This window comes from Saccopteryx leptura, chromosome 12, assembly GCF_036850995.1.
Source record: "Saccopteryx leptura isolate mSacLep1 chromosome 12, mSacLep1_pri_phased_curated, whole genome shotgun sequence".
NCBI lineage: Eukaryota > Metazoa > Chordata > Mammalia > Chiroptera > Emballonuridae > Saccopteryx > Saccopteryx leptura.
In genome coordinates, this window is record NC_089514.1 from 1,480,840 (window position 1) to 1,625,018 (window position 144,179).

The window sequence follows — 144,179 nt, forward strand, 5'->3', positions numbered from 1 at the left end:
ACCAGACACAGAGGAGGACAAGCTAACGGATGGGAATTTTGACGGTGATGAGGTGTTGTATAAATTTTATGATGAATAAAACTTGAGTTAAATAACTTGATGTAATGCATTTTTTTTTTTTCAAATCTCGGGCCCCCAAATTAAGGTGCATCTTCTACATGGTGGGGGGGCATCTTATATATGGGGAAATACGGTATTTATGTCTATTGCTTGCAGCAAGGAGGAAGAGGCCACGCCTTGGAGAACTGCGGGACATCTGGCAAGGCCTTCAGGAAGAAGCTGTAGGATTTGTGCTCATGGCAGGTGATTTTGGGTGGGGTCAAAGGAAACGATACCGTTAAGAAACAGTCGTTGAGACTCTGTGGTTACTGTCTGAACACATCTGGTGGGCAGGTCGGGAGGGGTTGGGACGAGAGCTGCGACAGGCAGAGAAGCAGCCGCCCCGTCACGCGTGACGGTCAGGAATAGGGCGGTTGGGTCATTCTTATGGTGTGGACAATGTTGACGATCCTGTCTCTGTTCTAACAAGACCGTGAAGCGGTTTTGTATCTTTCTGGTCCTATCCCATTCACAGAATGGCCTTGTGTGACGCTGATGTTCTATGAGGTTGTTTGTGCTGAGAACCACCAAGGCCTAGAGGAGATCAGGGCTGCTCCGACCTTGGGACGAAGATCACACCCAGGTGTGGCCTCCCGACAAAATCCTCGGTATCTCTTCCTTCCTTTTCTGTAGCTTCCCTCTTCCCTCTTTCCACGCTCCATTCCGAATATTTTCTTTTGACCTATTGTGTCGTTTTTCTGATTTTCTCTTTGCGTGCCTTCCATCTGTGGTTAAACCTGTTCAGTTAGCCTTTAATTTTGGTCATTGGGTTCCTGAAACTTTATTCGGTGCCTTTATATTCTTTTCAGTTCCCAAACTACTCAATCTTTCCTTGGATCCCATTAAAAATGAACGAACGGTTATGTTCTTAGGTCTTTCTTTACCTCATAACTCTTACGGGTGAATTCTTATATATGCTATTCTATTCTTTGCTTCTTTTGAATTTGATTCAAGTTAATTGTTTTCAACTGTGTACCATATATTGGGTCCTTGAAAACTGGTAAAATAATAATAATAATTTCAAGCCTACCCTATGCTGTCTTTTCTCAAGTCATAGATACAGATCTCTCAGCCTCTAAGTGTCCCTCATTAGAAACCTCTCTGGGTTTTCACAGCTGACTTAGCTGTCAATCAAGGGCCTAAGGTTGGAGATTTATTTCAGGTCTGCAATTAGTCCCACAAAGCCAGAAGATGTCTACCACACCTTCTCTTTCCACAGAATTCTGTGCTTGGAAGACGTTAATGGTATTGTTTTGTTTTGTTTTGACAAGCCTCCCAGAACGGAGCAGGCATGTCGAGCTCATTGACAGGATGATCTCACTTTGAGGAGCAAGCGTGAAGATGCAATAGGTGTCATTTAGTACATTTTACTTCGGTGGGGAAAGCAAAAATAAACGCACCTGGCTTCTTTTCCCGTTAAGGGCGTCCTCGCTCCCCTGCTATGTGTTTAGCTCGTTCAACTTCTCCCTCGTTCTCGGTGGCTGTGGACTGACCGCTCCCGTTTTGTGGGGTTGTTCCCCCCTTCCACCTCTCAGGAGCGCGCTCACCGCAATCCGTGGCCCAGGAAAGTCCAGTTGGCCAGCAGCGGCTGCTTGGAGTCCACGGTCTGAGCTTCTGAAATCAGGTTTGACTTCATGTTTTAATCAATACGGAGGGGTGTGTGTGTGTGTGTGTGTGTGTGTGTGTGTGTGTGTGTATGGGTTAACCTGGTTGTGTTTGCAACATTCCTGACTTAATCAGCGAGGTAAAATGGTTTTGCTCTTTTAAAACCGTAACTCAGCGAACACCCTAAGGTCTTTAAAGATTCGCAGACGTGAAGCTCATCAACTTTTCATTTTCTGGAATCACGAGGAGCCTCCAGCACCGCATGACGGATAGGTTTCTCCATTTCAAGTACCCATTTGGAACCTAACTCACTCCTGGCCATCAGACTCCCTGCCATAACTCTGCCGGGCATCCGTGAAAAACTGCGGCAGCAGAATGTTACAGGCGGAGGGCGGAAGGATTTAACTGTTTCCTACCACCGTCGTGCCAAGGGAGACTCCTGGCCAGGGCCACACGGTGCCGTGGCAGCCATGGCACATGTGGGGGGCCTGTGCATTCTCTCGGTCACTGAGCGAGTGTGCCCTGAGCAGCTCCTCCATGCTTGTGAACACCTCTCAGAGCTCAGACCTTAGCGATGGCCGCGGAGGGCCCAGGAAACGGAACACAGGCTGGGTCTGAGCAGCGAGGCCTCCATGAGACCACAGGGAGCAAGACCAGGAGCCCAGAAGAAGGGTTGGGAGAGGAGGCCCCGTTGGTCGGCCCTGCAGATGAGGGCGGAGACGTCCAGGCTTTATTGTGACAGCCACAGGGAGCTGCGGAAGGCGTCAGACCTGGGATCCCACGTGCATGTTGCAGCAGACCCCTCGCTGCGAGGAGAAGGTTCTGCAGTCCGCGTGCGGCGGGTGGGTGGGGCCCGAGTGAGCGGCATGGTTTGGACGTGGACGGGGAGGAGCTGGCGAGTTCCACGTCGCTCGGCGGGACGGGACCAGGGCTGGTGCGGGACAGCTTTGAGGCAGGCCCTGCACAGCCGCGGTGGCCGGAGTCGGCTTTCTGATTCTGGGGAAACTCCCTTGCTGACGAGTTACAGCTGATGACAAGCATCACCCTTGTAAGAGGCTGGCAGAAAGTACTGTTATAGGACAGAAAGGGGGTCACCCACCCAGTGCGGGCAGAGCCAAGCTCTAGAAACTAGAGTTGCTGTGGAGGAAGATGGGCCACTTTATCGTAAGTGGTGCCTCCCAGGAGAGCGGAAAGCTAATGCTGAAAACTCCAGGCTCCAGGGTTCCGGCGACCAGGGGACCAGGGTTGCTAGAGTGAGTGCTTAAGGGGCAGGTTTTAACTGGGAGACCTCGGAGTTCAGCCACCTACAGTGAAGAGGTTTCAGCACCCGACCTTCCTGGACAGCGGACCCTCTGCTTTCGACAGGGTTCCCATGATATAGTTCCAGTCCTTTCCAGACTTCTGATTCCGTGTAGGGATGGAGAGGGTGCAGCAGGAGGTCCAGGTTCTCTCCTCGGCCCCCTGTTTCCACCACGTGACTTGTGGTTTCGGTCTGCTATCTCTGAAAAGCAGCTCAGTGTCTTATTCAACAGGACAAGACCAGTTTGAGCCGGTTCTGTTGCTACAATGTCACAGCTTCTCTTTAAAAGGAGTTTGCCTGCTAAGAAAATTCAAAGGTGTTTGAGCCAGAACAATGTTGGAGTTGAGTAGAGACCCCGGGAAGCATGCTGGGTTTCCTGGGAGCAGGGAAGGTTAACCCTGCACCCGGCTGGCTGGGCAGGAAGCTGACAACTGGGAGACAAGTTCACAGCCCCTCCCGCCGGTCAGGGTGGACTCCCCACGTGTCCTCATTCTGGGGGGAGAGCTGAGACCTGGTTTCCCGGTCACAGTCCGGGAGCACAGAAACCTTGGGGAGGCTACTGTGTTTGTTTGTTAGTTTCTTTTTAAGAAAAAGGAATATCCAGTTACCACTGTTCCTTCACTTTGACTCGGGACAATCAAAAGAAATATCCATACGGGCAATAAGGGGAGTCACGGCAAAAGTGGAAGAAATCTCAATGAAGGTAACATAAAAAGGCAAACGAGAGGCGGAACCGTGGTGTCATATGAAACACAGAGGCACGCAACCTTGCCAGGTGCCCGGGCATCAGGTCTGGTTGTTGGAGTCTCCCGTTGGCATAGGGCACGGCTTTCCCGAAATGGAGAGGTGGCGAGGGTGTTCCACGCGGCCTCCTGAACGGGGAAGGGGGGTTGCGACGAAGGACCGTGTGGCTTTGTGTCTTCTCAGCCATTAAACCAGCGGCTGGCTCCCCGCTGACTGACCTCGGTGCACAGAGACGTTGCCCCTCAGTCACGTGCTAGCCGGTGCCACACACGCCTTCAACCGCGGCGACCGTCCGCCGTGCGTTCTCGGCCCACTCGGAACACTGCCGTGCGGACGTGACACCCTTGTTTAAGTGCAGTCGCACGCAGACGGCGTGTCTAGAAACGCACGTCCTTTAGACGGGCCCTTCGATGGAGCCCGGCTTCCTTCCTGACGGTCACATAAAGAAAATATTAGGATTCTCAGACCAGGATCGGAACACTCTGTAGGCAACACACGGCGGATCTGAGACTCCGACGGGGCCCTGTATACGTTTTCCTGCTGGAGGGGACCTTCCTGCCTCCTGTTCTCACGCCGTGGGGGGGGGGGGGGTCGGGGCTGCACGGGGAGCAGGGATGACTCAGCACTTTTACACTCTTGCCCCCGCCCCGTTGCTAGCTGCTTTTCTAACACGTCCGGATGAATTTTAGTGCCATCTCTGCCCGAGTGCCTCTGTAAACAGAATAGTTAAGGAAAAAACAGATAGCACACATTCATTCTCAACTCGCTCCATTTCCAACACCGTATTCTGAAAAGCTCTGTCAATAGGATGCGTGTTATGGGGGCACCCGGGGCCCGCGCCAGCGATCACTAGAAAGTGTCACATGGCTCACGCGATGATGGGGAAGATGTCTCTTCAGGATCCCTTGGACGAACAATTTGTTTAAAAAAAGGAACATCTGCCACACGTCCTGTCGTCAGGTTTCTGTCCGAGCCGGATCGAAATAAAAGCATTTTCGAGGGCAGTCGGGTTAGATTATTGGCTTTGGTTGCTTCGTTTTTGCTGCGTAATGCTCTATAAATGGTTTCCTGTGTTTTTAAAAAGTCGTTGCGATGCTGGAGCACCCCATAGCTGGCTCAGCTAGATTACAGGTGCCGGGGTTGTCTCCCGTTTCCTCCCCGAGGTCTTTCTCGATGGCTCTGTTTGAAATGTTGACCTCCTGCCCTTCTCTCTTCCTCGGTCCCAGGCTTTCTGTTTCTACACACCGTTTATCACTTTCTGTTATACTGTGTAGTCTCCTGGTTTATTTTGGTTATGATTAACTTCTTTCTCTACACACACACACACACACACACACACACACGTGATTTTTCAGAAGATGGGGTTTTTGGTTATTATGTTCTTTGCTGTTTCCTCAAAGCCTAGGTCAGTGCCTGGCACTTACAAAATAATAATTATTTTTTAAGTAAATCAGTACAGAAGTGATGTAGAGAAGAATCTCTGTGTACTCACCTTCTGCCTGCCACCCAGCTAACAAACTTGAAGTTTTGTATAAGCTTCACCTGTCGGAGTGAGCTTTTCAAGTATCGGGAAGCTCGTTGTCCATTTTAATCTGTAAATTAATCAGATTCTTCCAGGGACTCACCTGGGTATGGTGAGGAGGGAACGGGAGAGGAGCAAGCAGGGACAGGTCGTGTCCACGGGTAGTGTCCTCATTCAGGGGCTCGGCTGGGAAGGGGAAGGAACGGACGGGGTGTTACCCAGCGGGGGAGGCGCACCGAGAGAAGGATGCCGTCCGTGGGAGAAGAATGCAGGCTCTCGGGTTAGGGCACCGGGGCAGCGGGAGGGAGGGTTGTGAGGGTTCGGAAGGCTGAGGAGACGTGTGGGTCCCGGGGCGGAGGGGCCACCAGGACCCAACGCTGCCGACCCTGTGCCTCCCAAGGGGCAGGTCCCGGTGTGCGCAGGGTGTGGGCGGAGAAGAGCAGGCAGGAGTCGGGGCGGAGAGACGAGAGTCCTTTGTTCACCTAATTGTAGGAGAGGAATGCAAGCAGATGGAACGCGTTGTCACACAGCGTGACGAGCACGGCGGTCAGCGGTAACCAGAATTCCTGCTCCCCGTTGACCCTCTGGCGTCCACCTCCCAAACCGACTTGGGTCGCCGTTGCGGCCGACGTCCATTTGCCCAGTTCTCAAGCCTCCCGTGCCGCGGTACTTCTCACACACATCTCTGTTCCTCCCCGAGGACGGCTGATCTGGAAGGGGGTGCTCTCTCTGGCTCTCTCTCGGGAACCAGCCTGGCACGGGGGCCCACCCTTTGGAGTTCCGTCACGCGCTTTCCAACGTGATTCCCGATGATTTCATTACTGCTGACGACCTGTCAAGTTCCCCTGGGGCTGGGCTCTGCCTTCCAGCTTTTTCTCATCGGTAACACGGGAACGGCAGGGATGTGGCGCAGGGGTGTGTGCAGAGCGGGCGGTACACACGCGTGTGTATGTGCGAAGGATCGCAAACGGTTCGGTGGAAGTTAACTATTTTTACTATCCAAAAAACAAAACAAAACAAAACAAAACCGCAGAGGAGGCTATAGAAATGGACAATACTCAGGCTAGATTTCCAATTGCTTACCTCACATTAAATTGAATAAATGTAATTTTAAAAAGCAACCACCACCCTGCTTGGAAATGTTAGAAGCCGAGCCGCCTCGCACCCAAAGGTCAACAAGGGCATCCCGCGTCTGCCCTGACGAGGAATTCCGCGCTCGCCTCAGATTTATTTTATTGTCTTGACCTTTTCCCTCAGCCTCCGCCGCTGCGCGGTCCCACCTCGCCGAATTCCGCAGCGACGTGACGCTTCTGTGAAGAAGGATTCCTTTCGCGCGTCGGGACAAATACTAATTGAACGTCAGAGTGATTCTGGAGGGGGTTGGGATTGTGAGCTGTTTATTTTATTTATCAGGTCACGAGTGACCTGGCGCTGGCTGATTTGCAGGGACACGATGGCTCGGAGCCTTGGGCGTCGCACGCTCTCCCTGCGAGGAACATTGCCAGGCTGATCATAGCCCCCGAATGGAACCTGCCCCCTCTCAACAAAATAAACCCCAACATCGTCTCCACCCTCAGCAGACATTCTGCGGCTTGAGTCATTCTCCCGTGAATAACTTTACAAATAGTTCACAGCAGAGAAAGCCATGGATACTCAATACCAATGCCCGAGCCCCCACGAAGAGGAATAATTTTTCAATCTTCGGTAACGTTTTCTCCCCCCCCCCCCCCCCAGTCAGCAAAGCCTCTTTAAAAGTATCTTGTACCCACTACTATTAGGAGAAACTCCCTCTCACCACCATGAGCGTCTGTGACCCCCAGAATAGGGTGGAGGGCGTCATCTTTTTAGAGGGGCTACCCCTGGCTTGTCAGGCTCAGTGGGAACTCCCCATCACTCTCTGAACCAATAGGGAACTCTTTCATCCTCTTCCAAGCGCACCTGTCTCACGTTGCATCATTGTGTTTGTCCACATATCTTCTCTTCTCACTGGAATTTTTTATTTTTTTATTTTTCTGAAGCTGGAAATGGGGAGGCAGTCAGACAGACTCCCACATGAGCCCGACCGGGATCCACCTGGCATGCCCACCAGGGGGCGATGCTCTGCCCATCTGGGGCGTTGCTCTGTTGCAACCAGAGCCATTCTAGCGCCTGAGGCAGAGGCCACAGAGCCATCCTCAGCACCTGGGCCAACTTTGCTCCAATGGAGCCTCGGCTGCGGGAGGGGAAGAGAGAGACAGAGAGGAAGGAGAGGGGGAGGGGTGGAGAAGCAGATGGGCGCTTCTCCTGTGTGCCCTGGCCGGGAATCGAACCCGGGACTCCTGCATGCCAGGCCGACGCTCTACCACTGAGCCAACTGGCCAGGGCTCTCACTGGAATTTAATCTCCATAAGGTGAAGATTTTGTTTGCCCTCTTCCCTGTATATTGCCATGGTCTAAAATGTTGCCAGCATGCAGTTGGTGTTCAACAGATATCTGCATAAAGGACAGCTGTTGCTTTGGAAAAAGGTTCGTTTTGTGTGACTACCACCCACCTGCCTGAGGCTCGGGGCCAGCAGAGGTCCGGAGACGGGCTTTGAGCTCATCTCTGCCATTTCGAGGATCATGCTTTCTTTACGGATGGTTCAATTTTTGTTTTATTTTTTATTTACTTTTTGGTGGAGAGGCGGGGAGGCAGACAGACAGGCTCCTGCACGTGCCCCGACCGGGTTCCACCCGGCAAGCCCCCTACTGGTCGATGCTCTGCCCACAGATGGGTAGATTTTTTTTAAGTCCCTGGTTTGTAATATGCACGAGGTTTCAGGAAAAATGGCAGGTTGTTTTTCTCGACGCTCCTGTTCCCCCCTTAAGCTTCGAGCCTGCAGGTTCTCAAGTGCTGTGAACACATCAACCTAGGCGTAATGCAGTTCCATAATTTTAAAAAAAAGTAGAAAGGCTGCAAAGACCACCTGCAGGTTTCTGTGTTCTGTCCGTTAAAGGCATCGCTACTCTTTCATTATTTATGACTTTTATGGCCCTACAACCTGCCTCTCTCCCTAATTGCCTGTCGTGAAAGTTCACGTGCCCGTGGACTTACATGTTGTCCACAGGAAGACAGCGTTTGGTGAAAGGGTTCTAAACGCCAGCTTTGAATATTAATTCTACAGATATCTCCGCAGGTTTCGATCATCCGCTCTAAGCAGCCCCGTCCCTCTGCGGTGGCACCACCGATTATGTAAGATGCGTCCTCTGAGGCGGGAGGACGAAAGTCAGGAACGGGATCCTAATCTCCAGCTACAGGGGAGCTGGTGCTGTGGGGCCAGCGACATGCTGGTGTTTTTCTTATTGAGCAAGTTTCTGCGGATGAATAATGCATCGCCTCCTCCTGGCTGCCAAGGCGGAGAGAGGAATGCCCCTGGGGTCTGAAATACAGGGCCTGCTGGAGAGAGGCTTCGGAGCTAGCTGCCTGAGTGGGGGAGGGGAAACGGAATCGGTTAAGATGGGAAACCACAAAAAATAAATAAGGAAGGAAACCTTGATGTATATATATCACGTGGAGCGGTACCAGGGAGGGGGGGAGGGGGGGAGGAGAAGCTAGGCGTCCACCCGCCTGCTGTGTAAGAAACCATGAAAGTGGTTTTACGGTGAAACCCCGAGGGAGCTGGGGTTCCTTTCATCCAGGCACTTGGGGCGCGGGGCTCTCGGCTGGAGAAGACTCGGGGGGCGGGCTGTGTCCTTCACCTCTGAGGAGTCCTCCTCTGCCCTGCCGCGCGCTGGGAACAGGGGCACAGCTGTGCTGACATGTTGGCACGTGCCGGAGTGGGGCGACTCCATCCGTGGAGGGCAGGTGCCGGGACTCGCTGGGTGCCCACGTGGACGGCACTGGGGGAGGGGCGACTCCATCCGCGGAGGGCGGGTGCCGGGACTCGCTGGGTGCCCACGTGGACGGCACTGGGGGAGGGGGACAGGACGCGGAGGGCGGGTGCCGGGACTCGCTGGGTGCCCACGTGGACGGCACTGGGGGAGGGGCGACTCCATCCGCGGAGGGCGGGTGCCGGGACTCGCTGGGTGCCCACGTGGACGGCACTGGGGGAGGGGGAGAGGACGCGGAGGGTGAGTGCCGGGACTCGCTGGGTGCCCACGTGGACGGCACTGGGGGAGGAGGAGAGGACGCGGAGGGTGAGTGCCGGGACTCGCTGGGTGCCCACGTGGAAGGCACTGGGGGAGGGGGAGAGGACGTGGAGGGCGGTGCCGGGACTCGCTGGGTGCCCACGTGGACGGCACTGGGGGAGGGGGACAGGACGCGGAGGGCGGGTGCCGGGACTCGCTGGGTGCCCACGTGGACGGCACTGGGGGAGGAGGAGAGGACGCGGAGGGTGAGTGCCGGGACTCGCTGGGTGCCCACGTGGACGGCACTGGGGGAGGGGGACAGGACGCGGAGGGCGGGTGCCGGGACTCGCTGGGTGCCCACGTGGACGGCACTGGGGGAGGGGCGACTCCATCCGCGGAGGGCGGGTGCCGCGCCTCGCTGGGTGCCCACGTGGACGGCACTGGGGGAGGGGGAGAGGACGCGGAGGGCGGGTGCCGGGACTCGCTGGGTGCCCACGTGGACGGCACTGGGGGAGGGGGAGAGGACGCGGAGGGTGAGTGCCGGGACTCGCTGGGTGCCCACGTGGACGGCACTGGGGGAGGAGGAGAGGACGCGGAGGGTGAGTGCCGGGACTCGCTGGGTGCCCACGTGGACGGCACTGGGGGAGGGGGACAGGACGCGGAGGGCGGGTGCCGGGACTCGCTGGGTGCCCACGAGGACGGCAGTGGGGGAGGGGGAGAGGACGCACTCCCGCCCTGAAGTTGCAGGATCAGGGTGCGGTCCTGTCTGGAGATTCCGCGGCTTACTCACGGCGTGAAGGTGGTACACGCTGCGGGCTTTGCGGCTGCAGGCGTTTCTGGTTTCCAATGAATCCAAGCTGTGCGCTGAGCAGAAAACACGGACGAGAAGATTCCACCTGAAGGAGGGAAGCCTAAAAGGAAGGGAGAAAAAAGCAGACAGGGAGGCAGCCAGGAAGGCTGAGACCCAGGCCGCACCGGGCCCCCCACCTGAGCGCCTCGCACCCCGGGGCCGCAGCGCACAGACGGATCGGCCCCGCAGCAGGAGGCACGCTTCTAGAAGGGCCTGCTCCATGGCTTCTGGCAGAGGCGCGCAAGGCGGGATTGCCCCCAGCTCTCCGAGGACGCGCCGCCAGCCTCGCCCCCAGGTAGACGCATCCTCTGCGCGCTGTTAGGACTCACTCCGCACGTGACTGTTTGCAGAGGAAGGGCCGCGTTTTCTTCGCGGGATTTATCAGCAAGAGCGGTGATAGAGGGGACAGGACAAGTGGTCATTGCAGGAGATTGTCCGCTTTTGTGCCAACAGGACCCTAGCCTGCCACCTTCTGGGTTCGTTTCTCCACTTTAAAAATGAGGGGGCAGGGGGTGACATACCAAAAGCCCCACAATTCTTATTTTTGGATCAAAAAAGGTGTGCAGAGACGAGCGAGAAAGACGCAGTGCTCCCACCATTTGGAAACGGCACTGACAGTTCTTAGAATGGTAACTCAGTCAGAACTTAGAGCCTGAGGCCGAAAGGTGGGAACACAAACCAGGAAGAAGCAGGAACCCCCCACCAGCACGTTTATAGCGCTGTGGTTTCCGTAAAAAAAATAAAACGTCCCGTGGCCTGGCCTTTAATCCACATTACGCTCAGGAGCCGAAAGTCAGACCCAAGTCGGTTTTATGCGCCTCACTGGGGGGCCCCGCCCGCTTCCCAGCCATTTGGTTTTATTTTGGTGTCTCGCTGGGTCACGCACGACGTTGCGTATCGCAGACGCGATTGGAAATGAAATCATCTGTAACCACTTCACCTGAATCGTGGCTATTTAAAATGCAAGCGGTCTTCCCGTTTATTCTGAGAGTCGGAGAGAGTTATGGTAACCCACATATACATCGAATTCCGGTTTGAGACGGAGATTCCAGTAGCAGGTTAGAGGCGTGTGAGTGCGCGCGTGGGAGGCAAGGTCTTCTGGAAACAGCGGCTCTTGGTCCGTTTCACCCTCCCTCCCACAACAAAAGGCTGACCCACAGGGGCTGGAGTGGACGCACCTGCTCGTGGATCCAACCTACATCTGGATGCTCCCGGACCGCGGAACGCACGAGCCGCTGGTTCTCAGGAGAGCGGGGCCTCCCCCCGGGAGACGTGAAGGACGTTCACTTCATTAAACCGGCACCCCGAGCGGGTTTTTATATCAAACAAGACGACAGAGAAGTTCTTCATTTGGAAGCTGGTGAGAAACCGCCTCCAGGTCTGGCTGTGGGGAGAAGCTCCTCCCGCGGGGGGTTCTAACCCAGCCTGTTTTGTTCTCTGCTGTTTCCTGTCTCCGGACCCACGTGGTTCTTACGCCCTCGAGTCTGCTCAGGGTGTGTGTGTGTGTGTGTCTGCATGCGTGCACACGTGTCTGTGCCTGGGTCCGTGTGTGTGTGTCTGCACGCGTGCACACGTGTCTGTGCCTGGGTCCGTGTGTGTGTCTGCACGCGTGCACACGTGTCTGTGCCTGGGTCCGTGTGTGTGTGTGTCTGCATGCGTGCACACGTGTCTGTGCCTGGGTCCGTGTGTGTGTCTGCACGCGTGCACACGTGTCTGTGCCTGGGTCCGTGTGTGTGTGTCTGCACGCGTGCACACGTGTCTGTGCCTGGGTCCGTGTGTGTGTGTGTCTGCACGCGTGCACACGTGTCTGTGCCTGGGTCCGTGTGTGTGTGTCTGCACGCGTGCACACGTGTCTGTGCCTGGGTCCGTGTGTGTGTGTCTGCACGCGTGCACACGTGTCTGTGCCTGGGTCCGTGTGTGTGTGTCTGCACGCGTGCACACGTGTCTGTGCCTGGGTCCGTGTGTGTGTCTGCACGCGTGCACACGTGTCTGTGCCTGGGTCCGTGTGTGTGTGTCTGCACGCGTGCACACGTGTCTGTGCCTGGGTCCGTGTGTGTGTGTCTGCATGCGTGCACACGTGTCTGTGCCTGGGTCCGTGTGTGTGTCTGCACGCGTGCACACGTGTCTGTGCCTGGGTCCGTGTGTGTGTCTGCATGCGTGCACACGTGTCTGTGCCTGGGTCCGTGTGCGCCTCTGCGTGTGCGGAGTGGGAGCCGCGGGATGAGGTCACAGCCCCGCGAGAGAGCGGAGGCCGGGTGTCCACCTCACTCCTGGGTTCCCAGCCGCAGAGAGATCGGGATAATCAGTGCTTCTCATTCTGAGGAGCCAAGTTCTGGGGGATTTGCGATGCGGGGAGAGGTGACCACTCCCGTCAACTCGCCTTCCGTCTCCCCGACAGCAGACGCCTCTCCTACGTTGAAAGGGTTTGGAGAAGGGGCCCCTTTGTAAACTCAATTCGTTCAGCAACAACAACCTAGCGATGTGCTGGGTGAATGCCAGAGAGGTGCCCTCAGGGAGGACGACAGTCCCTCTCGTCCTCACAACAAGCCTGATGTGTTTCGTGAGGTAAGTACACGCCACTGGCCAGGGGGGACCCCGTGCGGGGGTCCAGAAAGACGTCATCGAAAGGCGACACCTGAGCGGACGCCTGAAGACTGGGCTGAAGTGACCAGGCAGTGATGGTCAGCACCCGACTCCCAGGCGCAGAGGAGAGAGGGACAGTGGCCCAGCCGAGGACACGGAGGGGCGGGGGCGTGGAGGACAGACCGTGATGGGCGGCCAGGCTGGGAGCTGACCGCGGGTCCACCGTGCGGGTCCCCTCCGGGCACGATACAGAGGCTGTGCCCCCTCCTCCAGTCCGCGGGGACTTAATGAGGGACTTAGCACCGGACGTCGGCGTGTCCAGGTCTGGTTTTAGAAAGATAACCCCGCACCGTTGGGGTTTTAGGGGGCGTGGTCAGTGATGGGCGTGGTCAGTGATGGGCTCCCTTCTGGGGGGAGGGGGAGGCTGACAGCTGAGTTTCTCATGCCGGTGTGGTCTTTCTGGTGACCAACCCCCATTTAGGAGCCACAGGGGGTCCCCTCGTGAGGACAACAGCTGTTCCTGGTGCTTTTCTCACTTAGGAAGTCACCGCAGGAGGAGGTCAGGAGCTCTGGGCCGGAACAGGGGGAGGAGACCCTTACAGATTTCCTGTCACCTCACAACGGTGCTGGACAAGGCGTCCAGGGGGGAGTGAAATGAGTGGACCTCCAGACTCCTAGGGTGGGAGGCGTCCCTAAAACTTTCCCGGGAGAAAGTTAAGTCTGTGCCATGAAGCTCAGAGGAGAGGTCTAGTTAAGAGCCAGATGTTAGGGAATTCCTATCACAAGGAGAGTAATACAATACCCAGGGATAAGTGAGAGTAAGAAAAATTTCTGCGCAGCACAAGAGAAATGTGGTTTGAGGACACGGATACAATGTACCAGTTAGAAGAGAAATCCACAAAGGATGCTGATCTTGGCCACGTGTTATAAGGAAAATGAGAGTTGTGTTTTGTCTTGAAGGTCAAAGAAAATGAGAACTTGGTAGAAAGGCATAATTAAAGAAAAAAAAAAGTGTGGCCAAGATGAGATTCAAAGGTCTATTGATTTTAGTAACTATTATTCTTTTGAATGAATAATGGTAGTAATCCAATAAGAAGCGTGGACTTGGCATTGAGTTAAGTTAATAAGCAATTAATTATTACTCATAGTATTATTAAAACTATGTAAATCCAAGTGTAAGGAAAAAAAAAATTCGCTAGTGGTCACATCCTTCCAGCCACATAGCCCTGTCTTCCAAAAGAATGTCAGGTCATCCCATGGGGCGAGTTCCTATTTTTGTAGCTTTTGAGAAAAATGTCTGAGTGCCGTAAAGGTGAGGTCCTGTCAGTCTGAAGGTCAAAGATGAATTGTTTTAGAATATAGAGCAGAGCATGTGATGGCGTGGCTTTGCTCTCCTCGGGGAAGGAGGCAGCTGTGGGCAGCTCCGGCTGTTTTTTCCTGCAGAATGCGGTTGTCAGAGACTCCCCCCCCCCCCAGAAGGCTTTCCTGGTAAAGTCCTTCCTGGCTGGACACCACGCCCCAAAGAGCCCACTGAGTCTCTTTCTCCTTTTGAATCTTTTGAGCAAGGATGTTCTCTGTCCGATACACAGAGCTTCCTAATAGTGGGTGGGTCTTTAGGTTTAAAACTCAGGGTCAAAGCTTTGGAGAGAAAGGGTCTATCCATGCCTTGTTTCCAGAGGCCGTGAAGCCACCTGGTCCGGCAGGATTTTCACTTACAAAGCGTAAGATTTTCTCAGGAGGGACTGGGAAAGTGATGAATAAAAATGGCGTTAAGAATTCAGGAGGAGAATGCAGCGTGACAGGTATTCTTCTGTTCAAAGGGAACCTAGTTTTTCTCAAAATAGTTTTAGGTTACCACAGGGACATAATAAACCTTTGGGGGAAAAAATATTTATTTATTTTTAAATTAGAATCAGATGAGTCACCAGCTGACAGAAATTCAGGCTCCTGACATTCTCGTCATGACACAGGGATGTCACAGCCCTCCTGCACATCCCAGCTCCGCTGCCCATTGGTGCTCATGGGGCGGGTCCGTGAAGCTTTGAGCCCCGCCTCCCAGCTGTAAGTCAGCGGTACTGACCGATCCTCGGGCTGTCACCCTCCCGGGGTTTCGTGTGTCGGTGCTCCTGCACGCCTGTCACGTGAGCACCGGTTCCCCGGACAGTGGGGAGGGAGGCGGCAGGAGCCAGGAGGGTAGACCGGGGTGCCCTCCACCCACGGGCTGTTCTCTCCATTTGGTTCACTGTCAATAGTTCACCTAAACAAGGGGGAAAAAGAAGAAGGTGGATTTCGGTTGAGATTTAAGAGCTGGAGAGAAGTGTTCACACGTCCCTGCGCCGTGGACAGCCGTGTCACGGATGGACTACCTACCACGCTTGCTCCTTGGCTCCACACTCTCGGGACCGTGGGGAGGGCGGTGGCGGGACCCCCAGCCCTTACCGCTCCCTGTGTGTGGCTGAGCGCCGAGCCGCGGACTGTGCCTCTTCCCACTCGACCCCCTCAGTGAAAACTCCCCGAGAAACAAGTGCAGTGTGTACGCTGGAGAAGTCCCATCTAAGGCGGGGAGGGGGGAGAGGGGTAATCCATCCCAACCTCCATTCTGTGTGCTGTATTACCGAGTTGTGCCCCTGAAATCTGTATTCTTTTATGAACTAGTGTCACCCCAATGAAGTCAATAAAAATTTTTTTTTTTTTTTTTTAATTATGATGTTGCAGCCCTAACCCCAGGGGCCTCAGAATGTGACCTTTGGAAACAGGTGTGACTAGTTCACATGAGCCGATACGGGAGCAGGGTGGGCTGTGACCTAGCCCCACAGGGCCGGGTCCTTACAGACAGGAGAAGTTTGGAGACAGACAGACAGACACCTGGTGAGGACACACCAGGAGAAGACGGCCGTCTGCAACCCAAGGACGGGGGCGCGGTGGCACAGCCCTCAGACGGACCCCCCCCCCCCCACTGACACTGTGATTTTGGGCTCCCAACCTCTGAGTGGTGCAGGTATGTCACCCAGACTGTGGGGCATTGTTCCTGCTGCCCTGGAGCAAACACCACCACAGAGTCAACATTGTAAACGATCTATATCTATTTCCGTTCAGCTCCGCTCTTCCCAGTGGTGCGGCCGTCCCCCCCCCCCCCTTTATCACCTCAGATCTCTGTCCTCCAGGGCTGCGCTTTCCACGTCTGCCCGAGTGTGTCTGTGTCTCTCTCTCTCCTTCTGATCTCTAACGAGGAAACCGTCCCTTCCAGGAGGCAGCGCTCAGAAGCGGGAACGAGACGTCTCAGCCTCCGCCCGCAGGTGCACACCCAGCCCGAGGCAGAGGCTGCGGATCAGAGTGGTTGCCCCCGGCGATGGGATTAGCGGTGGGGAACGGGGAGTGAGGAGAGACTTTCTTCTTTACAAATCTCTCTTCATTTTTATTTTATTTTATTTTTTTTTTATTTTTTATTTTTTTTTCATTTTTCTGAAGCTGGAAACGGGGAGAGACAGTCAGACAGACTCCCACATGCGCCCGACCGGGATCCACCCGGCACGCCCACCAGGGGCGACGCTCTGCCCACCAGGGGGCGATGCTCTGCCCATCCTGGGCGTCGCCATATTGCGACCAGAGCCACTCTAGCGCCTGGGGCAGAGGCCACAGAGCCATTCCCCAGCGCCCGGGCCATCTTTGCTCCAATGGAGCCTTGGCTGCGGGAGGGGAAGAGAGAGACAGAGAGGAAGGCGCGGCGGAGGGGTGGAGAAGCAAATGGGCGCTTCTCCTGTGTGCCCTGGCCGGGAATCAAACCCGGGTCCTCCGCACGCTAGGCCGACGCTCTACCGCTGAGCCAACCGGCCAGGGCTCTCTCTTCATTTTTAAAAACCCAAATCTGTGTTCCTCCGATTTAAAAAAAAAAAAAAGTTAGAAAAGAAATAAATGCAATTATTAGCACCTTAGAAGAAGCGAAACATTGCCAAGCAGGTGAGGTTACTATATGGTCCTACCGCACCCGTTCTGGAGAGGGGAGAGGGTCCCAGAGAGGCTGGGAGGCCCCCGCTGTCCCTCGAGGGGGTGAACCCCAGAGCCGGGGCCTGCAGCCACGTCCGGCTTCTAGGTTCAGCCTCCGCTGTGCCCTGGTGGCCGGGACGGGACAGGGACAGGGACAGGGAAGGGCAGTGCGACCTGGGAGAACTGGGTGCTGACCAGAGCTGTGAGGAACAGCTGTGCCCCGTCGCCCGGCTCTAGCCGGCTGCAGGAATGCAGCCCGACCCCACTGGACCGCAGGGGACCGGGGTCCTTCCGTCCGGACCTAGGGGCACCCTGAGGAGGGGACGTGAAGTCCGTGAGCTGGTGACGGTGCTGCGGAGGCCTCGGCCAGGTTGGCGGCCGACAACACCACGCCGCCGTGTTCTAGATGTGGGTGCTCGTCCGAACACAGGAGCAAACTCCCGCAGGGACGGAGCGAGGAGAGCGAGGTCCTCCGGGAATCGGGTCAGCCCGGGGCCTGCGGCTTCCCGAGTGGTGTCCGTCCCCTTCAGGGAGAGGGGCTTCCTGTTTTCACCTTCCCCCCCGTCACCCCGAGCCGGTCAGCTGAGCGCACGGCTGCCTAGCAGGTGACGCCTGTGTTGTGACATCACTGCTAGGAGCCTGTCCTGATCTCTGTATGTAAACGGCAGGTTTTGTGTGTCCGTGCCTCTGGCTGGATCTCGTGACAGGACAGATAGACAGAGCTGGCCCTTCCATGATGAGTTAGTCATGTCTTGCTTACGACGCACGTAACTGAAGTGTCTCTCCTTACCCGGCGGCGGGGACGTCACCGAAGGGAAGGACAGCACAGTGGGTTGGTGGCAGACGTTTGTGGTGACACACACATGGCTGTTGTCAAGCCTGGGTGACCGGCCTCTGACTCGGAGTTCGTCTTCCAAGCGCGTGTCAAGACAAACTCCTTCTGCGTCCCGGGCTCTGAGCCGGCTGCGGAGAGGTGCGCCCGGCAGTCAGTCCTGACGTCTGTGGGGATAGGGGACTGACGTTCCAGGAGGGAGAGTGGACAGGGCAGGGGCGGGGACAGGGGAGTGACGTTCCGGGAGGGAGAGTGGACAGGGCAGGGGCGGGGACAGGGGAGTGACGTTCCGGGAGGGAGAGTGGACAGGGCAGGGGCGGGGACAGGGGACTGACGTTCCGGGAGGGAGAGTGGACAGGGCAGGGGCGGGGACAGGGGAGTGATGTTCCGGGAGGGAGAGTGGACAGGGCAGGGGCGGGGACAGGGGAGTGACGTTCCGGGAGGGAGAGTGGACAGGGCAGGGGCGGGGCGGGCGCCGGGGGAGGGCAGGACGGTCCACACTGCGGACAGTGAACACTCTCGTCCCTTCTCCCCGGTGTGAGGAACCAGGAAGCACAGCTTGCTGGGTGTTTCTGTTTTCTTTGTTCTAGCGGAATCACAGGAATCACTGGTTTTTATAGAGACTTTTACAGAGCGGTGACCTCATCGCATCACGTCACGGAAGAACAGAGGTTTCTGATCCAGGATTGAAAACCGGAATGCAAGCCTCCAACTCGAATGCTTTTTTCTGAAACTTTGATTTGGGGGATGAAATACAATATGTCTGCCCTTTTAATACTCTCTTCTCTGCCCAACGCCCGGCCCAACCCTGTGGAGTGGCCCTCGACGCAGGACAGACGGCGGAGGCTGCATGCTGGCGGGGGCCGGGGATGGGCACAGAGAGGACTTGACCGTTCGCCTCTGGAAGGCTCTCAGGAAAGGTGAGATTTTTTTGCTTCAAAGTGGCTGAGTCGTAAGATGAACACCCAAACTTGGACATGCCTGCATGTATTCCGTACAAAAATCTGTTGTCCTCTGTTCACGCTCACCGTTTAATTTGTAAACGAAGCCCTCCCCCCCCACCCCCCCCAGTCAGTCAACAAATGCCACAGAAACATAAATGTTGCGTCTGGTGGCAAAACGCCGGTCCCTGAGGCAACTGGAATGTGGCCAAAGGTGTGTAAAAGATGGTAAACAGGTTAACTGACAGGAGGAAGAAGTGAGTAACCTCAGAAGCCAGGCTGTGCAGCAGATACTACCTTCTCTGGTGAACGCTCCTGACAGAGTTGGGGTGCCCTGGGGACCTCAGGGTCCGCGCCGGCGGTGACGCCAGTCTGCGGGGGTTTGCCGCTCCTGGGAGCGACTCTCCGGTGACCTGTCAGGGGCCCCCTACATAGCGGCTGTTTCTCACCAACGACCTGTTTGGAACACAAGACTGAGACCCTTCCTACGTGGAGAATAAATCGACCTACACCCTCTTCTCCAGCTTGATGAAGCAAACACCCGTGAGAGGAGCCACCTGGTAGGAAAAGGAAATTGTGCATCAGGCACCTGCCGTGCAGCCCAGACGGTGGTGAGTGTGACAGAATCGTGTACCTGGGTGTTACTTTGTCTTCCTAACACTCTACGTATCCATTCATAGCCTGCATTTGTAGATGAAACTAAGCTACGCTCCAGGTCATAGAGATATCAAAGACCAGTCTTTTTGTTTTTTGTTTTGTTTTGTTGTTTTGTTTTGTTCTTCACACCCAAGAAGGACAGCGATCCAGGGCCCGCTGTCTGGTTCTTTTTACTGTAAGCACAAAGGAAATCACTTAAGTCCCCGGGAGCCGTCCGTGTCCCTTATAAATATGCACGCTTTCTCCCCCAGCGCCCCAGGTAGGGACACCCATCCGTCTTGGAAATGGATGGTTCTCGTTGTCCTCATACCAGAGCTAATGATGTGTGGACAGAACACAATCAGAAACCATCTGAGTAATAAAATCACGGGGCACGCACTTCATCAAACGGTGCTTTGGTGTATGCAAAGTCAACCGCCGTTCCCGGAGGGTGAAGGATGGCGCTCACAAGGCAGGACCAGACTCCGTACCGAGAAACGGGAGTGCAGACCGGGCGGTGGACCCAGAAGGCACGTCGGTAGGGTGCCCTTGAGAGAGAGAGAGGAAGAGGACAAGAACAAGGACCCTGCAGCATCGGGCGAGACGGGCAGGGGTCATCGGGACCGGGGGGGGGGGGGCCGGGACCAGAACCTGTAAGGTCCCCCACCGATCTGAGCGCCTGCCATGGAAGAGAGAGACGGAGATAATGGCATTAAGGGGTGTTGGGCAAAGGGACCCCTCAGGCACTGCTGGTGGGAATGCAGATTGGTGCAGCCGTGGTGAAAAGCGGTGTGGTGTTTCCTAAAAAAATAAAATAAAAATAAATAATAAAAAATGAAACTACCATAATGACCCAACAGTTCCTCTTCTGGGTATTTATCCAAAGGAAATAAAAATCAGGAACTTGAAGCGCTGTCTACCCCCCAGGTCCCTTGCGGCATATTTGAAATAACCGGGCTTCAAAGGAGCCAGGATGCAGGAGAAGAGGAAGCCCGAGAAGTCACGTCAGAGAAAGAACCCGCTTCTGAAACAAGTTTAAGACCTTGCCAAGCGTGTTTGGGGGACGGAGCTTCAGAGCCACCCCGGGCGTGGACTATGGGAGCACAGGGTGGAGACCGTGAGAGCAGGGAGAGGAGAGCCTGGGCCGTGGGACCTGTTTGCAGGAGTCACAACAAACAGGCGTAGTCTCTGGTGGACGTGTGGCAGTCACCCCGACCCCCGCAGGTCACAGAGTGGAACTCAGGCGTGACGTTAGACCAGACCCACCAGGACGCAGGTGGGCGTGTGGCTGTCACCCCGACACCCGCAGGTCACAGAGTGGAACTCAGGCGTGACGTTAGACCAGACCCACCAGGACGCAGGTGGACGTGTGGCTGTCACCCCGACACCCGCAGGTCACAGAGTGGAAGTCAGGCGTGACGTTAGACCAGACCCACCAGGACGCAGGTGGGCGTGTGGCAGTCACCCTGACCCCTGCAGGTCACAGAGTGGAACTCAGGCGTGATGTTAGACCAAACCCACCAGGACGCAGGTGGACGTGTGGCAGTCACCCTGACCCCTGCAGGTCACAGAGTGGAAGTCAGGTGTGACGTTAGACCAAACCCACCAGGACGCAGGTGGACGTGTGGCAGTCACCCTGACCCCCGCAGGTCACAGAGTGGAAGTCAGGCGTGACGTTAGACCAGACCCACCAGGACGCAGGTGGGCTTGTGGCTGTCACCCCGACACCCGCCGGTCACAGGGGTGGAACTCAGGCGTGACGTTAGACCAGACCCACCAGGACGCAGGTGGGCGTGTGGCTGTCACCCCGACACCCGCAGGTCACAGAGGTGGAACTCAGGCGTGACGTTAGACCAAACCCACCAGGACGCAGGTGGACGTGTGGCAGTCACCCTGACCCCTGCAGGTCACAGAGTGGAAGTCAGGTGTGACGTTAGACCAAACCCACCAGGACGCAGGTGGACGTGTGGCAGTCACCCTGACCCCCGCAGGTCACAGGGGTGGAACTCAGGCGTGACGTTAGACCAGACCCACCAGGACGCAGGTGGGCGTGTGGCAGTCACCCCGACACCCGCAGGTCACAGAGGTGGAACTCAGGCGTGACGTTAGACCAGACCCACCAGGACGCAGGTGGGCGTGTGGCAGTCACCCTGACCCCTGCAGGTCACAGAGTGGAAGTCAGGCGTGACGTTAGACCAGACCCACCAGGACGCAGGTGGGCGTGTGGCAGTCACCCTGACCCCTGCAGGTCACAGAGTGGAACTCAGGCGTGACGTTAGACCAGACCCACCAGGACGCAGGTGGGCGTGTGGCAGTCACCCCGACCCCCGCAGGTCACAGAGTGGAACTCAGGCGTGACGTTAGACCAGACCCACCAGGACGCAGGTGGGCGTGTGGCAGTCACCCTGACCCCTGCAGGTCACAGAGGTGGAACTCAGGCGTGACGTTAGACCAGACCCACCAGGACGCAGGTGGGCGTGTGGCAGTCACCCCGACACCCGCCGGTCACAGGGGTGGAACTCAGGCGTGACGTTAGACCAGACCCACCAGGACGCAGGTGGGCGTGTGGCAGTCACCCTGACCCCTGCAGGTCACAGAGGTGGAACTCAGGCGTGACGTTAGACCAGACCCACCAGGACGCAGGTGGGCGTGCGTCTGCGAGGTGAGAAGAGGCAGCAGCTGCCTCGTGCAGCCCCCGCACCTCAGGCTTCAGACACGGCAGCGGGCAGAGAATTCACGCTCGGCTCTCCCGCCGTGCTCACGGGCTGCTGTGATCCGTCCGTGTGACGTTTTTTTCCTGATGACGTCCAGTGTGTTCTGCCACAACGGGCCATCGTCTGTTCAATTCTCAGAAGACACAAAAGGACTTGTACCTGTCAGTGGCTCTCGTCACAAGTGTGCATTTCTGTGGAAGGGAGAGAAGAGCTTGGATTCAGAGGTGTCCACAAAAGAAGCGTGCGGTTTGCACGGGAAGCACCGAGCATCAGGGTCTGCGGGACCAGGAGAGAAAACAGTTTCGTAGCCGCGGCGAAGAGTAGAAGGAGGCCAAGCCTCACGTTCTCCGATCTCCAGGGGAGGCTGCCGTTCACGGGAGGGTGTGCGTTTGATCTTCCACATCGGACGACGCGGTCCCTGACTTGAGTAATAAAATGAAGTCGTTTTCCTGCATGTCTTTTAATATCAAGAAAGGAAACCCCACATCCCAACGAAGTAGAATAATTTAGGGCAAACAATGTGTTGGCTTCTAAACTCCGAGTTTACAAATGCCTCTTAAATCCATGTTCCAATTTATGACAAACCAAAAGACATCAGCCCTCACAGCCCAGATGCGTCCTTTATTCAGGGGGCCGTGGACACGACCGACGTGGTCCACACCCGTGCATCCCGCACAGCCGAACTTCTGCGCGGCTGGGAGAACTTGGTTTTTAAAGTGCAGACCCCTGGGCCACACCACCGACTTCCGGAACCAGAAGTCCAAGGGTAGAGCCCAAATCCGTACTCTCAGCAGCCTCAGGAGCTGGTGCTGCTGCTCAGCTGAGCGGAATAACCTGCGATCGAGGAGCAGCTGACGATCTCGGACTCCAAGCAAGTTCACGGCGACTGCTCTGATCACCAGCCGACTCTTCCCTGTCTTAGCCTCTGGTCTCTGCTGCTCAGTGTCCCCAGATCCGCTCAGGTGCCGGGCACACTTCCACCGTGCCTGGCCCGCGGGCACCATGTTGGTCCCGTCCATCCGTGCCGACAGCCACGTCCTCAGTGACGCTGACGCGGGGGCCCTGACACCATCCTGCGGCCACACGAAGTCTCTCTTCTCCATCACGGCTCGCACACGGACCTGTAATCCTCGTTGACGGGCGTCCTAGGCATCTGACGTGTGAATGAATGACTGTTTCTCCCAGGGGTGGGGGGGGGGGGCTCTAGAACAGAGAGCGTGAGCTTCTGAGAGAAGAAGCGTTTGAAAGTGCTCTTTTCATAATGTATTCGGTGGGCGGTGACGGGAGATCTGAAACCCTGAGAAGGGAACGTGATGGTTGGGTGGCCTTAGAGCACTTCAGCGGCCCGGCCGCCCGCCCCCCTCCCTCAGGAGCGTCTGCGCCTCCCTGGCCTGCTTCTCCGCCCCCCTCCGGCTCTTCTGTTGCCTCTCATCCCCAGCAATCTGCACAGCGTCACACAGGTCTCTGAGTAGGACCGAGAGGAGGAAAGAAATCTGCCTATCATCGCAGGGTCTGCAGCCCTGGGTCCCGGGGGGGCTCCTCATTTGCACGCAGAGGGCGGTGGGAGGGAGGAGAGGCATCTCTGAGCGTCAGCTGCGTGTTGGCCCGGAAGGAACGGGGGGTGCCTGGCAGCCTCCGAGTGACAGGGGACCGGGCGTGGCTCGGCAGCGATGGGAAACAGGTCAGGAGCCGGCGGCTTGGGGGCTCGGAGTGCGCCCCGGAATGTTCCGTCTTCTTTGATCTCAGCTAACGATTTCTTGTCCTCGAAATGCTACTTCTTTTTTTCCTTCTCTTTCCCTATATCTTGAATCTGTATTTTATGTTACGTATCTAGGAAAGAAAAAAAAAAAAAAAAAAACCCAGAGAGTTAGGAAATCTTTGCTAAAGAAGAGGGATGAAAGAATTTGACTTACAAGATAATAAAAAAAAAAATGTATTTCAATCGTAACAGCTGTTCTAAAACCGAGGCCATGTTGCACCGGGAGAGAGACAGCTCAGGAGCCCAGGAAAAGAACGGCCGGGCATCAAATCGAAGTGAACGATTGGTGCAGGGAGCCTCTTCGGTGAACCAGGCAGCGACACGTGTCGGGGAAGTTACCCGCGTGGCAGTCGCTGCCAGGGACGGGCGCGCTGAGAAGCAAGCCCCAGACGGGCGCGCTGGGCCCAGGCGCAGGTGCGACTCCTGTCTCCGGCCGGCGGCGTTGCTGAGCTCCCCGGCACCGCTGTCTCCAGCTCCGCCCCCCGCGCGCCCCTGGCCTGACGCCTGACTCGTGCCTCTGCTGTCCCAGCTGCCTCTCTCGCTTCTCCACCTCGTGTGAAAAGCAGCGCTCGTCTGCCAACCTCACTTTAGTTGGTTGCACGTGACTTGGTCTGAGCAAGTCTCCACCGCAGGAGACGCAGCCCCTTGCTTGGGGGGATCTTTCCTTCCCAGGGTTCATTGTAAGCGGTGGTATTGTTGTTGCTATGGTGAATGTTTGCCCCTCTTCTTCCCCCCAATTCCCCTCTCCGAGGCGACAGGCAGTGTTAGGTGATGCGGCCTCTGAGAGGGGCTTAGGTCATGAGGTTGGGGCCCTCACACATGGGTTAGCGCCCTTAGGATGCAAGCTCAAGATAGGCACAATCCTTATAAGTATCAATGTCCCCTGGTGTTTTGCATGCTAAGGTGAGTAATTCAGACCCAGGTGACTCGATGGGGCAGTTGTGCTGGTTAGAAATCAGTTATTTCTTGTGTTGTTCATGCCTAATAGGACCTGTGCACAGCAGAAGTGGAGCTCACGCCAGTGGTGATGTCTTCACGCAGCCTGGGAGCCTCTTTTATCCCGGGGACTATGAGGGTTCTGAGAAAATAAACAAACAAACAAAAAACACATACAAAAAGCACTCATACTTTCTATTGATTAATCAATCTATCTACGTATGGGTAGCTAGATCAATACATTTATATTCTCTAACGAAGTAAATATAGAGATGTTCATCTTTCTATCTTCAGTGACAGCCAAGGACGTATTAGGTGGTCAGGGGTCACCTGAGGATGAAGAAAATGATCAGTGACAGAGACCCAGAGGTTTGGGCACAGGGCGCCCTCCCCACCCCCCACCATCACGCTTCATTCTGTGGCCGGCGTGGCATCAAGACCCACGGCACACAGAGGTGGCCCCGCCCGGGCAGAGGTGCCCAGCAGCCTAGACAGTCCACTCCCAGCTCTGCTGTGTCTTCACTTTTTTTTCCCCCTTTTTAATATGGATGAGACAAAGTCTGTAACCTTTCTAACAAGATAAGAAGGATGGATTCTTGATACTCAGAGGCAGATTAGATGGAAGCTGAGAGGAGACACGAGGGACGCCCACACTTAATTCACAGGCAGTACAACCACTCTGAACACACCGTCTCCCTCCTTCTCCCCCTTAGAAACCGCATGTTCTCTTTAAGAAGTGCTGCATAAAAAACAACAACAACAACAAAAAACAGCAACAAAAAAGGACCCAGCTGACCACCCTCCGTGCTGACTGCCCTCTGTGCCCACCGTGGAGCTTGCCGGACTGTCCCCAGTGACCAGACTGTGCCAGCTGCCGTCTGTAGCACCAGGACCTCCTGTCTAGAAGTATCAATAGTATCTAAGTTGTGCAAATGTGGACATCGTGTCCATCTGACTTCTCCGTCATTAGTGGGTCTCCTGCCCACCACTCCCCGCCCCAGGCTGTCGGCCCCACCCCGACCAGGGCCTGACCGGCCGCTGACTGACCAATGGAGGCAGTTTCCGCATCTGGACTCCTCCTTCTGTGAACCAGATAGAACACACGAAGCCTCTTCATCTCACACTCTACTTCCTCTGTTACGTGACTGACTGGACATGTGTCACCGCCTCTCCCCGTGGTCACTACCTGTGCCGGCTCTCAATCTGCATTTCCTGTCTCCCCACACGCTCACCCCACACACTGTCAGGCAGGGAGAAAATGACCAGAGACTATGGAATGGTCACACGCGCCTCCGTGTGATCTGTTGAAATCTCGTTTCTGAACATACAGTCAGCTGGATAGAGAGAGCAGAGTATTAGAAATGTTCTAATTTCTCGTTAGATGTGTCTGTAGGAGATGACTTGGCGGTGACAGTCTGAGTCTTATCCTGAAGATGGAGCCGTTCCACGGTGACTCGCTATCTATCCTGACAAGAGAACAGGGATCCACTCTTCTGTCTGAACACAGTGTCGTTGGAAGATCTCCACGGATTGAAATGTTGTTTTCCCAGAAGTCCAATGTGAGGGATGTAGACCTTCCTCCTGGGGACTCTTAGGTGTCCGGTCGTGTTGACCTGTCCTCCGGGCGCTCCCCGCAGGAGGCTAGGTTCTAGACAAGTGGGTGTCTCTGTCCCCTCCCCATAGCCCCTGGCTGTGCCATGCTGCAGAGTCTGGACCCCGCCCAGTGAACGAGGTTGGATTTTCCGGCTCCGGTACTATCCGGTGTGGGCTTGAAGAACTGCTGTTTCCTCACAGGAAGGGCAGAGGAGGTGGCCGCCCTGGAGGACCTGTGCTCTCTGCCTGGGTTCTCACCGATGTGCCCGATCACAGCGGAGCCTGGGAGTTCAGGACCCGCGAGCGAACAGAATGCCCTCACGTCCGCTCTGCGTCTTCCTTGAGAGGCAGATCGCGATCGCGGGTCTGACAGACTAATTTAAAAACACAAAAGCAAAGCCAGTTTCTTTTCTCCAAGGGGCAGAAAGAGCCTTACACCGGAGGGCTGTTCAAAGCATCTTCTTGTTCAATAACGTGGGACGGTGAAGAGGACCCTTGGAAGAAGGCCAGGACAGCACTGATGGGGGGGGGGGAGTTTTATCCCAGGCACACCTCAGGGACACTGCGGTCCCGCCCAGACGCTGCAATGGCGTGACTGCTGCAGCAGATGGACTCACAGGCTCTTTTGCTTCCCAAGTGTGTATACTAGTCATGTTTATAGCATACGGTATTCTATTAACAGCACCACATTTGAAACAATGTGCACCCCTTCATTAATATCACTGTATTGCTAAAGTAGGAGCCTTGGGCCCGTCCCCGTCGTTTCTGCAGGTGACAGACGGGTCTTGGTGCCGAAGGTCGGAGGGCCCGGTTCTTGGAGGAGGAAGGCAGTGAAGCTTGCCGCCTTGACCGACTCTTCCTTCCGTCTGCGATTTCTCTGCAGCGCGCGGCGCTGTTTGAGAGCATTTTAGCCGCCGTCGAACGTCTTGCAAAATTGGAGCCGACCCTTGCAAACCCTGCCCGGGCTTTATCTTATGTTACATTTCAAATCCTTTGTCGCCATGTCAACAGGAGGGACCACATCTTCGCCAGGAGTAGAGTCCGTCCCAAGAAACTGCTTTCTCTGCTCCTCCGTAGGGAGCCACTAACGTCTCATCTGTTAAAAGTTTCATCGCGAGATCGCAGCCGGTCGGTCACACCTCCGGGCTCCACGTCCAGCCCCGGTTCTCTGGCCGTGTCCACCACGCCTGCAGCGACTTCCTCCGCTGACGTCACGCGTGAGGGTCGGAATCAGCTTCCTCCAGACTCCTGTGAAGGTTGAGACTTGGACTGCTTCCTAAGAATCAGGAATGTTCTTCGTGGCCTCTGCAGTGGTGAATCCTTCCCAGAAGGTTTTTAATTTACTTTGTCCAGATCCATCAGAGGAATCACCGCCCGCGGCATCTTTAGGGTTACGACATTTATTTCTTAAATAAGAAAACTTGAAAGTCAAGCTTACCTCCCGATCCATGGGTGGCAGAAGGGAGGTTGTGTTCGCAGGCGTGGAAACAACATTCATCTCCTGGAACATCCCCCTCGGAGCTTAGGTGACCGGGGGCGCTGTCAGTGAGCAGGACTGTGTTGAAAGGAACCTTCTTTTGTTACTTCTTTCTTTGCAGCGGGTCCCAGCGGTGGGCTTGAGGGAATCAGTAAACCACGTTGCAAACAGACGGGCTGTCATCCAGGTTCTGTGGTTCCGCTGAGAGCACAGGAGGAGTGGATTTAGCATGATTTTTAAGGACGCTGGGATTTTTAGAATGGAAAGTGAACGCCGACTTCAACTTCAAGTGACCAGCTGGCTGCATCGGCCCCTCCCAAGAAGAGTCAGCCCGTCCTCCGAAGCTTTGAAGCCAAGCGTCAACTTCTCCTCTCCAGGTAGGGAAGCCCTGGGCGGCACCTTCCTCCAGCAGAAGGCTGTTCTGTCTACGCCGAAATTCTGTTGGTGACTGGAGCCACCTCCACGAATTATCTCAGCTAGATCTCCTTCTGCAGAACCTGCGGCAGCTCCTCCACCAGCACCTGCAGCCCCACCTGGCCCTTCTCTGTCACGAGGACGGCTTCGTCCCTTCAACCTCGGGAGCCAAGCTCTGCCAGCTTCTGCAGCCTCCTCTTGTCTCTAAGTCTCTACAGAAATTAAGAGAGCTCGGGCCTGGCCCTGGATTAAGCTTTAGCTTTAATGGAAGGCCGTGGCTGGTTTGATCCTCTATCCAGACCGATAAAAGCTTTCTCCGTTTCAGCAGGAAAGCTGTTTTGCTTTCTGAATCTCCATGTGGCCACTGGAGGAGCAGGTCTGATCTCCCTCAAGAGCTTTTCCTTCGCTTTCACGACTGGGCAAGGTCCCTGGCAACACAGGCCCATCTCTCAGCCTGTCTTGGCTTTCACCGTGCCCTCCTCAGCAAGCTTCATCGTCTCGAGCTTATGATTGAGAGAGAGAGAGAGAGAGAGAGAGAGAGAGAGAGAGGTATCTTAATTTCATTTGCAGTCTTGGAAGCCACCGTAGGGTCATTCATGGGCCCAATTTCAAGACTGCTGTGTCTCAGGGACTCGGGAGACCCCCCAAGGAGAGGGAGACAGATTGGGGGGGGATGGCTGATCGGGGGAGCAATCAGAACACACACAGACGTTTCTCTATTAAGTTTGCAGTCTTAGGTGAGTGTCGTGCATGGGGCCCCCTCCCCAAACAATTATAATAATAACATCAAAGATGCCTGATCAGCCTGACCTGTGGTGGCGCAGTGGATAAAGCGTCAACCTGGAAATGCTGAGGTCGCCGGTTCGAAACCCTGGGCTTGCCTGGTCAAGGCACATATGGGAGTTGATGCTTCCAGCTCCTCCCCCCTTCTCTCTCTCTCTCTCTGTCTCTCTCCTCTCTCTCCCTCTCTATCTCTCTCTCTCTCCCTCTCTCTGTCCTCTCTAAAAATGAATAAAAATAAATAAATAAATAAATAAATAAATAAAAGATGCCTGATCATAGATCGCCACAGAAAACATCATAATGGTGAAAAAAGTTTAAACCGTGGTGATAAGGACCTTAACTGTGACCTAGAGACACAAAGGGAGAAATTGTTGTTGGAAAAAAAATGGCATTGATAGTCTGGCTCAAAGCAGAGAGGCTGCTGACCTGCACTGTGTAAAAGAAGAAGAAGAAAAAAAAACCCACCAGGAGCATCTGTGAATCATAATAAAATGGATTGCACCTGTACTGAGAAGATTCTGCTAGGGATGTCTTATTTTTAGACACTGCTACTCTTCAGTACCGATCGAGTTAAAAAAAAAAATCAAATTCCCCAAACCACATCGACACACCTAACTTATTATTTGGAAAATTAACTTGGCAAAAGGAAAAAGAAACACGTATGTGGTATTTTAATAAAAATGTTCTGTTCGCGCGTTCAGTAAGGGGGGGGGGAGCGTGTACATTCTGTGGTTATTTCCTGGTTATCTCTCTCGCCCACTGGAACCTTCGCTCCGGGAAGGACGAACTTGTTTGCTTTGAGTGTTGGCCGTTGCTCGGAAGTCCCTGAAACGGGCGTTAGGCTTTATATTCCCCCCACCCCCCACTAATTGAAATCCTTCAAATCAATTTCAAAATAACACATGCCTTAAAACTCTTGTGATTTTGTAAAACTATTTTCAATACTTGTTCTCAATAAACATCATGAGGTCAGTCTAGTTTCAGCCGCAAGAATATTTAATTTTTCAAGCTATGGAGCCATGGTTATTTAATTATGCGAGGTTGCTTATTAAGCCCACAGGGTTGATCTGATATTTGGGTGTCTGGTTTTATATTACCCAGGGAGACCATGAATTAAAGCGCCGTGGGAACATTATTTACTTTATTCACTGATGCTGAGACTTGAAGTGTTTGATAAATTGTGCAGTGTTCCATTTAAAAAAAAAAAATCATCCTTTAAGAAATAAATCTTAGATGTCCTTGACCAAATTATCAAACAGAAGCAGCACAGACAATCTGGGCCCAGGAGAGCCCCCACAATGAGTGAGGCGGACCAGTCAATCAAGAATAATGAGCCATAAAAGAAAAACAATTGATCGTTTCATTTGACCAGTTGATTTAAACTCGGCACAAGGCGTGGGGGCTCTTGGTCACCGATGCAAAAAATTCCCCATCTTTCTCTCGCTGCTTCAGAAGGCGTGTGTGGGGCTGACTCAGTGGCGGTCACCCTGCCCGACATTGAGACGCCCGGTCCTGCTGTAGGAGGCCCCGCCCAGCAGGGGTGAGGTGACCGATGACCGTCCACTTCTTCATCCTCCCGCCGCACTCGCCTCTGGCGTTTCTCTGTTGTGTGTTGGAACTGTTCTTGACGTAGGACGTGGAGACAAGACCCTGGCCGGTTCGTGAAGAAGTAGAAGGGTGGCCACCATCCCCCGACTGACAGGTCCTCCGTGATCTCTGAGAGGAACGTCAATGGAGCTGTGGGTGCCCCGAGGCTGGCCTGGGGGAGGAAGGGCAGCTGGGAAGACTGAGAAGGGGAGGTGGGGGCTCCTGAGTGGGTCCTGATGAGTGGGGAGCATCTCCTCGCAGAGAAAACGAAGGACAGACAAAAAGAGAAGGGTACAGAGCATGGTGGAAGAGGACGGTGTGAGGGACGTCCCCCAGGGGGCTGGCGGTGGGGCGCGTGGGGACAGACAGCCCTGGGAGGGACCTGGCATTGACAGTGACGCTCCACTGGTGAGTCTAGAATCAGCTGCAGTAGCACCCAGGCACCAGCCAGCAGGGAGGGGAGTCCGGTCAGGGAGGTGGAACTCCTGCCCCTGAGCAGGACCAGGGGGCACCCGGATGAGGCATGGCCGCCTCCCAGCTTCCCCAGGGGGCTGTTCCCTGCGTTCACCTGAAGCCACTTGATGGGCCAAGTCCTCACCAAGCTGGAACGAGGGGCTGTGATTTAAATAATAAACAACAAACCAGCTGGCCGAGGGATGGGGACATGCCTCTGTCCACACAGAGACATCGCCTGGCTTCCAACAAACCGCACGGAGCCACGGCTGAGCCACCCTCCCTGTTGTTTCTCATCCCCGGAGAGTTTGTGACTCGAGTCAGTTCTTCCTGGGAGGCACCGGAGCCTTCCCTGACTTCCGACTCAGGACCCTTGGTTGGGGCTCATCCGCGTCCCTGTGTGGGATTGCTGTCAGCACAGCCTGGAGCCCGGGTCACAGCCAGCGTCTGGGAGGGGCCAGGAGCAAACATTCCCACGTGTGTGCCTGTCCCTCAGCCACACTCACTGGGGAAATAATCATGGACACTGCCCCTCCTGCTCCCTGTCGTAAGTGACTCTGTGGGCATTGGGGGGGGGCAGAGTCGGGGACCAGTAAACAAGTCGGGAGACAGTCTGCAGCAGAATCCCCTCAGGAACACACTTCATCAAGGACGCCGCAGCTGCCGGGGGAAACAGAGTTGGAGCCTGAGGCCAAGTCGGTTTCCATCCAGACGGGGACGTATTTGGGAGAAAGACTTTGAGGCTGCACATACCTCACCCTGACTCTGTTGCTTCGGGAACAAGAAGGAACATGCCACCGCATTTTCCTCATGTGGGGTTAGGGATGCCCCGTCCTTAGAGGGGGTGGCGTGACCCCCATCTTAGAGCTGGGTGAACAGAGACCCAGGGAGGAGGGTAGGCAGCCCTTCCAAGCCCAGAAGCTGGTCCGTAATGGACCATGAACTTGGGTTTCTGTCTTCTCAGTCCACACCATGGTGTGGGTGGTCTTCCAACGATGCTGTCCTCCTTCTGAGAGAGCCTCCGGGGCTCCTCAAGGTGGTGTCTGAGACGCGAGGGCCAGCAGATTAGGGGGAGCCTCAGGCAGAAACCGGCCTCTGCCCGGCAGGCCTAGCAAGTTCAGTCAACCTACACAGGCTCGACTCCCACAGGAAAAGCAGTGACCCGGGCAAGACTCCAACGCAAGTAAGGACCAAGGCAAACAGCAGCTCACGCCTCCTGGTGCCCCTCACCCTCTCCGGCCCCCTCGCAGTCATCTGCCTCTTGATGTCCCCACTGACCAGGTCAGAAATGTCCTACCCTGACCCAGCTATGTCAGGACTGGTAAGAGCCTTTGGTGTCCTGGGGGTCGTGTGTCCACCACCACGCCCAGAACCACCCGACAACTTTGCCCGTGCCCCTAGGAGATGGGCCCCTGCGCCCCTGCGTTTCTCCTGCGGACGGCGTGGGCTTTGCCTCCTTGGTTTCCCTTCGGTTCTCATCCACCACTCGCAGGTAAAACTGGAGAGGGAAGGAGAAGCTCTGAAGAGAAATGCTTTGCAAGCGGAGATGAAAGAAAAGAGGTCCAAACACGCGTCGCTGCAGATGGTGGAGAAGAACGGATCGCCGTCCGCGCGCCCCCAGCACGTGGATCACCGTCCGCGGGCCCCCAGCACGTGCATCACCGTCCGCGCGCCCCTAGCACGTGGATCACCGCCCGCGCGCGCCCCCAGCACGTGGATCACCGTCCGAGCGCCCCCAGCACGTAGATCACCGCCCGCGCGCGCGCCCCCAGCACGTGGATCACCGTCCGCGCGCCCCCCCCCCCCCCCCGCACGTGGATCACCGTCCGCGCGCGCCCCCGGCACGCGGATCACCGTCCGCGCGCGCCCGCAGCACGGAGGCGCGGGTCTGAGGAAACCCCCTGGAGCTCCGAGGGTCCAGGGTCCAGACAGCCCCGCGGCAGCGTGAGCGAGGCTCAGGGCCGAGACCCGGAGGCAAGACGTCGAAGACCCACGGCAAGTTTGAGGAGAACCGTCCGGAACAGAGTTGTAGGTGTGGCTATTGACCCAACGGGGCCCGGAAAGTGTTGCGTTTCCCCAGTTCTAAGATCACTTGTTTCCTTCCCGTCTTCACATCTGTGGGTATTCCAGACGCCAGAATGCAGATAACGTTTAAAAACAAAACAAAACAAAACATTTTCTCAGCGGTACATAAAATAACGATAATTCTTACAACAGGCGACGGGCAGGATTTCCTCAGGGCACTGGATAGAAAGCCAAGCAAAGCACGTGCAAAAAAGAAAAAGAAAAAAAAAATAAACCCAATAAAATAAAAAAGCAGGAATGGGTAACACAGGAATAACAATGCCGTTGACCCTTGCTCCAGCCTTCAGCATTTTCCCCAGCGAAGTCAGGCGGCAAAGCTGAGTGTGAGGTTTCTGTCACCCAGGTCGCCCACGTCACAGCTGGCTCAGCGGGAGGGTGGGGAGGGAGGAAGGCTGCCCCCCCCCCCCCCCCCCCCCCCCCCCCCCGCTTTCCAGGAGGCAGATTCAGGGGTCTTGCAGCGGTAAGGTGGCAGCAGAACTGGTGCCCTGAATTCCCCTGAAATAACTCACAGGGGACAAGTGGTGAGGGCTTGACCACACTCAAGAGCGGACCAAAGCTTTTGCTGGACGTCACCGGAGGGCTGCCATGGACGTCACCGGAGGGCTGTCATGGATGTCACCGGAGGGCTGCCATAGACGTCACCGGAGGGCTGCCATGGACGTCACCGGAGGGCTGCCATGCTTCGGAAGACCCCAAGCTCAGCCTCAGTTCTCTTTCTCCTGAACGTGAACGGCTGCCCTGGAGCCAAGCGAGATCCCGTCGCTCACAACTCAGGCCTGGGCGGGGTGACGGCGGCAGACCACGCTGGCTGGCCGGGTCGGGGCGGGCCAGAGCCCACTTTTGCCCGGAGACGGTTGAGTGGGCGAATTGTCTCTCAGCGCCAACTTATTCTGTGTCTCATTTCAGCTAGAATCAAGCGTGTCTTCCGTTCAGCAACACGGAGCAGGCAGACGGTGAACTCTGAAGAATGAACCAAAGCAGGAAAGCCCGTCCCGAACACCTTTGTGGATTTTTCTCTTCTTCTCCTCCTTCTCCTTCTTCTTCCTTCTTCTTCCTTCTTCTTCTTTCTTTTTCCTTCTTCTTCCTTCTTCTTCTTTATTCTTCCTTCTTCTTCCTTCTTCTTCTTTCTTCTTCCTTCTTCCTCCTTCTTCTTCCTCTTCTTCTTCCTTCTTCCTCTTCTTCTTCCTTCTTCTTCTTCCTCCTCCTCCTCCTCCTCCTCCTTCTCCTTCTCCTTTTCTTCATCATTCAAAATATAGAAGACACTTTTTTTTCTCTGCGTTGTTGAAGGCTGCCGGCTTCATTTTCACGACGGTTTCATGAAACAGGAACGATCTTCTCGTATAGTCTCCACCAAAAATGACTAACTACATGAAGCAATGAGAGCACAGCCATTCGACTCAGGATAGGGAACTTTCACAACTCGTGTCATAATTAACCCAGGACCGGTTGCTCTGCATGAGAAGGTACTGTTTGTGGCCTAAAACGCGAGACGTGTATTGAATGGCTGAGCTCAGCTGAGGGAACCTTTTTCTTCTCATGCTGTGACTCACTGAGAGATGAAGCTGGTGAGAACAAGGACCCAGGTACCTGACCTCTAACTCCGTCGGAATCGCAGGGGTGCCCGGCGACCCCAGGGAACTTGTGCTTGAAGTGGTCAGACTTTCACACAGTCCTTTTTCTTCTCAGCTGTTTTTAAACTTGAAGCGGACTTAGGTTAATTAAAATAATAATAATAACCACCCCCCCAAACTGGAAATGTACATTTTGCATAAAATTCCACCTTCTTGCTGTAACTTAGAAGTTCTGCCTTGCTCTCCCGTAAATACTGCCCCAACTTCGTTCCGAAGGTCCTCCTTGAGCAGGACTCCTGTCTGGGTCTCCTGGGCAGGAACCGGAGGTGGGGGGTGGGGGGTGGGAGGGTCAAAGGTTCTTCTTTCTGAGTCTTTTGTTTTGTAATGAACAGCTACAATCCCTATCCCAAGAGACAGCGTCAGAGGGGCAAAGGTTTGGTCCCTTCTCCGGCCGCCCTCCGAGTTCACGTGCCGCTCTTCTGTTCTGCCCAGCACACAGGACGGACGGAACAGGAGACAGCTGATCACCTATGGGAGAGGGGAGGGAGCAGGGGACGGAGCCGATGGTCACAACCTGCAGTTTGCTGATATTAACTGGTCAAGTCCCTGTTGAAAATATAAATCCCAACCACCTTGGCTGTTCATTTGCTGGGATTATCTCCTGTGCAGAGCTTGAGCGAGCCCAACCTCTCCTGAGTCACAACCAACTCTCCTCCCTCCCTCCCTCCCTCCCCCTCCCCCTCCACCTCCCTCTGTCCCTCCCTTCCTCCCTTCTTTTTTTCCTCCCTTCCTTCCTTATTTCTTCCCTCCATTCCTTTCTTCCTTCCTTCCTTCCTCCCTTCCTCCTTTCCTCCCTTCCCCCTTCCCTTCTTCTTTCCTTCCTTCCTTCCTTCCTTCCTTCCTTCCATCTTCCTTCCTTCCCTCCCTCCTGCCCTCCTCCTTTTCCTCCCTCCCTCCCCCTCCTTCCCCCTCTCCTTCCTTCCCTCCCCCTTCCCCCCTCACCCCAACCCCTCCCCCCTCCCTCCATCCCTCCATCCCTCCCTTCCTCCCTTCTTCCCTTTTTTTCCTTCCTTCCTTCCTTCCATCTTCCTTCCTTCCTTCCCTTCCTCCCTCCCTCCCTCCTTCTTTTCTTTTTTCCCTCCCTCCCTCCCTCCTTCCCTCCCTCCTTCCCTCCCTCCCTTCCCTATTGAGAAATAACAAAGGGCCTCAGTGAAGATTTAGCATGCTATGTGTTCAAGACTCAGACTTACAGTGGCCCGTTCTTGACGGTGTCCACACAGAAGGGGACACTGACACTTGAGACCTCTACCAAGGAGGTTAAGGTGTGCCCCATCCGGTGTCCTGACCTGGTTCTCGCTACAGGAGGTGTTCTCCCTTCTGAACTCCCAGAGAGCCCTCTCAGCTCCCAGCGGGTTCTTCTGATTGGCCTCTGACAGGTGTCACTCAGCCACACAGCCCCTCCCCTGCTCAACTCGGGTGCCCCTAATGAGATTTATGCGTTACTAATGTTTTCTCGGTATCAACCTTTAGCTGTTTTTTTTTTTTTTTTTTGTAGAGTATCAGTATTTCTCTTTTTTTCTGTATTCTTTATCGCCACGGTAAGAAATTACAAAACAAGCTTTCTTAATTTCCTTATTATTAATTTTTATTAGTCAGAGTAGGCTTTCTAATGGCTCAGGGAATGCGTTTTCTCACACTAAACTGTGTATTTATTTTTGTGGGGCTAATTCCCGGAGGTAATGAAGAATTCTTCTCTGAGTTCTGCAAATTGTAAATTCCACACACAAGTTTCATGTATTGGCATTTAAAAAGCTGCTTTTGTGTTTGCTTGCTATAATGTCTGCTTTAGGTTTAAGTTTAACTTTTTATGGCGAGTTGAAATTATGGTCCTGGAGCATGTCTCTGATTGCGCCATTCAGTCAGTATTGATCTTCACTTAGTTACAATCTCCTGCTTTACCACAGAGTCTCTTGACCCCAGGAGAGTTTCTCAGTCACCAGAGTCAACGCTTCCATTAGATGCTTAAAATTTTGCCAGTATCTGTCCGGCTCCCTTAATCATTCTGAACGTTTCTAGTCACCGGAGGTTAAGATCACTTTTCTCCATCCTTGGACATCTTTCGATATTAAGTTCTTGGACTAAAATGAAAATGTCCTGAACTTCCCTTCAATGGTATTTGTCACCAGACATTGTTGGGGGGGTAAACGATTAGATAAATGACATCTCGGAGCCTTGCAAATTCACTGCGGTTTCCAAAGCTTCTTGAACTAGTCCAAGGAAGTTGTTTCCACACTTGGGAGGGGGAGGGTCCACTTCTTGAACGAAATTGCTCCTTGTAAGAAAAGGAACGAAAGTGATGGCTTTGACCATCTTATAAGGAACCACAAAGGTTCACAATGTAAATATGTTGAATATTTGTTACTCTAAAAATGTCCACTTGCTGTAAGAAGAAAGAAATAGAAAGAAAGAAAGAAAGAAAGAAAGAAAGAAAGAAAGAAAGAAAAAAGAAAGAAAGAAAGAAAGAAGGAAAGGGAAGGAAGGGAAGGAAGGGAAGGAAGGGAAGGAAGGGAAGGAAGGGAAGGAAGGAAGGAAGGAAGGAAGGAAGGAAGGGAGAAAGAAAGGAAAGAAAGGAAAGAAAGGAAAGAAAAAGAAAGAAAGAAAGAAAGAAAGAAAGAAAGAAAGAAAGAAAGAAAGAAAGAAAGAGAAAGAAAAAGGCAGGTATTTTCCAGCCTCGTCTTGAACTCAGAATAGATGTTCCATAATTTGTTTGGTTACACGAGACCCACTTTACCGCCATCTGCCTCAGAAATGCTGTGCAAAGTCATACACCCCGTGCCGGAACCGATGGATTATACATATTCATTTCACCCTGTTTATTCAGAAAACAAACATACAGAAATAAATGCCTGTGAGCCGTGGAAAGTCTCAGGCCTGTCACTTACGGAACCACCGGGAAACGGGGACCATCTCATCAGCGCTCCTTTGTACGGGGCTGGTTGTTGTTTGTGTTCTTAATAAACTTCAGGGAACTGTTTACACAAACCCTGGTGGTGAGCTCACAGGAAGACCGGGGCTTGCCCGGTGGTGTTGGGAGACAGTCAAGAGCAAAACCTGCCGCCCACCCAGGACCCCGCTTCACCCGGGTAGAAGAACAACAGCTGCGTCACGGAGTCCGCATCAGGGCTGCCCGGCGGCCGTGCACCGCAGAGTGGGCACACACAGACAGGGAGACCCCGGGCAGCTCTGACCCCACGGCCTGCGGTGTCTCAGCATAAACCACAACGGGTCCTCGGGTGAGAGACGAGGAAGACGATGCCCGTGATGACACGGTGCTTGAGTCCATAGAGATGTCGCAGGTAACTGAGGTGGCCATCGGCGTTAGCTGACTGACTGCCTTTGTGCAGAAGCAAAATGGAGTTCCTCCAGTTACCGGGTCTCTTACAGCCCGGAGCCAGGCGCCCGAGCAGAGCTAAGGGCAGCTCCCCTCTGCCCAGGACGGGGAGAGGGGGTGCGAGCTCCCTCCAGGTTTACCTTTCAAAGACCTGTCTCCCAGGGGGGGGCCCTTAAGGAAAACACAGCTCTTGGATTGTAAAGCCCAGAGGGGCTTGCTTGAGCTTTTCAACGGGGTTCCAAGGAGCTCTCCAAGGGACTGAGGGAGGATTTGCAATTACATTTCTTATTTGGAAACGCTCCGGAGGAGAAAACCCAGGGCCATCTCCTTCCCCTTCTCGCCAGGGAAAGCTTTTTAAAAATTTCTTTTAAGGTTTGTATCTGCCCTAACGATCGCATACGCCTTCTAACAGAAATGAGATTTTGCTAGAAGTTAGAATAAAGCAGGTGCTCTTCAAAGGAGGTGGTTGCTGATTTAATCTTCCCTCGGGGTTCATTTACTTACTCCAGCCAGTTGTCCGTTTCTCAGGGGCTGGCTGGTGGCCCCTAGGAGGACTTGGTGTGTCAGCCGACAGTCTACACACAGTGTCTGTGGTTCTAATACACACGCACACGCGTGCATGTGCGCACACAGACTTAGCTATTCCCCCCTGAGGTATTTTAGAGGTTGTAAGGGTCAAGGCTATAGATCTGTGACACTTTCATGTTTCGGGGGAGGGTTTTTTGGTATAAAGCAACCCACTTTTTAAAATGATGCATCTCTAGGAAAAGTCTGCAATGGGTTTGATCAGACCAGGGAGGCACAAACAGGTTCTACCCAGAGGAGCAGAAAGAATATCCCTGTGGCTACATCATCTCTGCTGTGGCTGTCACCCCCCCGCCCCCCCCCCCCCAACATAGGAGGACAAGCCTGGTCCCTCCCTCCTTCGTTAAACACCAACATGTCTACCCTGTGCCGGAAAACGTGACCATCGCTGGCCCCACGGAGGCTCCAGAGAAGACTCGGGGCTCTATGATTCCAGCCGTGAGGACGGGGCCGTCAAAGCCCAGAAATCTTAGGGAGGATGTTGGGCAAATGAGTCTGTAAAATTTCTATTTTTTGAGTTTGCTCACTTTTAGTGTTAAAAAAAAAATTGCGCTGGGCAGCATCAGGTATATGATCTGTGAAATTGCAAATGACCTTCCTGCTCGGGAAGGGCCATTGTCTTGCTAATGATTGCTGGAGGAGAGGTTTTCACGCCAGAAAGTTTTGAGAAGGAAGAGAAGAAGGAGAGAGAAAGAAGCCATGTTTTTGCAGAGAGAGAGAGGGAGAGAGAGAGAGGGAGGGAGAGAGAGAGGTGTGCGGATGGGGAACCAGAGCTGAGGGGCTTTTGCGAGCTCTGCCGAGACTGGTGGGGCCTTTGGTTCTAGGAGGAACCGGAGAAGATTCTCCTGGTTGTGGAACCGGAGGATGTGTCAGTGGCTTTGGGAGCCCTGAGTGAAAGGGAAGTGTTTGCTCACCGGCCAGTGTGAGGCTAGAATAAAGGAATGCCCCCCCCCCCCATTTTTTGGCTCCACTGTTTCTTTACCATCTGCCCGAATCCAGTGAAAACCTGCATGTGCACAGCCATGAGGGTGGCGTCCACTGGCCACACAGAGGAACTTGCCAGGGGGTAAAGGTGGAGAAGGCATTTTCGGACAGACTGGAGACATAAAGACTTGTAAAGGGATATTGAGAATTGTAATTTTTGGGGTGGTGACGTGTTATGTTGGCAGCGTGAAGAACACGGCTAGCCCCGTGAGTTGTGGGGCGGGGGGCACATCTCTGAGACGCCGGCAGCTTGCATTTCATCCTGACGAGGGGGGTGCCTGGCAGCAGGGATGAATCTCGACGCGTTATGATTGTAAAATACTTTCCTGGTGGCTTGGAACACAAACAGCAGGAGGCAGGAAGGCCCCCAGAGAAGGCTCTGGAAGCAGGCAGGGGATCAGAGGGCAGGCGCTGAGCCCTCGAGGGAGGGAGGGAGGAAGAGGGTAGGGGGATTAACCTCCTCAAAGGTGAGAAAGTGAAGGGCGGGCTCTGGGGATGTGGGGGTCGGGCTTGACAGCTGTGAGTGGGTCACGACGAGCAAGGAAACACAGCCCACTTTTGTTAGAGCTTGCCCTATTGACAGTGGAATTCCTCTGGTGTTTCTTGAAAGTAGAAAAAAAGAAAAAGAAGAAGAAAAGAAAAAAAAAAAAAGGCGTGTTCTATAACCAGCCTTCTGTCCGGGGTGCTCAGGCTGGGAGAGCAGACTGGGTGTTGGCTGCTGTGAGGGTCCCAGGGCCTCTTCGCTGGGCATCTCAGGAGGAGAGCGCTGGAGGAGGCTCTGCCTGGCGCTGTGACGTCAGGCCGCAGTCTCAGCCGCGTTCAAGGTCAAACCTCCCCGAGGGCAGAGACTGGAGCTGCGGCCACGAAGGGAAGTAGATCTTCCTGTCCTGGAACTCTCACCTGGCGACTGAATGTGGAGCTCCTGGCTTAGTTTTTAATGTGAAATTCTCCTACGTTTGGTTCCCACGAGGGAAAACCTTTCATGGCCCACGAGAGCGTCGTTCGTGTCTACTTGATGTGGATGAATTAACCCGAGACGCGTAGATGAAACGATTTTCCTCCCTTTTCTTTTAATCGAGATCATCTTTTTCACGTTAAAACAGTCACAGATTATTCTCGCCTGAGAAGGGGAAACGTAAGTCCGAAACCATTCTGCAGGATCAAAGAAGAGGACGCAGTGCGGGCTTTGCCTGGCCGGGGAGGGGTGCTGTGCAGGGACACAGGATGGGGGGTCCCCCGGGTGTGCCTCCACCTGCCTTGCGCTGCCTCAGAGGCCCCGCGGGATGCGCTCATTCATAGTTCAACACCCACCAGGAGGTACTGGCTTCTGTCCCAGTTAAACGTTCAGGGGGAGACTACAGCTCCCCGCGAACCCCCGGGGGACCCCACCGTCACTGTCGTGTTGTCTAGGGTGACTCCTCCCATCCCTGTCGGTGAACGCAATCTTCAAGATCCTGGCAGTTTAAGAACAGACCCCAACCCGCTGCAGGGACCCGTCGGGGACCCAGTGTTGTACTCTACGTTGGAGGGGAAACTCCAGTGGTCAATCGACCTGCTGCCATTGGTCTGACAAAGATGCTCTCTCCATCTGGTCACATCCTGGTCCTTCCCAAGAGTGTCCCCTGTGCCCACAGAAGAAAGGAGCAGTGCTTGCCAGCCCTTCTCTCTGCCTCCCCTGTCCCCGGGGCCTTGTCAGGACGGTCGTCAAAGCTGCCCTTTGGGTGATACTTAGGAGCCTGTTGCCACTCTTTCTCTGTCTCCAGAGGGCTTAATACCTACCTGCTCGTTGTGGGAAGCGGTACAGATGCCCACCATGCAGCGCAGAGCGGACGGGGGAGCCCGGTTCGCCGGGGAGAACCATCCCTGACTCATCATGGCCCAGACGGCAATGACTCAGCAGAGGAACGGCGATGACTCAGCAGAGGAACGGCAATGACTCAGCAGAGGAGCGGCAATGACTCAGCAGAGGGACGGCGATGACTCAGCAGAGGAACGGCGATGACTCAGCAGAGGAACGGCGATGACTCAGCAGAGGAACGGCATCGGGAAGGTGGGCCCTCGGTTCCGGGCCCAGGGCTGCTGCTCCCGGGTCTTCTCGCTCTTCCCCTTTCCAGGAAACGTCTTCACAAGCGCAGCCTGCACGCTGAGATGCTTTCTTTTTATCTTGTACCGGCTGTCGTCCCGTGGCCATGATAATGACCGTGCTAATCACCAACACCTGCGGATTAGAGGAGATGAGCAGCGGACCGCAGGGGTGAGAGGGCCGGCCGGGCCTGGGGGGGTGGGGGCAGCATCTGCCAGAGCCCCCCACCCAGGACTCCCGGGGTGCAGGCCGGCGGAGGAGGAGGAGCAGACACGTGTCCGGGCCTTGCTCAGGCGGATGTGTGTGTACGCGCGCGTGTGTGTGCGCGCGTGTGTGCGTGTGTGTGCGCACGCGTGTGTGCGCGCGTGAGCGAGTGGCCGGTGCTGAGACTGACCCCGCACCTGCCAGCACTGACTCAGGAGAGAGAACCGAGCACATCCCTTCCCCAATCGTGAAACATTAGCGGAGGAAAGAAGTTCCGGCGCCTCCGGGAATGAACGCCGCGGTGGTCAGCGTGCCGCCTGCGGACTCTCCTCTCTGAGCCGCTCAGCAGACACCCACGCGTGGTGAGTCTTCAGACAGGAGCTCAGGTGTCTCTAGCACAGCCCAGGGGTCTTTTCTAGAATAGAGTTCTTGTCTCCGTCTGTCCCCTGCCCACCAACCCCCACTTCACAAGATGGGTGTTTTGCAGAGCGCTCTGGGAACTTCTGACCCAGAAGCAGAATTTCAGGAAAAGAAGGGAGGTTGTCTCTCTCGGAGGGTCAGTCAGGTGCCCGCTCTGAGCGTCAGGGGCTTTCCGAGACCCTTCCTCGTCGCACCTACCCGGACCGGTGACGGACAAGAAACGGTTCTGCGCGCACAGACGGGAGGATGGACGTGCGGCCCACTCACCTCTAGCGGGGCTGTGGCCGGAATCAAGCCTGGCCGATGCACCCTCCGTGTGACAGCGTGGGGCACCCCCTCACCGCGACGTGGGAGAGGAGGACCCCGGTCAGCCGCGGGGCAGACCACGCGGGAGCTGCGTCCTGACGAGGCTCCGTGAGCCCGGTGAGCAGCGGAGCGGCGGGAAACGGCAGTGGACCCCGGGCATTCCTGGAAGCGTTGATACAATGAGATACACAGTTACCTCGACGTGCGGGCAGCAGGTCCGGCCAGTGGGAGCGCTGTTCTAGAGAAGGACGCCTTCCTGCTAGGCGCCCGGGGGGAACATTTGCACAGAAGACCGTGAACCACGGGTGGAGGCGCCCCGTGTCAGACCCCAGTGAGCGAGGCAGGACCTCACGGAAGCTGCGGTTGTCAGCTTCACACCAAGAGGCGAAGCGAACAGGAGTCATTTCTCCACGGCCTGGTTTCGAGAGGGTTAATTACTCACCCAAAACTTTCTGGGGGAAAAAAGCGCCCACCTCTTGACCCGACTAACCCTTTCAGACTGGGGGAGGGGCAGGTCCCCTGATCCCCCCCCCTCTCCGGGGCCGCCCCCACTGGACTGCAGGGGCGGCACCTGTGTCCTGACATTCCACCGCAGGAGGGCTTTGGATCTGGGTCAGAACTCCGGGCCTTGGGATTCGGGCGGATGAAGATGCCTCTGCTCCCCGCTGTGAGCCATCTGCGGACTCCTCTGGGATGCGATGCGGGCGGAGGCCAACGTGGTGGTGGCGGTAGTGGTTTCCCTGCATCCAAAGTTTCCAGAAGTGTCCACAGAGCTAAAAGGCAATTAGCTCTGAAATCAACAAGGTCAAAAACCCAGAGAGTGGTTTGCTTTGTCTACGAATGAAGTCATTTCACATGAACTTTTCCAGGGATTGCAATAAAAAGTCCTGCGTGGAGACCACACACAGTCATCTGAGGGCTGTATGTTGTGTGTGTGTGTGTGTGTGTGTGTGTGTGTGTGTGATGTCTGCATATACTGCATGTATGGATATGTGTGTACATGCATATGCATGTGTGCGTACGTATGTGTGTAATGTTGTGTCTATGGTGTGTGTGTGTGTGTGTGTGTGTGTTTGAGTGGGGGTGTGTGTGAAGTTGTGTGTGTGCGTTTTTCCTGCTAGAGTTTTTGGCTTAGACCCAAGGCTGCCCGAACCCTTGATGGCTCCTCAGGCTGGAGCAGGCAGGAGAGCTCCAAGCTCAGCACTCTCTGTTTTGAGGACCAGGTCCGCCTGGGATGGCAGGAGCAACAGGGAAATCTTCTACTCTGTCTGTTTGTTTATTATGCTCTGTTTTAATTTCCTCCCAGCCCAACCGCTGACTGTCAGTCCCCAAGTCCCCTCTGTGGAGGCGGTGGCAGCAGCTGCGACTCAGACGTCTACCATTCCGAGAGGAACCCATCTTTCTGACCACGATGACGGGAAAAAGCCTCCTCTGTTGTCTGAGCAGTGACGGAGGGGTCCTGATGCATTTTGCTTCCGCCTTATTCTCCCACCGCGTTGCCCAGAGGTACCCAGTTCAGGACGTGCATGACAGCCTGGGGGTGGGAGGGCGGGCAGATCCGAAGCTCTCAGTGGGTGGTCCAGGCTGAGAAGCCATGAGGGGGTGAGCAGTGGGGGTGCCTGAGAACAGAAGAAGCCAGGGAGAGGAGGGAGCCCAGGAAAGAGACCCTGTAAGCTGTGCAAGAAACCTGGTCCCCGTTTAGAACCGAAATGCCTAGATTTAACCTGAAACCACATAGCAAATTAAAGCGAGACGTGAACTATGTTGTAGACCAGCAGCCAGAAAGCTCGCTGGGCCCTGGAGAGAGCGCGTGTCCCGAGCAGGTTTGAAGCTGGCTGCATGGGCTGTGAAACTGAACACATGTCCTAATGGCGGAAGGTGAGTCAGACTGGCAGCTTGATACTAACTGGGATCAAAGATACAATTAAAGAAATAAAAAAATAGCAATGGAAAAAAAAACTATACCATGCAAACACTAGTCAACAGAAAGCTGTGACAGGTGTATTAATATCAGACAAAGTAGACATAACAGTAAAAATCCCCAGCGATCACATTACAAGGGACATTAAACATGGTAAAAAGGGTCAGTTCACCAAGAAGACATAACAGTTCCCTATGAGTGTGCAGCTCATAACAGGGCTCTGTAAAACACAGCGCAAATACCATTAATGATAAAAAAGTACAGAGAGACATCAATGAAATGTAGAAGACCTAAACAACAAGATCAGCCAACTAAACCAAACTGGTAACTGTAACTGCTTCACCCAAGAACAGCAGAAGACCTACTGTTGCAAGTTCCCAGGGAACATCTTGTGCCGACAGTTAACAATGTAACATTGTGCTGTTCAGAATTCCTTAGCTATATGATAATTGGCACTCATGTTATGTGCTCTTATCCTAAACAAACAGACAAAGAAACATCCAAAAACACAAACAAACAGACACAAGGAACGCGGGGAGCATCCGATGTCAATAAATCTTGCTTGTGATGATGGCCCCACAGGTGTTTGCCTGTGTGAAACTCATCAAATTGTACACATTCCATAGGTGCCGTGCTTTGTCTATTGATGACACCCCAACAGAGCTGTTAGAATGTAGAATTTTAAGCTCTAAAAATTAAAATGTAGTGAATGTACATTAAAAAAGAAGACAATATTGTGGCTACCAGAAAAAAAGGAATTGAATAGGAGTCTTTCTGTCGAACGGAAGATTTGTCGTGTTTCTGTTCTAGCCTGCTCCTGTACGCGCCAGTGACACGAGCTAACAAAGGTTATTAAGGGGATGGGTGGGTTGTTGCCTTCTGACTCGTCAGAAGAAATAAAGAGGTCTGAAGATTCTGGAATGCATAACAGTGGAGATGCTGAGACTCATGAAAACCAGCAAGAAGCCGTTGATGAGTGTAAGATTGGGGCAGCCAGAAAAAAGAACGAGGTTGGAGATTTGCAACAGGCACCTTACTACTGCCCATTTATATCTGTAAATGCTTTATATTTTAGCACTTACCCACACACTTCAAAACATTTCTTCATCTTCGAAAAAAATTTTGCTGCTTTTAGAAAGAGAGGAAGGGGAGAGAGAGAGAGAGAGAGAGAGAGAGAGAGAGAGAGAGATATTTGTTGTTCCACTTATTTATGCATTCATTGGTTGATTCTTGTATGTGCCCTGACCGGGGATCAAACCCACACTGTTGGCTGATGGAACACTCACTGTCCCCGTGATGCTTATTTTAAACTGCATTTGCTAAGAGGTCATTGGAAACTCTTCTGAGGAAGATGTTACTTTTTCAAACCCCCTTTTCTCCCCATTATATCTCAAGGCTTCTCCTAAATTATGCATGAATATTAATTTATTCTAAATCATACTTGTGCAGGAGAGTACACTAACACACAGTGTTACCTGACCTAATAGAAATTAAACAGCGTGTTTTTGTGGAATAAAAGTTAATTAATTGCATTTATAGCCTATTTGCTGGTTCCTACCCTCCCAATTCCTCCCAATTATATGGCATGCCTGTATAATTATATTTTAAAATGATTTACTAGTTTTATCTACCCAAAACAGCAATAGGTAATTTTAAAATTGATTAAATATACTCTAGGCATAAGCTTATGAACCACACTTTGAAGAATAAATCATCATTTTAATGGCAGAGTCTGGCTTAATTAATTAAATTGAACCGAAAAATGTAGTCAGTGATCTTTCTGACACCCAAATTTAGTCACTGGGTTCATCAGGGCAAAAATATTTGCCTTCACTGACACTGCATAAGTCAGTCAAATCAGTCTCATCCACATTAGAGTAATTTTTATTATCTTTGCCATCATTACAAAATCAAATCTCACTGTAACAAGGATATTCCAAGCAGTAATATTCACTGAAATGCCATGCACGATGAATTAATTCAGTAGTTGTAGTCACTAACATGTAACAGATTTGAAAAGCCACAGGGAAGGGAACTTGTGACCACTGTTGGGATAACATGAGGTAAATAATAATTATCTAATTTTGGATAATTACCCGTGGTCTAAAGTTACCTCAAGTCTGCCACTTATTAGCAATTTGGTCTTGGCCAGGTCAAGAATTCCACCGAGTCTTGGTTTTAATATTTATAATATGTATATACACTACTTATGTGGATTGATATCTAAGACGTAAGACTCTTGTGGAAATTAAATACAACACACTTAGGATAGTGCCCAAGCCAGTGCCGTCGGTCATTATTGCTGTTATCATAATTATTATTATGAGTATGACCTAGCCAGGCGTCCCCAAACTACGGCCCACTGGCTGCATGCAGCCCCCTGAGGCCATTTATCCGGCCCCCGCTGCACTTCCAGAAGGGGCACCTCTTTCATTGGTGGTCAGTGAGAGGAGCACATTGACCATCTCATTAGCCAGAAGCAGGCCCATAGTTCCCATTGAAATACCGGTCGGTTTGCTGATTTAAATTTACTTGTTCTTTACTTTAAATATTGTATTTGTTCCCGTTTTGTTTTTTTACTTTAAAATAAGATATGTGCAGTGTGCATAGGGATTTGTTCATAGTTTTTTTTTATAGTCCGGCCCTCCAACGGTCTGAGTGACAGTGAACTGGCCCCCTGTGTAAAAAGTTTGGGGACCCCTGACCTAGACTAGCGATTCCTTTATTAGGAAGCATGGCGAGGTTAGCGCAGACAAGCAAAGGGGAAGAAACAGTGGCCAATCCCCAGATGTTATTACAATCCCAGCCTCATTTCTTGAAACTGAGGTCAAAGCAGGGCTGGTCATTGTAGCAGAAGTTCCCAGCCAGGCCTGAAGGAAAATAGCTCATCCAAGCCCTTGTCTTGGCCAAGGAAACATAAAATAAGGAATTGTGAGTCTGGGAAACTAAAGATAGGCCACATCAGGTTAAGGGTTGAGGTCTAATGGGTCGGCAGTCAGGGGGCCATCAAAGTGAGAGAGAGGGAGAAGGCTGGTAGCAGGTCCTTCTACGCAAGATTCCGCTGGAAGAAGAGATGTTTTAAGGAGTTCTGTTGCTCAGGGTCCAGTCAGGAGACGGAAAGCACGCTGGTCGCGGAGGCGGGCGGGGGAGGTTCTGATGTAAAGAATGACTGACTGGCGGCCCTGGCTGGTTGGCTCAGTGGTAGAGCATCAGCCTGGCGTGTGGAAGTCCCGAGTTCGATTCCCGGCCAGGGCACACAGGAGAGGCGTCCATCTGCTTCTCCACCGCTCCCCCTCTCCTTCCTCTCTGTCTCTCTCTTCCCCTCCCGCAGCCGAGGCTCCATTGGAGCAAAGATGGCCCGGGCGCTGAGGATGGCTCTGTGGCCTCTGCCTCAGGCGCTAGAATGGCTCTGGATGCAACAGAGCGACGCCCCAGAGGGGCAAAGCGTTGCCCCCTGGTGGGCATGCCGGGTGGATCCCGGTCGGGCGCATGCGGGAGTCTGTCTGACTGCCTCCCCGTTACCAGCTTCAGAAAAATACAGAAAAAAAAAAAAAAAAAAAAAAAAAAAAAAAAAAAAGAATGACTGACTGGCAGCTTTCCTCTTGGGTGGTTGGTACCACCCAGTGGCCGCACGCGCCAGTTAGTTATCCGGATTCCCGGCGGGAGCTTCCAGCCTGCCAGGGAGAGAACCGATAAGAGCGAACAGGACCCCTGCCCGACAGGGTCCCCGGAGGGAGGAGCCCACTAGGGAGGCTGCCCAGCCCCAGACCTTGTTGGTGGGGGCTGTGGCCGTGGCCCAGGAGTGGTGGAGAAGAAGTTGGCTGGCCGCCTTGGCTAGACCCGTGCGCAGGCTGGACGTCGAGGCTGAGCAGCAGGATAGGTAAGGTGGGATGAGTGGGCGCAGAGCCTCCTCTTGGGGTGTCGGTGAGCCCCAGCCGGGGAGACCTGGGAGCTATAGACTGGACCGAGAGCCTGGAGCCTCCGGGGGTGACGGGAAGCGTGCTGAAGGGAGACACTCCCGGGTGCCCCCACGCACACGCGTGCACACGCATACACACATACACACACACACACACACACACACACGCACACCCCGTGCCAGCCACCAACGAGAAATACTGAAAGGGCCCCGCTCCAGGGTAAAAGCAGAACAATCCGGCTTAGATTTGGGGTTCAGAGAACACAAACTGATCCCCGCCCAGCAGCGACAGCGCACACGGCTACAACACGCACCACGCCCCGTGCACGGGCGAGGTCTCTGGTCTCCCTCGCCGCCCTGTGCGGTAGAAACCAGCATGCCTCCCTAGCCGAGGGCCACGGGGAACACGCCCTGGGTCCACAAATTTAGGTTAGGCGTTAGTTTTCGCCCACGGGAAGACGCGTCGTCAGGAACCCGGCGTTCCTGTCAAGGGGCAGAGTTAGAGTCGAGACAGCCTTGCTACTTGGGGTCAGGATTTAGAAACCAGGCCAGTGGCTGAGCTGGTCTGCAGACCTGCCTCAGGACACCCAGCCGTGTCAGACCCTGGAGCATGTTCTTGTCTGACACACGGGACTGTCAACACGCGTTGGCTCGGAGAGTCTCATCTTAGTGCGTGCTCGTGCTTGACACGGTACCAGGAATTTTTTTGGGGGGGAATTATGGTAGAGATTTGTAAGTTGGCATTTCTCACTCAGTTCTCAGCGTGCCCCACACCCCCACCACCGGGTGTTGTCGAGAAGGGTTGCGATGGTCCCGGGAGTTACAATCCTAGCTGGTCAGAGCTGGGAGGACCGGGAGGTGGGCAGCGTCCCCTGAACGAGGATGATCATCGTCTCCTTTCCTGCACCTCCCAATCTCTGCTGCTAAATGAGCAGAAAAATAAACACAATAAACAAGCAAGAAATAAATAACATGGCCCTGGCTGGTTGGCCCCCCGAGCGTTGGCCTGTGGACATCCTGGGTTCAATTCTTGGTCAGGGCACACAGGAGAAGTGCCCATCTGCTCCCCCTTCCCCCCCTTCTCTCTCTCTTTCTATCCCTCCCTCTCTCTCTCTCTCCCTCTCTCTCTCTCTCTCCCTCTCTCTCTCTCTCTCTCTCTCTCTCTCTCTCTCTCTCTCTCTCCCTCTGTCCCTCTCTCTCTCTCTCTCTCCTCCTGCAGCCATGGCTCAATTGGTTCGAGTGCGTCTGCTCCAAGCACTGAGGATGGCTCCATGGAGCCTCCACCTCAGGTGTTAAAAATAGCTCGGTTGCAAGCATGGCCCCAGATGGGCAGAGCATCTGCCCCAGATAGGGTTTGCCATGTGGATCCCAGTTGGGGCGCATGCAGGAGCCTGTCTCTCTATCTCCCCTCCTTTCACTTGGAAAAGAAGGAAAAAAAAATAACATTAAACCCTTTACTATTAAATCAGCAGAAAAATAACATTAAGAAACACAGAAAAATAAAGATTTTCTGTTCCATTAGCAGAGAAACAACAACAGAAAAACAAACAAACAAAAAAGGTAACATTCTGTGTCTTGGGAATGAAACAGGTTTTCTCTTTGTGAAGTTGGCTACAGGAGTCTCCAGAATATTCTCTCTGCTTCCTTTTCTGTCAGCTGTGCGTTAGAAATCGCCCAGGCAGTGGGGTTCCCTCTCCCCGACAACTGAAGTTTACGTGTAAACGTCTGGATTTAAGGTGATGGGATTTGATTTAATTCTGTTATTTTTATCTTCCTATCCAGAGATCTAGCCTCATCGCCCACTGTGACCTCCCGGCCGGTGACGATCAATAAAACGTCGTTCCCATGGATCTGACAACGAGAAGGGGCTCCCATTAATTCTGCCGGTCTCCTCAGATTTAGCGCTGGAAGGGGGATAGTGGCGACTGGAATGAATTTATTCAAATCTCCACTGATTGAAACTGAATATCCTACAAGTCCTGACTAGAAACAGCTTGTCTGACGGGGAGATACGGACAGTGCGTATTAGAGATTTTATGAAACTTTAATTCCCTGTTAGTGCCTTTTCCTGTCAGGGAAATATATTGAAGTCAGGAAAATTTATCATCCACTTTCAAACATTTCATGTCCGAAAAGAAATCAAGGCAGATCCAGCTCGTGCGCTCTGTGTTTCACACCAGGCTCAGCCCCACGGGTCAGAACACGGTCAAGAATGACACCAACGCAGAAGACTGTCCGGTAGGGCCCCCGGGGACGGGAAACCCCCGTTCTTTCTATGCAGGTGGCAGTGGTTTTAGCGTAATGAAGATACCTGGTGTCCGAGTGAGTGTGACGGAGGTGAAAAGAAGGAAGCCAGAGAAGGAGAGAGACTGTCCCCGTGTGCGGACGGCACACAGCGTGGAGGTAAGACACTCGTCCCCGTGTGCGGACGGCAGACAGCATGGAGGTGAGACACTCGTCCCCGTGTGCGGACGGCACACAGCATGGAGGTGACACTCGTCCCCGTGTGCGGATGGCACACAGCGTGGAGGTGACACTCGTCCCCGTGTGCGGACGGCACACAGCGTGGAGGTGAGACACTCGTCCCCGTGTGCGGACGGCACACAGCGCGGAGGTGAGACACTCGTCCCTGTGTGCGGACGGCACACAGCATGGAGGTGAGACACTCGTCCCTGTGTGCGGATGGCACACAGCGTGGAGGTAAGACACTCGTCCCCGTGTGGACGCTTCCTGCATATTTGGGAAGTCAGTGATCCCTGTATTTGGAACCGGGGTCGAAGGATGAGGAAGACATTGTCTGTGACCGAGAGCAGGGGGCCGTACACAGAAGGAGAGAAATTCGCAGAGAGATCAGCTCATTCCGCTGTCGGGAGAGGAGCGGTGGGGTTTGGTTCACAGACCGTCTGACCCAGCGTGTGTGTGGGGGTGGGCACTGGCGAAACCGGGGCCTCCGCCGTTGTGAGACGAGGGTCAACGAGGGCTCTGACTTGACCTGGACACACCCCGTGCGGCGTCCGTGGGCAGCAAAGCTCAGGCCGACGTGGCAAGAGCTGAGAGTGGGAAGGCAGTCGGAAGTCGGGTTTGGAGCTGCTGGAAACACGGGTGGGGAGAAGGAGGTGATGCGCTCTTAGGCCGACTGACCGTCACCTGGGATGCTCGCCGGAGACAGGTTCTGAGAAAACAGCAACAACCACCACCAGACGACTGGGAACAGGAAGGCAGTCGTCCTCTAGACCGGGTGTCATGGTGGCCCTCCCGGGGGGCAGTCGTGGTTAGAGGGGGGAGGAGGTGGAGCGTAAGAAAGGGCCTCTCCTCAGTGGATGGAGCGTCGGACTGGGATGCGGAGGACCCAGGTTCATGACCCCAAGGTCACCAGCTTGAGCGCAGGCTCATCTGGTTTGAGCAAAAAGCTCACCAGCTTGGACCCAAGGTCACTGGCTTGAGCAAGGGGGTACTCGGTCTGCTGTAGCCCTCGGTCAAGGCACATATGAGAAAGCAATCAATGAACAACTAAGGTGTCGCAACAAGAAACTGATGATTGATGCTTCTCATCTCTCTCTGTTCCTGTCTGTCTGTCCCTGTCTGTCCCTCTCTCTGACTCTTTCTCTGTCCCTGTAAAAAAAAAAAAGAAAAGAAAAAAGGAAGGGCCTCTCATTAGTTCTGTAAACGAGAAGAACAGGGAGCAGGAGTGGAGAGTGCCGAGTGTCCGTCCGTGAGAGAAAAACTGAGTCAGCAGGAAAAGGTCTCCTCGTTGACCAGGCCCTGGACTTCCTCCCGGGTCGGAACCGGGCCTGACACCCTTGCGACTTGAGGAACTGAATCCTCCTCGTTGACCAGGCCCTGGACTTCCCCCCAGGTCGGAACCGGGCCTGACACCCTTGCAACTTGAGGAACTGAATCCTCCTCGTTGACCAGGCCCTGGACTTCCCCCCGGGTCGGAACCGGGCCTGACACCCTTGCGACTTGAGGAACTGAATCCTCCTCGCTGACCAGGCCCTGGACTTCCTCCCGGGTCGGAACCGGGCCTGACACCCTTGCGACTTGAGGAACTGAATCCTCCTCGCTGACCAGGCCCTGGACTTCCCCCCGGGTCGGAACCGGGCCTGACACCCTTGCGACTTGAGGAACTGAATCCTCCTCGCTGACCAGGCCCTGGACTTCCTCCCGGGTCGGAACCGGGCCTGACACCCTTGCGACTTGAGGAACTGAATCCTCCCCTGGAACCAGGAGGGAACTGCAGGACCTCCGGGCGGACGGGGTGCCGGGACCACGGGGGGAAAACCACGGGTGTGGCTGGACCTGCTTGTGTTCTGTTTCCTGCAGCCATTCAGAGCTCGAGAGCACACGACAATTTCCCCCTAGATCGATGCACGCCTCCGATCGATACACTAAACGCTGGGTTGTTTCAGAAATCCAGGGGAACGCCTGGCGAGATAAATCATCTTTACCGGGCCATCACGATTGACAAACCGCTTTCGCCTGCATTAGCTCTTTCCATCCTCAGAAGAAGGCTCGGGGTGAAGTCACCCGTATCTCCCTGCCCCCTCAGGGGGTGGGGGGCAGAGCGCTGGGGGTCCCAGTTCCCTGGAGATGCTGGGCGGCCACTTCCTCCACGAGGCGCCGCCTTGGGGCCCGAGCTGGACCCCGCACGCGACCTCAAGTTCTTCCTTTCCTGTTTCCCCACACGACACCAGGCGCCAGTTATAAATCTCGGGGTGATTTGTTTGGTTTCTATCTATCTTTCTTTTTTTATTTTTTTGTTCTGCGATATTTGGTTTTTACAGCCCTGCACTGGCAGGGGCCGAGCCACATGCAATCACGCCTGATTGAAATTGCGCCTCACAAATTCCAGCGCGAGGCTCCGCCGGTCGTCGGCGAGGAACTCGTGGGGTCTCGGAGTGAAGTGTGGGGTGTGTGTGGTGGTGGGGGGGGGGACCAGCCACCACCGTGCCAGCCAGGGTATTTTAAGGGCTATTTAACACAAAACTACTGCTGAGAAGATTATGAATAATAAGTAGATTACTTGTTTTGGGGGAAAAAAGAAAGGTCTATAATTCTATAAAACTGGCCGGGTTAATGCCGTAGGAACCCGTTAAGCAGGGATTTTTGTTGCAGGAAGCGGTGGTTATTTCCGCTAGCGATGGGTGCAGTGATGAGCGTGGTTAGATGCCCGCGGTCCCCTCCCCGCCCCGTTCGTAAAGACGTTCCCGCCGTCGGATCGAAAGAACGGCTCTCCGCTGCGTTCACCTCCCACTGATGACCCGTCCACTGGCGTGAGTGGAAGGAGCGGGCAGCCAGCGGCAGCCCGGAGCCAGATTCACCCCTCGACCGTCTCCTCGCATCCAGGTTCTTGGATCCTGGGGAATTCTCCTTCGAAAGGTTTCTCTTTTGCAGGAAGGATAACGTGTCAAGGACGTTGCTGGTTTTTCTGGCTTATTTTATTTCTGCATTAAGGCTTCTGAAGAAGTGTCAGAGGAACACGTCCGTGGATTAGACACCCTACTTGGACACGTAAACAAAGCTCAGCGGGTAGTGGGTGAGCCCTAACTGGGGGCCGACAGAGGGGAACGCATCTCAAGGGAGACCGGAGGGTGTATTTTCGCTCGGCACAGGGAAGCCCACGTGCAGAATCTCTGGAAGACGCGGAACGGGAAAGCACCTTGCTCAACTCGCCGCCGGGCTATTTGGAAAGCCTCCTGTGTCCCAGGTGACGGTCCCCTGCTCTCTGCTGCCCTCTTTCTTGCTTGGAGCTCATCTCGCGACACAGAGACCCCAGCAGGACAGTGGCGTGAAGGGAGAGAGAGGTCTTGGTGTCTGTCCGCCCGCTCTTTTTTTCTTCACACGTCCGTCTTTCCTGCCAGGCGCTCCACCCGGCTCCTTCTGGATCCAGGTCTTGCCACCTGTGGCATGTCACTCTCTCATCTTGCCCTTCGGGTCTGGGGGTATAAAGACTGCCGGTCCCTGGGGTCTCCTAGTCATTCTGGAGTCTCTGAACTTCAACTTCCTCACGGTATGTCACTGGGCACTCCATGGGACGTTCTTCCGTCAGTCCTTGGACGATGCCGTCTGTTCCTTCCTGAGCGACACACCCGTTTTCGAAGTGTTTCCTCATATGAAACTAACTTCTGTGCTTAAGCAACTCAGTGCAACCCGCTGCCGGCCCAACAGGCTTCCCGGGAATGGAGCTGGTTCTCCAAGTAGCTTCCCTGAGGATGTGCTAGAACCAATTCCCGCCCCACCCGTCTGCAGGGCCGACGCGCTTTGTACACGCCTGGGCCATCTGAAGGCGTGTGTCTGTCTATTAGGAGTGGACGCCACGGGACGCCCAGCGTCAGTCACCGGGCTTATAAAGCGGCCGTGGCGGAATCCACGCCGCTTCCGTTTCAGGAAAACAAAGTCCACTTTTAAAAAACCCAGTTGTCAGAGCATTGGACCAATCGTGCCAGGACAACGGCTCCCGTTCTCCGTCCATGTTTCTGTTTCTCTGAATCCCTCGTTCTCGCTTGTCCGGACTAGGAGGGCGGGGTCTGCTGCCCGTTGCCCCCTCCCCAGCTAGAACTATCGGTCAACGCGGCTTCCCCAGCTTCGAGGTCGAGGTCAGCTGCCGCCCTTGCCCGCCGCAGGCTGAGCGGAAGGCCGTCCTCTTGACGGACAAGGCGCTCTGTGACCCGCCCTCTGCCTCTGTCCCCTCCAGGACCGTGTGGCCTGTCGGGTGGGGCGGAGAGATCCGTCTGGGAACACGTCTCCTGCCCTGAGCAACCAGCTCCGTCTTCCCTGAGCAACCAGCTCCATCTTCCCTGAGCAACCAGCCCCATCTTCCCTGAGCAACCAGCTCCATCTTCCCTGAGCAACCAGCCCCATCTTCCCTGAGCAACCAGCTCCATCTTCCCTGAGCAACCAGCCCCATCTGCCCTGAGCAACCAGCTCCGTCTTCCCTGAGCAACCAGCCCCATCTTCCCTGAGCAACCAGCTCCGTCTTCCCTGAGCAACCAGCTCCATCTGCCCTGAGCAACCAGCTCCATCTGCCCTGAGCAACCAGCCCCGTCTTCCCTGAGCAACCAGCTCCATGTTCCCTGAGCAACCAGCCCTGTCTTCCCTGAGCAACCAGCCCCGTCTGCCCTGAGCAACCAGCTCCATCTTCCCTGAGCAACCAGCTCCGTCTTCCCTGAGCAACCAGCTCCATCTGCCCTGAGCAACCAGCCCCGTCTTCCCTGAGCAACCAGCTCCATCTGCCCTGAGCAACCAGCTCCGTCTGCCCTGAGCAACCAGCCCCGTCTTCCCTGAGCAACCAGCTCCGTCTGCCCTGAGCAACCAGCCCCGTCTTCCCTGAGCAACCAGCTCCATCTGCCCTGAGCAACCAGCTCCGTCTGCCCTGAGCAACCAGCTCCATCTTCCCTGAGCAACCAGCTCCATCTGCCCTGAGCGACCAGCTCCGTCTTCCCTGAGCAACCAGCTCCATCTGCCCTGAGCAACCAGCTCCGTCTTCCCTGAGCAACCAGCTCCGTCTTCCCTGAGCAACCAGCTCCATGTTCCCTGAGCAACCAGCCCTGTCTTCCCTGAGCAACCAGCCCCGTCTGCCCTGAGCAACCAGCTCCATCTTCCCTGAGCAACCAGCTCCGTCTGCCCTGAGCAACCAGCTCCGTCTTCCCTGAGCAACCAGCTCCATCTGCCCTGAGCAACCAGCCCCGTCTTCCCTGAGCAACCAGCTCCATCTGCCCTGAGCAACCAGCTCCGTCTGCCCTGAGCAACCAGCCCCGTCTTCCCTGAGCAACCAGCTCCATCTGCCCTGAGCAACCAGCTCCGTCTGCCCTGAGCAACCAGCTCCATCTTCCCTGAGCAACCAGCTCCATCTGCCCTGAGCAACCAGCCCCGTCTTCCCTGAGCAACCAGCTCCATCTGCCCTGAGCAACCAGCTCCGTCTGCCCTGAGCAACCAGCCCCGTCTTCCCTGAGCAACCAGCTCCATCTGCCCTGAGCAACCAGCTCCGTCTGCCCTGAGCAACCAGCCCCGTCTTCCCTGAGCAACCAGCTCCGTCTGCCCTGAGCAACCAGCTCCGTCTGCCCTGAGCAACCAGCTCCGTCTTTCCTGAGCAACCAGCTCCATCTTCCCTGAGCAACCAGCTCTGTCTTCCCTGAGCAACCAGCTCCATCTTCCCTGAGCAACCAGCCCCATCTTCCCTGAGCAACCAGCTCCGTCTTCCCTGAGCAACCAGCTCCATCTTCCCTGAGCAACCAGCCCCATCTTCCCTGAGCAACCAGCTCCGTCTTCCCTGAGCAACCAGCCCCGTCTTCCCTGAGCAACCAGCCCCATCTCGCCTCTTGTCTGAAGGACTCTTCTCCCTTCCTCGGCCGGAGTGGATTTTTTTTTTTCCTCCTTAAGTCGGAGCAGAAGCAGTTGTCGAGATTTCCCTGAGGTTTCTGCGATTTCTGCGCTCTGTGAGATCGTGAGTCACACTGTATATGACTAACCCCTCCCCCTCCCCGGTGCCGGCTCTGGGGGGAGGGAAGCCAAGCACGGTGACCCCTTCATTCCTGACGTCACACACAACGTCCGGCGCACGAGACAGGCCGGGAGGGGTGTCGACAGTGGACCTGTGAGAGGCCCACGCGGGCCCACGGTCCAGCCTGGCGTGTGCACGGAGGGGTCATAACCTTGTGTTGGCTCCTCGTCCTCCATCCGCTGCGAAGCGACCTCAACGACCTTGGACTTGACTTGACGTCGACGACATCGACCTCAGCGCGTGTACAGAAGATGCTCCCAGAACCTTATTATTTGATGCAGAAGATGCTCCCAGAACCTTATTATTTGATGGCAAACGGACGGCGAACTGAACTCCGCACAGGGGCACCGAGCCAGGAACGGATAAAAAGGCAGGGATTCGGTCAGAGGGAGATTAATTTCATCTCTCTCTCTGTGAAGAACCTTTTATGTTTCTTCATGCCAGGATAATTTTCTCATCTATCCAATTACAACGGAAAGCGAGAGGGAAATCCAGTGAGAGTGGCCTTCTCCCGCTTTTAAACAAGCAGGGAACAGAAGGCCCCTTTCAAATGCATTCAGCGGCGGCCCAATCCGATAGTTCTGGCGGAGATTAAATTATACGATGACTTAATTGAAAATAAATTAAACAAGTGTGCGTCTCGGTTCTGGCACACTCAATGGGGTTGTAAGTTTCTCTAGGAATGAATATGTCAATGCTGATACGGCCGCTCTTAAACATGGTAGTATCGGATTTTCGGAACAACTGGTAAGAATTTCACAAACACTTGGGAGCCATCTTGTATTGATTTTATACAAAATGATATCAAACTGCACCCTATGCCCGGATGGTCAAGGCTAAAGGAAGACATTGAAAACCCAACGTCAGCTTTGTTAAGTATTTCCTGAAATGCCTTGCACAGCAGGGCAGGGATAAATGATCTCCCCCACCTCACGTCTGGTAACCAGGGGCAGGCTCTCGAGAACCCGAGCGCGTGCATCTAATTATTTCACAAAGGAGGCGCTGGGGGGGAAAGGCCGCTCGCTCTGTCACCGCCCTCTCCCACCCTCCACCTGTCTGCATACACGTGCGTTCTTTCTTGCACAATATATTTTAAGGGGTTTGTGTTTTACAGCCAATATACCACAGAGGATTTGAGGAACGCTCTAAAAACGAAACACGTATAAATCAGGACAATTAAAATGTAAAGGCAAATAAAAAAAAAACAATTAGAAGAAAGATAAAGGCAGACAGGAGAGTTTCTTGGGCAGATGGAGCGACCCACTCCCAGCGCCGCCTTTGCCCTGCGGGTGGGGCAGCCCAGGCGGAGAGGAGATGCCAGCTCATCACAGGGCCATCGGCGTGGCTGCTCGTGGGGTGGGGCAGCCCAGGCGGAGAGGAGATGCCAGCCCCGTCACAGGGCGTCTGTGTGGCTGCTCGTGGGGTGGGGCAGCCCAGGCGGAGAGGAGATGCCAGCCCCGTCACAGGCCATCCACGTGGCTGCTCGTGGGGTGGGGCAGCCCAGGCGGAGAGGAGATGCCAGCCCCGTCACAGGGCGTCCGTGTGGCTGCTCGTGGGGTGGGGCAGCCCGGGCGGAGAGGAGATGCCAGCCCCGTCACAGGCCATCCGTGTGGCTGCTCGTGGGGTGGGGCAGCCCGGGCGGAGAGGAGATGCCAGCCCCGTCACAGGGCCATCCGTGTGGCTGCTCGTGGGGTGGGGCAGCCCAGGTGGAGAGGAGATGCCAGCCCCATCACAGGGCCATCTGCGTGGCTGCTCGTGGGGTGGGACAGCCCAGGCGGAGAGGAGATGCCAGCCCGTCACAGGGCCCTCCGTGTGGCTGCTCGTGGGGTGGGGCAGCAGAGGTGGAGAGGAGATGCCAGCCCCGTCACAGGGCCCTCCGTGTGGCTGCTCGTGGGGTGGGGCAGCCCAGGCGGAGAGGAGATGCCAGCCCGTCACAGGGCCCTCCGTGTGGCTGCTCGTGGGGTGGGGCAGCCCAGGCGGAGAGGAGATGCCAGCCCGTCACAGGGCCCTCCGTGTGGCTGCTCGTGGGGTGGGGCAGCAGAGGTGGAGAGGAGATGCCAGCCCCGTCACAGGGTCGTCTGCGTGGCTGCTCGTGGGGTGGGGCAGCCCAGGCGGAGAGGAGACGCCAGCCCGTCACAGGGCCGTCCGTGTGGCTGCTCGTGGGATGTGTCCTGGCCCAGCTCACGAACGAGCCACAGGTACCGAGGGCAGTGGAGGCTCTGGGGAGGGCTTTCCATTGCAAGGGGCGTGGCCACTGGGTACACATTCCGGTTTGAAGAAGGGTGATCACGTTCAAGGATGATGTGGTACCGGCGTTTTATAAGGGTTTTATGTTTTATTATCATTAGACCTCCTTCTGATATTTATAGAAATTACACAAGTATAACTCATCCTCTGGTTCACATCAGTCGGTGGAAGTAAAAGATTGGGTCCTGGTTATGATCTGGTAACGCATACCTCCCAGCGAGCTCTGCCGGCGAACGGCTGTCCAACCCCAGCACATGGTCAGCCGCCCAGCGGAAGTCGCCATCGGTGTCGTCTGCTCACAAGCTGCCGGCGTGCCCGTCCCTGGCCGACGATGTTTCAGGCGTGTACGCAGAGAGGGGCAGCGGCGCCCAATGGACCCGAAGACCGCCCTTCTCGGCACGCCCTTCCAGCTGGAAGGACACCCAGGTCGTCCTCAAACATTACGCGAACATGAGCTGCACTCCGGCTTAGAGTCACCTCCCGTCCGGGACTCACTGTGCTTGTGACCTTCTGTAAATTAATTCATCTTTGAGTGTCCACACTTGCAAAGGGAGGCTCATTCCTGCCTTCTGGTTTGTCGGGAGAAATAGATGTATTGTGAGCCACAGAGCACCAGTGAAGGTGTCTGAGGTCAATGTAGGCTGTTTTTCCCCTTTCCTCCTCCCTCCCTTCCTTCCTTCCTTCCTTCCTTCCCTCTCTCCCTCCCTCCCTCCCTTCCTTCCTTCCTCCCTCCCTCCCTCCCTCCCTCCCTCCCTCCCTCCCTCCCTCCCTCCCTCCCTCCCTCCCTCCCTCCCTCTCTCCCTCCCTCCCTTCCTTCCTTCCTTCCTTCCTTTTTTTCTTTCTGTCTTTCTTTCATTCCTTCTTCAAATTGAATTGATTGGGGCTGACACTGGTGAACATGATTATACAGGGTTCAGGCGCTCAGGTCCACAGTACATCTCTGTGCACCGTAGGGCGTGTTCACTCCTGCGAGTCAAGTCTCCATCCATCACCGTTCACCCCCACCCCCTCCTGCACCTGCCCCCTGCAATCCCCACTCTGTTCTCTGCCCACGAGTGTTTTCTTTCCCTTCTCTGTTCAGCGTGGGGTTTCTTTCCGTTTTACACAACCAGGCACTTTTGGATACGACCCGTCTCATCAGCGCCTCTACTGTCACCCCTGAGGGCTCGGTGACCGCACTCTCCAAGCCTTTACCGCTTTCGGGTCTCTGCCATTTTCACCAGTATTTCCGCTGGTCTGATCGGCTTCTCATAAACAGAGTTTGAATGATCAGGGTTCTGCTAAGCTGGGTGATGTCTTACTGTGTCCAGCGTCCGTCCTCCTGGACCAAAGTCCTGGGAAAGAGCCGCCTGACCTCTGAGCCTGGCTTCTGCTCCGATGTGTCTCCGTGTTTCAGTCAGACACGCTCAGTGTAGAAGGTGGACCTTCCTTCTCTGTGGCACCTGCGCTGACTTGAACCTCCTCTTGTTGATGTTTTAGAGTTAGCATACACATATTACCCGTAGCGAAGCGAAGGTGGCCGACGACAATTAACAGCAACTTTCCGATGCTCCCAGCACGCCTGTCCACCATCATCCACCATGCCCATCTGCTAACGCATTAGGAATTTCCGGATTGGGTGTTACCCTGAAGTCATCTCTCAAGTGCCCTGCGGGCCGTCTCATCTAACACAGACCTCTTGACCAGAGATGGACTATGGACGTGGCATTTAGCATAGTTCACGGCATAGAGTAAAAGCTCAGGTTAAAAAGAAACCCAACTGCCTGACCTGTGGTGGCGCAGTGGATAAAGCGTCGACCTGGAAATGCTGAGGTAGCCGGTTCAAAACCCTGGACTTGCCTGGTCAAGGCACATATGGGAATTGATGCTTCCTGCTCCTCCCCCTTCTCTTTCTCTCTCTCTTCTCTCTAAAATGAATAAATTAAAACAATTTAAAAAAAAGGAACCCAACTGGATGGAATATAATTAAATTATTAAAAGAGGTGAGCGGAAAATAATTTTCTTCATGGAATATGTTTAGAAAAGCATACCTCTGTGTTAATTTGAATGCAAATATATGCATATGTTACAATCACGACTTAAAATATACACAGGTGCATGTGATGTTTTTTAACCTTTTAAAGATGCAACAATTATAGAGAAACTTTAAAAATGTTTTCGTCTAGGTGTCCACATATTCTATTTAACACGCTAAAAAATAAGAACTGTGAAGAGAACGTTTGAGTTTTACATGAAACTGTAAGAAACCTCTCACTCGTGAGTTTCATTGTTTAAACATAGGATGGTGTGGCAATCGATGTCTTTCTGAAGCCAAAGCCGTTTTGGACGAGTGGTTACTGGGTCTCTAACCTAAAAGCCAGTGAGTACGTTGGACGGACACGGGGTTCACGCCCAGATCGATGCAGGCATGAGGCTGCGTTTCTCTGGAATAAGGTTCTTGCTGACGCGAGAAATGGATTCGCGTCATTTTTCTCATCAAAGCCAAAGGTCAACTGATGTTGGTTTTGCCAAATTAGCTTCAGTTTCTCATTGTTATGAGGAGCTGATGCCGAGATGGAAGTTTCCAGTGCATGAACTGCGCTGTGCAAATCTGCGTTCTGACCCGTCTCCGGGTCCTGAGTTCTGACCCGTCTCCGGATCCCGCGTCCTGACCCGTCTCTGGGTCCCGCGTCCTGAGCCGTCTGCAGATCCCGCGTCCTGACCCGTCTCCGGGTCCCGCGTCCTGACCCGTCTCTGGGTCCCGCGTCCTGACCCGTCTCCGGGTCCAGCGTCCTGACCCGTCTCCGGGTCCCGCGTCCTGAGCCGTCTCCAGATCCCATGTTCTGACTCGTCTCCGGATCCCGCGTTCTGACCCGTCTCCAGATCCCGCGTCCTGACCCGTCTCCGGGTCCTCCCTTCGTGCCCGCCTTCCCTCCTCTCCGTTGTTGAAATTAATGACGAGCGCATTCAGGTTTGACGGCATTCCCACCAATGAGCACCTCCATTTCACAGGGTATCGTAAAAATTACGCATGCTCTTTGCCATAAAAAGGAAAAAAGAAAAGGTGACATGCACGGAATTATAAAGTGTGAGACATTTATTCACGCCGCAAAAGATGCAGGAACCCAGTGGCAGAAGCGTTGCCATGGCGAGGTGGGCGGGATCGGAAGTCGTTTCGAAGGCAGTTTACGCCTTATCTGAGGATTTCCCACAGATCATTGGTTTATACATCTAATCACCTCAGGAAGGCCCCTTATTCTAGCAGCAAAACCCCCGTGACCTGTAGTGACTTACAGGACGGAAAGTCTGTCTAGTGGGCTGGGCAGATGCCTGTTGTTATTTTTGTCGACCTCAGGACGTCCTGCTCACCAGAAACCCTCCAGGCTTCCTCTCACAGAGATCAAAGAGGAGCTTGCTAAATCACCCATCCATTACGTAAAATAGAAAAATATCTCCCTCTTCCACCATCGTGCCTCCGTCCACCCCAGACTGGAGAAGTCAACGGGCCGTGGCCACTTTCCCTTTCTGACTTGTCGAAGTTTCCCTTGGGGGGGGGTGGGGGCTCCTCTTATGTCTCCCGCTGAAGTGTCTGGACTCAGATTGAGCCCTTCAACTCCGCTCCTGAACACGGAGACTCTTCCTCTTACCCTGCACCCATGGGTTTAAAAAAAGTGCATCAATTCACCGCTGGAAACACCCGGACCGGTAAAATGACGGTCCAGAGACCGCTGTGACGAACGACTGCTTTGCTCCAGGGCCCCTGTGGAGACGGGGACATGTCCTGCTGTGTATTCTTGGTTCTGAGCAATCTGGTCACGCCCCGTTTCACTGCGACGTTTGTGTGTGAGTTTGCCTTTTTCGACCCTGGCGTGTGTGATCGCTGGGCGATGCCCTTGAACCCACCCTGACGCGCATGGGACTCACTGAGTGGGTTAAGAGTCAGCGCCCCCACTGCTAATCACACACACACAAAAAAAGGGAGGGGGGGTATGAAAATGAGGACATGTTGTTTTATTCCACTCAGCTGGAAGATGAGCTATTCAACACAAAGCAGGCGTGGGAAGACGGGAGTTCGCTTGTTGGGTTGCAGTCAGGATGGAGGGCAGGGTCCCTGGTCTCCCGCCTCCTCACGCTAAAGGGTGCGTTTGGAGAGTGTCTCTGAAAATTGGGGACGGACTTCCACGTTTCACTGAAGGTGGGAAAGCGTGTAACAGTCACCGGCGAGCAGGAGCCACGGCACAGCCTGGCCGGTGTGTTTTAGAAGCTGCTGCCCACCTTTAATCCCCAAGCAAGGGTCTGGCTGAGACCCCCCCCCCCCAGGACATCAGGGACCACGGACGTCGAACTGGCTCACGCTGAGCCCGGGAGTCCGTCTCATTCCGCGCTGGTAACGCCAGCAGCCAAGGACTCTGAGGCCCCGGGGTGCACCCTGTCCTGCTAACCCGGGAGCCAAGGTCCTGGGCATTCACCTTCCTCCCTACACGACCCGGAAACCCTACCGTGTGGTCAGGTAGGAGGAAGAGATGAGAGGAAGTGCCTGACAAGAGATCAGCGGGAAGTGGGCTTTGAATTGGACGGTGATTGAGATAATGGTACTTGAATTTGAATGAAGAATTGTGGAATCAAAGTGTGCTAGACGAGACCCAATTAAAGTTTTCCAACTATCAGCAAAACGGTCGCTTCAGAGCAGGCCAGACCTCGGCTGTTCAGAAAAACTATGGTGATTATTTGGATCCGTGGACTGGCAGGGTGTCGCTCTGGTGAGACCTCCGGACCCTTCGGACACGTCCGTGCTCACACATGCTCGATGGGGCCGGCACGTAAATGACCACTCTTCTCAATCTGAAATGACGCATCGGAGCCTCAGGTGGAATCAGGTTTGGTTCTCAAAGCACAGCCTTCCGGTTCCAAGCTCAGTGTTCACCCCATTTCTGCACTAGGGCCCCTCTCCGAACGCACCTGGACACGGTGATTAACCATTAAGAGAGTGTGCCACCTACCACACTTCTCTGCTACTGACCAACCACCTTTTTATAATTCACTGCCCATCTGTTGAACTTATAATGAACTTTGCAAATCAAGCTGGTTGCGATATCCAACTCAGACACCTTGTCATCCAAAGGAAGACAGGTGGATAAGGGAAAGGAGAGAGAGAATCCTGGATAAGGAGTCCGTCCGGGCATCACGGGGAGAGGCACCAGGGCTGGCCGAGAGGGTGGCAAACCCCTCAGGGAAGCAGCAAGACACAGGTTGGGAGTGTCAGCTCGGAGAGCCGCCACCGTCACACTCAAGAGGCAGCAATGCTGGGGGCATGATGGGCAGGGCGGGGGCAGCTGGTCGGTGCTGCAGGACCACGGCAGTGCTGGGTCGTGTCTGGCACGGGGGACGGGGTTGTGAGAAAGAGAGGCGCACACTCCGTTTTTACCCTCCGGTACAATGTTCGACCCAACGTGACAGTGACTTTATTTAAGCTGCATGTTGGGCTCTATCCCATCCCGGGACCACAAAGGTCTGGGCTCATTAAAATGATGGAAAATAGGCCCTGGCCGGGTTCAATTCTTGGCCAGGGCACATAGGGGAAGCGCCCATCTGCTTCTCCACCCCCTCTCCTTCCTCTCTGTCTCTCTCCCTTCCTGCAGCCGAGGCTCCATTGGAGCAAAGATGCCCCGGGTGCTGGGGATGGCTCCTTGGCCTCTGCCCCAGGTGCTAGAGTGGCTCTGATCACGGCAGAGCGACGCCGTGGAGGGGCAGAACATCGCCCCCTGGTGGGCAGAGCGTCGCCCCTGGTGGGCATGCCGGGTGGATCCCGGTTGGGCGCATGCGGGAGTCTGTCTGACTGTCTGTCCCCATTTCCAGCTTCAGAAAAATACCTCCCCCCCCCAAAAAAATGATGGAAAATAAGGAGAGAGGTATATTTTTAGAGATGGGCTTGAAATAAGTAAAACTGAACATTTGAAAAGAAATCTTCTGAAACACAGTCACTTTATTATTTATTTATTTATTTAATTTTTTTACAGAGACAGAGAGAGTCAGAGAGAGGGACAGATAGGGACAGGCAGACAGGAATGGAGAGAGATGAGAAACATCAATTCTTCATTGTGACACCTTAGTTGTTCATTGATTGCTTTCTCGTATGTGCCTTGACTATGGGCCTTCAGCAGACCAAGTAACCCCTTGCTGGAGCCAACGACCTTGGGTCCAAGTTGGTGAGCTATGCTCAAACCAGATGAGCCTGCGCTCAAGCTGGCGACCTCAGAGTCTTGAACCTGGGTCCTCCGCATCCCAGTCCGACGCTCTATCCACTGCGTCACCGCCTGGTCAGGCTGAAACACATTCAGTCACTAAAAAAAACAACACACTTGTGCCTGACCAGTGGGGAGCTTACGCTTTCCCTAAAATAAGCCCCCAATCCCACGATGTCAGGTAAGTGTCCCTTCACACGGAGCAGTCACTGTCTTGTGTTGATTCTGAAAAGACATTCCTTTAGCTCCTTGCTTCTTCGCTTCTAAAAGTTTCTATTCTTTCTTGGGAAACCACAGTACTTGATACTATATCGAATGAGCGTAGCATAGGAACAAAAACTAATATTAGAAATTTAGAAGTAAAACACTCCGCTAAACAGAGTAACAACAGGGATAGCTAAATGATCTGTTAAGTGTAAGACAAATCTTAAAATTTACCTTAATAATGCAGAAAGAGTGTTTCTTGGTAAAGATCTTGTACATGTCTATATAGCTTTGAAGTACAACTTTGTATCTGTTCTATAAAAACTATACACGGAAGACATGATTGTGGTGGGAAAAATAGAAATTTCATATAGAGCAAAGCTTGTCCATGTCTCTGAGTCTCATTTTTATGTCCTATCTATGTATGGATTCATATGGTAATGGGGGAGAGGAGGAGAGGGAGGGGGAGGGGCACAAAGAAAACCAGATAGAAGGTGACAGAGGACAGTTTGACTTTGGGTGAGGGGTATGCAACATAACCAAATGTCAAAATAATCTGGAGATGTTTTCTCTGAACATATATACCCTGATTTATCAATGTCACCCCATTAAAATTAATAAGTTAAAAAAATTCAGCTCAAATAGAGCAAAGCTATGAACAGTTTCATCCTTTTTAAAAAGAAAACAGCGTTGACAAAACAATGAAATCTAATCTTACGGGGACAAGGGCAGGTTTTTGCTTTAACTTTTCAGATGATGCTCAATCAAAACCCTGATATATATATATATATATATATATATTCAAATGTTTAAATTATTTTTTTAATATTTATATATTTTATAACATGAAGAATCAAAATGGCTAAGATATTTCTTTAAAATTTCTATTCCTTGCAGGGGACACGTTTAACACATTTGATTTCATGTCCTTGATGACACACACTGTTAAGATTTTTATATTTTAACACGTATAAACCAGGCTTCCTGCCAATATATGCAACAAAAACTAGTCATTCTCAATGTGAGATGAACTGATGGACAGGTTGACGCCCACATGGAATCAATTGTACCCCAACCTGCCGAAGCACTTTTTAGACCTTCTGCATGTCATTCTCTTGCTCAAAATTTTCTCTTTTAAATATATATACATTCATACACATTCGGGTCAAACTTATTTGCATGACCATCGGCTTTCTTATTTGGCGCCCTGGCTGGACCAGGAATGGGCAGGCCCCCTGAGAGGGGTGTGGAGACGCAGGAGCCTCAGAGGCATGCAGACTTCCTAACTGAAGGCACAAGGCTGAGACTGTGTCCTGACATCGATCTATCGAAACTTTGTTTCCCTTCCCCCAGAGCTACCTGGTGGTCTCCCTATTCTCCATATATATCACTCTGTATCTCATACATGCATGCATACATACATGCATGCGTATCATACATACATGTATCATCATACATGTTCATAGCCCGTTCGGTATCTAGAATGGCTTTGGCATATATTCCGAGGTTCAAGTCTCACCCGTCTCTTCAAGTTCATCTCTTCCGTAAAGAGATCTCTGCTGATGTTCAACACATACGTTCTTTCTTGGCATTTAGGGTCTTCAAAACTTAATTCTGTCTGGTGTAGGATACAACTTTGGTAAAAGTTTAAAAATTGATCACCCTGACTCGCTTATAAGCAACCCTCGCCTACATGACATCGCTTCAGGAACGGCTCTAACAAATTGTCTGACCAAGTTAATAAATAGATACTCACACACCCAACGTATTTTACTTCATACAGATTCAGTGGAAACAGGATTGGTAGATTCGCATGCTTGATACAAATAGGTTCTTTCCTTCTGATATTCTGCGCTTCTCTAGGGACAGAGAAACACAAATTAAACTTTCTGGCCCCCGGGGAAATCACTACCCAATATGAAAAGCAGGCGTGTGGATAAGCACACTTTAATGAATAAAATGTTATCATTAGGTTTGGATCTTTGGTTCAAAAGATGGCTGCACAGAAAGAGAAAGACCAATAGGCATATGAAAAAATGCTCAACATCACTAATCATTAGAGAAATGCAAATTAAATCCACAATGAGATATCACCTCACAACACAGAATAAGTGCTGGCAAGGATGTGGAGAAAAGGGAACCCTCCTGCACTGCTGGTGGGAATGCAGACTGGTGCAGCCACTGTGGAAAACAGTATGGAGATTCCTCAAAAAATTAAAATCGAACCGCCTTTTGACCCAGCTATCCCACTTTTAGGAATATACCCCAAGAACACCATAGCACTGTTTCAAAAGGAGAAATGCACCCCCATGTTTATGGCAGCATTGTTCATAATAGCACAGATATAGAAACAGCCCAAGTGTCCATCAGAGGACGAGTGGATTAAAAAGCTTTGGTACATATATACTATGGAATACTACTCAGCCATAAGAAATGATGACATCGGATCATTTACAACAACATGCATGGACCTTGATAACATTATACTGAGTGAAATAAGAAAGTCAGAAAAAACTAAGAACTATATGGTTCCATACATAGGTGGGACATAAAAATGAAACTCAGAGACATGGACAAGAGGGTGGTGGTTACAGGGTGGGGGGGAGGAGAGGGGGGAAGGGAGGGGCACAAAGAAAACCAGATAGAAGGTGACAGAAGACAATTTGACTTTGGGTGATGGGTATGCAGCATAATCAAATGTCAAAATAACCTGGAGATGTTTTCTCTGAACATATGTTCCCTGATTTATCAATGTCACCCCATCAAAATTAATAATAAAAAAAAATTTAAAAAAAGAAAGAGAAAGGTGGGAAGGGCAGGGGGGAGAAACTAATGAACGTTTACAAAGGCCAGAAGCAAACAGTTACAAGGGAAGGGGAAAGTGTATAATTCTGCCGGCGATAGGGCAGGAGAGATGGACAGGAGGCCATGGATCTCATAGAGAAAGGGTTAGACTAGACGTGGAGAAATCTTTACATTTGAAGATCAAGAATAAGAAGTCCCTGAAAGTCCAAAAGCAAACAGGAGAGACACGGTCGGATCTGTGCTTCACAAGGCTCCCCCCCCCCGGGGGGCAGTGGATTTGACTGGGGGGGGCGCGTTAGGAAGAAGTAGAAATGGCCCAAGTGACAACAGTCACCAGGGGGGCGGTTCCCCGTGGGACTTCCACAATGGAAATACCTATGGGTAAAAAAAAAAAAAAAAAGGCTCGTTATAAACAATTTCCGGGCCTAAGGCTGAACCGCCGGATGTCCTTTGGGACAGGAGCCATGAAATCGCCCGACACTGAGAAATTCTTTACAACTCCCCTCGGCTCTTTTTGAAAAACCTATTACTTGTCTATTGTTCTCTGAATTTATGGACGTGGAGCTCGCTTCTCGATCTCTACGTTTTCCCATTTGGCTTGTGTACTATGGTATAAAATGTGATTGGGTCCTTTCTAAGTTTAGTGAATTGACCTGCCAACCGTCAGACAATTGCCAATTCCAAGACTTGTTTTTTTAAAGTATACATGCGTTAAGTTAATGGGGAGAATTTTATTGGCAGGCGTATCTCACGGGGAGAGCACAGCAGGAGAAGAAATAATTGATGTGTTATGATGACGCGTGAGGTTCCGAAGGGCACACGAGATTTTAAAAAATAATAATAAAAAGGCCACTGCAACCAGCGTCTGTGGCTGAGACTTTCTTTTTATTTATTTTTTTATTTTTTATTTTTTTGAGACTTTCTAAGGAAGTGAATCGCTTTCACCGGCCCGGCCACCACGGCAGTTTAGGGAAGAAATTAGGCCGGCAATGAATTACCCTGCAAGCTAGAGGCTTTCAAAGAGGCAGGGTGCCATCTAGAAACGGGGAAGGATGTCGGGAAGTTGCTTAGGAAGAAGCAAGAAGGGAAATAAAAGAAGGTAAACTGTTTAATATGGATTTTCATGTTGAACTGTGGGTGACGTAACCCTCGCCCCTTGTCTGACTCTTGAGTCAGATGAGCTCATCGGGCTCCCTTCGGTCTCCGCACGAACGGAACGGACTCTTCACGCGGAAGAGGAGTCGGTGATGAATTCTATGTTCAAACGGGTGACGGCGGACCTCAGCGCGGCAAACACAGTCCTTTCAAACGAGACGAGAGACGCTGCCTAGGTGATAAAACAGCATCTGCGCAATGACTGAGTTCCGTTTCCCGATGACTTCAATCTATGCCTACGGTTTGTCTCACCGATTTCTGTGGAAGAATATGCAGAAAGCTCAGGATTGAATGTTGTCTGTGCTTAGAAATCTATATGTAGTTTATTGTTTTTCATTAAATTTTTTCATTGATTGATTTTAGAGAGAGAGAGAGAGTTGGATTTGTTGTTCCACTTATTTATGCATTCATTGGTTGATGCTTGTTAACTGGTCCGTGGGCCATTTGGTACCGGTCCGCAGAGAAAGAATAAATAACTTACATTATTTTCGTTTTATTTATATTTAAGTCTGAACGATGTTTTATTTTTCAAAAATGACCAGATTCCCTCTGTGACATCTGTCTAAGACTCACTCTTGACGCTTGTCTCGGTCACGTGATACATTTATCCGTCCCACCCTAAAGGCCGGTTTGTGAAAATATTTTCTGACATTAAACCGGTCCGTGGCCCAAAAAAGGTTGGGGACCACTGCTCTAACCAACTGAGCTACCCGGCCAGGGCTCTATAATGTATTTTGTAATCTTGTAACAAAGTATATATAACAAAATCATAAAGAGAGAACACAATACCACTTAAAATTGGAAAGTAAAAGACACCTTAGCTGTGGAGTGGGAGGAAATTGCAGGTTGGAAGGGGTAACTGATCAGAACAGCGGCCGGTTGGCACGGCGAGTCTGGGGTCCCTCCTCCAGAAGCAGGCTCCAGCCTATCTCAGACGCGGTCTTCTGAGTACGCAGGCTCAGGACTAGAGGGGCAGGTTGCGGGGTCAGAGCATGGGGACCGCCTTCAGAGCTAGCCATGAGGGTGCGTCCTGCCTCTGACTTTTCCTGTGTGAACTCTGTCGAGTTAATCCGATCTCCACCAGCATTAATTTCTTCTACTTTCAAGAAAGAAAACAAGGGTCGTTCACGGGACGGCTGAGACGCATCTGGAAGATGAAGGGTGATGTGCGTGAGGCTCCAGCCTGCATAGCTCTCGATAAACAGGCCCTTCTCCCTTCCTGAACGAGCCAGCAGCACCGGTGGAGAAATTCAGACCCTCAGAACGTCAGAGCTGAAATGCTCAGAGACGGTGCCGGGTATCCGAATAATAAAGCCCCCTTCTACGTAAGGTATTTTACTCTCCATTAGCTCAATTCCTTCTTCCCACGGGCCAGGGTTCCAATCTCGATGTTTTTGCCTCTGAGAAAAACCAAGATTTAATTGACTTTCTCAGCAGCGGCTACGCGTGAGTCATGGTACAATTTAAGGTTTAAGCTCCAAGTCGTGCCTTCGAGTCCACAAGGAAACACAATCTGTTCATTTCTCCAGCGGACTGATTAATGACCTGCATGGGGGTGCTATCTCATCCAACAGCACGAGATGAGGGTGTGCTTTGACTGAGGAAAATAACTTTTGTTTTAGCCTCCGATCCATTCTGTGGCTTTTCCATCAAGTCACGGTATTGACCCTTCCGTCAATGTCGGAAATGTTTAAGGGGATGCATGCTTCCCTTTGCCGGATATGCAACATTTCCAGAATAAAATAGCTAGCGGACTGAAGGTCCTCAGAGTTCACGCTGGGCTCCGCGCTTCCGTCTTTGGGGGTGACATCCAAAGCTCCCCCCCCATCCCTCCCCCTGGGAGACAGGAGCCAGGGCTGGACTGCGTGTTCACAGGGCATGACACCGCGGGATTGTTTATAATTAGACTCTTATTGGTGCCACTCGAGATGTGACTCCTTCCAGCAATAAATCCAGGGCAAATCTTTGCCGTTAACTAGATAGGTCGGTTTAATCGTTAAACCATTTTATTGGTTTGTAAATAAACTTTATTGACTGGTTTAGTGTTTTATTCCTAAAACACTTCAGGATTTTATTTTTTTTTCCTTCTTCTTCTTTACTTCCCTGGTGTGTTCCCTGAGGTAAATCTTAAGGGTACTCTCCAGCATGAGGACCGAACAATATATAACATATATTTCTGGAAGTAAATCTCAGAGTTAAGTTTCCCTCCACCTGAGTCTAGGGGGGTGATGCCGCTCGCTGTCAGGACCTGGGCTTTCCGGCCAACGCCCCACGCACGAGCTCCTCGTGGTGACGCGGTGACCATTAGTGAGGTCGGCAGGAGCCAATTGGACCAGAGGGAGGGAGGGAGGGAGAGAGGGAGCCCAGGCTTGTTCAGGTAAACGGAGCTCACACCTGGCCAGGTAAACGAAGCCTACCTTGCTTTGGACTCCGGGTCCGTCTGATCTCTGGCCGGTCACCTAACTTTCTGTTCCTCAGATTCCCCGACATAAAAACCGGGTAACGTTTCCATAAAGATGACCCACCAGGAAAACACAGGAAGGACTGACGCTATAACGTTAGTACCGCAAACGGAACTTGAGAGGTCCCAGAACTTGCCCCGGCCCTTTTTGGAGCTGTGAGGTCATCTGAGGCGTGAGGCCCCCAAACTACCTGCCCACAGGTGTCCCCACCAGACACGTCAGCACACACCCCAGCTGCTCCGCCCTGCCGGCTCTCACCCTCTGCCGTTCTCCGTGTCCACCATCGTGGCTGCCCCCTCCCCGCACCCCCCCACCCCCCTCGGTGAGATGCAGGCTTGGGCACACCACCGCCTCTCAGGCCTGGCCCCGCTCAGGGGCGGCTGCTGTGTCCAGGTTCCCTTGGAATTAATGGACGTCAGCTCTGACTGCCAACGCATGGCTCTCATCTGCTGTTTCCTCTGCTTGTATCTGGTCCCCCGTTCCAGGCATGTCCGCACCCGTTCGTCTGCGAGGACCTCATCGGCGAGTGTTGCCTTTGTTGACCTCAGTTCGATCGCCCCAGGCGCTCAGTGTGACCACACACAGGCAGGCTGGACGCTGGAGCACCTCCTTGCCCACATCAGAGAGCAACCGACGAGGACCCGGATTTAAATGGCGGCCACGGGCACCGGGCGCGGGGCAGAGGCACGCACGCGGCAGACACTGCAGGGCTGTGGGCGTGCCGGGTCCTGTGACGTGCTGCAGTGAGCCGGGCAGCAATCGCCCTGCCCAGCCGGGGACCAGCGCTCAGCAGCCGGGGAGCGCGCCCCGCACCCCTGGCGGGAATCCCGGCAGCAAGGACAGGGGCCGCCCCACGCCGGGGTCCCCGGTCATCGGGAGGGAGCTCCTTGGGCAAGGCTGGCCCATGGACACTCTGGCCGGGCCAGTGGCTACTGACAGAGCTCTGTGGCCGTCACGCTGCTCAACCGATTTGCGGTTCTGTTACCTGACCTGCAGTTTCTTCAAAGAAACACCCACACCCGTGTTTACCGAGCAGCTGATACACATGCACAGGTGTTCCACATCTCTGGGGTGTGTCTGACCCTCAGAAACACACACACATTGCAACAGAGAAAAGAAAACATCAGTAGGGTTTTATGTGTGTATGTTCACACGTGTGCATTTCCACGTTTTACAGATGAGAAATTAAGACCCTGATTTATTTATTTATTTATTTATTTAAGATTTTTTTATTTATTTATTCATTATAGATAGGGGAGAGAGAGTGAGAGAGAGAGAGAGAGAGAGAGAGAGAGAGAGAGAGAGAGAGTAAGTACAGGGGGAGGAGCAGGAAGCATCAACTCCCATATGTGACTTGACCAGGCAAGCCCAGGATTTTGAACCGGCGACCTCAGCGTTTCCAGGTCGACGCTTTATCCACTGCGCCACCACAGGTCAGGCCTAAGACACTGATTTATTAAGTTTATCCACAGAAAGGTGAAGTCATGTGCTTAGGGACCCACAGGAAATGGAAGAGATCGAACTCTGAATACAGGAGTCTCCCCTCAACCCTCCCCCAGTTTACGAAGCCGTGCTGCTTTTGATTCCGTTAGCCTCACTGGAAATTGCAAGCGACGTCATCGTCGAGGGCACGTCACGTCACAGCTACCCTCCCACTTGAACACTCAGATGGCTGCAGAGCTGTGAAACCAGACTGTGGCACAATCAGAGCTCAGATGTCCTGACACCCCCCCACCCCACCCCCACACACAGGACCGCCAGTTTCCGAGTTCCTCTGCCCACTGTGCTCCCCCAGCAGTGCTGTGCAAGCACCTGGTCTGGAGCAGAGGGGAGCCTTCCATTCCCCGGCAGCCAGCTGTGGAGACGATATGTCTTCACGCCCCAGGAACCGGCTCCCTTCGGGGACGCCTCTCCCTGTGCTCGCTCGGGGCTGGCTGATGGCTGTGTCTGTTCTCCCGGCTGGGGCAGGGGGGACGCCCGATGGTCAGGGACGCCGTTTCTCCTTCTCTGTGTTAACATCTCACGGCCCCCGGCACACGGGCGATTCCAACGCTTGTCCTCACTTCATGAATTGCCGTTTCATTTTCCTGCATTCTGCTGCCGGCTCCATCAGTGTGTTCACAGAAAGGGTCACCGTCATTCCTCTTAGAAAAGACGAGCGTCCGAAGGCGGACGTCTCCCTTGGACGCCGGGCCGTGCACCTGTCAGGAAGAGCAGCTCAGACTACAGTCAGTGCGGGGGGGGGGTGCCCGCAGACCCCCGGGGGCGAGTCCCCGAGCACCCAGAGAACAGAGCACGCAGACGGCCCGCCCGCGGGGGCCAGGCTGGCCTCTGGACCCGTCCCCGGGAGCTCACTGGAGAGTGTCCCCGCTGCTCTCTCTGCCGTCCTCTGGTTTATTTACACACGCCAGCCGGCGAGGACCGACCGACCGCAGCAGAGGGGACACCTTGGGGCCGGCTCTCCTCCTCCGGAAAGACGAGGGCGGGAGGGAGGAAGAACTAATTTGTTCCCTCAGGATGCCGCGGACGTGCCTCTTCTGATCTGGTATTTCAGAAGTCTGCGAAGAGCAAGAGACAGTTCAAGAATGTCGGGGAAAGAAACAACAAAGTCTAGCTGGTAAAAAATATATAAAAAATAAATAAATATAAATAAAAATAAAAGCCCAAAGCAGTTTATCTTGTCCTGCGCTCTCTTTACTTTCCACATTTCCCTTCATCTCAGGGACGCTCCGAGGGACGTCTGGCCTCGTTTTCCCGCTTCCACTGAAGGTGATTGGCTTCTCGGCGTTTCTCGACACCCCCCTGCGTGCTGACCACCCGGCCCTCAGCTTCCTGTCCTCGTGGGTGCAGAAGACGACGTGGGAAGTACCTCTGACGCCCTCTGAGGAATTCCGACACTTTTATTTCGCAGCCCTGACACCCCCAACACCTCGACGCCATGTGGGGGTGCTGCTCTGTACCCACAGAATCGTAGACCTCTAGAGCCGGGAGCCGGAAGGTATTCCACTCTGGGGGACTCTAGGTCAGACTCCTCGTCTCCCGGGTGAGGAGGCTCACAGCCCGGTTGGCGCCTACGTTTCTCAAGGTCACGGAACTGAGAAAACCCTGAGGACCCCGCCGTGACTGTCCCCGTTCCCAACGCTGCCTCTCGGACGGTGTGGCTTTTCACGCTGGTTAGCACTGTCCTGCGAAGGGACCATCCTCATGCCCCGGAGTCTAGGTGTGGCTTCCTTGCACCAGGCCTTGCACCAGACGTCAGGGCGTGAGCTACGGCACCAGCCTCCGTGTCTCTGTGGGCAAGCGCTCCGTCTCGACCGGGACCCAGAGGAAGAGCCAGGAATTGTCTGATAATATCGAGAGTTACCTCCTGTGGCTGCCAAACACATCGTCCACATCGCGGGTGAAACTTGGTAATGTTTCCCCCCACCCTGCGGGGTGCGCGTGTCACGCTGCGTCATTGACGCTACTTAGCACGTCTTGCTCACCGTGTCCGGAGAGCGTGACATCGTTCGAGGAGAGCGCAGGGAACACGAGTTCTTCAGGACGGCCAGGACACAGTGCCGGACGTTGGCGCTGCCCTGGGGCCGACAGTGCGTGTGCGCTATGCGGTTTCCACAGAAAGTCGAACTGCCTCCGGACCGCCCCTCTCATGAGGACCGGGAACTTCACGTTCAGGGATCAATGGCTCTACCCCGAGCACCAGGAGCGGCATCGACCTGCTTCGGGGAAGCACCGTGTCAACACTGCAGCTGTGATTAGAAATGCCAACACCCCCCAGGTCCATTGACAGCGGCCGCATTCCGCCTGTCAGGGTTCCGCTGGTGCCAGCAGGATGCAGGAGGGGCAGTGGGACCGGTTGACACGTCAATCACTAGTCTGGCATCCCTGGAGTCAGGGGCTGTTGAACCTTCTTTTCTGTGTAGAGAACCAGGTGATAAATATTCCAGGCTTTCCAGGACGGAGGTCTCCACCACCACCACTGAACTCTCCAGCACCACACAGTCCATGGACTCATGAGGGTGTCTCTATTCAAACTCAACTTTGTTTTTTAAAAAAAAAAACAAGAAAAAAAACAACAGGCCATGGACCTCACGTGGCCAAAGGGACAGAACTTGCCAGATGCTGCAGCACCTCTGGGGGGTACGTGCATTGCCAGCGATTTCCTCTTCTTGCTGAGTGAAGGTGAATAGGTCTGGGTGTTTCCCCTTAGATCTCTGTGCTGGGTTCAACAGTGTGTCCTCCCCACCCTCCCAAAAATTAATGTCCACCAGACTCCTCAGAATGGGACATTATTTGGAATAGCACCTTCGCAGATGGAATTGGTAAGTGCAGAACGAGGTCACGTGGGGGGGGGGGTGGTCCCTAACCCAAGGCTGGTGTCCTCACGGGAAGAGATTGCTAGAAAGCAGAGCACCATGTGACGATGGAGGCAGAGCTTGGGGTGATGGCTCTCTCAGCCCAGGAAGGCCCAGGATGGCCAGAGCCCCCAAGAGCTGGGGGAGAAGCAGGGGAAGGCTCTCCGTGAGAGTCCCCAGAAGGAGCGACCGCTCCCTAGTGCTGATTTCAGACTTCCGTCCTCCAGGACGGTGAGAGAATAGATTTCTCTTGTGTTTCACCACCTGGTTTGGGGCTATGCATTATGGCAGCCCTAGCGAGCTGATAATAGATGGCCCTTCCTCACTAGCTCTCACCCGAGGGGTCAGGGGCACGGCGTGAAGGTTCTGCCCACCGGTAAGCATATTTATCTTACTTACACCCCCCCCCCGGGGACAACATGCTTAACAACACGGTGCGTACACAGTGACTATGAATTGGCATCAAGTTCGGGTTGCCACCTGGCCTCGTGACTCAGCAGATCCGATGGTGTCCGGTGTGTCAGACACAGGAGGCTTTGAGAGATCTCCGTGGGTGAATGACGTGGCAAGATTTCAGGATTTTTTTTTGGGGGGGGAGGGAGCAATTTTTATTGGATTGTTGGTTTTCCCACGTGTTGACAAGACTAAGGCTCATTTGGGCTAAAGAAAAACTCAGGGGACACGAGTCGTGAGATGACCGGAGGGAAATGAACACAATGTTTGCGTGAGGCCGGACCGTGAAAGCAGACGTGTCACAACGTCACCCCGAGGAAGCAGTCGCCGGCCTGAGGGTCTTGATCTGACGTGAGAAACATGTTTGGCCTCTTGCTGCTAATTTTACCGGCAGATTTTTTTACCTATCTAATTCATTTAAAAAAAAAAATTTTTTTTTTTAATCTCAGTAATTACTAAAAAGCCATCACTGTATCGGAATCTGGACCCATGTACCCACAGCATCAGCACCAACCGGACCCCGGCGAAGACGCCCATGTCAGCAGGACTGAACCCCGGGCTATGAACGAGGGTCCCGGCGCCGTCTCCTCCGACCCGAGCCGTCTCCTCCGACCCGAGCCCTCCCGGCAGTTCTGGGCGGCATTGGCGCTCACCAGCTACGGTTCTGAACAGCGAGAGGCTCCAGTCTCGCCGTCACTGTGGATGGGAGATTCTCCCTACAAGCCCAGGGAGAGTGTGGAGGGCAATGGAGTAGGACGTCAGGAAATGCGGACACGGCGACTTAGAAATGTTCACTAACCACATTATCCCCAGAAAAAAAAAAGACAGCGGCGAAGACAAGTGCCCGTGCTCTCAGAGGACCGAGGTCCTGCAGCCACTGAGCTGAGCGGCTGCACCAGCATCAGCCTCCTGCTTGGGTTGTCACCGTATTTGCTTTCTGTCTTTTCACTTGCCGTGTCAACCTCGCGATGGACAGTGAAGGTGTCAGCCAAGGCTCTGCCCTCCCGTTTCTCTCCTGCGAGTGACGGGCACGTGTTTCAAGTGCGGCGCGAGTCTGGAGTCACGCAGGCTTGTGGTAATGTAGTCCGTCACTGCCATCGTTTGTGATGGGCTCCAGGGCTGGTGGACGACGCTATCGTAGAAACAGACTCTGGAACCTGAACTGATCGCACTCCGAGGAGAGAGCGCAGGTCTCACGCCTCTCCCCCACGCGGAGCGCCCCCGGAGACGGGGTGTTTGCTCACGGGGAGACAAAGGGACCTCTGTGCTCGCTCCCATCGACCCCGTTCTCAAACAGATCGCAACTTCAGCTGCAGAGCTACAAGGCAGTAAAACAAAAATAAAAACCATCATGTTGAGTTTGTCGTTTTAAAAAATGTTTCTGGATTTTACCTTTTTTATTTAAACCTGACAAATCCTTTGTGTTGGCAATAATTGGTCTCATCGTTATCAGGCACTAGACTCACCAACATCTTTCTTTTCTCTTTCTCTACAAGTCAAACCAATTACACCCCCCCTGCTCCCCCCCCCACCCCGTTTCCATACCCTCCTGCCCTCGGACTGGATGCTGAGGAGACGGGACAGCAGGACAGACATCCTACACGCGAGATCAGGAATTCAGAAGTGGCCGGAAGGAAGCACTACATGTTGGTAAAACCGCCGGGCTCTAGAAATACTATTTCGTTGATTTATCACAACATTTACTACTTTCAAAGTTATGACACCATTTTACAGATGAGAGAACTGAGTCTCCATGGCTCTGAGCACATGGCAGTGGTCGAATAACCCAGGGCAACTCTGGAAACAAGGACCTGCCCCAGAGCCTTCATCGTCCTCACTCCCAGGAGAATGAGAATGAGCCATTGGCCATTTAAATCTACAGGGGGAAGGGGAATGCAAAAAACCCCACAAACTCTCATACTTAGTGAATTATTGTGAAATTGAAGACCAACAAAAACAAATGAAAAGTCTCAAAGCTTGACAAAAAGGAGAGATCACAAAAATTATTAGGCGTTCTACTGATGACAGACTTCCAAAGGCAGCACCAGATGGCCGCGGACAATGCAATCATATTTTTAAAATATCGAAGGAATAAAAAATAAAAAAAAAAACCAAGAAAAGAAAATGGGACTAAAATTTTATACTGAGAGAAATAAGTCTTTCAGACATTATGTCACACTAACGATATTTGTATTCAATTAAGAAGAAAATCAATCCCAGTAGACGCTCCAGTTATACATGATAAACTCTCATGCAATTTATGGCCATCTAAAGCATACGTAACTCAGAACCGAAACCAAACAAAACGCAGAGTGTAACTAGAAATCATCCTCGTACGTACCCCGACCCAGCGGTCTGCATAGACCACGGGGATGGTGGGTTTAGGGAGGACAGCAGACCTGCTGAAGTCCTTTTCGTGTGTTAAGAGACAATACGGATGGTGTGGAGTTTTTAAGTCAATAAAAGTAATCAATATAAACAAGCATTTTGAGCAACCATTAAAAAAAAAACAAAAAACACCCAAAATATGAACAGGAAGAAATGAACAGAAGAAAGCTGTCCTCAGTAGTCACAAACCCTCCTGGAAATGAATTGAGTCTCACCCGGGATGGGAGAGTCTGAGAGGTCTGGTGGAGATTTAGCATATTTTCTTCTGACATCACAGCGCAAAGGCAGGCACCCTGGGGGAGGGACCCCTCCGTACGTGACCGAGATCCCAGACTCCTCCTGCCTTGTTGCCCGGCCACACGGAGCCTCCAGGCACAGGGGCAGCTCGTGTTGCACCCCAAGTTAATGCTCCCACCTCAGCCATCTGTGAAAAAGGCAAAAGAAAAAAAAAAAAAAAAAAAGAACCTCTGTCAGCAATCTTTGAAGAAACATCTCTAGAGACGGCCTCGTGCCGCGTCCTCTTAACTTCCTCGGACGGACTTAATTCACGGTCACAGTGTGTTCTGGTGGCCTCGTGACTACAAAAGTCAGAACTTCGATCATCAAGAAAGGAAACGGAAACTTATGTTGTGGGATAACGGGTACGTTCTGCTTAGAATCCTGTGACGTAGGACTGTCACCCTCCTCTTAGGGGACAAGGGGCCAGACGCCGGGAAGGAGAGGCTGTTCCTCACGGTCTCACGGCTTCCATATAGGTGGTCATCTGAGCCGTAGACGGATGTGTGCCCCAGACGCCGCACGCAGCCCTGGAATTAATTCCGCCCTTAGGAATCACTTAGCTGGTGTTGAGACAATAGGATAGAGATCAGCTGGTGAAAAATATGGGGAAACTATAAAACATTTTCGTTGTCTGTGTGTTTATTCATTGGCCACATGTTTTAACTGTATGTTTTTATCCTGACAGAAAATACAAACGAACAGAAAGGGTCAGACTGAAGACCAGGACGAGAGCGTTGATGGCACACGGTGAATGAGGATGCAGATGTTTCCAGTGGGGAGATGGGCGCAGGTACGAATTTGTACACGATGCCGCGTTTGTGTATATGGTAGAGACGTGGCTAAATCTCTAGACACGTCAGCCGGAAAAAGAGAGAGAGAGAAAAAAAAAAGCACAGATAACAGGATAAGTGATGAGCATAATTGGATCAGAAATGGAATAAGATTAATGGGACAATTGGAAAGTGCTAGATACTTGTATTGCTGATTAAATTGCAAATCCCAAATTGCTTCTGCTTTAGATAGAATGTAGCTCAAATACTTTGTACCTTAAATAGTAACTCCAGAATGTGTAGCGTTCAGAAAAGAATAACTTAGGGGTTACATTGTATCATAACCAAACTATCGGCAGAAAAGATACATTTCTGGTCTATGCACATCAAAGAATTGAGTCCAAAGGTTCATTTATTTTTCTCTTCCTTTCCTTTCCTTTTCTTTCTTTCTTTCTTTTTTTTTTTTTACCCTTATTAGGGATTTAATTTTTGTAATTTTTTTTTTTGTCAATGCTTTGAATCAAACTGAATGGGTACATTCAAAGTAATTCTACATCGTTCCATAAAAAATTGTGTATATTTAAGGTATACAGTGTGACAATTTGATATACCTGTATGTCATGAAATGATTGCTACAGGAAAACTAATTGACCTATCATCTCACATCGTTATAGAGCACCTGAAATCTACTCTCCTTGCGTATTTTGTAGCCTTTGACCGACATCTCCCATTTCTTCCTGCTCGGTGTCCCTGGGAACCACTGTTCTTCTCTGCTTCTGTGTGTGTGACCTTGTTAGATGCCATATGTAGGTGAGACCACGCAGTGTTTTGTTTTGTTGTTGTTTTTTTAAACCTTTCTGCGGCTGGCTTATTTCACTGAGCCTACTATTCTCCAGGTTTGTTCCTGCAGGACCCACTTCTTTCTTATGGCCGAATAATACTCCATTCTGCACACTCCGCGACCTCTTCACCCATTCCTCCATCCGCTGACCCTCAGGCCACTTCCCGGTCTCGGAGGCCATGCGGAACGCTGCCCTGAGGATGGGGGAGGGCGGATGTCTCTCCCCGGCCCTGACTCCATCTCCTTCCAGGACATCTGCCCACGGGAGGAACTGCAGGCTCGTGGGAGAGTGAGCCTCTCAGTTTCGAGGAGATGCCAGTCTGTCTGCACCCTGGATGGAGAGGTGAAACATGTCGACGTGGGGAGTTAGAAGTGGCTCACAGTTATCGAGGCGACGGCGACGGAAGCGTGTTTCCCTGGGAGCACGCCCACGGGCCGTTCTGGGCACGGCTCCGACGGTGGCCGAGTGAAACTCGAGGTCTTCTGTGAGGGCACCCGAGATGTTGCGTAGCTGACGGTCCTTTTTACCAGTGACGGTCGCGGTACATCTCTGTGCTGATATCAGCCCACATCTGCGCCTTCACGGGCAGCCATTGTCTAGATGTTGACGAGAAACTGGGTTTGGGACGTGCAGGGCCAGCGTAGCAGGAAGTAGCAAAGGGAGGGTGCAGAGAGGACCCTTTCAGGGCACATGCAGAGAGGGGACGGGTCACAGCGGGCACACGCCGGACCTGGGGTAGCCCTCCTGTCTCAAGGTCCTTACCTTAGTCACACACAGGTCGTCCATCTTGTCTCGTAAGAGCCCCACAGTCTCAGGTTGTGGAGATTAGGACCGGGGGGCCCTCAGGGGAGGCGTCCTTCTGTCTGCGACAGTCCTTCACTGACATGACCTCACCGCCTGTGCAACAATGAACCAGGGTGACTGCAATCAGCAAGATTGAATCGCATCTTCTGGGTGCAAAGTGAAAGGGGCATGACTTCCCGTCCGTCTCCCCCCCCCCCCAGACGTTGGACAGAACTCCAGTCCACCTGGTCCTAGTCCCCAGGGGTGCAGACAGCTGGCACCAGACTCATCCAAAGCCCGACGAGAGGTCTGAATTGGGGAAAGCACAAAAAATAACAAGCCAGCCCCCTCTTCAACACAGAGAAGACGCCCTGCTTTTCCCAAAACAAGACCACACCCAGCCGAGGAAGCAGGGGGCTCATTTTCCTGGAAAGAAGTCAGGGTCGGCGAGGGCATTCCTCAGTTCAGAGGGGCTCCCACATGTGTCTGAGGGGGGGGACGCTGCTCTTAGCCCGAGGGGGTCTCCTGGTTGTCTCACTTTATTAATGGTATCTACCCGGTTTGCTTGATGTCCTCTCGAGACAGCGTCCCTGTTGAAATGCCCGAGCACGGACAACGCAGGTGCTGAAACTCACTCCCTCCCTCCAGCAGGACCCGGTCTCACTTCGGAGGCCGCGCTCTGGTGACACCATTTCCGCGTCGTCGGTCATCGTGGGCGACCCGGAGCCTCTCGGAGGTGCCTGGGACAGGCCGGCTGCTGCCAGTGAGGGCGGGGACTGTTCTCCAGCTGCGGTTCTTCCTCCACCAAGCCCGCCAGGAGGTCTCCATGTGGAGCAGACCCCGGCGAAGGCACAGGCTGCCCAGCAAACCCGGTGGCCGACCGCTGAGAGCCAGAAAGACCAGGAGCTTATGGGGAGGGCGCACGGGCTCTCAGATAGTCTGTGAATTTAAAAAGCAATTAATCACGCTCTTTCATCCACTTAGTGCTTTTTTTTTTTTTTCTCTTTAAACCTTTAAAAAAGAAAAGATATTTATCCTTTCCTTTTATCTCTCCCAAACATCTGCAAAGTGGATTGGGCTGCCCACGCAATGTTGTTTCAGCTAATGAAGAGCAGGGTGAGTCACCGGTTTACTGTAAGTGGCTGAGAAATATAATTCTCAGTTGCTATGATCCCAAGTATTCTCTATCCCTGACAGGAAATACTACAAAATATACCATTCCGCTGATCTAGAATTTTAACAGAAATGATCAAGCCAGGGGGCGAAGAGAAGGGTTTGAACAAGAGGTCAGGCAAGTAATTGTTGGGGGTGATGAGTCTATGCTCTATATCAGTGGTTCCCAACCATTTCTGGGCCATGGGCCGGTTTAATGTCAGAAAATATTTTCACAGACTGGCCTTTAGGGTGGGACGGATAAATGGATCATGTGACCAAGACAAGCGTCAAGAGTGAGTCTTAGATGTAACAGAGGGAATCTGGTCATTTTTTAAAAATAAAACATCGTTCAGGGACTTAAATATAAATAAAATGGAAATAATGTAAGTTATTTATTCTTTCTCTGCAGACCGGTACCAAATGGCCCACAGACTGGTACTGGTCCGCGGCCCGGGGTTGAGGACCACTGCTCTATATCCTGAATGTGGCGGTGGTCACATGCTGTGTGCATTTGTCAAAACTTGTTGCCTTTGGGTGATGGGTACACAATATAATAAACAGTTCAGATGCTATAGAAATGTTCACCTGACACCTGTGTACTCTTACTGATCAAGGTCACCCTGTTAAATGTGATTTCCTAAATACAATGAAAAATAAATAAAACAATTATAAGCCAGTAAACAACCAAACAACAACACCAAAAAAATAAGTGTTGCATTTAAAACTTATACATTTTTTCATCTAATAAGCAAAAAAGCGAAGGGTGACTGACAGTGAGCCCCTGGACAGTCTGAGAGGCACTGGCCCCTGTCCAGGGCACCAGTCCGCCTGCCCAGCCTCCTAGTGGACGGGCCAGCAGGGTTTCTGGGTTTAGCCAAACCGGCTGAGTCCTGGGCCAGAGCTTCCATGCAGACGGCATCTTACGTGCCAAAAATAGAACACGACACCGGGCTCTGGATGGATCCCAACTGGCTGAGGGCAGGGAACAAAACGCTTTGCAAATAACACGAGCGTCTCAGCCACGGATGAGCGATCGGGGGCCCCACGCCTTTTCCTGGCGCATCTTAATCCCCAGGCAACCCGGCGGAGGCCGAGAGGAAGGCCGCTGGTGTAAGCTCCGCCCGGAACCCAAATTAACCCACGGCTGGCCCACGCCATCGTCCACAGGTGAGCAGAGTCCCAGGAAAGAGGGCAGAAGGGAGGAAGTTGAGAAGCTGCGACCCCACCGCCCTGGGAAACACCCCTTCCGGCTAATGATGCACAGCGAGGTCTTTGGAGAACATCTGAGCCGGTCTTCTCTCCTCTGCCGGCGTTGGTGGTGCCGACGAGGACGCTCTTCGGAGAGGTCTCATCTGGGCAATCACGAACGGAGAGGGTGGCCGGCCAGGCGGGGATTCTGAGGAGCAGTGATGATGGAGAACGTCGGCTTGGTCTTCAGAGAGCCCTTTCCGAGGAAGCAGCTATGGTCTTTCATCCTGATGTGTGTGTGGGTCAATCATGGGGAGTTCCCGTAGGGAGAACATTTTCAGCAGAAAATAAAGACACGGGCAGGAATTGAAACAGGGAAGAAAAAAAAAAAACAACCCACGTGAAATAATTAACAGACAGAAACATGACAGACAGTGTTGGAACGTAGGAAGCAAACAAACAAATACAAGAGTGTCAGGCAAGGAAGTCAGCAGACCCAGCCAGGCCGCCTTGGCGACCACGCTCAAGAATCCAGATTTCACCACGGGTGCGATTTAAGCGGGCTGTTCTAAGTGGGCACGTGAAGTTGTTTTTTTTTTTTTTTTATGTTTACTATGTAGATGTGATTATTTGAGAAGCAAACCACACCCGGACAACAGTAGAGGCGGGTGGACCCGTCTGAAGGCCGTAACCCAGACAAGGGCTGATAGGCCAGGGGTGAGGGTGGTCGCCGTGGGTTCACAGAAGACCTTCACGTCAGGGTCCGCCGGATCTGGGACGGACCCAGTCTGTGCAGCTGCACGACGCTCAGGGGGTGCGCGGCGCCGGACACGGAGCAGCATTCGCCCTCTGAAGACTGGCTCTCCTGCTTCTGGTTAAGGGAAGACTCCTCCAGTATCTCTCATGGGAGTGAGTGGTGGTCCCTGCCTCCCCGGAAGACAACCTGGAGCCCTCCTTCCGCGTTCCTGCATCGCTCTGTTTGCTGTCCTCGTTTGGCATCTTACTTATTTGTACCCACATTCATACTAGCTCCGAGAACAAAGCCTGTGTCTTACGCCCCACTTAAAAACTTCCGTGTCCTCGTGTTCTGGGCCGTTGGCAATTCTGCGTGCGGAGTATGGTATGATGAGCCGTCTGTGGGGACACAGAAACCACTAAATACCAAATGGCATTATAATTTAAGCTCCCACTAATTTCTAATAAGCAATCATTTAAGATATAATCACCGTACAACCATTATTGGCCAGGCGATGTACTAGACCTTACTTGTAACTAAATTGTCTGGCCGCTTCAAGGCTAAGACCACTGGATAAAATGCTAAGAACATCATAGCTGATGTCTCTGAATATAACATGGGGTTCCTACGACCTTAATTGACGATTGTGATACATGTTAAATAGATTAATGTAAATAAAGTGCTCACTGGATTCTAAAGTTTCATAAATATCAAGGATTGTTGTAGAGAACAATGGAAATATAATTGCATCCTTCCTTCCTTCCTTCCTTCCCTCCCTCCCTCCCTCCCTCCCTCCCTCCCTCCCTTCCTTCCTTCCTTCCCTCCTTCCTTCCTTCTTTCCTTTCTTTTCTTCTTTCCTTCCCTTCGTTCTTTTATTTATTCATTGACTCATGTAACAAATTCCCTTGAGTACCTACTATGGGACAACGTTGATGTCCTGCACTGATTTTTATTCCTGTTTCGACACTTGCTTCCCTGGTGGCCTTGGCTCCTTGACTAAAAGCTACCTAACCTTTCTATACCTTTCCCCCCACCTCTAAATTGGATATTTTTTTTTATTAAGACCTACCTGTTGGATGGCTGTGAGGGTTCACTGTGTTAATAAATGTAAAGACTTAGGACAAGTGAACACATTGTGTGTTGTTTGGTGATAATTATTCGTAACATTATCATTAGGTAACAGGCTCTGGACAGAACTCCTACTTGAAGGACTCAGGAAACGAGAGAACAGAAGTGTCGTATATTATTTTTCTCCTTAACTTTGACCTTTGGGGGAAAAAATTTTCTTCTGAACACTTCAAGCATCATCTAATGGGCTTCAAGGTTGTTTCAAGGCAAAATCTAAAACTTTAAGTTCCTTTGAAAGTGAATGTTACCCTTTTGCTATTATCTATCTATCTATCTATCTATCTATCATCTATCTATCTATCTATCTATCTCTCTATCATCTATCTATCATCTATCTATCTATCTCTCTATCATCTATCATCTATCTATCATCTATCTATCTATCTATCATCTATCATCTATCTATGTATCATCTATCTTTCATCTATCTTTCATCTATCTATCTATCAATCATCTATCTATCTATCTATCATCTATCATCTATCTATCTATCATCTATCTCTCATCTATCTATCTATCTATCTATCTATCTATATATCTATATATCTATCTATCTATCATCTATCTATCTATCATCTAGCTATCATCTATCTATATCTATGTACTCCATAGAAGTGTGGGGGTTTTTTTGTGGGAGAAAACTCAGTATATACTTCAAAAGGACCCTGGGTCAGGTTCTATTAGGAAACCCAGTCTTTAAAAATTTGCCTTCCCAGGTTGAAAACTCAAGTTATTCAATTGTTGCTCTGTTGTTTGTACGAGGAAGTGAGTTTTCCACACAAGTTTCCCTAATTACTAAACCTGATTCATCGGGAAAATTGCTTGTAATTAGGAGCCCTTTACAAAGACGAGTGTCACCCTAGGGGGCCGACATGTGGGCGCGTCCAGATGCGTCCCTTTCCCCGTTTACTGAATGAGTAAAATAACAGCTTATTTCAGAAAGAGTGAACCTTAAAACCTGCCACATTTCACAGGCTGCAAGATAATTACAAGGCTGCTTCTGTGCAGATGGGCAATTGACCTTAAAAAATCTCCCGAAATTTAACAGAGTGAAAATTACAGATATTTTTCGGGTCCTCTTCAACAATGATCTCCATAGGAGCAGAGACCATTCACGTTTTTGTTTTTTTTTATCGGCCAATCAGGGTGTGTCAGGGCACAATCCTCTCTCCCGGATAAATGCAAGATAATGAGTCCATTGTTTTCATTAGAAATGAAAAGAAAAAAGACAAAATTCATTGGGCCTCGCTAACTGGAAACAGACAGAGCATGAGTGTCTCTTCCCCCGGACTCTTCAACAACATAGAGGTGATGAGAGAGGAGGTGGCCCCCGGCTGAGGGTGGGTGCTGTGGTCCTTCCCCCTCCGTGACGGTGACGGAGTCGGACTGCAGAGGCCGGGGGAGGGTGCTGGGCTGCCTTCGCCCGGCGGCTGTGGTGATACTGACCGGTGGTGATACCTGCCGGCTCTTTCATTGAGGAAAACACTGAACAAAAGCAACTGCCAGTCACGAGTTTTGCTCTCAGTTCCAGATTAAAATGCCAGCTTTTCTCCAAACTAACATTTTTACGCCTAGCTTTTTTTTTTGTTTGTTTAATGTTTTTATCACTACAGAATGTTAGACTTTGCCATATGATTATCTAAGTCTATAGAAATGATCGTCTGTTTTTTTCTTTTTTTTTCTCTTCATTCTAACTCTAGGGTCTGTTATAGGGACTGATTTTTGTAGGTGAAAGAAACCTCACATTCCGGGGACACGTGTTACTTAGTCATCGCGAATAAATGTTTTTTTTTTATATGTTGCTGGAGTCAGTCAGCGAGTGTTTTGTTGAGAAGTATTTTGTCTGTTTTCCTAAGAGAAATCAGTGCTTATTTGTATTTATTTATTTATTTTCTTGTCATTTCTTTCTTAGTTTCGGTCTCAAGGTAACACTGGCGTCGAACAAGTTAGGATGTAGTCTTTCTTCTTCCATTTTTGGGAAGAATTTGTAAATGATTGGTGTCAATTCTTCTTTTAAAAGTTTGCAAAACTTTCCAGTAGAGCCAGCCATCTGGGTGAGCTGGGGCTTCTCTTTGTTAAAAGTGATTTTTACAAGTACTGAAATCTCTTAAGCCAACTTAGATTTTCTGTTTCTTCTAGATTCAACGTCGTTTGTGTCTCTGTAGGAACTTGCTCATTTAATCCAGGTCAGTGGTCCCCAACCCCCGGGCCGCGGACTGGTACTGGTCCATGGGCCATTTGGTACCGGTCCGCAGAGAAAGAATAAATAACTTACATTATTTCCGTTTTATTTATATTTAAGTCTGAATGATGTTGTATTTTTAAAAAGTGACCAGATTCCCTCTGTTACATCCGTCTAAGATTCACTCTTGACGCTTGTCTTGGTCACGTGATCCATTTATCCGTCCCACCCTAAAGGCCAGTCCGTGAAAATATTTTCTGACATTAAACCAGTCTGTGGCCCAAAAAAGGTTGGAGTCCACTGACCTAGGTGACTGTCTCAGTCTGTGTGGGCCGCGGTCACAGAACACGGTCACCGGGCAGCCCACCCACGACAGAGGTCCCCTCCGCACAGAGCTGGGTGCTGGGAGTCCAACATCACGGCCCCGGTAGATCCCGTGTCGGGTGGAGACCCCCGTCCTGCGTCCGTGCACGGGGAAGGGAGCCTTCCCGGGTCTCTTCCATGTGGGCAGCGACCCCACTTATGAGGGCCCACCTTCCTGACCCAGTCACCTCCCAAAGCCCCACCTCCTAATGCCGGCACATCCGGGATTCACGTTGGGGATTAAGTTGTAACCCCGTGAAATTTTTTTTTTTTTAATTTTCCCACTGATTTGGGAGAAAGGGGGAGAGAGAAGCATCAACTTGTCTCACTTTAGCTGTTCCACTTAGTTGTGCGCTCAGTGGTCGCTTCTCACGTGGGCCCTGCCTGGGGGTCAAACCCGCAGCCTCGGCCTCGCCGGGTGGACGCTTTATCCACTGAGCCACCCGGCCAGGGCCATGTGAATTTTGGAGAAAAAAAAAATAACTGTAGCAGCTTTCTCTGTTGTTAACATACACGTGCTCCTGGTATTTTTCTATAATTTTGTTTGTTTGTTCGAAGGCTGGGCTGTGATGGTCCACCTGTTAATCTTGCTTTCTTCATTTGAGTCTTCTCTCTCTCCCTCATTAATCTAGTTTATCTATTTCAAATAAATAAATTTGGTTGGGCCGACTTTATATGTGCATTCTCTAGTTCATCCGTCGTTATTCACCCAAGAACCCACCTCACCACACAGACGCTTAGAAAGGGCCACGGGCGTGCTGAACACAGCACCGGACACGCGTGTAGCGTGAACCTCTGGGGACCCGGGACGTCCCACCGCGGGCAGAGTCAGCTGCGCACGTACGTCCTCGCTCCAACTTACCTTCGCATTTGCATCCGGGACCTCCCCCTGACCTGGGGGTCCGGCCGCGCCTCCATCCACCCTGGCCGCGCTGACTACCCACAGAGACCTTTGTCCTGCCGGTCAGCCCCGAGCGGCACCGATAAACGCGAAGGCAGCGTGCGTCACGGCAGCCTCCATGACGTCATGGCGCAGGAACGGCTGTCAGGCTGAGGGTCAGTCTTCTCTCTACGTCATCTCCAGGGCGCTCTGTGTGACGATTAACGCTGCTTCCTCCCTCCCATAACCATCTGGTCTCCCCGCTCCTCACTGTCCACAAAACGCCTCCGCGTCGGGACGATCGAGCCTGATGTGTCCAATACTGGCCATTTTTAATTGGGTAGAAAATATTACTTTTATTTATTTATCTATTTTTTTTTTATTGGGTGGCTTTGTTCCCTTCTGGGAAATAAATCACTTCTTGAACACACATTTTTCCCCAGTGCTGGAAAGAGATGACAAATTGAAATCTCTCTGAGGTGCCTTAATACATTTTACTGTCTAGTTAGATTGCATTTTAATGTAGGACTCTATAAAAGATTACTTAGGTTTTATTCTGGCTGTATAGAAGTATAGGTTGCACTTAATAACCCCTGTCAGATAAAGGTAAAAAAAAAACTAATTAAGTAATAAATCTGTACCAATTGTTACAGAAAAGTAACGACTTCCTTGCATCTTCTATAATAGCAACGGTGTATTAAAAATCATTAGGTAGCCTTGTAGGGTCTGAGGACAAAAAAACAAAACCCAACTTCTGCTCATGGATATTCACGTCCTCTCTGCTCAGTTGGAACACTCAGCAGAAACTGTAAAACTCATACATAATTTCAGATGTTTGCAAACTTCTTCACATGATTTAGAATATAAGTGTTACATTTAGTAGTCGTAAGTGTCGTTCTGTAGGCAATCATTTTTTTTTTTTTTGGTTGTTGTTTTCTGAAGTTGGAAACGGGGAGGCAGTCAGACTCCCACATGTGCCCGACCGGGATCCGCCCGGCATGCCCACCAGGGGGCGATGCTCTGCCCATCTGGGGCGTCGCTTTGTTACAACCAGAGCCATTCTAGCACTTGAGGCAGAAGCCATGGAGCCATCCTCAGTGCCCAGGCCAACTTTGCTCCAATGGAGCCTCAGCTGCGGGAGGGGAAGAGAGAGACAGAGAGGAAGGAGAGGGGGAGGGGTGGAGAAGCAGATGGGCGCTTCTCCTGTGTGCCCTGGCCGGGAATCGAACCCGGGACTCCTGCACGCCAGGCCAACACTCTACCACTGAGCCAACCAGCCAGGGCTGGCAATCATTTTTTTTTTAACTGTGAAAATTAATTTTAGATTGAAATCAGAAATGAAAATATTAATTTCTTCAACAAATATTTATTAAACGGCAGTCACTGAAATGTTTCCTTTTTTTGTTTTTGTTTTTTTGGTCGATGTGCATTTTAATGGTGTCAAATATTTTAAAAGACTGTCCCATTCGTATTGAACATGGAGGACTGAAGTAGAGATCCCATGAGTGCACAGGTGCACAAGAACCTTAAGAGGCGTGCTCCTGGTGACGACTAACAGATACATTTTGTGGCAACAACCACCACAAAAGCACGTCCCCTCTGTTGTGGCCTTTTTGCACCATTATTTTTGAAAGGAAACGACTGACGTACGCGCCCCATGTCTTACTTGGGCAGGTGGGTGGGAATCTACCCCAGAGAGAAATCCATTATTCTTTCTATATGTTATTTCTCTGAGCGATACTATGTATATATTACTTCTCTGAGTGATACTATGTATATATTAGATGCAGATTGGTTTTCTATGCAGAACCGAGCTCCGGCTCCAGTTACCTGTGTTTATTTAAACCGAGCTCATTCTCTGTCTCTAGGTCTGTTTCTTGTTCATTAAATGAAGCGAAGACAAAATAAAAACACATCCCAGATTTGCCGGCTTGCGTGTCAGAAGGTGAATGAAAACCCCTTGCGTGTTATATTGTATCTGTTAATGAGATTCCTCTCCTTCCTTCTAACAAGAATAAAAGAAGGATTAGCAAACTCCCCTTGGGTTTGGGGTTTTTTTGTTTGTTTGGTTTTTGCATCCTCAAGGACATAGTCTTGCCTCCTCTTCAGGCTCCGATGAGGGATGACCAAGCCGAACCCTCTATGAAATCCAACTGAAGACGAAAGCTAGAACGATCTTTGAGACCAACATCTAGAGAGGCTAAATCAAGAGAAAACGACACGCTTATTTTCGTAGCTCCTAATTTAAGCCAACTGTTTACCCTTGGCTAGTTGACTTTATTCCTTTTTATTGAAAATATAGAATCCAGGCTTTTCTAAAACTGAAGTGCTGGAGACAACTGCTTTGCTCTGACTGCACCCGATATAATCATCGGGATCTAAACAACGTCTTCACGGAATCAGAGACACCAGGGTAACAGGATCGATACTGAGCAGGGAGGGCATTTCTCATGCACGCTTATACCAGGTCCTCACTCGGTCTCCAGACGGGAGAGAATTCAACGAGATGTTGGGCTTCTGGGGCTGAAGACGGAGCAATGAAACAGTCACTCTGTAATTTTAAAAGGGATAAACTTTTAAAAGTTCAGCAACATCTGCGCTTTTAAATTATGAACATAAATGTTTGCATACGCAGAAATTTCCTCTTCAATAATGAGATGGTGTTCATCCAATGCATTAACGTAATTACAAGTTGAGTAATTTCTTTGTCGGGAGAATTCATCTTCCCCGTATTGTTTTTATGAGCAAGACTATTTTCTTCCTACGCCAAATCTTCGTTAACGAAACCTTTCCCATTCTGGGGGGGGGGGGGGGATTAGGTAACTTTCTATAACAGCTTATTCTGCTGAAGAACGGCAGTCGTAAGCTCCCGTGGGTGTGGAATTCCAGAACTTAAATCTGATGGGATGCGTAGTTTCAAAATACGTCATGCTGGTGTGGGCAGAGCCTCAGGTCCAAGTCAGCCATTATTTGTTTTGTCCGAGTGTTCTCATTTATTTACTTATTTATTTTTAAAATTTTTTACTTAGACCATTCAATCTAACTGGCTGACATTGATTAGTAAGAGTACATAGGTCTCGGGTGAATGTTTCTAAACCATTTGAACTCGTTGATTGGGTTGCGTGTCCATCACCCACTCAGGACAGGCTTAAAGGCTGTCTGGAAATCGCTGTTTTCAGTGTTTCAGGCTCTCTTCTACGCCAGGGCGATAAAGACGGAGTTTTAGTGGGGTCGCTGTTCTTTATTTCTAACTATTGAATTTCGGAGGATGACATTGGCTCCTCCATACCTGCGGTCCTTCCTTGATTCCCGGCTGCTCCCCCCTCCCCTTACCCCTCCTCCGAGCCCCCACGCGATGCTGGCTTCCTTTGATCGCCATGTCGACTCTCTGCAATGATCTCCTGACTCCTCTGCCTGTTGAGTGACTTCCAGCTCTTTGCTCAGAAGAGGGTTCAACAAATCTTGTCTGAAAGAACGAGCGAGGGAAGCCTGTGGCGGGAGTCTGATCAAGACAACAACATCAGCCTGACCAGGCGGTGGCACAGTGGATAGAGCGTTGGACTGGGATGCGGAGGACCCAGGTTCGAGACCCCGAGGTCGCCAGCTTGAGCGCGGGCTCATCTGGTTTGGGCAAAGCTCACCAGCTTGGACCCAAGGTCGCTGGCTCCAGCAAGGGGTTACTTGGTCTGCTGTGCCTCCCCTCCCCCCATCAAGGCACATATGAGAAAGCAATCAATGAACAACTAAGGTGTTGCAATGAAAAACTGATGATTGATGCTTCTCATCTCTCTCCGTTCCTGTCTGTCTGTCCCTATCTATCCCTCTCTCTGACTCTCTCTCTGTCTCTGTAAAATAAATAAATTAATTAATTAAAAAAAAAAAGACAACAACATCAGACCCAGAAGGAAGGACGGGGGGGGGGGGGGAAGGGGGCCCAAGTTCTGCGTGTGGAGGGACAGACGGGCTTCGAGCTGCAGGGAGCTCTGTGAGGACAGCACACCAGCCAGGGCAGGCGCGAGGTGCCAGCCGGAGAGACCCAGACGCCCAGGGTCAGTCCTCACACAGTGGACGAACAAGTGAAGGTCAAAGCCTGGTCCGGGCGAGCCCCAGTCAGGGTTCAACCCCAAGCTCCCCTTGCTGGTGGGGATCCCCTCGCTGTGTCGTGAGATTAGCCTGAAGCCCAACGTTACAGCCCAAGTGTGAGCACAGAAAGACCCCGGGGACCGCAAACCTTGGGATGGATGCTGACACGGTTAAAAACGTCTTTCTCCGACTTAGTTCTCTCGGTGCTGTAATTAACTGGAACCTTCCGTCCGAAATGCTCCAACGTTAACGCCATTTTCTATTTCGTATTAGCTGTTTAACAGCATCTTTAAGGAAGTGGTTTCTTTTGTATCCGTAAGTACTTTCTGACTTGTTTTAGGAGGTACGCCCCTGATACGTTTCACTACAGTCAGTTTCAAAACAGTCCTTCTCACATTCAGAGGAAAGGACGGTGAATGCTGCACCCACAGCTGCGGAGAGACAGCACGGCGGTTCTGAGAGCAGAGATCCTCGGATCGCGGCCACCTTGGCTGCCGTGGCGATGAAGCCAATGCCCCTGACCGAAAAGGTCCGTAGAAAGATGTACGAGTCACAGATGCTCAGCATCGTACACAGATACCTGCATCCCAGGACCTGCAACCCTGCCACTTCTAATCCCAGCCCCAACGTCGTCAACACAGCAAGTCCTGTGCCCCCCCGCACCCCCTCCCCCCGGTGCCACCCGGCAATATCTAAATGCTTACCTCGATGTCCTCAAAGCCACAGGAACGCATCCCTCGGTGGCGGCCATGGATGTCTTTGGCGCTTCGAGCACGCCTTCGGTGGTCAGTTCACTGACCGGAACATGTCATTTCAGGTGTCTAAACGCGTCGCACACTAGAAACAGCGATCAGCTTCCACTATCTGTGCACCTTAACCAAGAAAATAAGGGAGCCGCTAATCTCCCTCACCTTCCACTTGGACCCAATTCCAATTAACCACAGATTAAAGCCCAAGTAACTGTGGGGTCTCCACCCGCCAGGGTGGTTACTGTGCCGCTTCCTACACGCTGAGAGCTCCCAGCTGGCATCGGACACATTTGCAATCCAATTTCCAGTGACAGAGCCTTTCTCTCCCGTAATAAAGAAAAGCAATCGTTGTATTGGAAAAGTCACGCTACAGGGAGCAGAGTGTTTCAGACTCACAATCAGATGGTTACATCTTCCACAAGATTTTTTTAAAATTAATGGTTGCTGTAAGAATTAATTTTCACGTGATAGTCCGTTTTAATGTCAAGCGAGAGCTATGAATTTGTGAATAAAAATCTCTGTCTCTCTCTCTCTCTTTCTCTCTCTCTGGCTATTGGACTCCTCTAACATTTTATCTTTGGCTTTGTCATTTGTGTACAATTGGTAACAAACAGCCAATAAAAAGAACGAACAAGAAAAAAACGCACAGAGGTTAAAAATAAAAGCGGTACAAACGGAAAAGTCAACCACTAAACACAGTCGAGTATTTCCACTTATTTTAGGGATGCTCTGCCCCCCCCCCCTCCGTCTGAGAGCAGGGCTTCCCTGAGGTGGCCCTGGAATTGGCCACGGAGCCACGTGCTGATTCAACCCCTTTAAAACACTTCTACTTTAGCAGAAAAGCCTGCCTTTGGGAATGAAGGTTACAATGCCATCTTTCATGGCTACAATATTACCGAGAGTGCTTTTCTTCAATTTGATACTAGTTTCCTGGAATTACTTTTCCTTTAACAAAGACCTACAGAGATGTGACAAAGCAGCTCCTTCCACCTCCGCTTTCTACTCGAAACGTCCTCCTATTTTTCTACAAGAGTCCTGGCCAGTTCCATAGCTCCGGACTGTGTCGGAAAGAGTCTCAAGAAATGGGGGGGGGGGGGGGGGGAGGGGAGAGACACGGCCCCGGGAAACACACCTGTAGTTAATATTAAACAGAGCAATAGGCTGTCTTTGTTCTGCAAAGTCTTCTACTTGTGAAATGAAAGTCTTACCACAACAGCGTTGGGAAAGCGTGTGGCTGTTATTGCCGTGTGAAGAATCATCGGAAAAAGTGCGGCAATTGCTAATACATGACTCAGCAAAATCAACAATATCAGATAAAGCACACCGAAAAGGGATTAGAAGCCAAAGTGTCCTTCAAAAACAATAGAAACAAGTTTGGGAGTGGCTTCCATCCATATGAAGCAACCCAGCGGTCGGGAACCTATGGCTCGTGAGCCAGATGTGGCTCTTTTGATGGCTGCATCTGGTTCGCAGACAAATCTTTAATAAAAAAAAATAATAACGTTAAAAATATAAAACGTTCTCATGGATTACAATCCATTCATTTCCTACCGCTCATGTTCATGGTTGCGGGTGGCTGGAGCCAATCACAGCTGTCCTCAGGGACAACACCAAATTTTTATTGGATAATGCTTCACGTACACGGGTTGTCATATGGCTCTCATGGAATTATATTTTAAAATATGTGGCGTTCATGGTTCTCTCAGCCAAAAAGGTTCCCGACCCCTGGTATAGACAGTGAAGGTAACAGGTATTTCGTGTAAGCGCCAACAAAGATACTCACATGACTGTTGATTCATCTGTAATATAATCATCAGCGTCTATCTTTCTAACAATCGCAGTAATCATTTTATTTTCCCACAACAATCATAAAAAGGGACTTTTCATCACAGGGTTTACAACAGTCCCCGTTCGACTCCACAACGAACTTGTCTAGAAAGGTTGTTTCTGGGTCGTTATCAGCAAATGAAACAATGCAGGTTTGTATCAGGGGAAACTTCACGCTGTCACAGTGTAACCGGAAGTTGCCACTGGGACAAAACATTGAGTGACATTTGAAGAACAATTCTCAAGCTGCAACTACAGGGTGAGGTCAGAGTAGGTTTACGGTTGTGCATACAGAAAATAATACAAGAATTAATAAATAATATTATGAGAACAAACTGCGTTTTGTGTCCTCACCACTGTGATCCTATTTCTGCCCCACCCTGTGTGTGACTTAAATTTGACACATACTGACCCCCTTCACTCCACAGGTGAGATTATCATGCAAATTTTAACTCTGTGTTCTTAATGTGAAGTCAGGGCCGTATTTTATTTACCGAACTTGCTTGAATGCAATCAATGATTCGACATTTCTTCATTTCTTTCTTTATGATGAATCTTTGTGAATGTCCACGATGAGATATTTTATTTTCCGTTTACCTGCACAATTCCTGATTCCAGTGAGTTCTTTTTTTTTTTTTTTTTACGTTTTTTTTTCTGAAGCTGGAAACAGGGAGAGACAGTCAGACAGACTCCCGCATGCGCCCGACCGGGATCCACCCGGCATGCCCACCATGGGGCGACGCTCTGCCCACCAGGGGGCGATGCTCTGCCCATCCTGGGCGTCGCCATGTTGCGACCAGAGCCACTCTAGCGCCTGGGGCAGAGGCCACAGAGCCATCCCCAGCGCCCGGGCCATCTTCGCTCCAATGGAGCCTTGGCTGCGGGAGGGGAAGAGAGAGACAGAGAGGAAAGCGCGGCGGAGGGGTGGAGAAGCAAATGGGCGCTTCTCCTATGTGCCCTGGCCGGGAATCGAACCCGGGTCCTCCGCACGCTAGGCCGACGCTCTACCGCTGAGCCAACCGGCCAGGGCCTCCAGTGAGTTCTTTAATGAACATTTCTGATGTCTCTCTGCTTCTTATTGAAATGAGTGACCGCAACCCTGGTTTTCTGAAGACATCTGTGATTTGCACGTTTAAGATAAAAATGCCGCTTTGTTAGTTACTGAAAGCAAACAAGCAGTATCTCCAAAAACCCAGCTAAATTATGTGTTTGACCAGCGCACCAGACAGAAACCCCGCCTCATAATCATTTGTGACATTAATTCACAAGCCACAGCGCCACCCAGTCTAAAGGAAAAAGATTAAGCCATGTCCTCCAACTGCCACCCACAGAGTAATGTGATTGCCTACGAACCTTCCACTTTGGGAAACTTTCTGAGAAAACACTGGTAAATACAATGGTGATGATGAGCACAGACAAGGCAACGATCATTTGTTCTGTCCCTATTGTGTGTGAGTCACTGATGGGATACTTTGTATTTGCAATAAACTCATTGTTGCTCGTAATAATCTTGTGCAGCTCTGCTGAGAGGTGAGAGAGAATCAAGGTCACAAGCAAAGGATTCGTTTGCAGCCTATCACACCGGTGCGTGAGAGAGCGTCTTCTCACCGAGACTCCAATCAGCTCTTCGAGATGTCTGCCACCCTCTGCATTCGAAGATAAGTTCCTGTTACATTTAAATATGCATCTAGAGATGACTGACTCACAGCAATTCAAGTGGAGAGCTCGTGAGAGTAAAATTTTATTTCTCTATTCCTCTAACGGTGATGGGAATTTGAATGATTAACCATAAAACGTGAAAGAGAAACATGTTAAACCAGAGGTCTATTTAATTTGTCTCCTTAGAAGTTTTCTATACAGTATCAAGCACCTTTGAGTTTCAGTGATGGGAGAATTCGTCCTGACAGTGTTTCCTGGGGTTATTGTAATTTTTTTCTTAGCAAATTTCTTTCCCTTTGCGTAGATTGTGTCCTTTAAGAAGAAAAGATGCGTCCAAGCAGTGCCGGACAACAGCCTTTTTTGCCTAAAGAGCTTGTGGGATTTGACCAAACTCTGTCTTTTAATAGATTCTAGCTCTGTTTACTTCAACTCTTTATGACCGCTGTCTAAACCAGCTATTCATTGGGACCTACAACATTTCTGGACTTTTCCAATTGTACGTGCTGGACTAAAAATTCTGTAAGTATTCACAGGGTGGCTCTGTGGTGAAACCGAGTTGTGTAAATTTGCATGCTATTATTTCGTCAGGAAAGTCACAACGCCTGTTACTCCAGGGTGGGGCAAAAGTAGGTTTGCAGTGGTGAGTACACAAAACCCTGAGTTTATTCTCGTATCACTATTTATAAATTATTGTCTTGTCTTCCACACGAACAACTGTAAACCTACTTTTGCCCTGCCCTGTATAATAAAGATGCTGACATCTCTGAGAGAAAAGAAATATTCTACTTGTTTGTTTAAGCCAAGACCTTCTAAGGTGACTTTTGCAGTAAAAGCTAAAGCTCCATAAACTACTAGGAAAAGATGGTATTCATTTCCATAAGCCGGTTCAGAAGCACGTTTCTGGATTGCATTCTGGGCTCACTGTGGATTTCTAGGGTCAATTCTGACGTCCAAACAGGTTTAAACTCTTCTCCCTCCACTTCCTTGTCTTCCCTTCCTTCGTGTTTCTTTGGACCAACCCGTCCACTTTGTGAAGAAAACCCCGCAGGTCCGTATCTCTTTCCCGTCCTCGTACTGCGTCTGAGGACTGTTCAGGACGTCCTCGCTCAGGCCTCACCTTTGTGCCGTCCCAGCACGGCAGCCCTGCCCGTGGAGAGGGTGGGTTGACTTTGTCCGAGTCCTTCCCGGGACCCACGGTCCTTCTCCTACTCCTGAAGACACAGCCGCTGCTGTGTTCATCCCGGTACGAACTCCCCAGTTTCCCCAGTTCAGAGATTCTTCATTTGGCACTTGCATAACCTTCGTCTCAGATTCTGCTTACGAAGGTCACAGGATAAGGGAGTGGCCCCCCAGCTCCTCACAGACCCTTGCCTTCGGGTCCCACGTGCGCGTGGGCGGTTCAGGGCACGCACTCTACCTTCCCAAACAGAGAGACGCGTTTCTGACTTGGTCTCCAGGGTTTTGTTTTTTGTTTGTTTGTTTTTTTAATGATCTACATTATAATTAGTAGTCCCTTCCAACCCTTCAAATACTAATAAAGTAGTTCTGGAATATATTTTTTCACATTCACAGAAGAAGAAATGCATTTGTAATCGTTCCAAATGCTATGCGTGTGGATTCCCATCTGGTTCCTTGGTTTTTAAAAAGCGTATCTTGGCAAATATGTATCCGACGTGTAACTCAGCCTAACCCCGAAGTTGGGGCGAGAGGTAAGCCAGAAAACAGGGCAAGAAAGCTTTCCCGGTGGCTTCATACAAACAAAGGACGTCCAGGACTGCGTGGCGAGTTGCTGTCCCGTTTGTGGGGATGGAGGCTGTTTTGAAGGAGAACATTTCACTCCATTTATGACTGGGTAAATTACGGCTGCAGGCGGGGGTTTTTTTGTTTGTTTTTTTCTTTTTTTTGTTCCTTGAAGTTGCTGCAGCTGTGAGGGTTGATGTGGAGAGAAATCTGATATGGTATTGACATTATTTTATGAAAGCTCTGTCAGGTTTTATTTGTGAGAACGGTCGCTGACAGGCTCCGGCGACTGTCGCTTATTACAGAGAACAGCGGAGGAAATAAACGGATGGGGAGTGGAATCGGCTAAGCTGGGACCAAAAAAACAAACAAACAAACAAAAACGAAGGAACAGAAAGGGGAGGAAGAAGGAAAGACATGCTAATTTCTGTTATGTAAAAGTACAACTTCGTGAATGGCTCATTCTCAACCCACCCCTCCCCCCACCCCTCCCCCACCTCCCAACCACCCACCCCCACCTCACCCCCTCACCCCTCCTACCCCCCACCTCCTCAAGCCCCTCCCACCCCACCCCGTGCCTAACCTGGCGGAGGACGCTTTAGCTCCCACCAAGAACGTTTTCAAACTAGACTCCGCGGAACCCTCCGCAGAATCACGGCCGCCGCACCTGGTTTCTCTTGAACGTTCTGTTTCGAAAGGCAAGTCGTTCTTCCCTTTGTTCTGAACCGATGTAACTTGTAGAGGACTTAAACACGTGCTCTAGAAGGGGCCCATGGAAACAATTTAGAAACACGGTAATGAGCACTCCGGGAGCTGTTGGTTGATTCCCAGAAGTAGAAACAATCTCATCACCCCCTGGATGGTGACGTCTGAAGTGCGCCGTTGCCAACACTGGGGGGCACCCCCCCCTTTCCAGGGTGTTCAGGAATAGCTCGCGTCTGGTCCGCACTCCGATAACGTTGTTTCTTTCACTAACTCTCAACACTTGCCCCTCATCCCATTCTTCCCAAGAAATCCAGCTTCCAAATTTCCCGAATAATTTCCATTTGTGATTTACAGAAACATGCATTTTCAGCCTGGTGTTTTTGTGCAATTATGGCTGAGAACAGGGTTCCTACAGTCCGCTGGGCGTTTCCTGCAGTGATTCACCTCTCCTTCATGGGGCCTTGAAAAGCTTCTAGAACTCTCCCCATTCCTCCTATTTGTCCCCAGATCATTGTTACCTTCACGATTATGGTCATGTATCATCTCAATCAACAAAAATCATAACAAATGGGGTTTTGTTTCCATAGTCCTTATAGTTCTACCCCAACCCACAGAAAAGCCACAGTAAAAAAAAAAAAAAATCTAGATTTTCCTAAAAAAAAACACCCCAAATGATAGGTGGTGTCATTGTGTCCTAAGTCCCTCCCCTGGTCCCTGATCATCTGCAGACTCACGGTTCTCAGGGCCGTAGGGGATGTCCGAGCACGTGCAGCCAGCCACAGAGCTGAGGCTTCATCCACGCTCTCCTCCCCGGCCAGTAAGGATTCACACACCTGGAGACAATAACTCGGTAATAAGTTGCAGGAGATGGCCAATGACAAGAGGGTAGCTCAGTCTACATTGTAACTCCTGGTTCAGTAAAACCAAAACACTGCTAAACTCACGGGGATCTTAACTGTGCTTCTTGAATGTCAAACAGTTAATGTAGTTCTCTAGTTCTTCCCATGGTTACAAAATTTCAATATAATTTTTATATAAATATTTCTATTTTCTCAAAACTGTAACAATTTTGTACAAAAAAAAAAACAAAAAAACACCAACCAACAAAAACTGGCAGACTGCAACACTTGACTCCCCCGCAGGGAAGAATTTGTCAGCTGCCAACGGACTCTTGTGGGCTGTGGGCGTCTCTATTTTCTTGACAGGAACAAGGAAAGCAAAGGCCAACCTTTGTCACGTTTCTTTGCAGTGATAACATAATTTAAAAGGTCGCCTGACCTGTGGTGGCGCAGTGGATCAAGCGTCGACCTGGAAATGCTGAGGTCACCAGTTCGAAACCCTGGGCTTGCCTGGTCAAGGCACATATGGGAGTTGATGCTTCCAGCTCCTCCCCCGTCTCCCTCTCCTCTCTCTCTTTCTGTCTCTCTCTCTCCCTCTCTCTCCTCTCTAAAATGAATAAATAAAATAAAAATTAAAAAAAAAATTTTAAAGGTCAGGCGCACACGTCGATTTGAAATAGTTGATAAAATAAATAGCGATATTGTTAACGAGGCTTCTCATTAATAATGGAGCATAGTTTATCTTCAGAAATGGCAGAAAACTGTTCCAAATTCATCGTGACAGTGAAATTCCATATCATCTATTGCCATTGGCAGAGAAGAAACAGAGCAATGTGGCTCTGGCAAATGATCTAAGACATCTGAGTGACAATTAGTATCAATTAGTGACAGTTAATATTTACTGGATTTGACGTTTAACAATGACGGGACCAGAGATTCTGTGTGTAAACGCAGTTATTTAAAACCTGTGGCCCGTTTCAATAGTGGGGGGGGGGGGAGAATCTGACTGAAAAGAAAAAGCAACAACCTGTTTAAACAAGTATGTAAAATGCAGCTGTATGGTTGGGGCACTGAATAAGAAAAGAGAGACAGAGATGGCCACCCCAAGGACGAGCACCTTAGCATGGCACAACACACGAGAGACACAGATCTGGGACCCATACTTTCAATTTTTCCAAACTAAATTTCACATGTCTTAGCCTAAGTTATTTTATTAGAGAACAGATACACTGTGGCTACATTCACTAACGTATGATCAGACGCATTCAACACCCTCACGGAGAGATAGGAACAAATTCTTGCTGGTGAGCGATGCTTTCTAGTTGACGAAATAAGAAAGGCCCAGGTCACCATGCTATGAAAGAAAACGTAATTTTCTGGGCGGGTGTAACAAGCTGAGAGCCCCGGCGGTACACCGTGGGGTGGCAGTCATCCACTGAAAGAAACCCAGAAAGGCCCAGGAAGGTCCTAGTTTGTACACCAAGCCTTGAGACTTTGGACCTGAGCGAGGAGAAGACACTGGTGAAGGAAGGGGATAGAGGAGGAGACAGCAGTGGGAAAGGAAAGCCCATTGGCACAGCTCCCAAGACCCCCGGGGGTCGGGGCGAAAGGGGCGGAGAAGTCACTGGCTTGAGTAAAAATGACAGACTAGCATTTTGAAGATAATTAACCTTCATCCCGTTGAAAATGACATCCTCTCCCTGTCTGCTTATTCTGGGCTAAGGGTCAAGGGCTCCGCGCTGGACTGAGGGACAAGGGTCCCGCGCTGGGCTGAGGGACAAGGGCTCCGCGCCGGACTGAGGGACAAGGGCTCCGCGCCGGACAGAGGGACAAGGGCTCCGCGCCGGACAGAGGGACAAGGGCTCCATGCTGGGCTGAGGGACAAGGGCTCTGCGCTGGGCTGAGGGTCAAGGGCTCCGCGCTGGACAGAGGGACAAGGGCTCCGCGCTGGGCTGAGGGACAAGGGCTCCAGGCTGGGCTGAGGGACAAGGGCTCCGCGCTGGACAGAGGGACAAGGGCTCCAGGCTGGACTGAGGGACAAGGGCTCCAGGCTGGACTGAGGGACAAGGGCTCCGCGCTGGGATGAGGGACAAGGGCTCCAGGCTCCTCCACGTCTGGCTCTTCTGCTCCTCACGGTCCTTTCTTGTCCCTGTCTTTCTCTCCTCCTTAGAAATTAGGTTCTGTGTGTTCTGAGTTTAGGTCAGTTTCCTAAACCTAGAGAAATTCAAGTGTTTTTTTTGTTTTTTTTCAAGTGATGACTTGGCCTTTGCTGAAGTCAGAAAGGAGAGGAGGGTAATGATGGGAGCTTCTTCCTTGGGGACATCAGTGAAACTGGGTGACCGGCACTGGTTTAGTCTTTACTTGTTACCTGGGAGGGGTCCAGAATCTGCTGGAAACAGGCCAGTGAATGGTCCACTCGGGTGTAATTCATTCTCAACATGATGGCAGTGTGTGTGTGTGTGTGGGGGGGTATTGTGCAAGAAGATGGACAGGTAGAGATGGTTCTTTTGGCGGAATTGTGTGACACTCGGTCTGTCTGAGATTTGTCATGGAAGCTATCCTTCCTAACCCTCGAGCAGGAACTAATGTGATCTATCTTTCTCTCTCCCTTTCTTCTTTCTTTCTTTCTTTCTTTCTTTCTTTCTTTCTTTCTTTCTTTCTTTCTTTCTTTCTCTCTCTCTCTCTCTCTCTCTCTCTCTCTCTCTCTTTCTTTCTTTCTTTCTTTCTTTCTTTCTTTCTTTCTTTCTTTCTTCTTTCTTTCTCCCTTCCTTCCCTTCCTTCCCTTCCTTCCTCCCTCCTTCCTTTTTTCTTTCTTCTTTTTTTTTTATTATTTTTTTTAATTTTTTTTTTATTTATTTATTCATTTTTTAGAGAGGAGAGGGAGAAACAGAGGGAGAGAGAGAGAGAGGAGAGACAGAAAGAGAGAAGGGGGGAGGAGCTGGAAGCATCAACTCCCATATGTGCCTTGACCAGGCAGCCCAGGGTTTCGAACCGGTGACCTCAGCATTTCCAGGTCGACGCTTTATCCACTGCGCCACCACAGGTCAGGCCCTTTTTTCTTTCTTTCCAAAAACAAAACCCTCGTTCCATGCCTTGACTCACACCCTCTTCTAGCTAAGCTGTCCTCGGCATCCTCTGAAAGCACAATTACCTGGAGACAGAAGTTCCAGCAGGCGTGACTGACAGCTCGCTGAAGTCCAGGACTTCAGAATACTTGTGGAAAAACATGACATACATCAAATAGCACTCTGGTAACTTTTCTACCTATCAGCAAAAAAATAATAATAATAATAATAAAGTCTCTCTCTGCAGTGTTTTCTGACTGCTGTCATTGATAGAGGCTTATTTTTCTCTCTCCTTTTGTAACCGTGGACACTATTAACTTTGCAGTGTCAAAATAACACGCTCACACGTGGCAGGGGCGACCCAGGAGGACAGAGGAAAACTTCCAATTTGAAGAATGAGTCTTAAAAATACTTGCAGTGTGGTGGCTGTTTCCTACACATTTATCCTAGATGTTCAGGGCCAGCGGGACGGTGGGGGTCGAGCCATCTGCCAGGACGTGTCTGCATGAGCTCTCATCCGAGCTGGCCAGAGCCACGGCATCTGTTCTGTATGGACTGAGAGATATGAGTGGTGCCCTGTATTCTTTTAAAATTCCATCGTAAGAACCTAGAGAAATTCAAGTTTGTTTTTTTTTTTTTTCAAGTGAGGACTTGGCCTTCGCTGAAGTCAGAAAGGAGAGGAGGGTAGTGATGAGAGCTTCTTCCTTGGGGACTCACGTGAAAGACAGAAGCCCCCAAGCCTGTCCTCGGCTACATCTCAGAGAGGCAGGTCTGGGGGACAGCAGTTTAGGAGGTTTGACAAAGAGGCACTGAGATCCAGGTAAAGAATCTGAACCCAGTTTTGACGTTTGAGCACCGGAATGTCCAAGAGCCCATTCCTCTCTCTCCTTCCGCCAGACCGCAGGGCGGGCTGATGGGGGGGGGGGTCCAGGGCTCCCCCCTCTGGTCCCTCGAGCCCTGATTCACGCGTGGGACCCGCACTCAACACGGTCCCCGGACACCATGAAATCCCACAACCGGTCCCCTTCCTCCGCGCTCCTAAACCGTGTTTGGACCTGCTTAGAAAGCCAACTCGGCCCTCCCCAGAACTCAGGCTGAGTCCACAGGCTCAAGAGCTGTAACCGTAACTGGAAACACACCGCTACTGACACAGTTGGGCTTGTTGAAACATGTTAACAAGACTGAACTTCAAACAGACAGAGCTGCTAATGGTACTCAATAAATATCCTAACCTCTCTACAGAAGACAAGGAGGAAACAGCAATTAAACCACCTTCAAAAAGGTTAAGAAGGCCTGACCAGGTGGTGGCGCAGTGGATAGAGCGTCAGACGGGGATGAGGAAGGACCCAGGTTCGAGACCCCGAGGTCACCAGCTTGGTGGCCAGGTTGAGCGCGGGCTTATCCGGTTTGAGCAAAGCTCACCAGCTTGGACCTAAGGTCGCTGGCTCGAGCAAGGGGTTACTCGGTCTGCTGAAGGCCCGCGGTCAAGGCACATATGAGAAAGCAAACAATGAACAACTAAGGTGTCGCAACGAAAAACTGATGATTGATGCTGCTCATCTCTCTCCGTTCCTGTCTGTCTGTCCCTGTCTATCCCTCTCTCTGACTTTCTCTGTCTCTGTAAAAAAAAAAGGTTAAAAAGTGGCAGAGAGAAACAAAAGTAGATCTGTGACAGACAGACGCTATAGTCCTGATTACATTGGGTCCCCTGGATCTGGAAAACAATGGATCCTGGAAAGACATCAGCCAGGGACTTAGAGAACAATTCCCAAAGGAAAGTGAAATTTGAGATGTAAGTATTACATAACAATGTATTAACTAATTAATATATTATTCAATCATGTTTACTATTACTGCCTTAATACAATCAATATCATCATATTAATCCAATTAATGCATATTATAAGTTAAAAGTACAATCTGATATCCTAGATCACCAAAGAGTTTGGCTAAAATAAATGAAAAATGTATATATATGATTTTTAGGAATATAGAATTTACCATCCCTGTCAAGAATTCTGAAGACTAATTAGTCTAAGGCAGACCAAGCATTGGACCCTAAAGTAGAATTTTCAGCAAGTTATTCTAATAAAAATAATTGAATATATTTTTAGATTACTTATCGCATTGTTTTATAATCCGGAAGATAAAATATTGTTTTCGTAAGAGTTTAAATATAAACACTCTGCAACCATTCATAAATTTCATGAGGATTTATGTGTCTCAAAACAGAAGAAGGCTCATATATATAATATATTATATATAAATATATTTATATATATATATTCCAGTTGGGTCTGGCAGAGTCACAGAGGCCTCCTTTTGGTTAGAGTGACGATACCTTGGACACACGCACACACGCATTTATGTTCTCAGGAGGAAACTTCTGCAGTTACGTGTAGAGGATGTTTGTTTGTTGGGTTATTAGACGAGGCTCTCTTTTCCAATTATATTTGCTTTTGTGCACCATGTAATGTTCCTGCAATGATTATGTATTTTAAATAATTAATGATTAAAACATAAATAAATGATTAACTTCAAACAAACTAGCTTCAATGCCAGCAACTCTCTCTCTCTCTCTGCCACCACTCCCTGCCAAGAGCAGCCGAGAGCGAACACGGCCAAGGAGATGTCAAAGGCAGCTGACGCGCGTCAGGCAAGCGCTCGTCAGCGGTCGTGACCGTCGGCTCGGGTGAGGCTCCTCGTGACGGTCTTCCGATTTTGCTCTAAGTGTAGCAGATAGCATAAATATAAGGTTAAAAGAGACATTTAGATGTTCTGTGAGGCCTTTCAACGCGCTCAAAAACAACACCGAAGAACTTTATTGAAACAATATTCTATTTCTTGTGAAAAAGGACCCAGCACCGGCGGCCACCCCAGTTCCTGTCCCTTTGAGGGCAGAGAGTTTACAAGGCGGTGTGTCCTCGGGGGACACCTGCAACCAGGGCTGCTCTGAACCCAAGGTCCCCTCAGCTTCCCTTTTCTAATTCGAAATCAGCCTTTCCGGGTGCACCTGATGTCACCACCACCAGCACAATTAGATTCTCTGCTGGGGGCACAGCCGCCGGGCGCCAAGCTTTCTGAGAGAGAAAATCAATGTGCTCTGGGGGAGGCTGGCAGCTGCCGTGTGGGCGTCCGCCCAGGAAAAGACCGACCGTCCGTGCTCTCAGCGTACGGGGAAGACATTTTCCCTTAAGAAAACCACCAGTCGAACAAAGCAAAACTTCTAGCCGCTGAGTGAAATGTTCGTCACTGCGCAACATCTGCAGGACTCGTCCGTCTTCAGGGCATCCGAGTGACACCACCCATATGTGCGTCTGTCTCCTCTGCATTTCTGCCAGTCACTGGAAACACTCCTTTGTGAGGCTGATGTCATTAGAGCCATATGACTTCTGTCATTGGTTGTCTCGGAGGAAGTTGTTGGCCATAAGTTGTTCATTTCCTGTTAGCCCCTTGTCATAAATACGAAGATAAAAAATAAAATAAAAGTAACCTCTGAGCCCTCCACAAGCTGTTTGACACGGGCTCCAAAATATCCTGACCGGCTGGAGGAGGAAAAGTCAAGATGAATTGTTTATTAAACGTGAGTGTTAACCCTCATCCACACCTCCTTTAATATAATGTATTCATGGTTTACGTAAAGCATCTCCTGCAACGGATTCATGGTTTACGTAAAGCATCTCCTGCAACGGGAATAATGTCGGCTGACACAGCTCCCTGAAAGGCGGACAGAAATACACGCCGGAACCGAAGTCGGAAAAAGGAGGTCAAACCTTCTGCCGAACGGGAACGCCGTCCGAGGGCAGAATGCTTCACTAGAAAGTGACTGAGTGTGGCTCACCTGCCAGATGGCTTCCTTTCCTATCTGAAATGTTGCAATCAGATTAAATAGGATAGTGACGTTGCTTAATTAAATTTTAAACTCCGCAGCCAGTGAGACAAGTCTTCCCCCTGCCTATGGGCTCTGGCTTGTTTCAGATGAATCCCAGCCCTCCTGTCCTCCAGGGCGGCTGAGAGGATTGACAGCTGGTGAGGGGGAGCCCCGGGCTGTTTGACTATTCAAGAGTTTACGTGAGCAACAATCCATTTGACCTGGGCAGCACAACACACAAAGTGGTGTTTTTTGACTCTTCACAAAACACCCTGCCTCCCTGGATCTCAGGGGAGGGGTTTCCACAGATCAGGTGTGGAAGCCAAGCAGGGAAGTATTTGATTGGTGGTAGCTTGAGCCATTACCTTATCTGGGAAAGCCGACTCGTCTGTGATTGGTTGTTCCAACTTTCGTTCCCGTGAGGCATTTAGAGGAATGAACACTTGGCTGAAGGTTGGGGTTTGCCTATCAAGGCATCAAAACCACCTCAGTCCAAAGACTCCGGGTTTCATGAATAATTAGGAATTAAAGAGAAACGTTCAATCTCATGCAAAATTTACCAAAACCAAAACCAAAAACAACCCCCACACATAGCATCGTACTTTTTTTTTTTTTTTTTTTTTTTTTTTTTGCACTTTTCTGAAGCTGGAAACGGGGAGAGACAGTCAGACAGACTCCCGCATGCGCCCGACCAGGATCCGCCCGGCACGCCCACCAGGGGCGACACTCTGCCCACCAGGGGTGATGCTCTGCCCATCCTGAGCGTCGCCATGTTGCGACCAGAGCCACTCTAGCGCCTGGGGCAGAGGCCAAGGAGCCATCCCCAGCGCCCGGGCCATCTTTGCTCCAATGGAGCCTTGGCTGCGGGAGGGGAAGAGAGAGACAGAGAGGAAGGCGTGGCGGAGGGGTGGAGAAGCAAATGGGCGCTTCTCCTGTGTGCCCTGGCCGGGAATCGAACCCGGGTCCTCTGCACGCTAGGCCGACGCTCTACCGCTGAGCCAACCGGCCAGGGCCATAGCATCGTACTTAATGGTGGAAGACTAAACACTTCTCAAAGCTCAGAAACAGGGCAGTTCTCTCTGCCTCTGTTCATATAGTACTGAAAATACTAACCACTGCAATAAGACAAAAAAAATAAATAAATGCTATAGAGCCTGGTTGGGGGGGGGAGGAGCCTGTCTCTAAATAGAAATGGTGGCCTGGTCGTCTGCATTCTATCTCAAATAATCAACGAAACCAAACCCCTCGTGTTAACGAGTGCGTTCAGTAAGGTGGTGAGATGAGCCATCAACACCAGAAAATCAATGGCATTTCTATACACTGACAACCAACGGGTGTAAACAGAAATTTTAGAACATGATCCCATTGACAGTTGCTATACAAAATAAAATACTTGGGTATAAGTCGAAGAAAACGAGTCCGAGATCCACACACTCACACTCACACAAGGAAGAGGACAAGAGAGACCCAAACTGGAGGGGAGACTGTGCCCATGAACCGGAAGATGGACGCACGCCGGGAAGGGGCTGATCCTTCCGGAACTGCTCTCCCGCTGCAATGAAATTCCTTCCAAGACTTCGACAAGGGTTTTCTTTTTTTCTAGACAAAAGATAAGCTCATTTCAAAATGTACACAGAATAGGAAAACCCTGAAATAGCCCAAAACATTTTGAGAAATGGCAACCCAGCTGGAGGGCTCCTTCCTTCCTCCTGATGGAGGCTCCCTGTACGGTACCTCCTCCTGTATAAGACGCATCTCCTTTTGGAAAAATTTGGGGTCTAAAAACTGGGTGCGTCTTACACAGCGGTTGTAGATTTTTTTTTTTTTAACTTGCGTTTCCCGCTTTTTTGCGCTTGTTGAATTTGAGGCGTTGTATGAATTTTATGATGAATAAAACTTGAGTTCAATAACTTTATGTAATACTTTTTTTTTTTTCCTTCAAATTTTGGGTCTCAAAATGAAGGTGCGTCTTATACATGGGAGCGTCTTATACAAGGGGAAATACATTAGCTTCAGTGATGACACAATGTGGCTGCTGCAGAGGGATGGGGACAGAGGGTGGGGGCAGCTTCTGTGTCAACAAATGGATGACAAGAGGGAGAATTTTAGGGTGATGCGACTTTCCCATATCCCCGATCCCCAAAATGTACGTATGTGCATACCCATATATAAAACAATAAAATATCTGGGGGTTTCTGTAAAATAATTTAGCAATATAGAATGGACCCGTAAAGCAATGAACATATGTGGTAAAACTTTGCTATTTGTTGAATCTGGGTAAAGGTCGTTAGCTTATATTATTCCTTTCATTTTAGTGCACGTTTGCAAATTCTCTCTTCCGTCTCCTTACACACACACACACACACACACACACACACACACTCAGCACAGACACCTTTTTCTTCTGAACCACTTCCAGCAAGTGGCAGATACGTTTCCACTTCACCCCTTAATGCCTATGTTTACTTCCTAAGTAAAATAACATTCCCCTAGGTAACTATAGCACAAATCAAAATTTAAACATTGTTGCTACTAGAGCAGCCAGAGAACCTACTTAAATTTCACCGATTGTGTGAATAGCTTTCTTATGGATTCACAACCCCCACCCACGAGCAATGTATCTTGTTCAGTTATGACACTTCTCAGTCTGAAACAATTCCTCCTCAGTCTTTTTTATTTTTATGTGTCTCGTGACTTTGATATTTTCATAACTAGGGGCTGTTTTCCTTGTAGAATGTTTCTCTGTTTGAGTCTCTTTGGTGTTGGCTTCTAGTTGATGCATTTTGGGCGGAAGTGGCACAGAAATGATGTTGTTGTTGTTGTTGTTTTTCCATTTCCCCCAGGTCATCAAGGCACCATCATGACATTGACCTGTCTTGTTCCTGGGGATGTTAAGTTTCTCATTTTACTATGATGTCAGGTTTTTCCTGCCCTGGAAATTTCATTAATAATTAAATATTACTCATTCACTAATAATGAAATAAAATGAGGTCAGACATAACTGACCCTGTACACGTGTCATCTCACATCACACGTTCATCCATTAATTTTTCACACTGACTGCCACTTCCTTCTCTCCTGAATCCGTTACAACGATGGTGGTGGCGGCTGCTGCATGGTGGCTTTCTATCCCTATCGTCCCGTTTTAATTTATTATTTTGTACTCGGCTGTAAGACAGAGCTCCCTTCACTTCCCTGTGTATTGATTTATATCAGTGTGGACTCATAGATTCCAATTTAACTCAATGTGTCACAATTCATTACTATCATGACTTATTTTGAAGCTTAGCATTTCCCAGACTCGGCCGACGGGAAATCCTTCAAGCTAGCTCTCATGTCTTTCTGACAGGTCTCATCATTCCTTGAGCGAGACCCTCCATTTGGGTCACAACAAGATCTTTCGGGCTCAGCCTAGACTTTCTCTGTCCAGCCCTGGGTGGAAAGGTTCACGGGTCCTTTGCGATTGGGCTATCATCACGGTCAGTCCCTGTGACCAGAAAGAGCTGGAGAAAAGTCAGGTGCACACATCTATACCTATTGCTATATGTATCCTTTATATAAGGTCTACCAGAAAGTTCTGTCCGCTTTTGGAATAAAACAAAATACAAATTTTTCTTACTGTCAATAAACTTTATTAAGTAATATATTTCCACACCAATCCTATCTTCCGAATATGGTCCAAAATGGTTTGCTGAGCTGAAATAAGCCTTTCTGCGATCTCCGATGTTGTCAGAAAAGGATCTTGCTCCAACACGGTCTTAACAACATCGTCATCGATCAAAGATGGTTGCCCAGAACGTGGCTTATCAGAAAGGTCAAAATCACCTGTTTCAAATTTTTCGAACCACCTTCTGCATGTCCTATCAGAAACTGTACCTTCACCAAATACTTTCAATAAATTTCTACATGCTTCTGTAGCATTTCTTCCTTGTTGAAATTCGTATACAATACAGTGGCGTAAATGAACTTTATCAGTAACCATGGGTACACTATCACTTCACACATAAGACTAACGTGAATCAACTTTGTTTTAGTTAATTTGCTACATCAGTATGCATACATTAAGTGATAAAAATAGAGAGGCACACATGCGCCAAATAAACATGTGCTTACGTGTTGAAACTTGTTGTGATAGAAACGGACAGAACTTTCCGATAGACCTTTATATAAATAGTACCAACTATGAGATCACACCGTGACCTTGGGACTCTAACTCAGGGCCCCAGGTTAATCCTAACTTGATTCATTTCCATATTCTCCCTGCCTTCTGTAACCCAGTTCTTATTATACTTGAAATATTTACTTAAGTACTATTTTCCTTGTGCTTACCCTCTTGGCTACCAGACCCACGCGTGCCCAGCCCTGGTGTGCTCCCCCCACCCCCCCAGGGGTGTTGTCCTGACACTCTTCTCTGGACACGCTTTTCTGTACCCATCCACACCGGGCAGCTTGACCAATGCTCACACCCAACCAAGCAGGAGGTGTTTGAAAACTTTATAACAAAAAAGATACTTAAAATTGAACACTGCATAGCAACTTGTACGGGCACCTTCTACCAGCTCAGTAAATTGTATCTAAAATTATTCATACTATTCTGTAAAACCATTTAGTATCATCATGTCCCCAAGTAGATATTTTACTGGCCCTATTTTCTGAAAAAAAAAAAATTCCATGTTCATCTTCTGTGTTCTTGTTTTCTCCCATAAAATGTTTTGGAGTTGTTGTGGTTTTTTTTTTTGTTTTGTTTTGTTTTGTGTGTGTGTGGTTATAATTGATTTATTTTCTGTAACTGGAGTGGTTATAATGGTTGGCTTAGTATATATTTATCCTTGCATCAATTTAGGAAGTTGATTTTTAGAAAATCTGTGAGCAGCTAGCTAGATTTAATTTTATTTTAGAATATATTTTCTCTAGCACCTCTTCTGACTGTAATCTCCTAAGTATCAGTCATGAACAGAGCTCACAGCTTTGGGCTTTTGCTACGTGTAACCAGAGCTTTCCTGAGTCCAACTCTCCTACAGTTTGGCTTACTTATATCTACAATTACACACCCACCTAACTATTAGAGAAGGTTTTTTGTTTTTTAAGTTCTAAAAATCCCACTTTTCTCTCATCTCCGAGGCTTGTCTTTTGTCTCTTGTTCAGTATAGTAATTATATTAAAATGGGTCCTTTTAACTCACATCTCTATACTTAATTGTGCTCTTGTTCCTCACCCTCAGACATGTTAATTTTCTAATTGCGATTCATTTGTGAATTACAGGACCAGTTGAAAGAAAAATAATATCTCTCCGGTGGCCTTCACATTATCCATAACAAAACTTTTCCTTCCAAGAGTCTTTGAAGGATGTCTTCAAAATTACTGAATGAACGAAGATTAGTTTTCCCAAACCAGCAACTGGGTGTGAGTTGAGTTCTGTCATATTTTCTGTGGCTGCCTTCCCCTCAGCTATGGAGTAATTAGAGCCATTCTGCACGGGTGAGGTAGTTGACACTGTAACTTCTTAACAGTTTCCTTTCTTGGGTCTCTCCCTGCAAATGCACTGGGAGAAAAGAGCTCCTGAAGATAAGAGCTAACGGCGGTGTTTAGCTAGTAAGGATGATGTAGTGTTTCGCAACTTAATATTCCTCCCACCGCATACCTCCGCGGTAATGGCATAGATCCCGTGATTAAAATGTTTACAGATAGGTAGTTTTGAAGGTTGTTTTCATGAATATCTTGAATAGCCAGAGTCGATAAATCTTTGCATGGCTCCAAGAGTGTTATTTAACTAATTGGATAGATCGCTAAGTTTTACAAAGCAGTTTTAGACCATTAGATTTACAACGCACCAGAGCTGATCCCTATTTCCATTTTCCATTACAAGATAAATGTTTATAAACAAATACTGAGACCTGGAATAATGCTGATAATACATCCAGCAAGAACAAGGAGAGGCACTTAAGATAAAGAAACCAAATTTCATTTGAAACTGTTCCCCAAGTTGCAGCTTCGGGTCGTCTGTACCCCGATCCGTCTAAATAAGAGTTTATTTACACATGGTGCTAATTACTCATCTGCTTTTTCCTTTCTTCTCCTTCAGGTTTTAAATGACTTGATTTTTTTTTTCTTAAAAAAGCAATAATGTTCTATAGGCATGAGAAAGAATGCTACCGATATTAAAGCACATTGTAGACAGGCTATTTGAAAATATGTGATTACTCCAGCAAATCAGTCCACTCGCCAGTCATAAATCTGTGCCTGACCTTTGCGGGATAAGCGGAAACGGTGTGCTTTGGTGTTTCCTAGTGTGGGTGACCGACCGTCTCCCTTAGAGAGCTGACTTTGGTGCTGGACCTCTTTGGTTGGAATCCCAAAGGGCTATTCCTTCCTGAGTGTGTGAGCTTGTTAATATTTCTGTCACTCATTTTTTCTTTTTTAATAAAGCAAAACGTGGGGAAAATAAAGATAAGTCACTCAATCAGTGAACAGGTGGAAAAGCATTTAGAACATTGTGTGCCGTCAATGTTACCACTGCCTTTGGAAGACACATGACGTGAGCTACGTTATTTGAATCAGTATTATGAAGAGATATTAGCCAATATTAGGGAACTTTTTTCTGGGCCCCTCCCTTACGGGACAGAATTTTGTAGACAGACCTGCTTTTACTCGACAACCATTCCCTTGTGTTCCCCAGTATGATAGTATCGTGTTAGCCCTCCAGAATCCCGATCCTTTTACCCAGTGATCATGCGTTATGGCCTCTCTAATATTGTGCCGTTCTTCACCCCCTCCCCACCGGGGTGGACGTCACTACAGGGTGCCACTCGTCTTTGAACTCCCTGCTGCATCGGGGAGAATGACGGCTGCATTGTGGGTTCAGAGTAAAGGAGAAATGGGTGAGTGCGGTAGTGACGATTTAATGTTGGTGATCCCTCACGGACTAGAGGCGTCCACTGAAGAGAGGGGTTTTATCTGAGCGCTTAGAGCTAAACACAGTCACGCATCACGTAACAACGTCTCGGTCCAGGCGGGTCACGTCTCTGACGGCCGCGCGTCATGTGGTCAGAGGGGAGGAAGTGGAAGCCCGCCCAGGACTGTCCCCTCGGTCAGGGAGGACAGCAGAGAGGAAGAGGGGGCCAGAGTCCAGGAAGCAGAGACAGCGGCACAGAGGACCCGGGAGGAGAAGCTACACCCCCCACCCCCGGTTCCATCATCTCCGCTCCTGCCGGCGGTCTGACGACAATCTGATTGCATTGAAAGGGGGCGCTCAGGTTTTAGCCTCCCGCAGGTCCAGGGAACCGTGCCTCTAGCTACCGTCCTGGGGAGACCTCGGGAGCCACTCTGGGGGGGGGGGCTCAGGTGTGGGGAGGGGTCAGGCTTGTGCTGCTCGGCATATGGATAAGAACCAGAAGGCAGCTCGCCAGCCACAGGGCGGGAAATGACGCCTCTATTGTTCTGTGCGTTTTTCACTTGAGGACGAACGCAGAGTTCTTTTTTCAAAGACAGATACATTTCTTGGACAGGAACGGACTGTTCCTTTTCTAGACTAATTGAGCCCTGAGAGAATGGAGTGAAACCAGGGCAGGGGTTGGGGGCTTGGGGGGGGGCAGTTGTAACCAATTGCCAAAGAGTGATGTGAGGCACAGTGGACGCCCACAGCTGAGCGATGACAGAAAACCACAGGCTGTGCCACCACCCGCTGGCCTTTCGGAGAAAACCGGGGGCGCTAACGTGTCTTCTCTCTCGTTTCTCCCCACGTAGGACAGACAGGCTTTGTTCCAGGGACCAAAAGAGGTTGCAAAACTCTCTCCAGCACCCTCACAGAAAACCCAGAGCGCCGCGCGGCGTCCATGAAATAGTCACACTGCCCGATGCCGCCACGTAAGAGCTCCCACACTGTGCATCCGTCCACACCAGCTCCGCGTGGGCTTCTCACCGTGCAAGGGGCCCGAGCGCTCCGAGTCCTGCACTGGGCTGCTGCTCGGAGGTATTTTCACTCCAGAACAGGTGCACACACACACACACACAAAGACACAGACAAACATGCACACACCACAAGCACACGCACACATACACATACACACACAGACAAGCATGCACACACCACAAGCACACACATACACATGCATACTCACAAACATGCACACACCACCTGCACACGTGGGCAAAAGCACACACATCACGTATACACATGCACACACACCAACATGCACACACCATGCGCACACATCACACATACATATGCACACACAGGCAAACCCCCACCACAGTACACATGCACAAACACGCACATTCAGACACACACACACACGCAGTATCCTGGGAAGAAGTAATTTCATATTTTTACACCTCAGAGGGAGGCCTGAGGTGTCTGTAGAGACTTGCTACAGTCCTATAAGTAATTTTCACCATGTGTGAAACGGCAGGTTTAATTTTGTAAGTTATAATATCTAAACCAAATTAATCTTCTTGGTCCATGTACAAATGACTCTTTTATTCACGTTAGAGTGATGCATAGGAGCCTAATATGTCTGTTTTCTGTCCTCCCGCCATGTCCCTAATTGACCTCAGGGGTCACCGTGACAACAGCGCCCTCATTCACCCCTGCCTCCTTCTACAGCTGACACCGACCTTGGTTTCTCTGATGTTGGTGGCTTATCTGACGGTCCTCGGCTTTGCACACCCTTCCCTGGCTTCCCGTCCCGCCCGGCACACCTCGAGCCCAGGGGGACCCGGCGGCCGTCACCTTTCTGCAGACTCTTCTCTGAGCTACTGGCCACGGCGCTCTGTCCTCCGCCCACTGCCAGAGCGGGGGCGTCCGTGCACGGCCGAGCATGGTCTCTCTTCCTCGTCAACCGCAGGTTTCATTTTCTAACACAGAACTCAGGTATCCGGCCCTCCCTGACCCCTTCCCTCCCGTACCCTTAGGACAGGTGGACGAGCCTCTCATGCAGGACTGCCTCTGCCTTGTGTGGGCGTCCTGGTACACCAACACGTGACCCTGCGATTCCTTCCCTTCCGTTCCCCTCAAATGCGTGGACAGCGCCTTCAAACGTGCGGGCTTCCCCCGCCGCTATGAAAATCTACACTCATGGGCTCCAGTTCACAGGATGCCCGAGTCGATAGATCGGAGAGGGAAGGTTTATAGTTCCTGTGCCTCAGAATCTTCACCGAGCAGCTCCGTGGCGTTTTCAGAATGGAAGATCGACGTTATGCTCTAAGACAGTGGTCCCCAACCTTTTTTTGGGCCGTGGACCGGTTGAATGTCAGAAAATATAATATTTTCACGGACTGACTTTTAGGGTGGGACAGATAAATGTATCACGTGACCGAGACAAAGCGTCAAGAGTGAGTCTTAGATGATGTAACAGAGGGAATCTGGTCATTTTTTAAAAATAAAACATCGTTCAGACTTAAATATAAATAAAATGGAAATAATGTAAGTTATTTATTCTTTCTCTGCAGACCAGTACCAAATGGCCCACGGACCGGTACCGGTCCTTGGCCCCGGGGGGTTGGGGACCACTGCTCTAATATGCTCGGGTTCCACTGGGCTGCATCCCGACCCACCTTGGGGCTCCACCTTCCCCAAGTCCTCATTTCTTCCCTTGCAAGAAACAGATTCAGAGAGCCCCGTCCGACCCTCACCAGGCCGAGTGAGACGACTCCTTGGAAATCACTTTGTCCTCCACGAAGAGGTCACAGGTGACGGACCACTCACACTGCACGGGGGCAGTGAGTGCACCATCTCCGAATGGGCTTAGACCCAGGGTCTCTCTGCAGCGCTCCACGTGAGGGGCGGCCACCGTCACAGGCTTCAGGATGAAGACGCCGAGCCACGAAGGGCCAGGTGACACACGCTCTGACCTTTGCGATACAGGGATGTGAATTTCCCTCGTGTCAGCATTTGGACCCTTAATGTGGTCAAGACTAGTTTGGGAAAACGGCCGTAAGCCGATAGATGGTTCACCGTGTGTGTCAGCAGTTTTCGAGGGTGTTGCATTATGTTATGAACTCCTGCTGGATTCATCCTTGCTGCTCCATAAACAGACGGCTATTAGATGTGGAATAACATTAGCATAAATGCAACGTCGAGTGACGTCAAGATTAACAGGAGAGACTCGGCGTCAGCCGGGAACCACGGAGCTCTCGGGCGAGTCGGCGCACAGGAACAAACGGGCGGTCAGCGCGTTAGAGATAATTGGACGGCCACGTGGTTTGCGGGACGATGCCATCACGCCGTGCTTTGCTGGGCAGTAAAAACGTCCTCTACTTCTGCTTTCTCCAGAGTTCCCTGGCCAAATTTGTGATATTTGGGGACAGTCTCGTTATTTTTCCTTTTACTATTCTGACCCGCTGGAAGGTCCTTGCAAAGAGTGATTGTCCAAAGGTAAGAATGGAGAGAGGGTATTTTATCTTCTGTCCCAGAGCTCAGGATAATTCTAGCACCCACTGACCTTGTCCGGCATTTTGCAGACTGTTCAGAAATAAGATTTTATTATAGTGCCATGGACTATAAACCTGGCCTTCTCCTGCTGCTGCAGAAACCATTCTGGAGGAATCCTAAGTGGATAAACTATGAAACCGGAGAGGCAGACTGACATATTGTTCCAATGAAGGAGCCGGATTATTATTTTTTGGGGGGGAGGGGAGGGGGAAATAAATATTATGTCCGTCCTGATATCATTTTTATTCAGCAAGAGGGAATATAAGCAGAGACATCTGAAAATCAGGGAGGGTGTCTTGAAGTGATCGAACAGTCGTGCCAGGCTTGAGTTAGTCTCCGGGGCACTCACAGTGAGAAGTGAGATGCCAGAAAGCGGCGTAAAGAGTTAAGAAAAGGGACAACTTCCAGAAAAACGGCCGTTAAGCGTCGAGAGGGTGGGCGTTGTGGAAGCACAGGCGCCGACAATAATAGCAAAATGAGGTCTTTTTAAATTCGAAGAATTCCTACCCACCTCCCAGAAGAAGGAACCGTTGGAGACAGATAGCACGGTATCGTTCTTCACGTAGCGACAGAAAGCCCTGTGTCCAAGGAAGACGGCACAGGTCTCCTGCGGACACCCAGCTTGTAACACGGGAACGGAGCCCCAGTGCGAACAACCAGGGGCTGTCTAACATTAGGCACAAAAGTGTCTCGAAGGTAAAAGTTATTATCTTTGGCCCCTGACTTTCTTTTACAACATTTTTTTTCCTTTAAGATTTCTAAAATATATATATATTTTTTCATTGTAGCTAGTTCGAACCTATTTTAAACTCTCACATTACAAATGGGATTATCCATAGTGATTTCTTACCTGGTGCTTTCTTTTTTTTTTTGTATTTTTGTATTTTTCTGAAGCTGGAAACGGGGAGAGACAGTCAGACAGACTCCCGCATGCGCCCGACCGGGATCCACCCGGCACGCCCACCAGGGGGCGACGCTCTGCCCACCAGGGGGCGGTGCTCTGCCCCTCCGGGGCGTCGCTCTGCCGCGACCAGAGCCACTCTAGCGCCTGGGGCAGAGGCCAAGGAGCCATCCCCAGTGCCCGGGCCAACTTTGCTCCAATGGAGCCTTGGCTGCGAGAGGGGAAGAGAGAGACAGAGAGGAAGGAGGGGGAGGGGTGGAGAAGCAAATGGGCGCTTCTCCTGTGTGCCCTGGCTGGGAATTGAACCCGGGTCCCCCGCACGCCAGGCCGACGCTCTACCGCTGAGCCAACCGGCCAGGGCTTACCTGGTGCTCTCTGTGCTCAGGTCAGGGTGTGAGGGGCCTCAGACCAGTGACGGGGGTGCAGGGGGTCAGAGGGGGTGTTGTCTCCAGGAGACAGGGTGCTGGGTTGCCGGGGGGGGGGGGGTCACAGTGGTGTCAGTCATGTTCACGTGTTGGAATCTACCAGAGCTTTGGCGGTGAGGCTGTGTTTACCCTCAGCCCCCTTCCTGGCACCTCGGGGGTGGAATTCACCCGCCGTGTTTATTACAGACGCAGTGGAGGGACGAGTGTTCGGTTCCCAGGCATTTTAAGAAAGCTTTCTTCTCATCAAGGGCGGTAAAGGCCACGTGAGATTTTCCGGTTTTTTTGCCGCTGAATTTTGTCTTATTCCTATTGACTCTCGTTGTCACTTTGTGGTACGTCTTCCATTCAGCCGTGGCGTCGCACTGTCTGTGCCGGAAGGCGTGGCCGTCACCGTGGGAAGGGACGACACGCACATCACCGTGTGTCCACAGGCACGGAGCTCACGCTGGAATCTCCACAGCGGAGAAGGCGAGAGCTGTCGGGGCTCCATGTCATCTTGTTGATGGTGGTCATCCTGTGGCTGAGCCGGCGGTGGGCGCCGTGCACAAGTTCCATGTTGCACAGCGGACCGGTACCGAGGAGCTCAGAAGGCCCCCCTGGGACTACACTCAATGTTTTACACCTCCAGTTATTTTAAATAGAATCCCCAAATAAATAGATTTTCAGCTACTTAGAACCTGCTTGCTCTGCATACCCCAGGTGACGCCATGCAACATCCACTAGCCACAGGGGACAACATGTCCAAGGACCAGGGAGACCCCAAGCACGGCTGCCCTCTGGAGCTCTCTGACACGGGGACCCCCTGCCTGGGGTCACCTCTTAGTCTCGTAAGCCCCTCCCTGGCCCCCTCTTCCCCTGGGTGTCCCCTGGGCTCTCTCTGTCCCAGTAGTGCCCCACCACCCCCGGTCTCAGGGCAGAGGGACTTCCTGGCACACACACCTGTCCCAGCACCCCCAGCAGACCTGGTTGTAGGCTACTACCGCCCCAGGGGACACGTCTGTTCCCTGGATCAGCCCTGCGTCCCTGAAACTCACTGCAGAGGGGGAACGAGACGAGAGAGCCGGGATCACACACACGCATCTCGCATCCTGCACGTCATCAACGCTGTCCCATGAATTCCTCACTCCCCTTAGCATTGCAGCTTCCGAAATTCTCGCTCACTGGGTAGAGGTGTTACCACCTCCTTGAAATCAGAACAACAAAGCTGACAGAATCAAGACTCCCCACCCAAGGAGACGTGTACCTTCGCAGGCAAAGAGACGCAGACTCCACCTTCGAATCGCATTTATGTGTTTTTCCGGATGTATGCCGCCAGCCCATCAGCTATACCCCTCCTCCTAAGTTTAATCCGGGGGTTAAACCCTGCTCGGGTTCCACTGGGCTGCATTCTGACCCACCTTGGGGCTCCACCTTCCCCAAGTCCTCATTTCTTCCCTTGCAAAAAACAGATTCAGAGAGCCCCGTCCTACCCTCACCAGGCCGAGAGAGATGACTCCTTGGAAATCACTTTGTCGTCCATGAAGAGGTCACAGGTGACGAGTACCACAGCTCCCGCTGACATGGAAATGAGGGCGGCTCGCGGGTCCTGCGTCCACCGTGATGTCAAGACCAGAGGAGTCAGACGGTCGTGGAGCCGCAGGTATAAACCTTATTTGGGTCAAAACAATATTCGGTGCCGAGGGGGCAAGAATTCACTATTTGACTCCGCTACTGACGTCATGATTGGCCGGGACCCTGAGGAGAGGGATGCAGTGGGAAGGATGAGGGCAAACGCAAGTCCCTCGTCCGCGGTCTGGAGAGAGGTCGTCTGCCAAGGACGAAGGATGAATTCATATTCTTCTGTGTGTGCAATAAAACAAGAAGTCAGTGATATGCAAGGGCCCAGACTGTCTCACTGTTTGGAAAGTATGTTGATGTGAGTGGGACCGTAAACCTGGCAACACAGGTTAAGAAAAATGATAAAGTTTTTTTTTTTTTCTTAATGTAAGAAAAATACTGATAAAAATAACATTTGTAAAAACTCAGATGTGTTATTTTTTAACACAGATATTCTCAATTTATCACCCCGCGGAGTGCGAGGAAGGAGATAAAAACTCTATTTTCATCAGCTGCCACTTCTTACTCTGCCAGATGCGTGATTAGGTAACTGATGAAATGAGGAAGGAGAGAGTCATTCTTTATGTAAACAGCTGATTATTCAACCTGTTCTTAGAGATATGGACATAATTAAGAAAACATAAAAACAGTCATTGGTAACCTATTTCCAGTATTTTCAGCTTAGACCAGGGATCCCCAAACTTTTTACACAGGGGGCCAGTTCACTGTCCCTCAGACCGTTGGAGGGCCGGACTATAAAAAAAAAACTATGAACAAATCCCTATGCACACTGCACATATGTTATTTTAAAGTAAAAAACAAAAACAAAAACAAAATGGGAACAAATACAATATTTAAAATAAAGAACAAGTACATTCAAATCAACAAACTGACCAGTATTTCAATGGGAACTATGGGCCTGCTTTTGGCTAATGAGATGGTCAATGTCCGGTTCCATATTTGTCACTGCTAGCCGTAACAAGTGATATGACGTGCTTCTGGAGCCGTGACACGTGCGTCCCGCATCACCGGAAGTAGTACTATACGTGAACGACCTCTCACTGACCACCAATGAAAGAGGTGCCCCTTCCGGAAGTGCGGCGGGGGGCCGGATAAATGACCTCAGGGGGCTGCAGTTTGGGAACCCCTGGCTTAGACTCTTAAATTTATGACAAGCATTGGTGTCACCCAATTTTCTTAATAGACACTGAGAAAGGAATGAATATTAGCCCCCTTTTCTCAACGATGAGAAGGGGATATTTAAATAACTTTGCCTGATGTTTCATAACAAGTAAAGTAGCTGAACTGGGATTTCCATTTAAATACCTGCTAAACTAATAATCGGCTGAAACAAGCAGAGCTCATTTAGAATATAAATTTTGATATCTTCCCCTGTAAATATACAATTAGTTATTGAGACTGACAGCGCTGATGATGAATCAGTGGATAATTCTCTTTTTACATAAGGACTTTGCACTGAGCAAAAGTAGACCACATGTCTATATTCAGATGCCAAGTTATAGCTGAGCTGTCACCAGATGAATCAATTTGTGTATCTGTTTCCTGAATTAACTGTGAATTCTTCTGTCAGTAATTAAACTGCGTTTAATCAATTTAAGAGAGAAAAGCCACCTGTCAGGTGTGTGGACCTCCATTAACCATGGTGGTTTGAATGGACCAGGGTATAATGGTCGTGATTTTTATTATCAAGAGTTACAATTCAAACGTACAGAATTTTATCATTACACTTCATGTGGTTCTCAACAGCTCATCAAGACTATTTCTGGGAGAGTCCTCGTACTTCGGATTGAAAAAGACGATTTTATGGAAGATTGCATCCGAATGAAGACATCTGTAGCGAGGGCAGAATTTATAGAAATGCTTTATGCGGAAGATAATAACCACTTCATCCAAACGTGTTTACGCTCGGTACGGGCCCCGGGTATGCCTGGGTATGTGTGATGAGCACCCCGGTAGGAGGCGTTGGGTGAGACAATGCAGGAACAAGACCACGTTGCTACATGCAATTTTACATGTAGGCCAGGGTGCTGGTGCCAAAGCTGAAAGGTAAAAATGTAACCCTCACTGAATGCAATGTATCAAGCCCCAGGCTAGTATATTCTCCACCTCAAAACCTGTGGATAAAGTGGGTCTTTATGTTTCCAGGAGATGCTACCATTGGTGAAGGGAAAGACTGATTAATTAGCAAGAGATGCAGTCAGCCACGTTGACCTCCCCCAAGCAACCAAAACTTCCACATAACGGCAAGGGTTCTCTCACGTGGCAACCAAATTAGAAGATTTTATTTTGGTGCCTACCGCGTGAAAGTTCACCAAAACCCTTTGAGCTGACACAGGAAGAGAAGGTGTTGTCTAGCAGGGATTTTTAAAATTACTTGGGTAGAAGGAATACCTGCAGTTCCAGGATTTTCACAGGTTGTTTTGTTGTTGTTGTTTTTCTAACAGAATGAAGTAGGTAGACAGCTGGTGTGCAGATGATTAAGTCTGTAATTTACAGGTGGACATTTTTATAGTTTCAGGCGACTTGACTGAGAAACGCTGCTTGAAAACAAATGCGTTCACTGGTCTGACGCACGAGCAGACGGACGTGCAACGCTGGGCAGACGTACAATGCTGAGCAGACGGACGTCCAACGCTGGGCAGACGTACAACGCTGAGCAGACGTACAATGCTGAGCAGACGGACGTGCAACGCTGGGCAGACATACAACGCTGAGCAGACGTACAACGCTGAGCAGACGTACAACGCTGAGCAGACGGACGTGCAACGCTGGGCAGACATACAACGCTGGGCAGACGTACAACGCTGGGCAGACGTACAACGCTGAGCAGACGGACGTCCAACGCTGGGCAGACATACAACGCTGGGCAGACGTACAACGCTGGGCAGACGTACAACGCTGAGCAGACGGACGTCCAACGCTGGGCAGACATACAACGCTGGGCAGACGTACAACGCTGGGCAGACGTACAACGCTGAGCAGACGGACGTGCAACGCTGGGCAGACGGACGTGCAACGCTGAGCAGACGGACGTCCAACGCTGGGCAGACGTACAACGCTGAGCAGACGGACGTGCAACGCTGGGCAGACATACGTGCAACGCTGAGCAGACGGACGTCCAACGCTGGGCAGACGTACAACGCTGGGAGACAGCGGGAGCGGCGGGCGACAGAGAGACCACAGGAACCCCAGGAGAACGAGGGACTGCCTCGCTCAGTCACCTGACTAGGGGTTTCGCCTTTGGGGTGAACCACACGCTCTCTCTCAGGGTCTGTCACTCAGCCTCTTCGTCGGCACCCCCGACTCCCTCCCCAAAGGGCTGCCGCATCTCAGGAATGCTGAATTCCTTAGAGCTAAACAGTTATTTTTACCTGATGTGAAACCGTCATTTTTATCTGATGGACAATCCAGTGTTCATTCACTTATCATACTCATTAAGATACAGAGAAGAGCTATTTACTTTGGGCGCTGAACACACAATATAATCCACCGAGGATATATATATAGTATAGAATCATACGCTTAGAGCCTATGTAATTTGATTAACCCATGTCACTCCAATAAATTCAATAAAAATTAAAAATACGTATATATGTGTGTCTCTACATATATATAAGCTTATATATATACATTTATATACACATATATAAGCTTATGTATATACATTTATATACACATATATAAGCTTATATATGTGTATGTGTATATATATGCTTATTTGAAGGTCATGGGCAACCTACATGACAGCTGCAAATATCCCCAAATTTCCTAATATCACCAAGCCTCACTTTTAGGTAATCATTTATCATGGCAAAACAAAGTGTGTGTTGGTTTATTTTTTTTATCACTTGATGAGCTAGTTACTGCCACCCTCTGCAGTGTGAGATCTGACCTCGTGCCTCAGCAAAGTTATAAATTACGTGACATACCGATTTGCGAGCAGACAATACTCAGAATATTTAAATTTGCACATGTCAAGGGTCCCCTCTAGGACAAATGCCAAGAATCCGAACGTGATGCTAAGTAATCGTTCTCCTTGAAATTTAAAGTCCATTGCCCATAACTTGTCCATCGTCAAGAATAAGCGGAGGACAGGAGTCGGTGCTTCACGTGTGGAGATGACATCTGGGGACGTGACACTGGTGCTGTGGCCGTGGACTCCCCCTGTGGGGGTGTGGCTTTCTGTGACAAGACATTTGCTAATGAGGAATGTAACCATTCTAAAGTTTTGATCAAAGGGACACAAGGTTCTGCAAACAAGCGAAAAGCTCTACCACGGGGAGAATTCTGAGAGACCAAGCTGTGTAAGTGGAGTCAGGGCGTGGACTAAGGAGGCTCCTAGGCGCTTGCAGAGAACGGGGTTAGAGTGACCATAGAACATAGACCCAGCCCTCACATTCCCTCACCCCTCAGCAATATCCTATTCACCTGGCTCTGCTAAGACAAAGAGAACAGACCCTACATAACATTTATATTGGTGTCACACTTACATAATGTATATAAGTGGATTGAGTTCATATAGCATCTATATAAATACTGTTAGGTATCACCTGTGCTCCATAACTCTTAACTATCTGTTATTATCCCCGCTTTACAAACAAGACACGTAAGACTTAGATCTGTTAAACAATTGCTCCTGCCTCACTGACCCTCGACCTGTACCCGGACAGTGGGAGAGTCCCCACTGTGTCCCCGTCCTCAGAACGCACAGCCCGCCCACCAGTGCCACACTAAGAGCGGTCTCGAGGACACAGTGGCCTCGAGTGAGAGAGTGAGGTGCTGTTGGCTGGTGGCCGGACCTCGCCGAGGGCTCAATGTGAACTTGAACGTTCCTGGGGGCGGGTGCAGGGAGCTGTCCGTCTTGTGGTCCCCTTTCCCGAGGACCCTGCGTGCCTTCGTGAAGGTTTTTAACTGTAGACGAGATTAGAAAACGTATGTATCGGACCGTCTCACTACAGTTCTTTTTAGCATTCTTTCTTTGAAAATTGTATTGGGGGTACCTTGGTTAATAGGATCATATGGGTTTTAAGTGTACTCGTCTATGGTACACAGTCTGTAATGACCCATGTGCCCACCACCCAGAGTCAAATCTCTTCCATCACCATGTACTTGGCCCCTTTTACTCTTTACAGGTATTGGTCGACTTACGACCTGTGCAACTTAACGACCATTCGACTTGACGATCACAATTGCTAGCCACGACTGCTCTGCGTCTGGCAGCGCAAGCGTTGCCCAGCTGGGCGTAGGACAGTGCGGACCAGCTTCCGGCAGCGCTACCATCTGCACGTGCACCATTTCCACTGTTATCCCAGACTCGGTACAGCAATTTGTGTTTTGTGTCTTGGATATTTTTCATCAAACCCCTCCCAAGATGTCTACCAAGAAGAAATTGTCTTTGCAAATATTAAACCAGTTGTACTGGTAATGCAGTGTTTTACTTAAACCTGACGAATGTAAAAATAAGAAACAAAATGGTGTAGAGATGATACAAATGGCATAAAATGAACAAAGAAAATTATAATATATAACAATAATGAAAGAAAATTATGATAAAATGACTTAAAGATTTTTATAACACCGTTTCGCAGTACTGTACATATAGCCTACTCAACTTATGACCAAATCGTGTTACGACCGGTCTGTCGGAACCAATCGTGGTTGTAAGTCAGGCACTAGCTGTATAATCTCTCCCTTCCACCCCTGATTTTTTATTCTGATCATGTGTGAGCACCATCGGGTGACAAATCACGAACGCTGGCAGCGTTGACTCAATTTGGAGACCGGTCAGGGACTGGTCCTCAGACAAAGTCCCTGCAGCTCAGCCCATTCCTGATGCACCCGCTGGTGTCTCCTGGACCCTCCCGTGGGGCTGAGGCTGCCCCTCGAGGCAGAGCCCAACAAGAAAAATGTCAGACAACGGACGAGCCAAGGGTATCGATCGCAAAACAGGAGTGGGTGCCAATGCTGAACGACAGAGCCAGGCCGTGAACCACAGAACGAGAAAGGCGGGCAAGGCTAATGGGGAGTCACCACGTGGGGAACGGACACTCGAATGACCGACAGGCAACGGCAGGTCACACGGGATCGAGTGTGGGGTCTCCGAAGGACGTTACTCACGACCCGTTAGACGGGGAGACAGTCCTGAGGACGCAGCCCTTGATTCCAGGGGCGTCTCTCAGAAACCTGGAGGCCGCTTCCGGGGGGTGTGGTGGGCGTGTGGAGGGCAAGCGGGCTCAGCTCTGCCTGCCTCCACCCCCGTCCACACCCCGCTCTTCCTGGGGGCTGACCTGCTTCACCTCCAACCGAGCGAGTGAAGAAGGCTGCATGAACGGTGACTGGAATGTTAAAAGGAAAGGTGGAGGATCCAGCACTATTAACTGTTCCGGGCCAATGTGACCTGCACCTCCCCCGAGTTCCCAAGGGCACGCCCCTCCGCACTGTGAGGAAGCACACTCATCCTTCTCACGTCCAGCTCCGAAACAGAAGAAGAAAGATGGATAATCCATAGACCCGGGCATCCTCGGGGCCACGCTGCGAAAACCGGAGACCTTTGCAGACATTTTCTTCTCGCACCGAAATATCAAAAATTCAATTACACGTATTCTAAATCATGCGGGTGGCCTAAATGTCACCCTCGGTGAAGGCGTTTCTCAAATTTCCACTCTTTTTTTTTTTTTTCCCCCATCTCAATGAGAAATAGTCTCTCGAGTCACTGTTAGAGCTACAGAAGATGTTGGAGTTTCAGGATGTTTTGTGACTTTAAATTACGGTTCTCCTCAAGTTTATTACCTGTCATAGTTCTCTGCTATCATTCCCGACAGGCAACAATACAGGCTTTCACGTGGGTGTTCGGTGAACTTTTTCCAGACGTAGGGAATTTAACTACAGCGGGCGCCTCTTATAGCACCTCTGTGCATCTCCGTGTGACTTGGGGACACTTGTCTCTCACCGATCCGTGTCTGCCTTACTCTTCACAGGGCTGATGTCCTCTTTGTGGCTTAGAGGCCAGGTGGCCCTGTCACAGCACCGAGGGTCAGTGGCATGTGCCTCAAAGACTGGTTGTTGTTGTTTTTGCTTACTGGTTCCTTCCTCAACTTCTCCGTTTTCTCTCCTGCTGTACCGCCGGCAGCCAGGAGAAACCAGACCCTGCCTTCCACGCTTTGCTTAGAAACAGCAGCCGAACAGCTAAGTCCGTGGCTCCTGAGCCCTCCCTTCCGCCCAACAGAAGGACACAGTCAGCAACGTTGTCTGGTGCTTGGTAACAAAGATCACCTTCCTTCCTGTTTCTGAACGCATTTACGTCTCAGGTGACACAGCGGAAGCAACTTTCATGCCCACATTTCTACTGACTGCCTCTCAAAGCAGCCTGGGCCTGTCCCAGCACACACACACCCATCTCCTTGCCTCTCTCTCTGTTACCCAGTGGCAGAGCCCCCCCATCTCCTTGTATCTCTCTCTCTTACCCAGAGGCACCCCCCATCTCCTTGTCTCTCTCTGTTACCCAGTGGCACCCCCCATCTCCTTGTCTCTCTCTCTTACCCAGTGGCACCCCCATCTCCTTGTCTCTCTCTGTTACCCGGTGGCACCCCCCATCTCCTTGTCTCTCTCTCTCTTACCCAGTGACACCCCCCATCTCCTTGTCTCTCTCTCTCTTACCCAGTGGCACCCCCATCTCCTTGTCTCTCTCTGTTACCCAGTGGCACCCCCCATCTCCTTGTCTCTCTCTCTTACCCAGTGGCACCCCCCATCTCCTTGTCTCTCTCTCTTACCCAGTGGCACTGCCCCCCATCTCCTTGTCTCTCTCTCTGTTACCCAGTGGCACCCCCATCTCCTTGTCTCTCTCTCTTACCCAGTGGCACCCCCCATCTCCTTGTCTCTCTCTCTTACCCAGTGGCACCCCCCATCTCCTTGTCTCTCTCTCTTACCCAGTGGCACTGCCCCATCTCCTTGTCTCTCTCTCTTACCCAGTGGCACCCCCCATCTCCTTGTCTCTCTCTCTTACCCAGTGGCACTGCCCCCCCATCTCCTTGTCTCTCTCTCTTACCCAGTGGCACTGCCCCCCATCTCCTTGTCTCTCTCTCTTACCCAGTGGCACTGCCCCCCCATCTCCTTGTCTCTCTCTCTCTTACCCAGTGGCACTGCCCCCCCATCTCCTTGTCTCTCTCTCTTACCCAGTGGCACTGCCCCCCATCTCCTTGTCTCTCTCTCTTACCCAGTGGCACCCCCCATCTCCTTGTCTCTCTCTCTTACCCAGTGGCACTGCCCCCCATCTCCTTGTCTCTCTCTCTTACCCAGTGGCACCCCCCATCTCCTTGTCTCTCTCTCTTACCCAGTGGCACTCCCCCATCTCCTTGTCTCTCTCTCTTACCCAGTGGCACCCCCCATCTCCTTGTCTCTCTCTCTTACCCAGTGGCACCCCCCATCTCCTTGTCTCTCTCTGTTACCCAGTGGCACCCCCATCTCCTTGTCTCTCTCTCTTACCCAGTGGCACCCCCCATCTCCTTGTCTCTCTCTCTTACCCAGTGGCACCCCCCATCTCCTTGTCTCTCTCTCTTACCCAGTGGCACTGCCCCCCATCTCCTTGTCTCTCTCTCTTACCCAGTGGCACCCCCCATCTCCTTGTCTCTCTCTCTTACCCAGTGGCACTGCCCCATCTCCTTGTCTCTCTCTCTCTTACCCAGTGGCACCCCCCATCTCCTTGTCTCTCTCTCTTACCCAGTGGCACCCCCCATCTCCTTGTCTCTCTCTGTTACCCAGTGGCACCCCCATCTCCTTGTCTCTCTCTCTTACCCAGTGGCACCCCCCATCTCCTTGTCTCTCTCTCTTACCCAGTGGCACCCCCCATCTCCTTGTCTCTCTCTCTTACCCAGTGGCACTGCCCCATCTCCTTGTCTCTCTCTCTTACCCAGTGGCACCCCCCATCTCCTTGTCTCTCTCTCTTACCCAGTGGCACCCCCCATCTCCTTGTCTCTCTCTCTTACCCAGTGGCACCCCCCATCTCCTTGTCTCTCTCTCTTACCCAGTGGCACCCCCCATCTCCTTGTCTCTCTCTCTTACCCAGTGGCACTGCCCCATCTCCTTGTCTCTCTCTCTTACCCAGCGGCACCCCCCATCTCCTTGTCTCTCTCTCTGTTACCCAGCGGCACCCCCCATCTCCTTGTCTCTCTCTTACCCAGTGGCACTGCCCCCCATCTCCTTGTCTCTCTCTTGCCCAGTGGCACTGCCCCCCATCTCCTTGCCTCTCTCTCTTACCCAGTGGCACTGCCCCCCCACGGGTAGATGATTGTCACCCTTGCCTGGTGCTGAGAGCTGGCATTAGTGTGCCCGGGCTGCTCGTAGCGAGTCCCACAGACTGGTTGTCTGACATCAAGAAAAACTCAGGTCCAGACAAGAGCCAGGCTCCCCCAGAAGGCTGCAGGGGGGTCCCTCCTTGCCTCGTCCCAGTTTTTGGTGCTTTCTTGGCGACCCTGGGTCACCCTTGGCGTGTGTGTGCTGATGCTGTCACACTTCTGTCACTGGACGTCCACCCTCGCTCTCTGTACCTGGTCTTCCCCGTCTGTGTGTCTGTGCACTAACGTCCCCAAAGACCCTCGTTCCGAACCAGGTCGCGCTCCGCGGTGCCGAGGACAGGACCTTCAGATGTCTTCCTGGGGAACATGGGTCAGCTCACGACGCCATCCCGGCCCCGTCTGTCCGGAGACATCCGTTTTCTTAGAGATAACAATCTCTAGTAGATGCTTTGTCAGCCGTCCACTGTTTCTTCTTGAAAATTTAACAACTGTTTTCACTGATATATTTTCCCTGGTTCTTCTTCTTTTTCTTCTTTCTTTTTTGGGAAAGTAGTATTTATAAATATTATTTCCATATCACCTTGTTCATTTTGCCTGCCTGAATTGTTTAAGTGTTTGTTCCATTTCACCAGAAGATGATACTCTCAGGTGTTTGTGTTTTTCCTGTGTTTTAATTGAGAAATTGCGTCTCAGTCGGGTTGAGGACCAGCTGAAGAGCTCAGCTTCAGCTCCTGTGCGGACCACGCCTGTGCGATCAGCGAGCCCCGTGAGTCAGGGCTAAGGGACACCGTGTTATTTCCTGTGGGCGGGGGGCGCTTCCGACGGTCTGCTCCATCATTGGTCCGTGTGCCAGAGTCCATTTTCCCTGAAAGTTATTTCTCTCACCTGGGTTTACTAATTATCTATTTACGCATAGACAAGAGAGTCTAGCTTTTTGTTTGTTTATTGGTTTATCTCTTTTGATAATTATTTCGGTAACTTTATCATGTCAGTCTTTGTTTTATATTAGTCTTTGCCGCTGTTTTCTTATTATACAGATTTCTCAGAGAGAGCTTGTTATTATTTTTAAAGTTCCCGTTACTTTTATAATTTTTTTTTTTAATCTCCGCTTTTATTTTCATCCATTCATTCCTCTGCTTTCTCTTAGTTTATCTCCTTGGTCTTTTTGTGTTTTCAGTATGTTTGAATTTTATTATGGGCTAAGTTTCTTATTTACAAAAATATTGACTGGTGTAGTGTTTCACTTATGTGCATTTTCCTCTGAGCACTGCATCGGCTCTGTACCAAAAATTCTTATCTGTCTAGATGTTATCGCCTAGACTTTCTGCGGTGACGTTCGGTTTTTCACTTTATACCCAGGATGATGTGTTTCACATTGTAACGTCCAAGTGAAATCATCTTTTCTTTTCCCCCTAAATAATTTTTATAGTATTCGTTGTGGACTTTTCTAGTTGCTACTAATTTGGATGAAAGAAGGTCCTTTTGTGCAAAAAACCCCGCCATCTGGAAAAATGACACCTTTTCTTTCTCTCTCTCTCTCTCTCTTCACTGTGCAGTTTGACGGAATTATGTCAGGTGTGCCTGACACGGACTTGCTAAGGGAACTTTCAAAGTTCTCTACGTAGGATGTCCTTTTCAGAGTCCAGGGAGGCTTTGCTCGTCCAACCCCTTCCCTCACCCCCGCTCTCAAACATCCCCGAGTTTTGCTGGGCACTACCCTCCAAGGGTGTTGGCTGTGGCACACCCCAGTTTTGAGCAAATAGGCGCGGGTTTCTTAAGTGAAGAATAGAAACACTGTAGCGTTGGGTGGAAGGAATCTATGATTTTCTGTAATCAAGACCTAACGAAATCGTTGAACTACGTAATATTGTTTTTCCTGTCAGATTATAGAAAAATAAAGAGCACCCAGGTGTTGTGCTGAAGACTTCGGCCTCACACATCCTGCCTGCCAACAGCTGACACTAATTATTTGATGAAAGGTGGAGAGTCAAGTAAACCCTCAGGGATTCAACGTGTAAGAAATGGAAGCTCAATTATGACCATCTTCACTTCCACAGCCACATCCACGGGAGAAAATCACCACAGACAGACACGATCGCAACTTTTTAACTAGTAAGATGTCTAGAAATGTTCTGAAATGTTGTGTGAGCCCGAGAGCCACCCGGGAGCTTGTGTCAAGGATTCTGACGCAGAGGGTTTGGTTGTCTGCCTTTCACGGTGACTGCAGGGGACCCTGGCAGGTGGCTCACAAGCAGTCCTTTGGAAACACCGTCCTGCAGTAATTCACACAGTGTTCAAGCTCACAATTTGGGTTGCTCACCTCTCGTCTTCTCAGCTAAAATGGCAAATAAGGGCTCTGCATTTTCCACCAACGACAGACATTTTTTTCTTGAGAGCCATTTTAAATTTTATTTTATTTATTCATTTTTAGAGAGGAGACAGAGAGGGAGAGAGAGAGAAGGGGGAGGAGCAGGAAGCATCAACTCCCATATGTGCCTTGACCAGGCAAGCCCAGGATTTCGAACCGGCAACCTCAGCATTTCTAGGTTGATGTTTTATCCACTGCGCCACCACAGGTCAGGCTTGAGAGCCATTTTATATGAAGCAAGCTGAGATCTTCACGTACGTGCCCAAGGTCACTCCAGCAGGAGGCGGTGGACTCTAGAGGCAGAACTGGACCTCTGGTCTTGGACCTAATTTACTTAGAAAACATTTGTTCTCTTAGTCAGTTGGAAGGCGTGGCATAGCTTGTATTCCCTGGTTCAATCGCTACAAAGACAAATGGAGATTACTCTGCTGCGGAGAAGGTTACAGCATAATGATCGAGGCAAAAGCTCTTCCTTCCTTCTCTTTCCTTTCTCTTACCCTCCAACCAGATAAAATCATGGCTCACCTTCTATTCTCTGCACTTGTCCTGAGTCTATGCATTGGAAGCCTCCCCTGCCTCCAAACACTCTTAAAACCCACACCTGGCCTCTGGCTCTCCTTACCTCCTCTTCCAGGCAGCTTCCCGTGATATCTCCTCCACCTCAGAGTGTCCCTTCCGCTCATGTCATCTGTCACTTTCTCTACTTGCTGTGGCATTTATGAATCTGCAAAGTCACTACGTGGGCAAAGCCCTTTAAACGCCCCCCCATCCATCTCTAGTCATTGTTTCCCCAACTGAGTGTAGCAACTCCCCTTCCTTACGTGTCTGCTGACCAGTCTGTCTAACCCCTCAGAACTCCACCTCCCTCTTTCTTTCTCTGCTGAAATGACAGTTTCTCGGAAGCTCCCCCCCCCCCCAAACACCTGTTGCCATCATGATCTATCCCTACACACTGCGGGCTCTCTTTTGAAATCCTTTGAATCGTACAGTTACATTCCGGGCCATAAGACTTGACTCTCTCTTAGAGTGTGTCTCATCCGTATGGGTCATGACATGAAACGCATTTGACATTCAGAAAGTATTTGAAAAAGACTTACAAATAAATTGATTACTATTGATATGTGTGGGGGAAAAAAATGTACCAGAGTGACATTAAAAAGAAATACTCCTCAAAAAACAAAACAAAAACCAAACAAAAAACAAACAAACAAAAAACAACAACAAAAAAGAAATACTCAAAACATCTGAGTTGTAGCAATAAGCTCTAGATGTCAGACAAATTCAGCAGCAAATAAGGCTTCCTTCTGTCAGTGAAGCACTTCCCCGCCTCGCTCGCCGTTTTTGGACACAGAGTGAAACACCTGCTGATCCCACCTGGCAAAGCTTCAGTGAGGAGTGAGCAGATTTTTCTGTGTTGTTGAATAACAGGCTTCAGCCTTGCTATTCAGAGCCAGAGGCGCTACATAGAACGAAACAAAGTTGCAGCTTCTTATAACCCAACAGCTATCCCTGAGGGGAAATGTGTGTAACAAAACCAACGACTTTATTATTATTATTTTTTTAACATCCGTTTGCTATCTCCCAAGTCATTCATGGGAGAAACATGGTCATGTCATCCTCAGAAATGGCAGAAGTTAATGTTTCTCAGCAAATATTTATGCAATACCTGCTGCAGACAATTATTTGAGCATTTTCTAAACCTCTCCCTTGAGCACCCAATACGCCCCACACTGCACAAGGAGAGTGAGACCCAGGGAGATGGACAGACCCCAGACGCTTTGTGGAGCTTGTCAGTGGCTGTCCAAACGGTCCAAGAGAAATTCCCAAAGTAAGGATTCCGCTCGCTTTTCCATTCATCAGCCACCATTTCCTAGTGTTCACTGGAGCGGCGTTATTAAGAAGTTGCGTGAATGGTGGTCAAGAAGACCCTGTGAGTGAGCCGCTGAGCCCTCCGGGGGTTTCTGGGGTCCGCTGGGCAACGGGAGGTGTTTGCAGTGATAGGATTGAGGGGTCACAGGCAGGTATCACCGTGACAACCTGGGGGGGGGGAGGCTGGAACCCATCAAATCCCCTGGAGTCTGCCTCCTTCCTGCTCGCCCTTTCTGTGCCCCACGGGGATCATCACGGAATCGCATGCCCGAGGGAACAAGGCCACCGAGGAGGACCCAGTCCTCTCAGCTCTGGGGCGCCTTTGCCCAGGGCTCTGTTCCCGTGGAGCTTTCCACAAAAACAGACACCACGGAGACGAGGGCTGAGGGGCAAGTCACTGATTTAGGAAGCGATCCTGGTCACGGAGAAGTGAGGTGGGGGAAGAAGGCAGCCCTGGGGGGCCCACACATGTGTGTTGGACTGCGGTGGGTGACCCCCAGGGGGACCTGGGCAAGGCGGCCTCCCCCGAGGCGTGCCACGCTGAGAGGCCAGGACGCGGGGTCGCTGGTTTCTCATTGGCTGGGAGCTGTTCTCCGGGGCGGACTATGAGAGTACACTGCGTGACATGAATAAAAAGCATCGGAAGCCTAAGGATCGAGCCTGAAGTGAATGTGGTTTCTTTCTGACCGCTGACGGAAGGATGGATTAGGCAGAGGACGGCCTTTGAAATATGGGTCATCCCTCTGAGGAAATGGAACTCCGTAGCAATGTACCTCGATTTCATGATTTAATTTCTTTATTGGAAAGCCCGGTCATTTGTCACGAAAGCCACGGTGATAAATCAGGGAATTTGAACTCAAGCAAATTTGGCTCCTATCCTGGTGATGGCGTTCGACGACTCAGTAATCCTGAGGAAAAACTTCCGCATCTCTACACCTCGGTTTCCTTATCTTAAAATATAAGAGTAGTGCTTTGACTGGGGGGCTCGCTGTGAGGATGAAGACCCCCGTGGGCACACTGTGTAAACACAAGAATTCCTGGTCCGTTCACTGAGCGCTTGTTTCAAGTTCCACTTATAAGATGTGCGTGCGGTGTGTCTTCAACAAAGTGTGCTGAGGCATCGGAGCAGGCTTCCGTCTCCCTCTCTGCCATCTGACTTTTTTGCCTCCCTCATCTTTAAAAATCAAAATATATCCTGGATCGCAGTCATTGTTATTTCTAGTTCGCACAGAGAGAACTGGAGAAGGAAGGAGTTAAGTGGTAATTCTCCCGGAATCACAGGACTGATGAGAGGTGGGGCCAGGAATCCCACCTAGAAGCCAGTGACTTTTCTATGAGACACAGAAACACAGACGCACGTTCTAGAATGATCCTAAATTCCACCGGCGGTCACAACGCATCAGAGTGAGTCGAAATCTATGCTCTTAATGTTCCCAGGCTATTTGGGAACATTTTAGAGAATTCCAGACCTTAGCGGTGTCCCGGGGGAGCAAGGGGAACTGGACTCAGAGACTGACCCCTGAGACCCCCGCACGGAGCTCCTCACCCGCCCGCCAGGGTCCCCTGCACCCACCCCACGGCCCACCCTTCGCACGGAGCTCCTCACCCGCCAGGGTCCCCTGCACCCACCCCACAGCCCCACCCTTCACACGGAGCTCCTCACCCGTCTGCCAGGGTCCCCTGCACCCACCCCACAGCCCCACCCTTCACACGGAGCTCCTCACCTGCCAGGGTCCCCTGCACCCACCCCACGGCCCCACCCTTCACACGAAGCTCCTCGCCCGCCAGGGTCCCCTGCACCCACCCCACAGCCCCACCCTTCACACGGAGCTCCTCACCTGCCTGCCAGGGTCCCCTGCACCCACCCCACGGCCCCACCCTTCCCACAGAGCTCCTCACCCGTCTGCCAGGATCCCCTGCACCCATCCCACAGCCCCACCCTTCGCACGGAGCTCCTCGCCCGCCTGCCAGGGTCCCCTGCACCCACCCCACGCCCCACCCTTCCCACAGAGCTCCTCGTCTGCCAGGATCCCCTGCACCCACCCCACGGCCCCACCCTTCCCACAGAGCTCCTCACCCGCCAGGGTCCCCTGCACCCACCCCACGGCCCCACCCTTCCCACAGAGCTCCTCACCCACCCGCCGGGGTCCCCTGCACCCACCCCACAGCCCCACCCTTCGCACGGAGCTCCTCGCCCGCCTGCCAGGGTCCCCTGCACCCACCCCACGCCCCACCCTTCACACGGAACTCCTCGCCCACCCGCCAGGGTCCCCTGCACCCACTCCACGGCCCCACCCTTCCCACAGAGCTCCTCGTCTGCCAGGGTCCCCTGCACCCACTCCACGGCCCTACCCTTCGCATGGAGCTCCTCGCCCGCCAGGGTCCCCTGCACCCACTCCACGGCCCCACCTCCGCACAGAGCTCCTCACCCGCCAGGGTCCCCTGCATCCACCCCACGCCCCACCCTTCGCACGGACCTCCTCGCCCACCCGCCGGGGTCCCCTGCACCCACCCCACGCCCCACCCTTCGCACGGACCTCCTCGCCCACCCGCCGGGGTCCCCTGCACCCACCCCACGGCCCCACCCTTCGCACGGACCTCCTCGCCCACCCGCCGGGGTCCCCTGCACCCACCCCACGGCCCCACCCTCCCAACCCTTTCCCCTGAGCGGGCACACCCCACGGGGCACAGGTGTCCTTGGAGCGCTAACGGAGTGCGTTGTTGAAGTCGCTCACGGGAAGTCCGTCCTGAACAGGAAAGAAATACGGCCAGGACCGAGCACGGAGGATGGAACGGCAGAGGGCGCTGGGGGTCTGGGGACCCCAAACAATGGGCCACTGACTGAAGACTCCCCAAAGGAGACCTCTGGGCACATCTGGTAACATCCTCTGTTTCCAGTGGAGGCAGCCTGACTCTGAAATGGGGAGGGCCAACACCACGGGGGGGGAGTGCTATCTGGAGTCTCCACTGACCTTTGAAATGGCCTCAAAACTTCCTCCTTCCAGCCCTCTGTCCCCAGAGTCCCCACTCCCTGCACTCAGGACCTCGAAGCTCGACTTACAAACGGGGTTGAGAGCGGTTTAAGCCCAAAGCCGGGGTTACCGCCATGACTGACTCAACATTTAAAAGAAAAGAAGAAAAATTAGTCATATCCTATCACTGTTTTTTGTTTGTTTGTTTTTTATACATGGACAGGCCTATTTTGAATATTTGGGAATTCAACCAGGCTATTTCCAGCTAGGAGATACCGTATTTCCCCATGTGTAAGACTCACCCTTTTCCGAGAAATTTGGGGTCTAAAAACTGGGTGCGTCTTATACAGTGGTTTGGATTTTTTTACTTGCATTTCCTGCTTTTTCATGCGGATAAGGAGCTGTATGATTTTATGATGAATAAAACTGAAGTTCAATAACTTTATGTAATACTTTTTTTTTTTCTTCAAATTTTGGGCCCCAAGATTAAGGTGCGTCTTATAGATGGGAGAATACGGTATGTTTCTCTTCCCAGCTGGCTTCCCTGGTTGCCACACTCTCTGGGTGAGAACTGGGATAAAAGTATCTTAAACCTTCTTCCAGTTAAGTTTTATAAAAACGCCACTATCCCTATTGCTCTGACCTCTGCAGCTGAGAGGTCCAGGCAGGGTCAGGAGACTACTGGAACAATGGTGGTAACTCCTGAGAAAGGACATCCCGGCTTTCTAAATGACCATCACCCTGGGGCGTGGGGAGGGGGCACCTTCGAGACCCTGGGACAGATGGAGAGAGGAGAGACGACGGGGAAGGTCTGCGTCCTCAGAGCTGACCTCGGACCGTTTCTCACCAAAGGACAGTGTCTTGTGTTGCTTCCTGGAATTGCTGCCGATGCCCTAAGGTCAGCTGATGCTGGGTGTGGCCCGTCCGAGATCTCTGACCATGATTTGATTCATACCCTTAACCTCCTTGAAGCTGGAAACAGCAGGGTAGACCCACCTCCTGCGCACACACCTCTGAGAGCCCCGTTTCTTTTCTTTTTTTTTTTTCTTTTTCCGAAGTGAGAAGGGGGGAGGCAGTCAGACAGACTCCCGCATGCGCCCGACCGGGATCCACCTGGCATGCCCACCAGGGGGCGATGCTCTGCCCATCTGGGATATTGCTCTGTTGCAACTGGAACCATTCTAGCGCCTGGGGCAGAGGCCAATAGCCATCCTCAGCGCCCGGGCCAACTTTGCTCCAATGGAGCCTTGGCTGCGGGAGGGGAAGAGAGAGACAGAGAGGAAGGAGAGGGGGAGGGGTGGAGAAGCAGATGGGCACTTCTCCTGTGTGCCCTGGCCGGAAATCAAACCCTGGATTCCTGCACACCAGGCCAACGCTCTACCACTGAGCCAACCAGCCAGGGTCCTACCCCGTTTCTGTAGCCGCCCCCCATTCATTCTCCCGACGGCACGGGCACACAGGCCAAGCGAGCCCGATGGTCAGCAGGCAACCCCGTCTAAAACAAGGACTCATCTCAGTTATTAAAAAAAGGAACTGTGGACCCCAAATCCTCCTAGCTGGCCAGGTGACCACAATAGAGGTCCCTCCCAAAGTGTGGAGGGCCCACTTGGAGAAATAATCGCAAAGGACACTTTCCCTCCTCTGCGGTCTCCGTGATTTTACTGTGCGTGTGGAAGCCAGCCCCTACCTCGCCTCCCTTCGGAAACACCGGGACTTGAACCTGCCGGGTGGTTACAAGGGTTTAAGTAAACGCCAGCGTAGGTCACTGCAGCCCGCAGACGACCAGCGAGATCTCTCCCGGGCGAGGCTCCTTGGTTACCGGGGTTGAGAAAGGCTTCCAGGAGGACAGCGTACTGGTTGGTGATTTATGACCACCCCGTGGGCAGTACTTTCCGACAATGAGAAGTCACACAGTCACTTCAGCTGAAGTGATTCATTGGCACCCGTTGGCCGATGGAAGCGTTTAGGTCAGCCTCGCCTCACTGGGCTGGGTCTGCGGACCTCAGAATAGCCCTGAACTTACCGGCTGGGGTCCGAGACAGAGTCTTCGCATTGGCTAGCACATCCTCGCCCCGAGCCGAGTGGGAAGGTCGACGCAGATGTTGAGAAAGAAAGTTATCTTGTTTATCAAGGTTAGATCCTGACCGTCTTGGGGACGGATTCAGCTGGGGTTAATATTGTGGGGTGACCTTATCCTGCTGCTCGCAGCGTGTTGAAAATACTAAGTGGGGCAGGTTGAAGAGGTTCAGTCCTAGTCTCTGCTGGTCAAATAAATCAAAGTGTCAGAGAAAAAGGACACTCTTAGAGAAATTCATCGGAAGCCAAGAAGGTCAAAACTGAGCGGTAGATGTTTTTTGGAAGTGATTCTCCACGGGTCGTACTGACATGCCTGTTCGTCCTGTGAACAGAGGCCTCTGTCCCGGGGTGTCCGTTCAGGGAGCAGCCTTGAATGACGGAGAGGGTGTCCCCCTCGGAAGAAGAAAGTCACTTTGCTCCTGTCCAGCACGATACAAGGAGCGCCTCCGCTGGGGCGAAGTTCAGAAGGTCTTTCTGCAGAAGGAGTCTGGGTTCTCAAAGCTCAACATTCCTCACCTGGGAGAGAAACAAACCCCCCATCCACCTGGGCCAGGCTGGGGGGAAGGTGGACTGACCAGGACCTGAGGCTCAGGCTGACGCTGTGTGGTGAAGAACAGTCCTCTGTCTCCGACTCGGGGAGCCGTGTCTCCTTCCAGCGGTCTGGAAATGGTGGCCGTCTCTCACATGGTGACTTGCACGTGGGGCGCTGGATACCTTTCACACTTCCTGCAGACACGTGGGAGACACTGAAGACCTTTCACAGTTCCTGCAGACACGTGGACACTGAAGACCTTTCACAGTTCCTGCAGACACGTGGGAGACACTGAGGACCTTTCACAGTTCCTGCAGACACGTGGGAGACACTGAAGACCTTTCACAGTTCCTGCAGACACGTGGGAGACACTGAAGACCTTTCACAGTTCCTGCAGACACGTGGGAGACACTGAAGACCTTTCACAGTTCCTGCAGGCACGTGGGAGACACTGAGGACCTTTCACAGTTCCTGCAGACACGTGGGAGACACTGAAGACCTTTCACAGTTCCTGCAGACACGTGGGAGACACTGAAGACCTTTCACAGTTCCTGCAGGCACGTGGGAGACACTGAGGACCTTTCACAGTTCCTGCAGACACGTGGGAGACACTGAGGACCTTTCACAGTTCCTGCAGACACGTGGGGACACTGAAGACCTTTCACAGTTCCTGCAGACACGTGGGAGACACTGAAGACCTTTCACAGTTCCTGCAGACACGTGGGGACACTGAAGACCTTTCACAGTTCCTGCAGACACGTGGGGACACTGAAGACCTTTCACAGTTCCTGCAGACACGTGGGGACACTGAAGACCTTTCACAGTTCCTGCAGACACGTGGGAGACACTGAAGACCTTTCACAGTTCCTGCAGGCACGTGGGCACTGAGGACCTTTCACAGTTCCTGCAGACACGTGGGAGACACTGAGGACCTTTCACAGTTCCTGCAGGCACGTGGGAGACACTGAGGACCTTTCACAGTTCCTGCAGACACGTGGGAGACACTGAAGACCTTTCACAGTTCCTGCAGACACGTGGGAGACACTGAAGACCTTTCACAGTTCCTGCAGACACGTGGGCACTGAAGACCTTTCACAGTTCCTGCAGACACGTGGGAGACACTGAGGACCTTTCACAGTTCCTGCAGACACGTGGGAGACACTGAGGACCTTTCACAGTTCCTGCAGACACGTGGGAGACACTGAGGACCTTTCACAGTTCCTGCAGACACGTGGGAGACACTGAGGACCTTTCACAGTTCCTGCAGACACGTGGGAGACACTGAGGACCTTTCACAGTTCCTGCAGGCACGTGGGAGACACTGAGGACCTTTCACAGTTCCTGCAGACACGTGGGAGACACTGAAGACCTTTCACAGTTCCTGCAGGCACGTGGGAGACACTGAGGACCTTTCACAGTTCCTGCAGGCACGTGGGAGACACTGAGGACCTTTCACAGTTCCTGCAGACACGTGGGAGACACTGAACACCTTTCACAGTTCCTGCAGACACGTGGGAGACACTGAAGACCTTTCACAGTTCCTGCAGACACGTGGGAGACACTGAGGACCTTTCACAGTTCCTGCAGACACGTGGGAGACACTGAACACCTTTCACAGTTCCTGCAGACACGTGGGCACTGAAGACCTTTCACAGTTCCTGCAGACACGTGGGAGACACTGAAGACCTTTCACAGTTCCTGCAGACACGTGGGAGACACTGGAGACCTTTCACAGTTCCTGCAGGCACGTGGGAGACACTGAGGACCTTTCACAGTTCCTGCAGACACGTGGGAGACACTGAACACCTTTCACACTTCCTGCAGACACGTGGGCACTGAAGACCTTTCACAGTTCCTGCAGACACGTGGGAGACACTGAAGACCTTTCACAGTTCCTGCAGACACGTGGGAGACACTGAAGACCTTTCACAGTTCCTGCAGGCACGTGGGAGACACTGAGGACCTTTCACAGTTCCTGCAGACACGTGGGAGACACTGAGGACCTTTCACAGTTCCTGCAGACACGTGGGAGACACTGAGGACCTTTCACAGTTCCTGCAGACACGTGGGAGACACTGAGGACCTTTCACAGTTCCTGCAGACACGTGGGAGACACTGAGGACCTTTCACAGTTCCTGCAGACACGTGGGAGACACTGGAGACCTTTCACAGTTCCTGCAGACACGTGGGCACTGAAGACCTTTCACAGTTCCTGCAGACACGTGGGAGACACTGAGGACCTTTCACAGTTCCTGCAGACACGTGGGAGACACTGAGGACCTTTCACAGTTCCTGCAGACACGTGGGAGACACTGAAGACCTTTCACAGTTCCTGCAGACACGTGGGAGACACTGAGGACCTTTCACAGTTCCTGCAGGCACGTGGGAGACACTGAAGACCTTTCACAGTTCCTGCAGGCACGTGGGAGACACTGAAGACCTTTCACAGTTCCTGCAGACACGTGGGAGACACTGAAGACCTTTCACAGTTCCTGCAGGCACGTGGGAGACACTGAGGACCTTTCACAGTTCCTGCAGACACGTGGGAGACACTGAGGACCTTTCACAGTTCCTGCAGACACGTGGACACTGAAGACCTTTCACAGTTCCTGCAGACACGTGGGAGACACTGAAGACCTTTCACAGTTCCTGCAGACACGTGGGAGACACTGAGGACCTTTCACAGTTCCTGCAGACACGTGGGAGACACTGAGGACCTTTCACAGTTCCTGCAGACACGTGGGAGACACTGAGGACCTTTCACAGTTCCTGCAGACACGTGGGAGACACTGGAGACCTTTCACAGTTCCTGCAGACACGTGGGCACTGAAGACCTTTCACAGTTCCTGCAGACACGTGGGAGACACTGAGGACCTTTCACAGTTCCTGCAGACACGTGGGAGACACTGAGGACCTTTCACAGTTCCTGCAGACACGTGGGAGACACTGAAGACCTTTCACAGTTCCTGCAGACACGTGGGAGACACTGAGGACCTTTCACAGTTCCTGCAGGCACGTGGGAGACACTGAAGACCTTTCACAGTTCCTGCAGGCACGTGGGAGACACTGAAGACCTTTCACAGTTCCTTCAGACACGTGGGAGACACTGAAGACCTTTCACAGTTCCTGCAGGCACGTGGGAGACACTGAGGACCTTTCACAGTTCCTGCAGACACGTGGACACTGAAGACCTTTCACAGTTCCTGCAGACACGTGGGAGACACTGAAGACCTTTCACAGTTCCTGCAGGCACGTGGGAGACACTGAGGACCTTTCACAGTTCCTGCAGACACGTGGGAGACACTGAAGACCTTTCACAGTTCCTGCAGGCACGTGGGAGACACTGAGGACCTTTCACAGTTCCTGCAGACACGTGGGAGGCACTGAAGACCTTTCACAGTTCCTGCAGGCACGTGGGAGACACTGAAGACCTTTCACACTTCCTGCAGACACGTGGGCACTGAGGACCTTTCACAGTTTCTGCAGACACGTGGGAGACACTGAAGACCTTTCACAGTTCCTGCAGACACGTGGACACTGAGGACCTTTCACAGTTCCTGCAGACACGTGGGAGACACTGAAGACCTTTCACAGTTCCTGCAGGCACGTGGGAGACACTGAGGACCTTTCACAGTTCCTGCAGACACGTGGGAGACACTGAGGTCCTTTCACAGTTCCTGCAGACACGTGGGAGACACT